We start from the raw sequence: 121,896 nt of genomic DNA, 5'->3' as shown, positions 1-121,896 counted from the left end.
ATTACAAGATGTTCATTTAACCTCTGCAGGTACTTTAAAAGTTGGAGGGCACCTTTTGTGTGTGTGTGTGTGTGTGTGTGTGTGTTTTGCAGATACAAGTAATCCTGTTCCAAGTGCGGAAAGAGCTTCAGTCGCCTCTCCCTGCTACGGTCACATCGAAGGATGCACGTAGGGGAGAAACCATGGAAATGCTGTTTGCAAAAAGCGCTTTGGCGACAGGGCGAAGCAGGAACCTCCGCGCCTGCGCCCTGGATTTGCACAAGGGGCAGAGCCTGCAAGACGTTTGCCCAGAGCGCAGCTGGCATTCAGTCCTCCAGCGGGGAAAAGAACTGAGCTCTGTTTCCTCGAGAGGCAGGATGTTGTCATGACAATGGGAGGGACGGAGGGAGGGAGACAAGAGTGAAGCAAGGAAGCAAACAGGCTCGGTTGATTTCCGAGGAGGAGGAGGAGGAGGAGGAAGGAGGCTGGATCGTGGCGAGGACGGAAGACAAAGAGAGAGGTGCAGCAGTGGGGGGGCGAAAGGGTCAGGAGTTTGCATTTGGGGGGTGTAAAAAGGGGGAGATCCTCCCCCCACATCTCCCCCGGGAATTCATGGGGGGGAGTCGCATGCATGCAGCCCAGCTGCAACATTGGGGGCCGAACAGCTGCAGGGCTTCCATTGCATGATCCTCTTTGAAGCGCCCTCTCCCCAGGAGTGGGGGTGGGAAGAGACGCCCTGGGGCAGAGGAGACCCCCGGGTGTCTGGGCTAGGAAAGCCGGCCTACCTCACTGGGCTGCTGTGTGAGGACAAAAGGGGAGCAGGAGCAGGCGTTCCCCTCCCCCCAAACGCCTTGGATAAGAAAGCAGACCAAAAAAAAAAAAAAAGAGTAAGCACGCGAAGAAGTGAGCAATATTTTCCCCACGTACAAGTGGGGCCTGTTTTATTGTTCATTCTGTCCACAGTGTGTTCCTGTGAGCCCATTTCTGCACTGCGGTAGTTCCTGGGAGGAAACATGCGTTTTGTAGAATCATAGAGTTGAAGGGGCCTGTAAGACCATCCAGTCAAACCCCCAGCTCAGTGCTTACCCTCTCCCCCAAATGCACTTTGCCTCTTATTGGGATCTCCTTAAACCTTACCCCCCCATTGTAGACTCTCTCTCTCTCTCTCTCTCTCTCTCTGTCAGCCTCCCGCTTTGCACCCCAGCTGCTCACTTTAGAGAAGAGGCCAGTTTTATTTCTTTCATTATCAATTAATGATCAGGAAGTCATTTACTTGAGGAATTGGGAAGAGTGGCCAGGGATGACATTATTGAAAATTGGCTGCATTTTTGTGAGCTTTGTGGAAACAGAGAAAGGTGCCTTATGTTGACTTGGTCCACCTAGCTCAGAATTGTCTGCACTGAGTGGCAGCTGCTGTCCCGAGTTTCAAGCAGGGAGCCTTTCCCAGTCCTGCCTGGAGATGCTGCTGAGATTTGAACCCAAGACTTTTTGCAGGCAAGGCAGATGCCCTTCACCTAAATGGCCATGTTGAGAAGTTCTGGATTTGATCCTAATGTTTTGCTCTTTTGGGGAATGGCTCAAGGTAAATGCCCTTTCTGCTTACGGCGTTCACAGCCCTCCAGTTTCAAAACCAGCCGTGGGAACCCTTTCTGGCGCTGTGGGCCACATCCTTACTGGACCCTCACCTCAGGGTCCAACTCTGACATGTGGGAGGAGCTCTTTGAATGCTGTGAATGATTGAAGCACACCCTGTTCCCCTTCGCCTTTCAAGCTGGATGCAATGGTCTGTGTGGAAGAGGCCGTCTCTTGAGCAGAGGGCATTTTCTTCTTCCAGGGTCCGGTGACCTTTGAGGAGGAGGAGGAGGCGGCAGCAGCTGTGCATTTCACGGAGGAGGAGTGGGTCTCCTGGATCCGGGCCAAAGTGTTCCACACAGGGAAGCCATGGAGGAGAATTATGAGATTGGAGCCTCTTTCAGTAAGGAGACACGTTTTCATGACTGATAGATGTTGAAGGGCATTTGCGCCAGTGATGCGTGGAGTGGAAAGTCAGTTTCCTATCAGGGATTCTGGGAGCTGTAGTCCAAACTCTACTTCCTCCAGAAGTGTAAATGTGAAGTGCAGCCCTGCTCCCTTTTCGAGGAGGAGGGCAAAGCTCTCAGGGCTGGTTTTCACTCTCTTTGTGACGAGATGATGTTGTCCAAATGAAAACAGGTGGGCTGGCTGAGTTCCACCGTGCCCTCCCCAACAGGCAGTTCAGGTTGGGTGTCATATCCAGTGAGCGCATGTTCCCAAGTGCCAGACTGACCCTGCTGGGACCACACGGCCCTTTCCTCTTCAGGGGGTGCAGGAGTTAACATGTTCCAAACAATTCCTCCTCTTACCTACAAATGTCTTGACTTGGAATGGCTGAATATTTTGTGGAAAAAGTAATAGTCCTGTTTGTTTCCTTGGAAGAATCGGAGCTCAATTCCTGGTTGGAAGATGGAGAGGATCTTCTTATCCAAGTTCCCAAAGAGGAGGAGACCTCAGCAGGTCTGTGCTTAGCTGTGCTGTGGGGGCCCTTTTCGTCTGGGAATGGAAGCATTTTTCCATTTCTGAGTAATATCATCCAGGGGAGAGTCACCCATCAGGCTGTGAATTCTCCTGGTGGACATCTCGGATGGTTTTAAAAGGGGCTAAGAAAAATGGCTGCATCCCCAGTCTGTGTCTGTTGGAATTACTTTTTAAGATGTTTTTGTTTTAATATATTTTAAAGCCTGTTTTTAATGATGTGTTTGAGAATGTTTTTAGTGTTTTGTTTGCCACCCTGGGCTCCTACTGGGAGGAAGGGTGGGATATAAATCTAAATGAATAAATAAATGCATGGAAGAGAAGGCTCTCAAGGGCCACCAGTCCTGATGTTTATGGGCCACCTCCGGAATCGGGGACAGCAGCAGGAGATGCACTCTTGACTTTCTCTCTGGCTTGAGGGCCTCCCATGTGTGTCTAGTTGGCCCCTATGGGCCGGGCTGGCTCCAGGCTTTTTTGGGGGGGTCTTGGGGACAGTGTATCAGTGAGGCCTTTATTCCCTCCCTTTCTTCCTCAGACCGCACCCCTCTTTCCCCTTGGCCCTAGCCCTTTAATATAAAATAATATGGTGACCCCCTAAAAAGTGGAGGGGAACCTTTGGCCCTCCAGACGTTGGTAAACTGCAAATTTCATCAGCTCCTGCAAGGATAGCCAATGATTATGGGTGATGGGAGTTCAGCAACATCTGGAGGGCCACAGGATCCCCACACCTGGTATAATTTAATCTGCATTTACCAGGGAGGGTGTCCCATTGGACTCAGTGGGGCTTACTTCTGAATGGGTGTGACATTTATTGGAGTAATTTACATCCACAGTGGCAAGGGATCTCATCCTTTTATCTCGATTCTAAATGTGGTTCTTCCTGTCCTGCTCCCAGAATTAAAAATCAAAATTCCTCCTCCTCCTAGGTTTGAGGTTGTAGAAATGGTTTGATATGGAATCCCTGACTTTTTATGTTGTGGTTAAAAATACGTTCTCCTGTCTGTTTCCTTGAAAGAACGAGACCTCGCTTCCTGTAAGGAAGAAGGAGAAAGTCTGTTTATCCAGTTCCCCAAAGAAGAGGAGGAGACCTCAGCAGGTTGGTGCTTAGCTGTGCTGTGGAGTCTCTTTTGGTCTGGGGATGGAAGCATTTTTCTGTTCCTGAGTAATGTCATCGAGGGAAGAGTTGCCCATCAGGCGGTGAGTTCTCCTGGTGGTCATGTCGGATGGCTAGAAAAAGGAAGCTGGATAGATGCATGGAAGAGAAGCCTCTCAAGGGCTTCAAGTCATGATGGCTGTAGCCTTCTGTCCTTGTTTTTTATAAAGATGTTTTGTTTTAAAGGTGATTTCAGTGCTTCATCATTTATTTGCCCCCCTGGATTCCCTTTGGAAGGAAGGACAGGATATAAATTTTATTAGTATTATTTTGACTGATTGTGAGATTCCCATACACATCGATTCAGGCCCTGTGGAGATGCTGGACTAGACAGGCCTTTGGTTTGATCAAGCTCATCTCATGTTGTAAAGAGGAAGGTTGGCCGTCAGGTGGAAGTTCCCCTTCCGTCCACTGAGAGATTCCCCAAATTAAAATATCTGGCTTGGCTTCCAGATCCTGACAGTCTGAAAGAGACCCAGCTTGTTTTGTAGCTGAAAGTAACTTGCGTGTTTCCTTGAAAGAGCTAGGCCTCATTTCCTTTTCGGAAGGAAGAGAAGAAGATCCACTTGTCCAGAGTCTCAAAGAAGAGGAGGCGGAGACATCAGCAGGTAGTGTTGTGGGGCCCTTTGTGGAACTGAAGATTCCCCCCCCACCCCTCTTGTTCCTGAATAATGTCATCCAGGGCAGACTGACCCATTAGGCTACCAGTTCTTCTCATGGTTTTTCCCTCTCCATTCCTCTGCCACCTAAAAATCTCACAACATCTCATTCCTCGGAGTTTCTCTTCATCCACAGACCTTGGGTTGCGAAGGATGAAATGGTCCCATCCCACCCAGGATTCTGGGCAGGACTGTGGACGATTGATCTTAAGAAGAGGCGTCGTGATAAATTTTGGAACGCAGGAGCCCCAAACATTCAAACCTAATGCTTCTGTCCCAAACATGTATATCTGGCACTTAATTTCCAAGTTAAAGACTATTAAAATTTGAATAGGTAATAGTTGCAGCAGCACCGGATTCTTCTTCCCATTCTCTGTGGTGTGTGTACTTTGGGTTACTCGCTTTCGTTGTTGGGGACTATTTCTACCACAGACTCCTTTTTCTGGTTGTGGATCTTGCAGACTACTTGATGGCTGGTCCTTTAGGAAAGGGGGCAGACAGTCGAAGAGGGCTTCTTCATACCTCCTTTTCCAGCTCTTGGATTTTATTTCCTTGAAGCCCAAAGTAAAAGCGAGGCCATGCATGCTCTGCAAGAGGGTCCCCGTCTCGCAGTCATGCAGCTGAGATCTTGCAAGGCTGCACCTGCCTGAAGCCAGATTCAGCATTAGTTGTAAAAATGAGCCCCTCTGAACAAAAGTGGGTATTGCTTCTCATTAAGCCCTGCATCAAATGGAGCTAGAAGCTTATCAGCACAGATATTATCTGGCAAAGCCACACAGCTCAGGTTTTGCACAGGTTTTTATATGAACCCTTTTAAAACCCAAGACACATTCTACAGCATATTTACTGGTTTATTTTAAAATTTATACCTCACTTTTCAAGGAAGACAATGGTAAACCACCTCTGAATACCGCTTACCAGGAAAACCCTATTCATACTTGAAAGGGAAGAGAACTCCCAAGAACTGGCTCCACAGTGCTCAAAGCACGTGGCCCGAGTCACGTGCTGTTGGCAAGGCTTTACCCCTTTGCTCTCGTTCAAAATGTTTTGAGCGTTCAGATTTGGTTTGGAATGCCCAAATACTTTCTGGTCATAAGTAACTAATCTTGCCTGATTTCCTTTTTTTTAAAGAACCAGACCTCATTTCCTGTTGGGAAGAAGGAGAAGATCCGGTGATGCAGGAACGCAAAGAAGAGGAGGAGACCTCAGCAGGTAGATTTATTTATTTATTATTTAATTTATATCCCGCCCTTCCTGCCAGCAGGAAGCTGGATGCTTAGCTGTGTTATGGGGCCATTTGAGGAGCTGAAGATTCTCGCCCGCCCCGTTCCTGTGTGATATCATCCAGAACAGATGGACCCATAAGGGCACAGTTACTCCGGGCCGCTTTGCCTTCCCTTCTCCTCTTCACCCAACATCTCACAAGATTTCCCTCCTTGGAGTTTCTCTACAGCAGCAGACCTTTGGTTGTGAAGGCTGAAATGGTCCCCACCCCTACCCCCCCAGGATGTGGGGCAGGACTCTGGACTTTAGGCACTGTTATGGGTCAGATCACTCTAGCTGTCTGTCCTTGGGGTTCAGAAAAGCAAAAGGGGACTTCTTCTTTATTTTTAATTGGATTTCACAATGGAAACCAAACTCTTGGCAGGAGCGGCAGGTCCTTCGTTCAGAGGATGGGGATTTGTTTCTCCTTCAAAAGCCTCTGTGAGAAATGGAATCTCTTTTGCTCTTTAAGGGCCTAGTGAGAAAATTGGCCAGCTGCCAAAGGTGTTTACATTGATTGCCAGAATTTAACACACCCATGAGCCCAAAAAGTTTATTTAAAAAAGGAAATACAGAATAAAGGATCTCTGTTTCAAAGGGGGTGGATAGGAGAAATCCACTACAGTAGGGCCCTGCTTCTCGGTGCCCCGCTTTTCGGTGTTCCATTAATATGGCATCAGCGGGGTGATCAGCTGGAGGGGGGCTGGAGCTCCCCGCACTCCAGCTGATCTTGCCGGAGGAGGGGAAGATCTGATCTTCTCTTCTGGTGTGATCAGCGGGTTAGGGTCCAGACCCCCACGCTATACCTGATCTGCTTTCCGGCGGTTTTTGCTTTCCGGCGGGGGTCTGGAACCTAACCTGCAATATGAGTGGGGCCCTACTGTATATTCCAATGATTTTAAAAAGCTGCTTGGCTGCCAGCGATCCCAACAATACATTTTGATTCTACAATTGCAATCCTATGTATAATTAACTTAGGAGTAAGTTCCACAAGGTTCTTCCTTCTGAGGAGTCATGCAGGAATCCAACTTGCAAAATGGAGCACTTGTTGAACAAGGACTGTCTTAAGTCAGTTGAAATGCAACCTGTATTTATTTATTTAACAAAATCTATATACTGCTTACTCGAGAGAAAGCCTCTAAGTGGTTCACAAAGAACAATTTAAGATATGCATTAAAAAAAAGAGAAATTAAAAGAGACATCTAACAGGTAAAGGAAACAGGGTTTAGGCTAACGTAATCTGTTGCTTCAAAACCTTTTTTTAAAAAATGTGCATGGCATGTTTATTTTTAATGTGGAGAAGGGTCACCAGCCAGAAAAGAGATTCCCCCTTCCCCTCGCTCTCCCTGTGAAGCAGCCGAGCAGCTTCAGCCACTTTGCTCTTTAAGGGTTAACCAGTGAGGACAGAGCCAAAGAAGGGACTTCCCCTTCCTGCCCCACCTCTCTGCGAGAAATGCAGGCTGGAAGTGCTGGAGGAGCCCCTCTTCATGCGCAGCGATGCTGGCGAGCGGGGTTGCGTGGGGGGAGCCTCGAAACAAAGGTAGGCTATTGGGGGCGGAGGGGAGGGTGGAAGAGGGTGATGACTCCCCTTAAGCGCCCCCTCCCAGCAGACCCTCCAGATTGGAGGATGCAGCTCTGCCCGGTTCCGTCTGCCTCCTACCCTGAGCGGAGCTGGCTTTGTTGAGGCCGCATCGAAGCATCCCTCGGAACATCTGTGGTTCTGGTGATAAATTTCATGGCCTTCAGCTTGCAGATGGAGGCGCCTGATAGTTGGGACAGAGCCAAGGAGACACCAGTGCGCTAAATGGGCCACTTCTTCATGTGTCCTCAGTTGTCCTTTGGTTCAGCTGTGATAGTTGAATAGTGAGGCTCTTCTTTCAATACCTTCATTCTGCCTGTTGTGCTGTGTGTATTTGTATGTGCTTAATTTTGTTTAAAGCAGCACCACAGCAGCAGAGAGTAACAGCAGATGTTGAAATGCGAGTGTGCCAGCGTGTGCGTGCGTTTGCCTGAGAAAGCAGGCTTTTACCCTGCATCAACATCACTGAGATTGGAGACTTAGTAAAATAAGAAAAGCTACTTTATTTAGAGAAATACATTGTAGATAGAAAAGGCATTCCTAGTTCTAACTAGTTAAGTTGGAGGCATAACTCCCAGGTGTAGGAGTCAGCCCCATGCTCGAAGAGAGAGCAGAGACAAAGGGATGTGTCCTCTCTCACCAGGAGAAAGGAATGGAAAGGGCGGAAGGCGGAGGGGCAGGTAAGCTTCCCTAAAGGTGTCACAGTATAGCGACAGAAGGAAGTCAGTCAGAGCATCACAGGTAAAGGTAAATAAGCCTAATCATCTGGGGGATCCTAGCTCTATCTCCCTTCTGGAACATAAGCAAAAGAACAAAACAGGAGTTGCTCTTGCCCCACTTCCAATAAGTGTTTGGTTCAGTCCACGAGATTCATCTTGTCTTGTAGCTTGCAATGTCTGACTTTGCCCAGCGCCTTCGTGAGAGCGTCTGCAGTCGTGTCTTCTGTTGGACAATGCTCCATCTTGAATAGTCCTCTGCGGTAGGTGGGTGCTTCCTTTTCTATGTACTTGGTGCGTGAACTCACCCCTTCTGACTCCAAGAGTCTGTTGCATCCTTGCTTGCTTCCCAGTCCCTTTTGGATGGCAAGCTGGTTCTTCAGCACAGGTATCCCACGGCTACCACCACAACTGGCTTGGTAACAGTACTCCTATGCAGGCTTTTCTTTAGCATTTGGCTTCTTCTTGAATTTCCTCTTGTAGCCTGCAGCTTTCCTTCCTTGAGGAAGCTTGGTTAGTGTCCAAGTTTTACTTTGGTGTAGAGATTCCAGGTCTTCCTTGGCTGGCTGCCTCCAGCTCTCAGCTTCGGCTTTGGGTAAGGAATCAACCTCTTTCCGAGTCTCTGGTTCTGGAAGTTCATCTCTTACAAGGTAAGCAAGTCTGCCTGGTGGTACACCTCTGTTGGTGCGTTCAGAGCATCTGGGTGCTGGCGCTGCGGCTGCCCCTTCTGGCTCTGATGCCCCTTCTGGCTCTGATGCCCCTTCTGGCTCTGATGCCCCTTCTGGCTCTGATGCCCCTTCTGGCTCTGATGCCCCTTCTGGCTCAGTTGCCCCTTCTGGCTCAGTTGCCCCTTCTGGCTCAGACTCCTCACCTTCCTCTGGTGGTACACCTCTGTTGGTGCGTTCAGAGCGTCGGGGTGCTGGCCCTGCGGCTGCCCCTTTTGGCTCTATTGCCTCTTCTGGCTCAGACTCCTCATCTTCCTCTGCAGGTATATTGTTATACCTTCTGTGGTGGAAGAATAACTCAGCTTCTTCCATGTCGCTATCATCTGTTTGGTGTGGCGCCCCTTCTGGCCGGTGTGCGCTCTTTCTTTCATCAAAATAGACAGCTCTTCATACTTCAACTTTGCCAGTTTTGGGATCTATTACTCTGTATCCCTTCTGCGTTGGAGAATATCCAATAAATATCACTTCCCTGGCAGTGTTGTCAAGTTTGGATCTCTTTTCCTTTGGGATGTGCACAAAGGCCTTGCACCCAAATACACGAAGGTGAGACAAACTTGGTATCCTCTCATGCCACAGTTCAAATGGTGTTTTGTTGGTTGCAGATGCAGGAAGTCGGTTCTGCAGGTAAGTGGCAGTAACCACAGCTTCTCCCCAGTACTCCTTTGGTAACTGCGCATCATGCAACAAGTAACAAACCATTTGTTCAAAGGTCCTGTTCATTCTCTCTGAGACCCCATTATGTTCTTGGTTGTACACAACTGTAGTCTGGTGCTCTGTGCTTTCCTCATGGAGAAAGGCTTGCATAGCCCTAGCCTCATTATCAGATCTTATGATCTGTGGCTCTCTGCAAATTTATTGGACACAATCCTAACATAGTCCTTCAGTTTCTGAAGTATTTGACTTTTCTCTTTTAGCAGGTACTTTGTTGTATATCTGGAGTAGTCATCTATAAATGTCAGCATGTACAAGTTTCCACCTTGGTAGGGCACTTTCATTGGCCCACAAAGATCAGTGTGAATTAACTCTAGAGGCTTTTTGGTTTTCCTCTCACTTTCGTTAGGGAATTTTGGCTTCACACATTTGGTTTTAATACAGCACTCGCAAGTCTGTACAGTTGCATTGTTTCATTTTAATGCCTCTTGCTAAATTCTCTTTCTCTAGAGCAGTAACTCTAGTTAGGCTGGCATGTCCCATCCTTCTATGCCAGATATGCAAGCGTTCAGAATCACTGATTTCCTTGACCACATTTGCATGCATGGTTTCTAAGTATTCTAGAATTAAAAGTCCATTTTTCACTTTTGCAGTGCAGCTTATTCTTTATCTAGAGCATGGCAAGATTATCTACTCATATGAAGTTTGCCTCCAAATTGCATTATTCTGGTAACACTGATTAAATTGTCTTTAAAATGTGGAACATATAGACAATTTTTCAATTCTCCTTCTTTCCTCATGTGCCACTTTGCATAATAATTCAACTGTCCCAATTCCTTCACAGAAAATTTCTTGTCCAGTCGCTGTAAGTATGTTTTGTCTGTAACTTTCAAAACTTTTAAACAGGTTTCTATTGATTATAATATGTGAGGTGGATCCTGTCAATTAAAAATCTGCTTCTACAATCTCTCTTCTCCTGATAAGGCACATAGCTAAAATTCTCTTGTGGAGACATCCTTGTTTATCTGGTGTTTGCCTGGGGGCTCCCCTTTGGAAGTCAGGCTTTGCTCTCATCTGCCTCCTATCGCAATTCCTTTGAAAATGTTTTGGAGAGCCACATTCAAAACACAAATCCCACCTGTCTTGGCTCTTTTGTGGATTGGGGTGATGACTCATTTTTGTCCCTTTCATTTCTGCCTCTAGTGAGGTTTGCCTGTTGCTCTGACACAGCCTGCATTTCCCGCTTTCCCCTAAAGTCCTGATCTCTTAAATATGATTTAAGCTGATTCAGGTCTTGTTCAGAATTCTCTAATATGTAGGAAATTAATTTATGATTCTGATTAAGAGAGCTTAAAAGCAATCCTTTCTTTAATTCTTGATCCAAAAATCTGCCACATCTTTCCAATCTAGCTATAAGTTCTGAAAACTTTTCTATATATTTATTCAGACTACCTCTTTCAGTAGTCTCTTTCAGAGAAAATAACTCTTTGTAAAGATATAAGATATGGCTCTTTGTTTTCTTGTTATAGACTCCCTGCAGCTTTTCATAAATCTCCTTTACAGTGTTGCAACCTGTACACAGATTCAGTGGTTCATCTGATAGAGCAGAAATAAGCAGATTTTACTTTTGCATGCTTACATCTCCATGAAGCAGTTGCATCTTCATCATCAGCCGAGGGTTCTCTGTCAGTCAGCATTCCTTCCAACTCTTCTCGTTCCAGGAGGGCTTTAAATTTTAAATCCCATAGTCCGAAGTTATCTTTTTCAAGCCTTGGAACGCGTCTCTCGAGCAAAGAAACTTCAGTCATCCTTTCTATTTCTGTTCTGCTTTTCTTTCTAACTTAAAGTCTCCCTTGTAAGTTACACACAAGCACTTTTAGCTTCAGATACAACTTGCATTCAACTTAGTTTGCTGGGCCCGTAACCCTAGTTGTGCTGTGTGTATTTGTGTGTCCTTTGTTTCATTTAAAGCAACGCAACAGCAGCAGAGTAGCAGCAGATGTTGAAATGCAAGTGTGCCAGTGTGTGCATGTGTTTGCCTAAGAAAGCAGGCTTTTACCCTGCATCAACATCACTGAGACTTGAGACTTAGTAAGATAAGAAAAGCTACTTTATTTGTAGAAGTACATAGTAGATAGAAAAGCAAACCTAGTTCTAACTAACTAACTAAGTTGGAGTCATAACGCCCAGGTGTAGGGTTTAGCCTCATGGCTTGGGGAGAGCAGAGACAAAGGGATGTCTCATCTCTCCCAGACAGTGAGAGGACAAAGGAGTGGAAAGGGCAGAAGGAGGAGGGGCAGGTAAGCTTCCCTAAACATCTCACAGTCTAGCAACAGAAGGAAGTCAGTCAGAGCATCACAGGTAAAGGTAAACAAGCCTCTCCATCTGGAGGACCCTAGCTCTATCTTCCTTCTGGAGCTTAAACAAAAGAGCAAAACAGGAGTTGCTCTTGCCCCACTTCCAACCCTGCCAGTCCTCCCCAGTTTCCTAGTCTGTTAGAATTAAGGTCGCCGTTTAATTTAGGGAAGCCGAAACGTGGCTCTGCCCTCCTTGTTTTAGGGTAGCCTCACAGACAAACTGTTTAGCGAGTGACGTTTTTCCTGAAACAGGTGCAAATTGGTAGAAGCTACTTCCACTCCCTCTTCCTACACCAGGTGTAAGTTCCCTGCTAAATCAGAGGGTGTCATCCAGCTTCTCCACACTACGCACCTTTATGGCACATCCACAGTGTACATTGAAAGCATGTGGCTTCCTCCCAAGAGTCCTGGTAGTTGTAGTTTGTGAAGGGTGCTGGGAATGTAGCGCAGTGAGGAAAAACTATTATCCAGGATTCGTTGGGGGAAGCCGTGTGCTTTACGTTTGTGTTGAATGTGCTTTAAAGGTCTGATGTGATCATACATTTCTATCGTGTCTCCTCTAAGCTATTTTTGTACAGCAAAAATCCCCAAATGTTGTGACCCTTGACCATTTTGGTTTCCCATTTCTCTACCTCTTCCACCCCTAGAATGCTATTTTTGCAGTCAGGCAACCAGAACTGCAGACATCATTCCAAGTGGGATCACATCTTAGATGTTTATAATGGTGGTATGATATTGGCAGTTTTATTTTCAATCTGTGTCTTAATGATCTGTCACATGGAATTCACCAATTTCATAGCAATAACGTCAGTATCTTAATTGAGGCATCCACTATGACTCTCCTTTCGCATCTGTGCGCATGAGCCTCTGGGCTTCCTTTTGGCTTTGACCCAGCTGCGTCATTAGTCACAGTGCTACTCGTACTTGTCCTTTGTTCTTCCCCAATAGCTCGGTGAGTGCTATCTGTCCTGGGGGTGTCATCTTCCAGCACTATCTCATGTTGCAGGTAACGGGCTAACCTTTTTGGGAAGGAGGAAGAGAGTGGATGCGAGCTGCCATCTGGGCACTGGAAAGGGCCATGTTCCTGTCAGAATCCATCCTACATTTGTAAATTCCAGCCGTTCATAAGTACTGGGCTGTCCACCTTAAATGGAGGAACAAGAGAGCAGATTTTTGCTACAATTCTCTCTCTCTGCATCTCTTTTCACAACCTGTTACCAAGCACCTACTGCTAAAATAACGCTGTACAAGGCCTCGAGCTTAGACACTTAACTCTGATATCAACAGAGCTCCCAGAAATATGTTTTCAAAGTACAAATCATAATATATTCACATGATTTCTCCACAGCATTTTATCACCTTTTCTTTTCATTCCATCAGGATACATCTTAGGGGTCAAGTCTGAGGATGAAGCATCTGAAGTATCACTGGAAAAAGCTGAGGAGCAGGTGCAGGAGCAGAAACTGAGGAGTCAAGAAGGAGCAAACAGACAAGAGGATAGACAGACTCACACCGGTGACAAACCTTATCAATGCTTGGAGTGTGGAAAGAACTTCAGGTGGAGTAGCACCCTTTCTCAGCATCAAAGAATTCACACAGGGGACAAACCTTATACATGCTTGGAGTGTGGAAAGAGCTTCAGTCAAAGTGGCCACCTTAGATCGCATCAAAAAACTCATACAGGGGACAAACCTTATCAATGCTTTGAGTGTGGAAAGAGCTTCAGTCAGAGTGGCCACCTTACTTCGCATCAAAGAACTCACACAGGAGACAAACCTTATCAATGCTTGGAGTGTGGAAAGAGCTTCTGTCGGAGTAGCAACCTTTCTACACATCAAAGATGTCACACAGGGGACAAACCTTATCAATGCTTCGAGTGTGGAAAGAGCTTCAGTCAGAGTAGCACCCTTACTTTGCATCAAAGAACTCACACGGGGGACAAACCTTATAAATGCCTGGAGTGTGAAAAGAGTTTCAGTCAGAGTAGCACCCTCACTTTGCATCAACGAACTCACACAGGGGACAAACCTTATAAATGCTTGGAGTGTGGAAAGAGCTTCAGTCAGAGTGCCCACCTTACTTCACATCAAAGAACTCACACGGGAGACAAACCTTATAAATGCTTCGAGTGTGGAAAAAGCTACAGGTGGAGTAGTGACTTTTCTCAACATCAAAGAACTCACACAGGGGACAAATGTTATCAGTGCTTGGAGTGTGGAAAGAGCTTCAGTTGGAGTAGCCACCTTATTTGTCATCACAGAACTCACACAGGAGACAAACCTTATAAATGCTTGGAGTGTGGAAAGAGCTTCAGTCAGAGTAGCCACCTTACTACGCATCAAAGAACTCACACTGGGGACAAACCTTATAAGTGCTTGGAGTGTGGAAAGAACTTCAGTCGGAGTAGCAACCTTTCTTCACATCAAAGATGTCACACAGGGGACAACCCTTATACATGCTTGGAGTATTGAAAGACCTTTCATCAGAATGGCTACCTTCAGGCACATCAAAGGCTCCGTTTAAGGGAAGAGATGTATAGATGCTTTGGATGTGGAAAAAGCTTTAAGCAGAGTTTGTGACGTCCTTCCCCAGCACCACCTGTGAAGCTCTCACTTGTGGCTACCAGCAGACAGGAACATCAGGTTTTCTTCTTACCCTTTACAGCTCTAGCACAGTTTTCAACAAATCCCCCTGCTAGGCCTTACTACCCCACACTCTGTATCTCTTATAACCTTTAGACTGTGCCTAGTCTCTGCCTGGCTATCTCAATACCTTGTGTCTATGGGTATAGGTAATTCCCCCCCCGCAGCCTCTTGCACTGAATCATACAGCCCTGGGTTTCTCTTTCGGACTGGATACACTTTCTTCCGATCCGCCACTGCCACCATTCGATACAACTGTTCAGCCTTGGTTATTTTGTTATTCCCCCTGGTATGTGTTTCCCAGCTGAAGGAATCAGGCTTATGTTTAACCAAGAAATATTTATTAAGAACTAGAAATTACAAGTTTACTTTTAGAATGTTTCACAAGCGTATGGTTTCATCTATATTTTATTATGTACTTGACTTCTTACTAATTGCCTCAGAACTCCGACTCACTCTCAACAGCACCGACCACCATCCACCTCCTCAATTCACCACCTCAACCTCCAGATTCAACTGTCATTCTTCCATCTATACGCCCAGCCATTCAAACGCCCAGCCAGTCATCCAGCATTCTACTGCTCATGTACTCCCCCTCCTCTTTCACTCCACTTACCATATGTCTTCTATATAAAAAGCACTTACCATATTTACAATATAAGCATGAACATCACCTCCCCCCCCCTTAAAATAACAGCAAAGTATTATTCCTGCTCTAGGAGTCATACAACGTGTTAATTAAAAAAAATAAGTCTCTTAGGGGAAAACGTCTTTTCACACCCATGTCTGGGTCACGTAACTGCAGTCCCGGCCACCTGTCTTGAAAGTCCATCGGCCAATACATTGTCCTTGTCTTTTAGAACTTAAAGTCCACCTGGTATTCTTGTAAAGCCCAGGACCACCTCTGCAGCATGGTGTTATTATTTCTCATGGTCTCTAACCATAGCAATGCTCGATGATCCATTGTCACTGTAAATCTTCATCCCCACATGTATGGGCGCACCTTGCTCAGTCCCCACACGACCGCTAGGCGCTCCTTTTGGACCGATGAATAATTCTTCTCCCGCGATGTCAGCTTGCGACTAAGATATGCCACTGGATGTCTGGTGCCTCCCCTCTCTTAAGAACATAAGAAGAGCCTGCTGGATCAGGCCAGTGGCCCATCTTGTCCAGCATCCTGATCTCACAGTGGCCAACCAGGTGCCTGGGGGAAGCCCGCAAGCAGGACCCGAGTGCAAGAACACTCTCCCCTCCTGAGGCTTCCGGCAACTGGTTTTCAGAAGCATGCTGCCTCTGACTAGGGTGGCAGAGCACAGCCATCACGGCTAGTAGCCATTGATAGCCTCATCCTCCATGACTTTGTCTAATCTTCTTTTAAAGCCATCCAAGCTGGTGGCCATTACTGCATCTTGTGGGAGCAAATTCCATAGTTTAACTATGCGCTGAGTAAAGAAGTACTTCCTTTTGTCTGTCCTGAATCTTCCAACATTCAGCTTCTTTGAATGTCCACGAGTTCTAGTATTATGAGAGAGGGAGAAGAACTTTATCTACATTCTCAATGCCGTGCATAATTTTATACACTTCTATCATGTCTCCTCTGACCCGCCTTTTCTCTAAACTAAAAAGCCCCAAATGCTGCAACCTTTCCTCGTAAGGGAGTCTCTCCATCCCCTTGATCATTCTGGTTGCCCTCTTCTGAACCTTTTCCAACTCTATAATATCCTTTTTGAGATGAGGTGACCAGAATTGTACACAGTATTCCAAATGCGGCCGCACCATAGATTTATACAACAGCATTGTGATATCGGCTGTTTTATTTTCAATACCTTTCCTAATTATTGCTAGCATGGAATTTGCCTTTTTCACAGCTGCCGCACCCTGGGTTGACATTTTCATTGTGCTGTGCACTACAACCCCAAGGTCTCTGTCCTGGTCGGTCACTCTTGCAGCAAGATGACTCCCAGTGCTAGGTCTGATGCATCCATAGCTACAATAAATGGTTGCTCGAAATCTGGTGTTAATACAGGCCCTTGGCACAAGGCTTGCTTTATTTATTTATTTATTTATTTTTATTTATTTAATTACATTTCTAGACCGCCCTATAGCAGAAAGCTCTCAGGGCGGTGTACATTTTGACATTCATCCATCCACACCACACGCTCAGCACACTTTTTCCTTGTTAGCTCATGCAAGGGGGTTGCTATTTCCCCAAAATCTTTTATAAATTTACGGTAGAAACCAGCCACACCTAAAAATGCTCTCCCTTGTTTCCTGATTTCCTCAAGCACTCTTATTCTGACTCACTCGTTTGTGTAATGAGAAAGAAATAATCGAGCTTGACTCCTTTAAACTACTGGGATGCTTGGGTTAGGTACATGTTATGTCTGCACCATGAGGCTTTTTAACCCCATGATCTAGAGTCATTAGGATTTTTACTTCTGTAGACAGACTAGTGAAGAAATCCTTCAAGAACCCCAGGGTATCCTGATCAATATTGAGATGAAGTGGCACTAATGACACTCGTAAACAAGACTCTTGTGATCTGCCCGACTCAGGACACACCTGCAATGCTTTGACTGTCAACATATTAGAATGTGACTTTCTAAGCATTTCTTTACTACAGTAAAGGTATAGAAATTTATTCATCTGAGATGTATCCAAACTATCTCTGTTCTCAAGATCTTGAACCACAACCACTTGACAAGAAACTGGTTGCTTTAACAAGTTGACCTCACATTCTGATTCGCCAGATGGATATACTTCAGGCTTGAATCTCACCCTGCTTAATTGTATTTCCATCAAGAAATCTGGGTTCCTTCCTCTTTCCCCACAGGATGTATTACACCCATGCTTCGTGGATGTATGAGAAGGAGAATTCCGAGGATTAATGTAGTTTTTAGCTGAAGATGTGGGTGGTGCATTTCCAAAGTCCTTCCCCCATAAAGGTACCAAATGAGTGAGGTTTCTTTCACAACATAGCACACCAATGGAATAGGAAATCACAGTAGAGCTTTTGTTTTTACCCCACTTTTTCCCACTTTATGGCATACCATACCTGATGAACAATATTGTTTGACATCTTCAGAAATGTTTGGCCAATAATAGTGTTCAGCCAATCTTTTCTTGGTCTTCTTTATTCCAAGATGCCCTGAACATGGGACATCATGGGCTACCTCTAGCAATCTGGCTCTGTATTTGCTAGGTACCACCAATTGTTTCACTGGTTCACATTCATTCTCTCTCTCAGCAGGCATACACAGTCTGTACAGAACACCATTCTCCCACACAGTTTGATCCGTCAGAGTCTCTGTAAAGGGGATTTTTGGAGGGCTTTTTCTTTTATTATATTCAAACTGCTATCATTTTTCAGCTCCTCCCTGAACTGCTGTGTCTCTGTGTCAGACCCCATTTGAAACAGTGTATCTCTCTCCGCAGGCCTGCTAGGGGTTGCTATGGCAACCTCAGGCTTGATAACAGGTTCCACCCTGTTTTCTTCAGCCTCTGTTGAAATGGCTTCTTTTGCTTTGCCAAGTTGTTGTCTGGTCACCACATATATTTTTCCTTGTGACCCCATAACATCTCTTCCCAGTATCACTGGTTCTTGTTGTTGGGCATTAATACCTACTTTCCAGATCTCCTCCTTTCCTCTCCACTTTAATTTTATCAGGGCCATGGGTATGCTTTCTGGTTCACCCCTCACTCCTTGGATTGTCACCGTTTCCTGAGGTAATATTTCCTCAGATTTTATCAAATCTGGCCTCAGTAACGTCTGAGCGGCACCAGTATCCAGCAATGCCCAATAATTTGCCCCTTGCACACTCACTTCTTCCCTCAGACTTGAATCAAAGTCTTGTACATTTGTCCAGTTTATCTGGCAGAACTGAACTTTCTTTGTTTCTAAGTCCCTTGGTTCTGTTTTCACTGCCCTTCCCTGAGCAGGATTACCAATGGGGTTGGCGATCTCACATTGAAAACATATTTGCCCAGGTCTACCACATTTATAACAATTTCTCCTCCATTTTGGGGTACACAGATCCACTCTGGGGTGTCCTGTGCCCTTCAGACTTTATTGGAGGGCTCACTCGCTGTGGTACCACATCCTTTCTGCCACCATTATATGGTCTGGGTTTAAACTCTCTTGAGGTTTTCCCCTCCCAGCCAGTTCTATTTGAGGCAAAGTGATCTGCCAACTCTGCTGCCTCTTGAACAAATTTAGGGGAACGGTCTTTGACAAGGAGCCTTATTTCTGGTGGTAACTGATGGTATAATTGATCCAGTATCATGAGGCTTTTCACCTCTTCTACTGACTGAGCTTTGGCACTTCCCATCCACTTTCCAAATGTGTCCACCAATTTTGCTCCCAATTCAACAAAAGACCTGCCTGCCTGGGTCTGGCAGTTTCAAAATAACTTCCTGAAATAGTCAGGTCCCAGTCTGAATCTTTTGTACACTGGTATACCTCTGCCAATTCCCCTTTGATTAGATTTGATAAATATTGCATATATTTATCCACCGGTAGCCTCCACATCTGAGCTGCCTTTTTGAAAGTGTTGAGGTAAATCTATGGGTCTTGTCCAGGCTCATACACCACAAAGTCTTTTGGTGTAACCTTGATTTTTGTTTCATTTCTGTCTTTCCTTGTTTCATCAGAATGAAACTTCTCTCTTTCAAATTTTAATGTTTCCACTTGTATTTCAGCATCCACTCTCATTCTCTCAATTTCCAACTCCCGCTGTTTTTCTTTTTCATCAGCTTCAAAGACCCTCTGCTTGTCTTTTTCCTCAGCCTCCCATCTTAACTTTTCAGTTCCCAACTCACGTTCCCATCTTAACTTCTCTCTTAAATACTCTATATAAGCGGGATTGCTTGAGTACCCTTCTGGGTTCTCTTCTCTGACAGGTTGTTTTTGTTGGACAGATGCGAATGCTATCAATGCTACTCGCAATTCATCTACCCCTTTACCCTCATGAGGTAAATTGAATGTTATGCACTTCTCCACCAGCTCCTCTCTTTTCATCTTTATATATTCAGCCATGTTTTTAGGAGTTCACTCACACTTTGCCACACACTCTTTGCCAGTCACTCTCACAAGTAATCTTTGTTTGTTATTTCTTTTTGCCACACCACTTTTAGGGACTCTCTGTTGTTCATATCCCACCACTACAGCCACCACATGTGATTGCCTCCCCCGGCACCACCTGTGAAGCTCTCACTTGTGGCTACCAGCAGACAGGAACGTCAGGTTTTCTTCTTACCCTTTACAGCTCTAGCACAGATTTCAACAAATCCCCCTGCTAGGCCTTACTACCCCACACTCTGTATCTCTTATAACCTTTAGACTGTGCCTAGTCTCTGCCTGGCTATCTCAATACCTTGTGTCTATGGATATAGGTAATTCCCAAAAAACCCTGCAGCCTCTTGGCTTTGAATCATACAGCCCTGGGTTTCTCTTTGGGACTGGATACACTTTCCTCCGATCTGCCGCTGCCACCATTCGATATAACTGTTCAGCCTTGGTTACTTGCTATCCCCCCTGGTTTGTGTTTCCCATCTGAAGGAATCAGGGTTTTATTTAACCAAGAAATATTTATTAAGAATTAGAAATAACAAGGTTACTTAATTACTTTGTTGACAAGCTTATGGATTCATATATGTTCTGACATGTACTTTACTTCTCATTAATTGCCTCAGAATTCTGACTCTCAACAACAACAACCTCTTTCTCAACCTCCAACATCCACCACCAAACCTTTTTGATTCAACTGTCATTCTTCCATTTATACTCCCAGCCATTCAAATGCTCAGCCAATCATCCAACATTCTACTGCTCATGTACTCCCCCCTCCTCTTTCACTCCACTTACCATATGTCTTCTATATAACCAGCACTTACCATATTTACAATATAAGCAGGAACATCACAGAGTTCAACTCTTTCTGTGCATCAAAGGATCCATACATGGAAGGCAGGCTACACAGACTGTTCCACTTCCCTTGACTTGCTATTTTGGTGGCCTGTCAGTTTTCCTTCGCAGATACAGAGAGATTTTGGCTTTTCCAGAAATGGGTGAGCATCCAAGATGGATGAGGCCAAGGTGGCTGCAGATGCCAAAATGGCCTATCCATTGTCCAGTGTTTCCCCATCATATCCCCCCTCTGGCAGTGACTGTGGATCTGATTTTACTGGACAGGTGTTTAAAATGAGTGGTCAGATGCTGTACCCCTTGCCCTTCTTCACATCCAAAGTACTGCTTGTTGTTATGTGAAATAACTTTGTAAAGCAGGGTTTAACAGCGGTCTGAGATGCTTTTGTGTGCTGGCCTGTGTGTGATTACCTTAGAAGCAGGCTTTTACCCTGCATCAAGATCACTGAGGCTTGAGACTTAGTAAAATAAGGAAAGCTCCTTTATTTATAGAAATACATAGTAGATTTTATTTATTTATTATTATTTATTTATTTAATTCGATTTCTATACCGCCCGTAGCAAGCTCTCTGGGTGGTGTACAATAGATAGGAAAGGCATACCTACTTCTAAGTGACAAAGTTAGAGGTGCAATGCAGCATATCAGTTTCCAACCGAAGGAAGTTAGCTAGAGAACAGCACAGGTAAAGGTAGGCAAGCCTAGCCAGCTGGAGGACCCTCACTCTATCTTTCTTCTGGAACACACACACAAAAACTCAAAGAGGAGTGGCTCCTGCCCCATTTCCAACAGGATGGAGGGGAGGACCCAGGCGTGCAGGGGGGTTTCCTCGTGGCTTCTATGACAAACCCCTTCAGCCTGTTCCGCTACCCCAGAAATCCTGCCTGAGGGAAGCAACCCATGCCTAGGGTTGTTGAACAGTAGAGTTGGAAGGGGCTTGTAAGGCCATGGAGTCCAACCTGCCTCCCACAGACAGACTGAAAGGGAACGAAGCCCCCCCACAGAGAGAGACACTGCTGCATTTGATAGGACAAGCCCAGAAGTTCTCACACTTGCAAGGAAAGGAGGGCCCCTGATTCTCACAGAAAGGGAATGTCCTGGGATGCTGCAGGAGAGGGCTTCCTACATCAGCAGGGGATTGGACTAGATGACCTCTGAGGTGCCTTTCAGCTATATGAATCTGTGACTCCAGTCTCATGCCCAGAGGGGTGGGGAAGGGGATGGCCATCTCAAAGAGTCTCAGGGCCTCCCCTCTGGCTCAGCTGAAGTTGCTCACCCTGGGAAGGGCATTATTATTATTATTATTATTATTATTATTTATTGCATTTATATACCGCCCCATAGCCAAAGCTCTCTGCATATTCTCCATTAACTTTGAGGGAGTGAGAATCACGCACATGCTTCTCTTCCAAGATGACCATGGCCATGAACATGATAAGACTGTGCTCCAGACACCTGTCTAGGGTTAACTGCTATAAAAGAGTCTAGGTCCTGACGGATGCATAAGATCTTATGCTGGAAGTGCTCAGCAAACTCATTGTTGCGGGCCACCAAAGTATCTGCAGTGTCCTGCAGGCCTAGATGGAGTAGCCCTCGGACGACTCTAAAAAGCTCCGCTGGGCGGGAGAGAGATGCCTTAATAGTGGTGGCGAAATGTTTTTTCGCCGCCCTCACCGCTCCTACATACCGCTTGGTGAAAGCACAAACCAGCGTATAGTTGGCATAAAAGGGATTTCCACAGTGCGGCTCCCTGGGGGAGGCATCGAGGACCAGGAATGGCAGGCCTCAGAGGGGGTGCTGCTTGTGACCAGGGACTGCCAGGATCAGGTCACACAGGGAAGGAATGAGCCTCCGGAGGACACAGAGTATTGTCTCTGGCCTTGTCCCATTCCTTCTTCAGTGGCTCCTTTGGCAACCGTGTACGTGGAAGACCCCGTGGAACTGGGGGATCCCATTGTCCTCATCTGCTTGGTGGACCGCTTCTCTCCCCCCGTGCTGAACATCACCTGGCTGAAGAACAACGAGGTGGTCTTGCAGGGCATGGAGAAGACGGGCATTCTGGGCATTGTCGCTGGCACCATCTGTTTGGTTTTAATGAAATAGTTTGTAGTTCTATTTCTTAGCACTGCATTTACGAGCAGCGGAATTGAGAATAACCAGTCCCACTTTCCCCTTATGCACATTAGTTAAATAAACAGCAGACAGTCTTCTTAGGGAAAAAGTATAAAGGAGGTTTACTCACAACCTTTAATATGTTCAGGAAACATAGGCTCTAGCTTAGATAGAAAAAGTAGAAGTCTTAGTCCATGGTGATGGTCATCTTGGAAGAGAAGCATGTGTGTGATTCTCACTCCCTCAAAGTTAATGGAGAATATGCAAAGAGATCAATAATCCCTTAACAAAAGAAAGAGGAAGAGAAGGAAGTACCCCCCCCCGTTAGGAAGTTCCATCATGGTCAACAAGCATATAGAGTTATCCCCCAATTCTAGTTAGAAGGAACACATATATCGGGGCATACACTCGACCTTATTTTTGTTACTGGACATGGGGATAGTGATCTGGATGTGGGGAGTTTTACATCTCTCCCTTTGTCATGGACAGATCACTGCTTGCTGAAGTTTAGACTTTCAGTGACCTTTTCCCTCCGCAAGGGTGGGGGACCTATTAAATTGGTCCGCCCCTGGAGACTAATGAATCCTGAAGGTTTTCAAAGGGCTCTGGGGGATTTTCCGGCTGATAGGACTGGCGCTCCTGTCGAGGCCCTGGCTAATCTGTGGAATGCAGAAATGGCCCGGGCTGTCGACACGATTGCTCCTGCGCGCCCTCTCCTTTGCAGAGCTCATTCAGCTCCTTGCTATACTCCAGAGTTGAGAGCAATGAAGCAAGATAGGAGGCGGCTTGAGCGGAGATGGAGACGAACTCCTGACGAATGCAACTATACGCTGGTTTGTGCTTTCACCAAGCGGTATGTAGGAGCGGTGAGGGCGGCGAAAAAACATTTCGCCACCACTATTAAGGCATCTCTCTCCCGCCCAGCGGAGCTTTTTAGAGTCGTCCGAGGGCTACTCCATCTAGGCCTGCAGGACACTGCAGATACTTTGGTGGCCCGCAGCAATGAGTTTGCTGAGCACTTCCAGCATAAGATCTTATGCATCCGTCAGGACCTAGACTCTTTTATAGCAGTTAACCCTAGTGAGGTGTCTGGAGCACAGTCTTATCATGTTTTGTTGGATGAGTTTCAGTCGGTTCAGTTCGAGGACGTGGACAAGGTGCTTGGACAGGTACGTGCAACCACTTCGGTACTAGATCCTTGCCCCTCTTGGCTAATAAAAACTGGCAAGGAGGGAACAGTTGGCTGGGCCAAGGAAGTGATAAATGCCTCCTTGCGAGAGGGAGTGGTCCCCGGCTGTCTGAAAGAGGCAGCAGTGAGACCACTCCTGAAAAAGCCTTCCCTGGACCCAGAGGATTTCAGCAGCTACAGACCAGTGGCAAACATTCCCTTCCTGGGCAAGATCTTGGAACGAGTGGTTGCTGTCCAGCTCCAGGCACTATTGGATGAAACCGATTATCTAGATCCATTTCAATCGGGTTTCAGGCCTGGTTTTGGCACTGAGACAGCCTTGGTCGCCCTGTTTGATGACCTATTCCGGGAGACAGAGGGAGTGTAACTCTGTTGATTCTCCTTGATCTCTCAGCGGCTTTTGATACCATCGACCATGGTGTTGTAATGAGTCAAAATTAAAAATGTTATAGTGGAATAAAATCAAATAATGTTAAATGAAACATATGCTTGCCTCCCTTATGAAAAAGTACGGGAGTTTTTCCACTTATCAGCTTCATTCACAATTAAAAACGTTGTTCCCAGCTTACCAGACCAAAGGTCAAGGATAGAGGAAGTTTGGAGGGAGAACAGAGAAGTGGACCAGAATAGACAGATGCTGAGAAATCAAACAATGATGTATTTCTGATTAGCTATGCATTTCTAATGATATGTATGTGACGCATCTATAGCCTATAAATATGATGGCTGTCAGCAATTCTGGAGAGTCACTTAAGAGTGGCCCTCCCTTTGCAAAGGTTCAAATAAAGGCAAGTATTTGCGGTACTCTGGTCTCGTCTCTATTCCTTATTGGCATCTTAGGGAATATAGAGTTCCTATCAGTCTGGCCTCCATTCAGGCCTGACTCCTTTTGTAACAATGGTATCCTTCTGGAGAGGCTTGCAGAGTTGGGAGTTGGAGGCACTGCGTGGCAGTGGTTCCGCTCCTACCTGGCGGGTAGTCTCCAGAAGATAGTGCTTGGGGAACATTGCTCGACACCGTGGGTACTCCAATGTGGGGTCCCGCAGGGTTCGGTTTTGTCTCCCATGCTTTCTAACACCTATATGAAGCCGTTGGGTGCGGTCATCAGGAGTTTTGGAGTGCGTTGTCACCAGTACGCTGACACGCAGCTCTACTTCTCCTTTTCATCTTCTTCAGGTGAGGCGGTCAATGTGCTGAACCGGTGCCTGGACTCTTCCCTGTCACTTGAGGCTCATGTAGCCTCGATGGCACGAAATGCGTTCTACCAACTTCGATTGGTAGCCCAGCTACGTCCCTACCTGAGTAAGGAGGATCTTACATCAGTAGTACATCCTCTGGTAACCTCACGTTTGGATTACTGTAATGCGGCGGCCAGATTGCTAACAAGAACGAAGCGATCTGACCATATAACACCTATTCTGGCCCGCTTGCACTGGCTTCCAATACGCTTCCGGGCCAAATTCAAAGTGTTGGTATTGACCTATAAAGCCTTATACGGCACGGGACCTCGATATCTGTCGGAATGCCTCTCCCGTTATGAACCGGCTTGTGCACTACGGTCTGCTACGAAGGCCCTCCTCCGGGTCCCGACCCATAGGGAGGCCCGGAGGGCAGTGCAAGATCTAGGGCCTTCTCAGTGGTGGCCCCCGAACTATGGAATAGTCTCCCCGAGGAGGTCCACTTGGCGCCGACACTATCATCCTTTCGGCGCCAAGTTAAAACCTTTCTTTTCTCCGAGGCATTTTAATTAATTTTTTGTTAATGATTGTACTGTTTATAATTTGATCTTATTTTATGCAGTTTTAGATTGTTAAATTTGATTTTTAGATTGTGATGTTTTTGTACCATATTGTATTTTATTGTATTTATGTTCACCGCCCAGAGAGCTATTGCTAGTCGGGTGGTATATAAGTTTTAAAAATAAATAAATAAAATAACATCTCCCTTTGCAGGGGACATGCAAGCTTGCTTCTCCCAACACCATCCTCTTCTTCAAGGCCATGAGGATGAATGAGGGCAGCATTTGTAGGGGCCGCAGATGAGACAAATCCGTTGCAGCTCAGGGGCTCAGAGACAAATGCAAGTGAGGCCAACCTTTAGGAGGAGAGTTTTGCTTTGCCAGAGCAGAGAGGGGTGGAGTGAGACCCATCCTGCCCAGAAGTTGTCCAGATCTCAGTTCTGGCCTTTTGGTCTGTTGGGTGACAGAGGGACACTTCACTAGTTTCCAAACGGCCTGTACCCAATCCTGGCTCCGTGTCATCTGGTGCCTCAGTCTGATCACAGGAATCCCTACGATAGCATGTATGAAAATGGTGTGCTCTGGTTTTACATGTGCACATTTAGAAAGACAGTGCAAGAGTTGCCAGGAGAGTCTCCCCTCTGCTGGTCCCAGGAGAAGAGAGGAAGGCTCCCAGCTCACCAGCCCCTCTCGACTTCCCTTTCAGATGATCCATAGAATCATAGATTAGTAGAGTTGGAAGGGGCCTACAAGGCCATCAAGTCCAACTTCCTGCTCAATGCAGGAATCCAAATCAAAGCATTCCCAACAGATGGTTGTCCAGCTGCCTTTTGTATGCCTCCAGTGTTGGAGAGCCCACTACCTCTCTAGGTAATTGGCTCCATTGTCATATGGCTCTAACAGTTAGGAAGTTTTTCCTGATGTCCAGTTGAAATCTGGCTTCTTGCAACTTGAGCCCATTATTCCATGTCCTGCACTCTGGGATGATGGAGAAGAGATCCCGGCCCTCCTCTGTGTGACAACCTTTCATGTACTTGAAGAGTGCTATCCTATCTCCCCTCATTCTTCTCTTCTCCAGGCTAAACATGCCCAGTTCTTTCAGTCTCTCCTCATAGGGCTTTGTTTCCAGTCCCCTGATCATCCTTGTTGCCCTCCTCTGAAACTGTTCCAGTTTGTCTGCATCCTTCTTGAAGTGCGGAGACCAGAACTGGATGCAGTATTCCAAATGAGACCTAACCAGTGCTGAATAGAGGGGAACTAGTACTTCACACGATTTGGAAACTATACTTCTGTTAATGCAGCCTAAAATAGCATTTGCCTTTTTTGCAGCCACATCGCACTGTTGGCTCATATTCAGTTTGTTATCAACGACAATTCCAAGATCCTTCTCACATGTTGCACTGCTGAGCAAGTATCTCCCATCAAGATATATTATGTCCATACCATCCCCACAAGGGAGGTTACCCGATCAAAAAATGAGATAAGATTAGTTTGGCAGGATTTGTTTTCATAAATCCATGTTGGCTCCCAGTAGTCACTGCATTGTTTTCAAGGTGCTTACAGATTGACTGCTTTATAATCTGCTCCAGGGATTGATGTTAGGCTGACTGGTCTGTACTTCCACTGTTCCTCCTTCTTGCCCTTTTTGAAGATAGGGTCAACATTAGCTCTCCTCCAGTCATCCATCACATCTGACTCTGCCAGCCTGAACCAGCTGGGACAGACAAAGATCCATTTTAAAGAGAGTGGCCTTCACAGCCTCAGGCATCCTGTCCACATTGCCCAGGGAAGAAGACTCAAGTGATGCAGGAAGCTGATTCTGTGGCTGCTGGGAGAGAAGAGCCTGCCTTCACTGTCTGCAGCGTCCATGTTGGGCTTACACCATTTTTAGTGGGAAAATGCCATCAGGGTGGAGTATCACACATCCCAGTTTTCCACTTTGGACTGGAGCCTCCATGGCCTGCATTTGGGGCAACAGGTCCAGCGGGAAATCCCCTTGGCCACCAGGTGGCAGTGTCATCTAAGCATCCTGCCTTGCAGGGCCAGTGGAAGGAAATACATTTTGCTCCGAGATGCTCAATTTGTGAGAAGGGCAGAAAGGTAGGACTGAACCCAGATTGACTCACTCCTCTGCTTGGAGAGGAAGAGCTCATGGAAAGCCCCCCTTTAATCTATGAGGAGCCCCCCATTAAAGGCCCAGCCCTTGTTCTCCTACAGGAGGTAAACACTGATTTGTAAATCAATATTCCCCCGCTTTCTGTGTCCATGTGCAGAGTTCAGTGCCCCAAGAAGTATCCGAGGAACGTGGGACTATCCTATAGAGACTCTGTTCCTTGAGAGGTGGAAATAATATTGGGATTAAGAGAGGCTTTTTAAAAGGTGCTCCTGGATGGCTGAGCAGAGCCTGATTCTGAAAGACGTAAAAAAACTCTAAAAAGGGAGACCGCTGTTTTTGTAAAGACACGTCATAATAATAATTTGTGAACTAAAATGATTTTAAATAAAACTCTGAGCAAGTTCCATTCCTCCTTTGAAACTCACTGAAATCCCATCTGCCTACACACTACAGGCATGACAGGAGTTTGTTTCTGCTGCCCTGAGGCCAAACACTTCAGATGCTGCCTGGCTGAGTCGGGGGTGGCTAAGCCTGGGACCACAGCCAGCCCCCCAATGTTTCCATGGGGGGCCCAAGAATGGCCCCCACCTCTGACCCCTTCTGCCGGCTCCTCTCCCTTCCCCTGTCCTCTTTCTGAGACTTTCTTGCAAGGCAGCTGTCCCAGAGGGAGGAGGCCTTGCTCAAAAGGTAAGGGGGGGCTCTCTCCTCCCATTTGTTCACTCCATTGCACTGTGATGGGGAAGAAATCCTCCTCTCCCCCCGCATGCTCCTCTCCTGATTGACAGAAAAGCAGGGGGCTGCCTGAGTTGTGGGTGTGGTCTGTGGGTGTGGTGAATGTGTGACTGACACCCCCCCCAAGGCTGGGTGACTCTCAGTATGGCCCTTGGGCCTCAAAAGTCAGCCCCTCGCACTAAACCATACCCTCTGTAGAGCCATGGACAAGTCTCTGCGTTTCAGTGGATCTTCTCTGAGTATTAATATTTATCATGGTTGGTTGGTTTATGGGCATGTTTAGCCCGGAGAAGAGATATGATAGCACTCTTCAAGAACTTGAAAGGTTGCCACAGAGGAGGGCTGGGATCTCTTCTTGATCGTCCCAGAGTGCAGGACATGGAATAATGGGCTGAAGTTGCTGGAAGCCAGATTTTGGCTGAACATCAGGGAACACCTCCTGTTACAGCAGTATGACAATGGAACCAATGACCTAGGGAGGTGGTGGGCTCTCCAACCCTGGTGGCATTCAGGAGGCAGCTGGACAGCCACCCATCAGGTATGCTTTAATTTGGATTCTTGCATTGAGCAGGGGGTGGACTTGATGGCCTTATAGGCCCCTTGCAATTCGATAGTTCTACAAATACTTGCTGGGAAAAGGGGCAGAATAACAAGATTTGCAAGAGGAAAGAAGTGGGTCTCTCTCCAGAAGAGTGGTGAGGGAGGGTCCCCACCAGGATGGGCAAAGAAACCTCCCAGTCAGCAGGGAGTGGAATCCACTCTGGGTTTTCCCAGGAGCTGTCCACGGTGCTGAACCCTCTGCTGCTCCCAGCTTTCTAAGTGGCATCTCAGTTGATGCCTCCTGCGATCCCTGCAGCTGGCATCAGACGTCTGCTTGAGCAGACACATACTGGAAAGGCTGATCCCTCTGGGGAGGGAGGAGAAAATGACTGGGTGGAGGCAAAGGGAGATCCCGGTCTTGGAGGCTGCAGGCGGGAAGGAGGAGCAGCGTGGCTGGGATTGGAGGGAGGAACTGAAGGCACCCAAAGCTTTCACACTCCAAATAGCTCCACTCATCTCTGCGCCTGTTTCTTGGCGCGGTCCCTCCGCTGTGGGACCGAGAGCAACCTCCCGGAGAAAACCTTTACAAGACCCGGCCCAGGCACCTCACCCGGAATGGGGACTGGACCTTCCAGATCGAGGTGATTCTGGAGGCACAGCCAAAGCGCAGAGACATCTATGCCTGCCAGGTGGAGCATGCCAGCTTCGACGGCCCCGTCACTATGCAGTGGGGTAAGAGGTTTGGGTTCTTCCCACACCTTCCCAGTCATGATGCGTCTTCCCAATCCACTGGTGTGGAGGCAGATGCAGCTATTAGGCTGACTGGTCTGTAGTTCCCCGGTTCCTCCTCCTTGCCCTTTTTGAAGATAGGGACAACATTAGCTCTCCTCCAGTCATCTGGCACTTCACCGGTCCTCCATGATTTCGCAAAGATAATAGAGTGCGGTTCTGAGAGTCCTTCAGCCAGTTCCTTCAATACTCTAAGATGCAGTCTATCGGGCCCTGCCGATTTGAACTCGTTCAAAGTGATTAGGTATTCCTTGACCATTTATCTATGAATCTCAAGCTCCAATCCTGCCCCTTCTACTTCATGTTTCCCGGGAGGGTCATAGACCCTGTTTTGGGAGAAGACTGAGCCAAAGTAGGAATTGAGCACTTCTGCCTTTTCTTTGTCATCTGTTATCATTTTGCCATCCTCACTGAGTAGCTGTGCCACCATTTCTTTTCTCTGTCTTTTACTATGGACATACCTGAAGAAAGCTTTTTTGTTGCTTTTAGCATCCCTCGCTAGCCTCAGCTCATTCTCAGCTTTAGCCTTCCTGACGCCATCCCTGCAATTCCGCGATACCTGCCTGTACTCTTCCTTTGTGGCCTGGCCTTCTTTCCAGTTCCTTTTTTGGTTTCAGGTGATCTCTAAGCTTTTTGTGAAGCCACATTGGCTTCTTCTGCTGACTTCCCCCCTTTTTTTTTTGTTGGAATTGCTTGCCATTGCGCTTTTAGAATTTCCTTTTTTAGAAACTCCCACCCATCTCGGACTCCTTTTCTCATTAGTGTCGGTTGCCATGGAATGGTATTTACAATTGTTCTGAGTTTATTATAATCAGCTTTCCTGAAGTCCAGGGTGCATGTATGGTTACTCTCAGCTTTTGCTTCTGTTAAAATCAAGAATTCAAGTATGGTGTGGTCACTTTCCCCCAGAGTTCCCCTAACTGCCACTTTATCCACCAAATCATCTCTATTTTTCAAAATCAAGTCCAGGATAGCTGCTCTTCTGGTTGCTTCCTCCACTTTCTGCAGGAGGAAGTTATCTCCATCACAAGTCAGGAATTTCTTGGAGGGGGTGTGTTTGGCAGAATTTGTCTCCCAACAGATATTGGGATAATTGAAGTCCCCCCCTACATCATGCCTCCTCAAAACATTGGCACTTTGCTTTACAAAAGTTACATTCTTGTCTTCTCCTTGATTGGGTAGTCGCTAGCAGACTCCAAGCGCCATATTCCTTTTATTAATTGCCCCATTAATATTAATCCAGATACTCTCGGTGGAGCTACCAAGATCATCTTCCTGTATTTCTGTGCACTGCTACCTCTCTGGTAAAAATATAAATATACTGCCTTCAAGTCGATTCCCATGAATAGGTTTTCATGGTAATATTCAGGGGTGGTTCACCATTGCCTTCCTCCGAGGCTGAGAGGCAGTGACTGGCCCAAGGTCACCCAGTGAGCTTCATGTCTGGGTGGGATTCGAACCCTGGTCTCCCAGGTTGTAGCCCAACACTCTAACCACTACACATGCTATTTGTTTTTGGGGAAAGGCCATAAATTGGTGGCAGTCTCAGGGTCCAGCATCTCCAAATATGGCTGGGAAAGAGCCCTTCCTGGAACTCTGGAGAGCTGCTGATAGTCAGTTATTATCATTATTATTATTTATTATGACCTGTCCTTCACCAGTAGGACCCAGGGTGGGCTACAGAATTTTAAAATACAGCTGAATGGACCAGTGGTCTGACAGAAGGCAGTTTCAGAGGCTCCTGTTGCAACCAGCCCTGTATTCAGAACCATGAGGACTGGTATATTTCTTTAGGGGAAGGGCTCAGTGGTAGGACAACTGCTCTGTGTGCAAATATCCCATGTTTGCTTTCCAGGCAGGGCTGCCTGAAACCCTAGGCAGCCACTGTCAGTCAGTGTATAGACGATACCAAGCAAGACTGAGTCTGACTCATTGGTAAAAGACCCTCATCCCCGGTGACCTTTTTGGCCACCGTTCCTGCTGGACCCCCGTCTTTTCCTGGGAAAAAGTGTTTGCGCTATGGAGCCTCATTCTCCCCTTCTTTTTAAAATATCTGCCCATGGGGGGGCTGCTCACGTGTGTAGGATTTCACTTGGGGTGGGAGTAGCCCTGGTTCAGTTGCTGGAATAAGAAGTGAATGTAAAAAAATGGCATCCCGGTGACTTAATTTGCTCTCCTTATGCTGTGCAGCACATGCCAAAGTGAGGGTGGGAAGGGATTTTGGTTTCCCTGAGGAAGCAGAAACTGTTTGGGGCTGTCGCTGTACATCCTGCTTTCTGCCCTCCCCACCCCACTCCTGCCCATGCTGGGCCCATGCCGGTGGGGGGTTTCCAGGCCTGGCCTTGCTGCTGCCACGGGGGTCTGGCTGGGGACTTCCCTAGGGTGGGGCTTGATCTCTGCCAATCACAGGCTCCGAGGCTGCCTGGTCATTAGTTGCCGGGCAGGGAAGGAGTCGCTGCTGCGAAAACCAAGGCTTGCGTCTCTGGCCATCCCAGGCTGCTGCAGGCCAGGAGGACTGTTTCTCTCCCAAAACAGCCTGCAAAGGTTGCCTTTCCCCCATTTCCTCCCTGTGTTGCTTGAGCAACGCTTTCTTGTGAAAATTCCTCCATGGGGGATCCACCCATTAGCGATCACTTGTGGCCGAGTGAGATTGTCTTCCAAGATAATTTGGTTGGAAGACACCTGTGCGTGAATTTGTTTTATGTGGGGAGATCGGCGCACAATGATCAACAATCTTGCCAGAAAAAGGCTTTGATCCAATGAGCCGAGTGAGATTGTCTTCCAAGATAATTTGGTTGGAAGACACCTGTGCGTGAATTTGTTTTATGTGGGCAGATCAGCGCACAATGATCAACAATCTTGCCAGAAAAAGGCTTTGGTCCAATGGCATGGGCACCACGACGGCTAGAAGTCCCTTATCTACTGCAGCCTTCATCTGCCTTCACAGCCGTTGTAATGTACACATTGTCGAAGTTGCCAACAGCTCACAACAGACCTCAGCAGCTGCAGCTGCGCCTTGGGCAGCAGCATTAGCACTAAAAGGGTGAACAGGTGCCCCCCACAGCAGGGCACCCCTTCAAGGCACACAAAAAGGGGGACAAAATAATGGGATGGGCAACCACCAGGTACAGATACCAGAGAGCAGTGAATCCTTTCCTGAGAGTCTTTGGGCCTGTTCTAGGCCACACATGATGGAGGTGTGGCCAGGCTGGTTGCGCTGCACCCCAGCCTCGTGTGACTGGACATGCATGCCCACCCTCTCCCCTGTGGGTTGTGCCCCCCCTGAGAGAAGACTTTCATTAATCCATGGTGGATTTGGAAGGGTCTCTGCAAGTTCTCTCTCTGCCATCATTCCAACCTCAGGGAAATCTGGTGTGTTTGAGGAGAGGGCAGTGGGCTCCTCTGTGTCTTTTCTCTCTTGCTGGTGTTGACATAAGAAGGCCATCTAGTCCAGCATCCTGGTCTCCCAGCAGCCAGCCAGATACACTAAAGGGAAGCCCACAAGTGGGATCTGAGCAGGACAGTAGACCCGCTCTCCCCACTTGCCATTCCCAGCAACTGCTATTCGGAAGCAAACTGTCTCTGGTTGCGGAGCAGAGTAGAGCCACCGTGGCCAATAGCCATTGGTAGCCTTTTCCTCCATGAATTTGTCTAATCCTCTTTTAAAGCCATTCCAAGTTGGGGGTGTTGGGTCCAAATGCAAGCGCTCCCCCTCCCCGCTGCAGGGTCGAGCTAACACACCCCTGAGCCTGGGTAGGAGCGCAAGCTTGACATTGTAATTTACCTGTTTTAGTGGTTCAGCCAGATATCAAAAGTAAAGCAGACACACAGACAATTACTTGCTTGATCAAGAAGGGGTCTCTAACCTGCAGACTGCAGTCTGACAGCGGAGAGAGCAACGTTTATTAAGTTGAAGCATCATTATATAGGGTTTCATAAGCAAAACAAGGTATTGTTGCAAAACTCATAACAAGAAGGGAATACAGTATTACATAGATAAAGCAAGCGCATCTTCATCTTTGTTACGTTACTCATAAGTCTTAAAAGCGAGGAATTGATAAAGAATTATACACTTGTCAATCTAAGAGAACTTAATTTGAGATAAGAACTGAGAAAAGCGAGGAGCAGCGTTTAGATTGACATTATTAAGAGATAAACATGAGGCTAGTAAAAGTTATTCACTCAGCTGTGTGACGTAAAACTATGGATACAATTCTAGCAAGTATTTGGGAAGACTTGTTCTTCTGTGCTGAATGAGCTACAATATGCAGGATGTGTATAGTTAAAGCAGGACAGCAACAAATCATAACAGTCCAGATGGGATACATCTTATCTCTTTCTCCAAGATGTTATTGCCTTACAAGCGTCTCTGGGTGTTCTTTTCTCATGAGGGAAGAAACGCAAGTTAGAGGCTTCTGTTCCCTTTCTGAGGTCCATAATTCATTGCGCCAATAGCTCTGGCTACAATGTAGCCTTTCTGAGCAACTCTTGGGGCCTAGGAAATAAAATTATTCCTAACAATTCCCCCATTTCAGCACTAATTGAGCCCACGGATTAATCAGTTAGCTGATTTTAACTACTTGTGGACAAAAAGGGAGTTCACTTGAACTTAAGGTTAAAAAAAAAAAGGCCAGGTATTGGTCTGAGGTATTGAGGTAGTGAGGTTCATCATGCTATGATCCAGAGTAAGGTAAGTACCATGTGTGTCTCATTTCAGAGATCCCAGCTGCTCTGGCTTGTAGGGTAAATGGTGGGTGTATCTGCATGTGTGCTTTTAATTAATACTAAAACACTAAAGCTCTTTCTAAAGAACAATGGGATTCACTGTGGTTGGGGTATATCCGCCAAGGAATAAGATAACATTTATGCAACAGCGTTTAACTCTGCCCTTGCTTTCCTTTGCACAAAACCTCTGGAACGCATCACCAGCCATCAGGTGTGTGTGTGAGAGAGTTGGGGTGAGAGTTATAGCTCTTGGCTTTTGCACCTCCTAGATTCCACTTGAACCAAACGGGGGTTAGCCAAGCCATACCACTCCCCCTCACTGTCCTCTCACACGTTAGTTATCACAATCCTGCCCCCCTCAAGCTCCAGTGCTGACTTCCAGGGTGTAACTGTGCCATATGAGATGGATACGTATCACAAGGACTATTAAGACAAAGACCCGAATTATTTGAAACATCAAAATCACCACAATGGGGTGCATTATAAGGGTTAAACCTCCTTTGGTGTCCTCACCCCAGCCAAACAGGGAATCCAAAATTTAAAATCATCCATGTGCCTATATCTGTGAGTGCTTATCTATAATGTAAGTGACTGTATGGCAATCATGTGCTATCTAGAGTGTAGCTTGCTGTCCCATGTATAACTGCTTCTAATTTTTTCTGTACATAGGATGAGAAAGTAACTTCTGGAGATCAGCTGGGCCATGACCAAAGCTGGGGATTTGTGGGTTTGAGGTGTTTAAACAAATCTGGATTAACTAAAAATTCTCTGGACGGTCCATACAGGGACTTTAAATGAGAAATCACATCCTACTATTTCCTTAATACCACAAAGGCATCTATTGGTGTGTGTTAGCATAGGTTGTATATAGTACTTATCAATAAAAACATCTAAAGAACAGAACAGCCATAACACATAAAATATTTCCTAACAAACATAATCCCCCATTTACAGCGAATTTAAACAAGGCCCTTTAAATTATAGCTGCATCATCATGTCCTAACCATTTGGAGTCACTCAAAGAACTAAAAGGTCGGCGTCGGAGGGGAAATTTGCTTGGGCAAGGGGACCTCCTTAGACACTGATTTCCAAGAGTTGAAAAGAGGGAAAATAAATTGGGTAGGCATTGTATACAGCAACATAAGAAAATAATACGAAATTTCCAGAAAAATGTACAACATTCGCTACCAATCAAAAGGAAAACAATAACAACAACACATCCTTAAAGGACAATGCATAATTCAATATTCCAATGGAAATAAAACAAGTATCATGGTCTTGAAGTGTACTGTGGGATGGCTTGCACACAGTTCATCCTGTTCATGTTCAGAGGAAGCTGTAACTGAACTTGTGTGTCTCTTGTAGGTGCTAGGCAAAGAAACTGGAATAATGAAAAGAATCTTCATTCCACCCTCCCCCCGAGTGACTGTATGAAAAGATTGCAAACTCGCACAAGGTGTCTGTTTCAGGTTGCTGGCCAAAATAGGCCCGAAAATAGTTCTGTGGTTGGGTAGAATGAAGTAGGCCCTTATGCTGTTATTGCAGCAATACAGGAAAATAGCATGCCAGTTGCATATCGTGTCCTGGAGCAATTCAGCAATCTAGTCAAAAATGCCTCAAAATAAAAATCTTCTGTGATATACATGCGAAAAGAAAACGTTCCTTGGGGAAAAAACACTTCAGTGCTGGAAAGAAATATAAAAATAAAACACATTCATGGCCACAGATGATGAATGACTTCTGAACAAAAGTAACAAAAACTAAGATATTGTGTTGCAACTATCAATTTAGCAACTTTGTACCTGGAACTGAGTATTCTCATTATTGGTGAAAAATATATATATATATCAAAGGGATTCAGACAGAAGAACACATAACAACACAACACGTAACAAAAATTTTGAGTTTCTTAAGCCTCTGGCCAGGTGCAGTTCACTGGAAAGACACGTGAATACTGGAAAAATAAAACAAACAGAAAGAGAGAGAGAGAAAGAGAGAGAGAGAGAGAGAGAGACCCCAGAGAGGAGAAATTAAGTTTCTCTTTGCCGTCTGTTAGCAGAAAGTCAACAGATTTAGGAAAGAAGAGAAGCCGGCATTTGTGATAAGAAGAACATTTTTGTAGCTACTTGAACATAAACATTAATAAGGCCTTTGCACATTTCTCCAAATTCCTCTTGTTGGTCATGACTTGGCTGAAAAGAAGTATTGTTAATAAATTCAAATATCACTGGAAGAAATGTTAAACTGAAGGGATTGAGGCTTATATCATAAAAAATGTCTTTCCATTTATATACCTAAATAGAAATATACTTCAGAATCAGTTGAAAATAAAACCATAACCGTACTGTTTTAAATGAACTAGAGAAAGGAGGGGTTGCATTTACCCTCAGCCTTGAGTCTCAGAGAGTGGGAGAAAAAGGAGGGGTGAAACTGCTGGCATTAACTCGTTCGTTTGCTGTTTCTCCTTCAGTGTCAATAAAACTTCACTTAAAAACCTGTCAAACCTTTGTTTTTCTGAAAAATAAGATAAGCAGGGAAATAATCACTTTTTCTAATCCTTCAGCTCAGCTCTCCAGCCTCCTCTACACACCTTCTTCGCAGCATACTATATTCCAAGATACTTAATGGCTTTACCTTCCCCTTCCCTGCAATGGGCGCATGGGGCCTTCTTTAAGAAATACCTAGCTTTTGCACTTTTATTCTTCGTTCCCTGGTCTTTAACTCCATCCACCTCAATCAACTACCTTACTTAACTCACTTTAGTAAACCTATGCCCATGCATCAGATAGCAAACGTCAACACAAAACAATCATTTTCAATTCTAAACAACTGTAGGGTAAAAATCAGTCCACTGTGTACACAGACTGGAGAAAACAACTTTAAGAACCTTGATAGAAAAGGGAGCTCCCAAGGAAATAAAATGTTAGGTAAAACGTTCCTCTGTTACACGGTGGTTAGGATCAAAATGGCAGGGACTGAGATAAGATAGGCATTAAACATTACAACAGAAAGGAACATAATTTGTAGCAGCATATTGAATCCTAAAACCATACACCCAAACGGGTAAGGTGTGGGGTAAATAAAATAAAAGAAATATTCTCAGCATGGATAAAAATTCCCTTCCAACCGGAGACGACTATTAAGTATAATCAAATCTTGCACAGAAAAATACAAAGAGAGAGACGATTTAAAGTTGCATTCATAAATACCAAAACATACTTATGCTCTAAATTTCTTAACACTATACCAGAATAACGAAAAGGAGCTCCAAAAGATTTAAAAGTGGGTAAAAACCAAAATATTATTTTTGCAACAGACAGACAAAACACACAATGCTACAACACATTCTAAACTGCTGAGTTTCCCCATCCTCTGGCCATGTACAGAGCTTTGCTCATGAGAGTAGCCATTGAAAGCAGCCTGTGGGAAGAAAGGGAATTACTTTGTGACCTTTTTACACAGACTGGAGAATAAATTATAATTACATGACAGACAACACAATAATTAATGAGGCCCTTCCCCTTCTCCTTGGAATATGGCCTGGCTGAAATCAATCAGCATAATTGGGAAAACACAGTCAATAAATCTTAGTATAAAAAAGTAAACCATAAGGATCAAGTTAGACTTAAAGCATAAACATCAATTAAAAACCCTATTATAAAAAACGGAGAGGCTGCTTTAATTTTTAATCTGGAGTAAGCCATTTTCCTTTCAAACAGTGGAAGAGAATGCTGTCTCCCTTTTAGTCAATTTGCTTACTAAAAAAAACATTTCTTAAGCTTCTTAACGTCTTGAACATTATACCTAGGTAACAAAAAAGAGTTCCAATAATAATAATAATAATAATAAATTTAATTTCTTCGTCGCCTATCTGGCCAATGGCCACTCTAGGCGACTTACAAAATTATTAAAATACAATTAATAAAATACAGTAATACAATAAAAACAATAGATCTGCAACGACAATATTAAAACTGGGTAGGAGGCATTACAATTATATCGATTAACCCTCCCCGGATACCCCGAAGGCCTGCTGAAAAAGCCAGGTCTTTAAGGCTTTCCGAAATACATTTAGGGAAGAGGCATGCCGGAGAAAAGCTTATACACAAAAATTAAAAGGATAAGCAAGGACAAATGAGCAAAAAACTAAATACTTCAGAACTATGCCTCCTTTTCAAAGTGCCAAAAAGGAGGAGATTCCCTTCTACGCTCGTGCAAAAACAAAACAGGCATTATTAATGTATAAACATTTATCAAACAAGACAGACAAATGAAAAACCCTTAACATCAACAGATTCATGTCAAAGAATTGGAGGAAATAATAAAGGAGTTAGCAATTAGACTTTTAACCATGTACAAAATGCATAAAGAAAAGCTTTCCCTTTGCAGGTGCCAACAAAACATCTTGGGTCAGACGAGAACTGATTCCTGTAATTAAATCATGATTTATGTGCACAGAAACAAATACAATCACTGAGAGATAAGAAAAGTATACCAGGCTGCAAGGGGCAGCGGTCGCGCCATTCCTCCGGCTGTTTAGAGGCAAGTGGGGGGGGGAAGGGAAGGAGGGGCTGTAATTTTAAGCGCGCACATACACAGAAGGCAAACTGAAGTAAACTAAACCCAGTAAATCAACACAAATAAAGAAAAGGGAACACAGACATTATATAACAGAAAGTATTCTCTTTTCTTTTCCCTAGAACAATCACATTTCCTACCCATCACGAATAGTCACTGACTCTTGAACCTGTTCACTGTTTTTCTATGTATCTCAAAACCTTCTATCTACATCTCCACTCCAAGAGCCAAATGCAAAGAATACAACAGAAGCAACCCTACACAAAACCATCAAAAAGAAACAAAAACAAAACAGAGAAGGGGGGTATCCAAACCAGATAAGAGTCTCTGCCAGCCAGAGACTGAACATTCCCAGTGCAAATCCTGTTTTCCGCCTTTTCCAAGTTCCTATCACTTGCAAGGCTTCGTCCCTCAGAACCTTGCGAAAGGGGGAGGGAGACACAAGTGTTATCAAGGGCTTTTGCCAAACACAGAAAGGGAGGGGTAACAATGTGCTGGGGGAATTTAGTTAATATCAAATTTCTATACCTTAACCCCTGTATTAACTGCAGCATTTAAAACAAGAGACAGCAAAGCATAATAAGGAGAAAAGGAAATTACACTCATTCAGAACTTGGTTACCTGTTTCCCTGGATTCTAAGTAGGAAAGAGTAGGAGAGCATTACAGAATTGCATGGCAGCATTACATTCAGAACTTTAAGCTAAAGAAATCAAAGGACCCTATTACTATAAGAAGTGAAAGGTAAGAGAGAGATTACCTATCCTATACCCGAAGTGGCTACAGCTGAAGCCATGTGGAAGAGCTCTGATCCAAAACCAAAAGGGAATCTCTTGGTCTCAAGGTTTTGCACCGAGACCCAGAGTCTCCTTGGCTCTGTCCCTGCAGCCTTGATGCATTCCTTGAGAGCATGTGCTCTGATGCTCCTCAGCCCCCCCTTTCTCTTCAAGCCTCGGTTTTAAAATACTTTTTTTCCTCTCTCCCCCTTCTCTGTCTCTCTTGCTTAAACAAACAGAGCAGATCTCTTCATTCTGACTTACACGTTTGCTAAAAGCATAAAGGAACAGATTAGGTTCTTTGAATCCTACGAAAGATAAGGGCAGCAAGTGAAAGTAAAGGGAGGAAAGTTTCCTTTTAGCATTCTCACAGAAAACCCTTCACATTAAACACTCAAAGAAACTTTCACACCTTCACACATACATCCAATTCACACTTGAGTACTCCTTCACATACGTCTATTTTAAACAAAATTATTAATGCGAAGGAAATGTGCCCGCCAAAGACAACAGCATGAGCATCCCATTTTCCCCTCCCTCTTTTCTTTTCCATTCTGCCGGGACTTGTTGCTGTTGAAAGAAGGAAGAAAGGGCATGGGAGCTGGATGGGGACGTCCCCCCTTTTTGTGGACAGGGTTTTCGCAAGCGCATTAGCTGGCTACAGTTCTCCTTACCATCACATTAGGATGTGGAATTTACACCTTCAGTAATATTTTGTTGTCATGGTTGAGTGAGAATCCTGTGTAATACTGTGATTGTGTGTCAAAGTGTAGCTCCGTGGTGTGCTTGTGTGTGTGCTATAACTGGCCCTCTACTTCCATGCCCCAACCTGGTCCTTGCGTTGGGCTTTGGCCCCCACCAGGGCTGGTAGAACCCGTGTCTACCTTGGGTTCCCTTCCAGACGACACACTGCCGACTTGTAAATTTAAATCAGACAATAACCCCGATGAGGTTCCACCATCCAGAGGACTTAGAGGTGGCGGGGCAAAAGTAATTGCTGTGTGACCAACAGGCTGTCGTCTGGGGGGTTCATTAACAAAATAGCCAGGAGGGGGATGGTTGTCAGTTATGTCAGATATGTTCCTACCAATCAACATTCTAGCAACAGCCCAGTTTCGTGCCCCAAATTCCCATAGGGACAAGAATGCCAGCTGTGCTGGATTATCCTTGTCTAGCCGCTTCTTTACCCCATATAAACAAGCTGCATCAAAGGACCCAATCTGAGCCACCTCCCTTCTGGAGGTGCCCCAACTGCAGTTATTTCCGGCCATTGTCTCACGCATAACTTTACCATGGTTTTCTTTACATACCTATCTTCACTGGCAGACGTCCTTCATCCCAGTACCTACACATCAAACTCTAAAGGGGTTAACAGGACAGACACACGCTTTACTATTCCCTTGCCCCATGATATCTAGCAGTCACCACGTTGTTACTTCAATTTTTACTCCTGCAGTTCCGTCATCCAGTCTTTCAAAACATCGTAGGAGAGAAATGCTCTCCGGGCGCCCTGGGTATTTTGTAAAACATGGAGTGGAATTCTCTGTGGAGTCCCATCTGGGGTGCCATTTGTCAGGTCCAAATGCAAGCGCTCCCCCTCCCCGCTGCAGGGTCGAGCTAACACACCCCTGAGCCTGGGTAGGAGCGCAAGCTTGACATTGTAATTTACCTGTTTTAGTGGTTCAGCCAGATATCAAAAGTAAAGCAGACACACAGACAATTACTTGCTTGATCAAGAAGGGGTCTCTAACCTGCCGACTGCAGTCTGACAGCGGAGAGAGCAATGTTTATTAAGTTGAAGCATCATTATATAGGGTTTCATAAGCAAAACAAGGTATTGTTGCAAAACTCATAACAAGAAGGGAATACAGTATTACATAGATAAAGCAAGCGCATCTTCATCTTTGTTACATTACTCATAAGTCTTAAAAGCGAGGAATTGATAAAGAATTATACACTTGTCAATCTAAGAGAACTTAATTTGAGATAAGAACTGAGAAAAGCGAGGAGCAGCGTTTAGATTGACATTATTAAGAGATAAACATGAGGCTAGTAAAAGTTATTCACTCAGCTGTGTGACGTAAAACTATGGATACAATTCTAGCAAGTATTTGGGAACACTTGTTCTGTGCTGAATGAGCTACAATATGCAGGATGTGTATAGTTAAAGCAGGACAGCAACAAATCGTAACAGTCCAGATGGGATACATCTTATCTCTTTCTCCAAGATGTTATTGCCTTACAAGCGTCTCTGGGTGTTCTTTTCTCATGAGGGAAGAAACGCAAGTTAGAAGCTTCTGTTCCCTTTCTGAGGTCCATAATGCATTGCGCCAATAGCTCTGGCTGCAATGTAGCCTTTCTGAACAACTCTTGGGGCCTAGGAAATAAAATTATTCCTAACAGGGGCCATCACTGCATCTTGGGGAGCAAATTCCATAGTCTTCAGTCCTTTAAGTCATTTGTTTTGTAGTAAGAGTTAGAGACCAAAAACCCCTTGTGGGCTGAGTGGGATGTGCCCAGGTGCTATCATGACTGTAGTATCTATACACTACGAGATGGGGTGGGTCAGGGTACCTCTCACTCAGGAGAGGAAATCTTATTCAAAACGCATTGCTGTTCTTCTACTCTATGTTGTTGAACTGTGTCTTGTTATAACATGACCTATATTTTAACATGTATTTTGTATTTTCCTTTTACATGCGTTTAATTGTGGTAGCTTATGGCTCTGAACAATAAAGATTCATTCATTCATTCATTCTCATTCTGTATTGGATTGGCTCCTGCTATGTTGCCTGGCTTATACCAGCTGTCACGATCACTCAGGTACTCCCACTTGATAGAATCAGGAACAAGAGAGCCTCACCAATCAGAGAGGGAATCCTGTCAAACTAATCTCATCTCTTTTTTTGATCGGGTCACTAGCTTAGTAGATGGTGAAAATGCTGTATTTATTTATTTATTTATTTATTTATTTATTTTTATTTTATTCAGCTTATATCCCGCCCGACTAGCAAACAGCTCTCTGGGCGGCAAACATAGAAACATATACAATAATAAAATTACAAGATCAATATAACAAATATAAAAGTACACCATCTAAAATAAAAATTACAACATTTACATAAATAACTTAGATTAAAATGCCTCAGAGAAGAGAAAGGTTTTAACCTGGCGCCGAAAAGATAATAGTTCGGCGCCAGGCATACCTCCTCGGGGAGACTATTCCACAATTCGGGGGCCACCACTGAGAAGGCCCTAGATCTTGTTACTACCCTCCGGGCCTCCCTATGGGTCGGGACCCAGAGGAGGGCCTTCGTAGTAGACCGTAGTGTACGAGCCGGTTCATAACGGGAGAGGCGTTCCTGCAGGTATCGTGGTCCCGCGCCATATAAGGCTTTATAGGTTAATACCAACACTTTGAATCTGGCCCGGTAGCATATTGGAAGCCAGTGCAGGTGAGCCAGAACAGGTGTTATATGCTCAGACCGCTTAGTTCTTGTTAGCAGTCTGGCTGCTGTATTTTGCACTAGCTGTAGCTTCCGAACCGTCTTCAGAGGTAGCCCTACGTAGAGCGCATTGCAGTAGTCCAAACGTGAGGTTACCAGAGCATGAACCACTGATCTAAGGTCCTCCTTACTCAGATAGGGACGTAGCTGGGCTAACAACCGAAGTTGGTAGAACGCATTCCGTGCCACCAAGGCTACATGGGCCTCGAGTGATAGGGAAGAGTCTAAAACGACTCCCAAACTACGAACCTGATCCTTTAGGGGGAGTGTAACCCCGTCCAGGACAGGGTATGTATCCACCATCTGACCAGAGAAACCATCCACCAGCAGCATCTCAGTCTTATCAGGATTGAGTCTCAGTTTGTTAGTTCTCATCCAGTCCATTGTCGCGTCCAGACAACGGTTCAGCACATCGACCGCCTCACCTGAAGAAGATGAAAAGGAGAAGTAGAGCTGCGTGTCATCAGCGTACTGATGACAACGCACTCCAAAACTCCGGATGACCGCACCCAACGGCTTCATATAGATATTAAAAAGCATGGGAGACAAGACCGAACCCTGCGGGACCCCATATTGGAGAACCCACGGGGTCGAGCAATGTTCCCCAAGTATTATCTTCTGGAGACGGCCCGCCAAGTAGGAGCGGAACCACTGCCAAGCAGTGCCTCCAACACCCAACTCCGCAAGTCTCTCCAGAAGGATACCATGGTCGATGGTATCAAAAGCCGCTGAGAGATCAAGGAGAATCAACAGAGTTATACTCCCTCTGTCTCTCTCCCGATATAGGTCATCACACAGGGCGACCAAGGCCGTCTCAGTGCCAAAACCAGGTCTGAAACCCGACTGAAATGGATCTAGATAATCGGTTTCATCCAATAGCGCCTGGAGCTGGTCAGCAACCACTCGTTCCAAGACCTTGCCCAAGAATGGAACATTTGCCACTGGTCTATAGTTGTTAAAGTCCTCTGGGTCCAAGGAAGGTTTTTTCAGGAGTGGTCTCACCGCCACTTCTTTCAGACAGCCAGGGACCACTCCCTCTCATAAATAGGCATTTATCACTTCCTTGGCCCAGCCAGCTGTTCCATCCTTGCTAGTTTTTTTAAGCCAAGAGGGGCAAGGATCCAGTACCGAAGTGGTTGCACGTACCTGTCCAAGTACCTTGTCCACGTCCTCGAACTGAACCGACTGAAACTCATCCAACAAAACATGACTAGACTGTGTTCCAGACACCTCATTAGGACTAACTGTCATAAAATGGGAATCTAGGTCCCGATGAATGCATAAGATCTTATGCTGGAAGTGCTTAGCAAACTCATTACAGCAGGCTACCGATGTATCTACCATGTCCTGTGGGCCAGGGTGGAGTAGCCCTCGGACAACTCTAAAAAGCTCCGCTGGGCGGGAGAGAGATGACTTAATAGTGGCGGCAAAATGTTGTTTCTTCGCCCTCCTCACCGCACCTACATGCCGCTTGGTAGATGTCATCTATCTAGATTTCAGCAAAGCAAACTGGTCAAATACGGACTACATGGAAATACTGTCAGGTGGATTCACAACTGGTTGGAAAACTGTACTCAAAGAGTGGTCGTCAGTGGCTCTGCTTCGGACTGGAAGGAGGTTTCGAGTGGAGTGCCACAGGGTTCTGTCCTGGGGCCGATACTCTTCAACATTTTTATCAATGACTTAGATGATGGGGTGGAGGGAAGCCTTATGAAGTTTGTGGATGATACGAAACTGGGAGGGATAGCTAACACAATGGAAGACAGGAATAAAATCCAAAGGGACCTGGATAGACTAGAAAATTGGGCTGAAATTAATAAAATGACATTCAATAAAGACAAATGCAGGATTGTGCATTTAGGCCACAAAAACAAAATGCACGGGTACAGGATGGGAAATACCCGGCTTAGCAGTAGTGCGTGTGAGAAGGACCTTGGAATTGTAGTGGATCGCAAGTTGAACATGACCCAGCAGTGTGATGCTGCGGCAAAAAAGGCAAACGTGGTTTTGGGCTGCATAAACAGAGCTATAGTTTCCAGGTCGAGGGAAGTAATAGTCCCACTATATTCTGCATTGGTCAGGCCTCATCTGGAATACTGTGTTCAGTTCTGGGTGCCTCATTTTAAGAAAGATATAGACAAGTTAGAGCGGGTTCAGAAGAGGGCAATGAGGATGATAGCCGGTATGGAGAACAAGTCTTTTGAGGAAAGGTTGAAGGAACTTGGCATGTTCAGTCTGGTGAAGAGAAGGCTGAGGGGTGACATGATTGCACTCTTTAAGTACCTGAGGGGCTGTCACATAGAGGAGGGTACAGATTTGTTCACTGCTGCCCCAGAGGGTAGGACTAGGTCTAATGGTTTTAAGTTGCAGGAGCGTAGATTCAGATTGGGCATTAGAAGGAACTTCTTGACAGTAAGGGCGGTTCGGCAATGGAACCGACTGCCTAGGGAGGTGGTGGGATCCCCTTCGCTGGATGTCTTCAAGCAGAGGCTGGACAGCTATCTGTGGGAGATGCTCTAGCTGTGGATTTCCTGCTGTGAACAGGGGGTTGGACTCGATGGCCTACAAGGCCCCTTCCAACTCTATGATTCTATGCTTGCTTTTCTGTGTTTCCCCCACCTTTTTATTCTATAGCAGGCACATGTAGCCTCCCACCCACATTTAAACCAAAGCTGTCCCTGGCCACATCCACACCAGGCCTTTATTTCCCATTGGCCAGTCATGGCTTCTCCCAAAGAATCCTGGGAAGTGTAGTTAGTGAAGGGTGCTGAGAGTTGCTAGGAGACGCCCTGTTCCCCTGACAGACCTTCAATCAGAGTGGCTGACTGTTAAACTACTCTGGCCACTGGAGCTCTCTCAGTGGAACAGGAGTCTGGGGGAAGCCATGGCTGGCTAAAGTGAATTCAAGGGTCTAGGGTAGCTGTGGCCCCCTGATTAGGCAAGCCCAGCAGCTGTGAGGCTTTTAGATCTCTGACAGTTGGTTCTTACTGAGCATCCCTGACATTATCACTGAGTTGAATGCAAATTTTTTAAAATTAATTCAAAATCAGCCAAGCATTTTTTTTTAACTTTTAAACTGCAGAAGACGAAGGTCAGAGAACAGGGCAAGGTCAGCTGATTTTTTAATTAATTTCAACAAATTATGAGATCTCAGACATGAAAACGTAGAGGGTGGTTAAGCAAGCGCTTCTGAGTTCAGGACTATACGTTTTGTGAGGTTTTGGTTTGAAATGAGCTTATAGGAATTATCAGAATGGCATGGGGGTATTTTCAATTTATCATTGCAGAATGTGAAAAATAAATGCTGGCTATAGTATACAGCCGCTCTCGTGGCTACATAATCATGTGGCAGGCAGATTAATATCTGCCTTTTTATAGTATAGAATTATGGGGAAAGCTTCACCTGTTGATATTCTTTCTGTTGGATATCTTCTTCGAGTGCTGAAATGGAAATGGCCTGCCTTCAAGTTGATCCTGATTTATCGTGACCCTATGAATAGGGTTTTCATGGTAAGCAGCATTCCGAGGGGGTTTACCATTGCCTTCTTCTGAGGCTCACCCAGTGAGCTTCATGGCTGGGTGGGGATTCGAACCCTGGTCTCCCAGGTCGTAGCCCAACACCTTAACCACTACACCATGCTGGCTCTCTAAGACTAGAACAGCGTTACAGAATTACTTGGGTGCGTGGCAACATTAATCATTAATATCCTAACCCATTCATAACTTTAAACTAAAGAGATCAAAGCACCCTATTACTAGAAAGGAGTGACAGGTAGGAAAGATTACCTATCCTAGGCCCGGAGTGGGTGATTGAATACAGCTGAAGCTATGTGGAAGAGCTCTGATCCAAACCCAGGAAAAAATTTCTTGGTCTCAAGGGTTTGCACTGAGACCCAGAGTCTCTCCCTAGTCCTGTCCCTGCAGTCCCTCAATGCATTCCTTGAGAGCGTAGTACATGTTGGAGCTCTGATCACCCTTCGTCCCCCTTCCTCTCCTCCTTTCCTAGATTCAAGCCTCGTTTTAAAAGACTTTCTCCTCTCTCCCCCTCCTGCAAAGGAGGGGTCTGGGAATCTGCTGATTTTGTGTGTGTGTGTGTCTGAGTGCAAGTTTCTTACTGACCCTGAAAAACTAAGGCTCCTTCTTCCGAACAATGGGATTCTTCTTTTGGACGGCCAGGAACTCTGCCAAGGAGAAAATAACATTTATTCAGTAGCTTTTGGTTAATTTTGTTTCTTAATGCTGCCCTTGTTGTTCTTTGCACAACACCTGTGGAACTCATAACTAGCCATACCAGCGAAGCGGGAGTGTGAGACTTGGGGGGGAGTTATAGTTCCTGGCCTTGCACCCCCTGGGTTTCACTTGAACCAAAATGGGGTTAGCCAAGCAATCGTAACACTTCTTTGATGCGAAGTAAGGTTGCTACTCTGACTGAAGCTCTTTTCACACTCCAAGCATCGATAACATTTGTCCCTTGTGAGTTCTTTGATGTTGTGTAAAGGAGCCACTCCACCTGAAGGTCTTCCCACACTCCAAGCATGTATAAAGTTTGTCCCCTGTGTGAGTTCTGTGATGCAAAGTAAGGTGGCTACTCTGACTGAAGACCTTTCCACACTCCAAGCATTTATAAGGTTTGTCCCCTGTGTGAGTTCTGTGATGCAAAGTAAGGTGGCTACTCTGACTGAAGCTCTTTCCACACTCCAAGCATGTATAGGGTTTGTCCCCTGTGTGAGTTCTTTCATGCATACTAAGGGTGCCACTCTGACTGAAGCTCTTTCCACACTCCAAGCATTTATAAGGTTTGTTCCCTGTATGAGTTTTGTGATGCGAAGTAAGGTTGCTCCTGTGACTGAAACTCTTTCCACACTCCAAGCATGTATAAGGTCTGTCCCCTGTGTGAATTCTTTCATGCATACTAAGGGTGTCACTCCGACTGAAGTTCTTTCCACACTCCAAGCATTTATATGGTTTGTCCCCTGTGTGAGTTTTGTGATGCGAAGTAAGGTGGTCACTCCGACTGAAGCTCTTTCCACACTCCAAGCATTTATAAGGTTTGTCCCCTGTATGAGTTTTGTGATGCAAAGTAAGGTGGCCACTTTGACTGAAGCTCTTTCCACACTCCAAGCATGTATACGGTCTGTCCCCTGTGTGAATTCTTTCATGCATACTAAGGGTGCCACTCCGACTGAAGTTCTTTCCACACTCCAAGCATTTATAAGGTTTGTCCCCTGTATGAGTTTTGTGATGCAAAGTAAGGTGGCCACTTTTACTGAAGCTCTTTCCACACTCCAAGCATTTATAAGGTTTGCCCCCTGTGTGAGTTCTATGATGTGAAGTAAGAGCGCTACTGTCACTGAAGGTCTTTCCACACTCCAAGCATTTATATGGTTTGTCCCCTGTGTGAGTTCTGTGATGCGAAGTAAGGTGGCCACTTTGACTGAAGCTCTTTCCACACTCCAAGCATTGATAAGGTTTGTCCCCTGTATGAGTTTTGTGATGCAAAGTAAGGTGGCCTCTTTGACTGAAGCTCTTTCCACACTCCAAGCATGTATAAGGTCTGTCCCCTGTGTGAATTCTTTCATGCATACTAAGGGTGTTACTCCGACTGAAGTTCTTTCCACACTCCAAGCATTTGTATGGTTTGTCCCCTGTGTGAGTTCTGTGATGCAAAGTAAGGTGGCTACTCTGACTGAAGACCTTTCCACACTCCAAGCATTTATAAGGTTTGTCCCCTGTGTGAGTTCTGTGATGCAAAGTCAGTTTGCTACTAAACCTGAAACTCTTTCCACACTCCAAGCATGTATAAGGTTTGTCCCCTGTGTGAGTTCTGTGATGCGAAGTAAGGTGGCCACTTTGACTGAAGCTCTTTCCACACTCCAAGCATTTATAAGGTTTGTCCCCTGTATGAGTTTTGTGATGCAAAGTAAGGTGGCCACTTTGCCTGAAGCTCTTTCCACACTCCAAGCATTGATAAGGTTTGTCCCCTGTATGAGTTCTATGATGTGAAGTAAGAGCGCTACTGTCACTGAAGGTCTTTCCACACTCCAGGCATTTATAAGGTTTGTCCCCTGTGTGAGTTCTTTGATGCGAAGTAAGGTGGACACTCTGACTGAAGCTCTTTCCACACTCCAAGCATTGATAAGGTTTGTCCCCTGTGTGAATTCTTTGATGCACCGTAAGGGCGCTACTTGACCTGAATGTCTTTCCACACTCGAAGCATTCATAAGGTTTGTCCCCTGTGTGAGTTCTTTGATGTGAAGTAAGAGCGCTACTGTCACTGAAGGTCTTTCCACACTCCAGGCATTTATAAGGTTTGTCCCCTGTATGAGTTCTTTGATGCGAAGTAAGGTGGTCACTCCGACTGAAGTTCTTTCCACACTCCAAGCATTTATAAGGTTTGTCCCCTGTGTGAGTTCTTTTATGACTACTAAAGGAACTACTCTGACTGAAGCTCTTTCCACACTCCAAGCATTTATAAGGTTTGTCCCCTGTGTGAGTTCTTTGATGCAAAGTAAGGTGGCTAATCCACCTGAAGCTCTTTCCACACTCCAAGCATGTATGAGGTTTGTCCCCTGTTTGAGTGTGTCTCTCTTCTTGTCTCTTTGCTCCATCTTGACCCCTCAATTTCTGCTCCTGCATCTGCTCCTCAGCTTTTTCCAGTGATGCTTCAGATGGTTCATCCTCAGACTTGACCCCCCAGATGTATCCTGATGGAATGAAAAGGAAAGGAGATCAAATGCTGTGGAGAAATCCTGTGAATATATTATGATTTGTTCTTTGAAAACATATTTCTGGGAGCTCTGTTGATATCAGAGTTTAACTGTCAAAGCTCGAGGCCTTGTACAGCTTTATTTTAGCAGTAGGTGCTTGGTAACAGGTTGTGAAAAGAGACGCAGAGAGAGACAACTGTAATAAAAATCTGCTCTCTTGTCCCTCCATTTAAGGGGGACAGCCCAGTACTTATGCACAGCTGGAATTTACAAACCTAGGGCCTGTTTACGTGCAAAAAAATCTGCATCTGGTGTGTTTTGCAGATCCTTTTAATTTGGACCATTTACTCGACGTTTTAGCTAAAGCCCGTGCATTCTACTGCTTTTGCCTTCAACTCCGGATTAAATAGATGCGTTAAAAATCCGAACTTGCCTTAAAAAAGTGCATCTGCTTCGTTGCCAATTTACCGTGTAATCGCTTTTCTTTGTTGTTGTTTTTAGATCCTCCCTTACTCCGCCCCTTTAAGTGTCTCTGGGCATCATTTTGTTTCCTGCCCTTGATGAAGCAACTTCCGGTTGCTCTCACCTTCCTTTCTCCCGCTTCCCCCAACACATTTCCTCCCCTGCTCCTTTAAACAAAATCACATTCCTCTTTTCTGCAGCCACACCAAGAACTCCCCGAGGGTAGCAGGGCTGGAGCTCGTAGCATTCCTTCCTCAGAGCTGTGGTTTTGGCACTGTTGTTTACATCTAGCGTGTGTGCGCGCGAGCGAGCGAGAGAGTGGAGGACCTCTTCTGCCTCGTAGCATCCCTCTGCTTCCCCTCAAAGCTGGATCTCTCCCTCCTCTAGGGCTGATGCATGCGCCCTTTTCGCAGCCATGGCAAGAGGAAGCTGGTGAAGGTGCCGCTGGGGTAATTTATAAGCTTCCGAAAGCACCAGGAAAAGGGGAGCTGCCTTGGCGTCTCATCCCAACATCTGCTCCACTCACGGAGAGTGATAATATTAAACGGTCAATGCTTCCTTTAGCAGCTGCTTTTCATGTCTCTCTAAAGATAACTGTTTGGTGGTTTTCTTGTTTCCAAGAACGCATGCTGAGGCTTGTCCTGGGGTGCCACAGGCACACCAATCTCATGCAGGGACAGCCTAACAGCTACTTGTGGGAGCGATTCCCTTTCTTTCAAGCACCTATTCCTTTGTTTAGGGAAACACGGCCCCTTCCCCGCCTCCGCAGTTAACATGCTAATGTGTGGGCTCGGCAACAAGGAAACACTGATTGCAATAAATGCACAAGCGTGTGAATGCTACAAAGAAAAACAGCCAATTTATTCATAGCGAGGGTCAAAGTATGTGAGCTGTCAAATTCAATCACAATGGAAAAAGAAGCATGTTTAATGTGGATCTTGGGTCCCATGTAAACAAGTCCCTAGGATGGATCCTGTCTGACAGGAACATGGCCTTTTCCACTGCCAGAGGGCAGCTAGCATACCCTGCCTCCCTCACTCCCAAAATGTTAGCCCCATGTTACCTGCAACATGAGACACTGCTGAAAGATGAGATCCCCAGAACAGATGGCACTCTGCGAGCTACTGGGGAAGAACAAAGGAGAAGTACGAGTAGCGCTGTGACTGATGACGCAGCTGGGTCAAAGCCAAAAGGAAGCCCAGAGGCCGATGCGCACAGATGCGAAAGGAGAGAACGGAGTTGTACGACGCACACAATAGGAACATGGAATGTGAGAAGCATGAACCAGAGAAAGTTAGAAATTATCAAGCAAGAAATAGAAGGGGGAGCAAAGTCAGGATCATTCAGACCATGGTATTCCCGATTTCAATGTATGGATGTGAAAGTTGGACAGTGAACAAAGCAGGTAAGAGAAAAATCAACTCGTTTGAAATGTGGTGCTGGAGGAGAGCTTTGCAGTGGCGCCACTAGGGTTGGTGTCACCCAGTGCAGTAACTCATAGTGTCACCCCCGCATCTGTCCATCTCACGGGCCTCTGGCCACCTTGCTTTCCTGGGGGGCAAGAGGGAAGCCATCCTCTCCCACCCCGGCGGGGAGGGCTTGGGGTGGCCCCAAACCAGGCTCCTTCCTCGAAGACCTCAGTCCGGGGAGAGGGGGCTGCCACGTGCCCGTTTACAGAGAACCCTCTCCCTCTTTTATGTAAGGGGGTGTTTTCACAGCATCTATGCCAGGAGAGAATACGGCAACAGGTAATGCAAGAAAGGGGATTGCTACCCTCCTTTCTCTATCAGTTGCAGCAGAAGATCAGGCAGGGCTGGCTCCTCCTCCCAGCATCCCTGACTACTGGCCATGCTGGCTGGGGCTGATGTGTTCCAGTAACATTTGAAGGGTCACAGATTCCCCATCCCAGACAGTCGGGTCTGTACCCAGGGTTTGGATTCTACTCCTGCCTTGGTGGAGAGATGCAGCTTGCCCAGGTAAACAATTCCAATGTGGCTCAACAACCACTTTTCTGCACAGCAGAGGGAAGGGAAGGCCAAGTCTCAGAGATTCTGAGATGGTGGTGATGGTGCAACTGGAAAAGGATAAAGGTGGGGGATTAGGAGGGGAATGAGGAAGTGGGGCAGGGGTAGAAAGATACAACGTCTTGGTGGGCGTGGTGCTTCATGGGCCATCTTCATGCCCAGAGACAGGGTGCTTTCCCCCAAAGGAAAACTATACAGAGGATTTGTTTTTTTTTTTTTAAAAGGACCACATTCTGTTCACATCCACCTAGATCCAAACGGGGACGCGATGTGAAATGCATCTTTCGCAATCATGACAGAGTTTAATGGGGAAGGGCTGCGTCTCAGTGGAGGAGCATCTCAGCTGCAATCCCTGGCATCTCCAAGTCAGGCTGGGAGAGCTGCTGCCAGTCAGTGCAAACAATACTGAGCTAGATGGATCAGTGGTCTGACTCCCTATAAGGCAGATTTCTATATAACAGGTGAGCAGAGTGGGACACTTGTCAGGTCCACGGCACAGAGGGAGGGGAGGTTTAACTCTTTGCTCCCCCACTGTGGTCTGACAAATATCTCCCCCCCCACCGCCACAAGTTTCAGGGAAGCTACTATTGGTGTAACAGCACTTCTGGGGAGATTTTTTGGGGATCATGAGGGGGAGGAAAGGATTAAGCCTCCTGTCTCTTTCACTGTTTCACACACACACATGCATGCCTACCACTAATGTTCTCAAGAATCCTGATGTGGTTGCTAAAGATGCATTTAACATTGCATCTCATTTGGCCCACACCAAAGGGAGACTGACCTTTTTCTGTGTGGAATTCGCATTGGCTACTGTGTGAATCTCGATGGGGTTCTCGATGGAGACAGCACCCCCGACCAACTCGCCCCCCTCCTCTGGCTCTGCCATGCCCTGGCACAGAGGAGGAGAGGCGATCCAGCAGCTGGCAGAAGAGTACTGCATTGCACCCCGATTCACTTCCTTTGTCATGGCACTGAGGCTGCTGGAGCCGAGGAACTGCCTCCAGCCTCCCCCCCTGTTCCCCACCACTGTAGGAGGAGCCAGGCTCCTGCCGATGCCCCTGCCTCCTCCTCCCCCTGCCTGCGTTGGCCAGAGCACACAGCCGAAGGAAGGCGAGGGGAAGATCAAAGGCCTCCATCTGTGGGAGGGCAGTCTGCACACTGCCTTGGCCTCAGAAGATCTAACTGGCTGTGTGGGAGATCCAGCTCGGCCGTGGCGCACACCTTCCACATGTTAATGTGGCAGCAGGGCGGTGCCTAGGCAGTTCCTAGGGGCAGCTCTGGGTGTCACCCCGCTCTCATGGTGTCACCCAGTGCGGTCCGCACCCTCCGCACCTCCCTAGTAATGCCGCTGGAGCTTTGCACATACCATGGACTGCGAAAAAGACATATAATTGGATGTTACAACAAATTAAACCAGAACTGTCACTAGAAGCTAAAATGATGAAACAGGGTTTGTCATACTTTGGACACATAATGAGGACATGATTCACTAGAAAAGACAATAATGCTGGGGAAAAAAGAAGGGAGAAGAAAAAGAGGAAGGCCAAACAAGAGATGGATTGATTCCATAAAGGAAGCCACAGACCTGCACTTACAAGTTCTGAGCAGGGTGGTTCATGACAGATGCTCTTTGAGGATCCTGATTCATAGGGTTGCCATAAGTCGTAATTGACTTGAAGGCACATAACAACAACAACATGTTGGCAATGAAGACACTGAATTTGACAAGGATTATCAATACCTCGGCGCAGTCATTAACCAAAATGGAGACAATAGTCAAAAAATCAGAAGAAGGCTAGGACTGGGGAGGGCAGCTATGAGAAAACTAGAAAAGGTCCTCAAATGCAAAGATGTATCACTGAACACCAAAGTCAGGATCATTCAGACCATGGTATTTCCGATCTCTATGTATGGATGTAAAAGTTGGACAGTGAAAAAGGCAGATAAGAGAAAAAACGACTCATTTGAAATGTGGTGTTGGAGGAGAGCTTCACGCATACCATGGACTGCGAAAAAGACCAATAATTGGGTGTTAGAACAAATTAAACCAGAACTATCACTAGAAGCTAAAATGATGAAACAGAGGTTCTCATACTTTGGACACATAATGAGAAGACATGATTCACTAGAAAAGACAATAATGCTGGGAAAATCAGAAGGGAGTAGAAAAAGAGGAAGGCCAAACAAGAGATGAATTGATTCCATAAAGGAAGCCACAGATCTGAACTTACAGGAACTTAACAGGGTAGTTCATGACAGATGCTCTTGGAGGTTGCTGATTCATATGGTCACCATGTGTTGTGGTCGACTTGGAGGCACATAGCAACAACAAATTCAATAAGAAGCTAAAATGATGAAACTGAGGTTATCATTCTTTCATTGTTGGAGAGGGGCCATCCCAGAACACCCTCCACCATCCCAAAAGCCAATTCCACACACAGGGCAATTGACTCTGGCAAAATATCCTTCTCTGTCAAGGCTGGGTTCGCTCACAACAGCCCTGCAAGGTAGTAGACTGTCACCACCTTTTATACTGGTTAGCCACCCTGAGCCAAATGGGAAACTCTGAGCCCAGAAAACTTGCCAAGGATTACAGACAGCAAGAGTCAGACACCCCTTGCTCTGAAGCCTTTAGGCAAAATACCCAATTCACACAGTGGTCGTGGTAAGTGGCCAATGTACTGGTTCAGAGCAGAGCTTGGAAACATTACTTTTTTAAACTACACCTCCCATCAGCCCCAGCCAGCATGGCCACTGGATTGGGCTGATGGGAATTGTAGTTCAAAAAAGTAACTTTTCCAAGCTCTGATTCAGAGCCAACCCTCTCCTGAATAAACACACACTGGTAAATAGAAATAACTTTATTAAAGAATAAAAGAGGTGCACAGTTACAGCAGCAAAATAGTTCCTTAATATCAGCACTTAAAGGGGCAAGGTCACAACTGAAAAACAAGAAAGCTATCTAGCCTAATCTATACTTACATGTACGTAGACAATTGCACAGCCCCCCTCTCCTCAGAGAGAGGAACAGAGGCTTATCAGCTGTTCTGGGAGAAGAAGTGGAAAATATTATTAAAGACACAATTACCAAACATGGAGTTGAACATAGCAATCATGGGATATGAGGAAATATGCTCTCATGCATCAGGAAGTGTTTAAAGATCAGGAAGGAGAAAGCAGGAATAAATGAATAGTTCTTCCAACGGAGGGATGTAATCCCATCATCAGGATTAGGACCTGTGCTTTTAAACTTGTTTCTAAATAACATGGATTTGGGACGAGAAGAGAGGTAACCAACTTTAAAGTTCAGGGTGATTAAAATAAAGAGGGATTGTGAGGAACTCCAAAAGGAACTCTCCAGGCAGGCTTGGCTATTAAAGAGCAAATGCAATTAAATGTAAGCCAGCGTCAAGTGATGCACAGAAGTGAAAAATCCTAACTGAACCGGTGGTGACTGACAGGAGAGAAACCTTGAGGTCATAGCGGATGCCCCAATTAAGTGTGTGGGATCACTAAGACACAGATTGAAAATAAAACTGCCAATATCATAACGTCATTATACACATTTAAGATGTGATCCTACTTGTAATGCTGTCTTCAGTTTTGGTTGCCTGACTGCAAAAATAGCATTGTAGAGGTGGAAGAGGTAGAGAAATGGGCAGCCAAAGTGATCAAGGACTGCAATATTGGGGGATTTTTGCCATAGAAAAATAGCTTAGAGGAGACACGATAGAAGTGTATGATCACACCAGACATTTAAAGCACATTCAACACAAATGTAAAGCACAGGGCTTCCCCCAACGAATCCTGGATAATAGTTTTTCCTCACTGCGCTACATTCCCAGCACCCTTCATAAACTACAACTCCCAGGACTCTTTGGAGGAAGCCACATGCTTTCAATGTACACTGTGGATGTGCCATAAAGGTGTGTGGTGTGGAGAAAGTAGATAACGCCCTCTGATTTAGTAGGGAACTTACACCTGGTGTAGGAAGAGGGAGTGGAAGTAGCTTCTACCCCAATTTGCACCTGTTTCAGGAAAAATGTCACTCGCTAAACACTTTCAGCTTGTAAAGCCTGAGGATGTGGACAGGATTCTGGGAGAATCGAGGGCCACTACTTGTTCCCTTGACCATTGTCCATCCTAGTTAATGCAAAACCAAAATGGACAAAGAGAGGCAGAAAAAATAAGTAACTGGGGGTTCCGACCCCAAAATCTGCTCTGGGCCAGGACAAATCATACACCCCAGGAAAAGGGAGGGTGTATTCTATGAGATGCCAGTCTTTCCCAGCTAAAATAAAGAGTAAATAGGGGGAAATGTGTAATTTGGGGTGACCGCTTTAAAATGTGCTGTGGGCTGTGAAAAATCATTCACTTGAGCAAAGTGGATAGTGTCCTCTGTGAGATGCCACTGCATCCTGCCTGGAATAGTTTTTCTTGTGGAGCCCCAGTTACTTGTTTTTTTCAAACTTTATTTTGTCCATTTTCATTTTGCATAGATGCACTTTTTCAAGTCCTGTGCCCAGGAGAAGCTCTGGGCCAGGTGGGACACAGTGGTATGCAAGAGAGGACACCCTCCCCTTTCCTGGGATGTATGATTTGTCCTGGCCCAGAGCAGACTTTGGGGTGGGCAACCCCCATTACTTATTTTTTCAGCATGTTTTTGTCTATTTTGATTTTCCATAGATGCCATTATTCATGGCCTGAACCCAGGAGAAGCTCTGGGCCAGGTGGGATGCACTAGTATGTTACAGATGACATCCTCCCTTTTTTGGGGTGTATGATTTGTCCTGGGCCAGAGCAGATTTTGGCATGGGCATCCCCACTAACTTGAATTCTTCTGCCTCTTTCTGTCCATTTTGATTTTGCATAGATGCCATCACCCATACCCTGTGGCCAGCAGACAGTCTGTGCCAGGTGGGACGCACAGACATCTCGTGGAGGACACCCTCCCCTTTCATGGGGTATAGGATTTGTCCTGACCCAGAGCAGATTTTGTGGTGGGTACCCCCAGTTACTTATCTTTTTCTGCATGTTTTTTCTCCATTTTAGTTTTCTGAGATGCCTTTATTCCTGCCATGTGTCCAGCACAAGCTATGGGCCAGGCAGGATGCACTAGTATGTCTTAGAGGGCTCCCTCCCCTTTCCTGAGGTGCATGATTTATTCAGGCCCAGAGCTGATTGCGGGGAGGGCATCCCCAGTTACTTATTTTTTCCTTCGTGTTTTTGTCTATTTTGGTTTTATGTAGATGTTCTCAACCGTGCCCTACGCCCAGCAGAAGCTCTGGGCAGGATGAGATGCACTGGCATCTCATAGACATCACCCTCCCCTTTTATGGGGTACATGATTTGTCCTGGCCCTAAGTTGATCATGGGGTGGGCACCCCCAGTTACTTATTTTTTTCAGAGTGCTTTTTGTCTATTTTGGTTTTGCCTAGATGCCCTAATCCGTGCCTTGCACCCAGCAGAACCTCTGGGCAGGATGAGATGCACTGGCATCTCCTAGAGGACACCCTCCCCTTTCCTGGGGCACACGATTTGTCCTGGCCCTAAGTTGATCATGGGGTGGGCACCCCCAGTTACTTATTTTTTTCAGAGTGCTTTTTGTCTATTTTGGTTTTGCATAGATGCCCTAATCCGTGCCTTGCACCCAGCAGAAGCTCTGGGCAGGATGAGATGCACTGGCATCTCCTAGAGGACACCCTCCCCTTTCCTGGGGCACATGATTTGTCCTGGCCCTAAGTTGATCATGGGGTGGGCACCCCCAGTTACTTATTTTTTTCAGAGTGCTTTTTGTCTATTTTGGTTTTGCCTAGATGCCCTAATCCGTGCCTTGCACCCAGCAGAACCTCTGGGCAGGATGAGATGCACTGGCATCTCCTAGAGGACACCCTCCCCTTTCCTGGGGCACATGATTTGTCCTGGCCCTAAGTTGATCATGGGGTGGGCACCCCCAGTTACTTATTTTTTTCAGAGTGCTTTTTGTCTATTTTGGTTTTGCGTAGATGCCCTAATCCGTGCCTTGCACCCAGCAGAAGCTCTGGGCAGGATGAGATGCACTGGCATCTCCTAGAGGACACCCTCCCCTTTCCTGGGGCACATGATTTGTCCTGGCCCTAAGTTGATCATGGGGTGGGCACCCCCAGTTACTTATTTTTTTCAGAGTGCTTTTTGTCTATTTTGGTTTTGCCTAGATGCCCTAATCCGTGCCTTGCACCCAGCAGAAGCTCTGGGCAGGATGAGATGCACTGGCATCTCCTAGAGGACACCCTCCCCTTTCCTGGGGCACATGATTTGTCCTGGCCCTAAGTTGATCATGGGGTGGGCACCCCCAGTTACTTATTTTTTTCAGAGTGCTTTTTGTCTATTTTGGTTTTGCCTAGATGCCCTAATCCGTGCCTTGCACCCAGCAGAAGCTCTGGGCAGGATGAGATGCACTGGCATCTCCTAGAGGACACCCTCCCCTTTCCTGGGGCACATGATTTGTCCTGGCCCTAAGTTGATCATGGGGTGGGCACCCCCAGTTACTTATTTTTTTCAGAGTGCTTTTTGTCTATTTTGGTTTTGCCTAGATGCCCTAATCCGTGCCTTGCACCCAGCAGAAGCTCTGGGCAGGATGAGATGCACTGGCATCTCCTAGAGGACACCCTCCCCTTTCCTGGGGCACATGATTTGTCCTGGCCCTAAGTTGATCATGGGGTGGGCACCCCCAGTTACTTATTTTTTTCAGAGTGCTTTTTGTCTATTTTGGTTTTGCCTAGATGCCCTAATCCGTGCCTTGCACCCAGCAGAACCTCTGGGCAGGATGAGATGCACTGGCATCTCCTAGAGGACACCCTCCCCTTTCCTGGGGCACATGATTTGTCCTGGCCCTAAGTTGATCATGGGGTGGGCACCCCCAGTTACTTATTTTTTTCAGAGTGCTTTTTGTCTATTTTGGTTTTGCCTAGATGCCCTAATCCGTGCCTTGCACCCAGAAGAAGCTCTGGGCAGGATGAGATGCACTGGCATCTCCTAGAGGACACCCTCCCCTTTCCTGGGGCACATGATTTGTCCTGGCCCTAAGTTGATCATGGGGTGGGCACCCCCAGTTACTTATTTTTTTCAGAGTGCTTTTTGTCTATTTTGGTTTTGCCTAGATGCCCTAATCCGTGCCTTGCACCCAGCAGAAGCTCTGGGCAGGATGAGATGCACTGGCATCTCCTAGAGGACACCCTCCCCTTTCCTGGGGCACATGATTTGTCCTGGCCCTAAGTTGATCATGGGGTGGGCACCCCCAGTTACTTATTTTTTTCAGAGTGCTTTTTGTCTATTTTGGTTTTGCCTAGATGCCCTAATCCGTGCCTTGCACCCAGCAGAACCTCTGGGCAGGATGAGATGCACTGGCATCTCCTAGAGGACACCCTCCCCTTTCCTGGGGCACATGATTTGTCCTGGCCCTAAGTTGATCATGGGGTGGGCACCCCCAGTTACTTATTTTTTTCAGAGTGCTTTTTGTCTATTTTGGTTTTGCGTAGATGCCCTAATCCGTGCCTTGCACCCAGCAGAAGCTCTGGGCAGGATGAGATGCACTGGCATCTCCTAGAGGACACCCTCCCCTTTCCTGGGGCACATGATTTGTCCTGGCCCTAAGTTGATCATGGGGTGGGCACCCCCAGTTACTTATTTTTTTCAGAGTGCTTTTTGTCTATTTTGGTTTTGCCTAGATGCCCTAATCCGTGCCTTGCACCCAGCAGAAGCTCTGGGCAGGATGAGATGCACTGGCATCTCCTAGAGGACACCCTCCCCTTTCCTGGGGCACATGATTTGTCCTGGCCCTAAGTTGATCATGGGGTGGGCACCCCCAGTTACTTATTTTTTTCAGAGTGCTTTTTGTCTATTTTGGTTTTGCCTAGATGCCCTAATCCGTGCCTTGCACCCAGCAGAAGCTCTGGGCAGGATGAGATGCACTGGCATCTCCTAGAGGACACCCTCCCCTTTCCTGGGGCACATGATTTGTCCTGGCCCTAAGTTGATCATGGGGTGGGCACCCCCAGTTACTTATTTTTTTCAGAGTGCTTTTTGTCTATTTTGGTTTTGCCTAGATGCCCTAATCCGTGCCTTGCACCCAGCAGAAGCTCTGGGCAGGATGAGATGCACTGGCATCTCCTAGAGGACACCCTCCGCTTTCCTGGGGCACATGATTTGTCCTGGCCCTAAGTTGATCATGGGGTGGGCACCCCCAGTTACTTATTTTTTTCAGAGTGCTTTTTGTCTATTTTGGTTTTGCCTAGATGCCCTAATCCGTGCCTTGCACCCAGCAGAAGCTCTGGGCAGGATGAGATGCACTGGCATCTCCTAGAGGACACCCTCCCCTTTCCTGGGGCACATGATTTGTCCTGGCCCTAAGTTGATCATGGGGTGGGCACCCCCAGTTACTTATTTTTTTCAGAGTGCTTTTTGTCTATTTTGGTTTTGCCTAGATGCCCTAATCCGTGCCTTGCACCCAGCAGAACCTCTGGGCAGGATGAGATGCACTGGCATCTCCTAGAGGACACCCTCCCCTTTCCTGGGGCACATGATTTGTCCTGGCCCTAAGTTGATCATGGGGTGGGCACCCCCAGTTACTTATTTTTTTCAGAGTGCTTTTTGTCTATTTTGGTTTTGCCTAGATGCCCTAATCCGTGCCTTGCACCCAGAAGAAGCTCTGGGCAGGATGAGATGCACTGGCATCTCCTAGAGGACACCCTCCCCTTTCCTGGGGCACATGATTTGTCCTGGCCCTAAGTTGATCATGGGGTGGGCACCCCCAGTTACTTATTTTTTTCAGAGTGCTTTTTGTCTATTTTGGTTTTGCCTAGATGCCCTAATCCGTGCCTTGCACCCAGCAGAAGCTCTGGGCAGGATGAGATGCACTGGCATCTCCTAGAGGACACCCTCCCCTTTCCTGGGGCACATGATTTGTCCTGGCCCTAAGTTGATCATGGGGTGGGCACCCCCAGTTACTTATTTTTTATGAATTTATGACATCATTATGCATTTATGATAATATCTGAAGCCTGATGGTTTTGATTGCATAAATGTATTGGTATTCTTGATGGGGGGAGTCCCCGGATCACAGTGATATATCATACGGGGTACCCCAACATAGATCTTGGAGTTCAGAGACATGTTAACTTTGTCTTGAAATTGCTGTACCTGTCAACGTTTCTTTTTAGTGTTTTGAACTTTCAAGCAAATAAGGAATTGGGAACTGGGAACCAGCGTCAGCGGCATGATGTGCCCACGGGATGCTTCGATCCGGCCCACCAAAGCCAGCCCAGCTCAGGGGAGAGGCAGACGGGATCGATCTGGAGGGTCTGCTGGGAGGGGATGCTTAAGGGGGGGCTCGCCCTCTCCCACCCCCCAATTGCATACCTTTGTTGCGAGGCTCCCCCTTTGCAACCGCGCTCTGCTGCATCGCTGCGCATGAAGAGAGGCGGGGCCGGAAAGGGAAGTCCCTCATTTGCCTTCTTGCCTTCAGCTCCCTTGTCGTTTCTTAACCCTTCAAGTGGCTGAAGCTCCTCGGCTGCTTCGCACGGAGAGCGAGGGGAAGCCTCTTTCTCGCCGGTGACTCTTCTGCATATTAAAAACAAGAATGCCATGCACATTTTTAAATAAAGTCTTCGAAAGAACAGCTTAGGTTAGCCTAAACCCTGTTTCCTTTACCTGTTTGATTTCTCTGTGCAGGGACTTTTTGTGCTGACTTGTACGGAGGAACATCTCACCCTGCTACTTCTCTCCTGCAGTCTGAAGTGACCGAGTCCAGCAGAGAGAGATTTCCTGCCTTAATGCCTTCCTTCTGGGACTCTCGTGTTACTGTGGTGAGCACCGACAGTGCACTCCTAAGACCTGCGAACATCCTGCAAGCAAATCAGGAGGAATGCTCCCTTGTGGTCGCATTACCTGCCCATGAAGAAATCAGAACAAATGCTCAATAAAGATATGAGAGGGTTGAATCCTGCTGCTTCCTAAGTGTGCTTGAAGATGGTAGCCTGAAAGCAGAATTCTCAGGAGTGTTTCTTATCCACACTTCACCAGGAGGTCCCAGGGTTACCATTTCAAGAGGATAAAAGATTCCCCCAGCTAAGATACACAACAATACAGAACTCATTTATAGCTCATGAAATTGGAGCTCTTTGCATGGGTTCCGGTTGGCACTGAAGGGGAGCAGGGCTCTCATGGCTTTAACAGCTGAGTGGCAGGCAGATATTAAACAGTAAGCCTTTTCTAGTCCAGAACTAAAATTATGGGGAAAGCTTCACCTGTTTGATATTGTATTTGTCAGGCATCTTGTTACTTGTGTGTGACCTCCATTTATCTTTGGGCTTCCCCCCCTCCATCTGCAAAAGAGGGTGCACATTTGCTCATGACATGAAGGGCATGTACATTTGTGTCGTCATCTGTCAGTGCAGCAGAGGGTGTGATCCACATCCAGTGGACTGGGCCCAGAACATCCTCTTGGCAGTTTGGCACCCCGGTTACCCCAGGGAAAGGCGTAGGAGTGGTGGGAGGCCAGGCTTGAGGGAGGAATCCCAAGTGAGTGAGGAGTGGGGGAGATGAGCAGCAGGCCAGAACGAGGCTGAATCCCAGGAAGCAGGAAGAAGCTGTGCCAGAAACGACGCTGAAGTTGGTTCCCAGTTCCCAGTTCCTTGTTTACTTGAAAGTTCAAAACGCTAAAAAAGAAGAAAAGTTGACAGCTACAGCAACTTCAAGCCAAATTTAGCATGTCTCTGAACCCCAAGTATATGTTGGGGTACCCTGTATGATATATCACTGTGATCGGGGGACTCTCCCCATCAAGAGTAACAATATGTTTATGCAATCAAAATAATCAGGTTTCTGATATTATCATAAATACATAATGATGTCATAAAATCATAAATCATAAGTAACTGGGGGTGCCCACCTCAAAATCTGCTCTGGGCTGGGACAAATCATATACCTCAGGAAATGGGAGGGTGTCCTCTGCGAGATGCCACTGTGTCCTTCCTGGCCCAGAGCTTTTGCTGGGCGCAGGGCATGGAGGAGGTCATCTATGCGAAACCAAACCAGAGAAAAACGTACAGGAAAAAATAAGGAACTGGGGGTGCCCACCCCAAAATCTGCTCTGGGCCAGGACAAATTTGCTACTGGGCCCAACAGGTAGTTTCAGGTTCCTATTAGTATATCGGCCACCACGCTGCACCTTGGACTTTTTGGCTGAAGTGCTGGAGGTGGTCTCGGATGTACATGCGCAATCCCCAAACTTGGTAGTTTTGGGGGATTTTAATGTGCACTCCAAGGCCCCTCTTTCAGGAGTGGCCCAAGACATTGTGGACTCGATGGTAGCCTGGGAGCTACAACCTATTCAAACAGGGCCTACCCATGCAGTGGGCCATGCCCTTGATTTGGTCTTTTTGTCAGGAGAGGTGGGCAGTGACCTGGAAGTCGGGGGGCTGCTCACTGCCCCCCTGTCCTGGTCAGACCATTATCTGGTCAGGATAGACCTTTGCATATCCCCTCCCCCTCGGAGAACTGGAGGGCCCAGCAGGATGTTTCGCCCTAGGTGACTGTCGAACCCGAATGGCTTCATACGCGAACTGGGGGATTTTTTAAATGCTATTGACGGCAAAGTGGCCAAGACTCTGGTGTCCAGGTGGAATGCAGGGGCGACCAAGGCAGTGGACCGGTTGGCCCCGAAATGCCCCCTCTTGTTATACAGATGCAGGACAGCACCCTGGTACACCCCACGGTTGCGTGGCCTACGGTGGGAGGTAAGACGGCTTGAATGCCGTTGGCAAAAGACACATGCAGAGGCAGAGAGAACTCGGAACAGAGCAGCAGCAGCCGACTATCGGACAGCGATGAGGAGAGTTTTTTGCAGCCTCTGTAGCTGCCGCAGAAAGCTGCCCAAGGAGACTGTTTCAGGTGGTCCAGAGCTTGGTGAGACCAGCTGTGCCAGATCCGACAGAACTTGCCTTGGCCTCCTGTAATGACTTTGCAAAACATTTTGCGGACAAAATTGATTACATCAAGAGTTCTATTCCACCTGCCACAGCCTTAATAATGGAACCAGAAGTGACCATTGAACCCTCAGGGTCTTGGGATAGTTTCCAGCTTCCTTCCTCTGAGGAAATCACCAGGGCCCTGTCCTTGCTTAAATCAACTTCGTTTATCCTCGACCCTTGCCCAGCGTGGCTTATTATGAGCTGTAAAGACAAACTCATCAAGGGGATTAAGGCAATGGTGAATGCGTCTCTTGACGAAGGCCATCTGCCATCTGCCTTTAAAGAGGCAGTAATAACTCCTCAGACCCCTTGGATTTAAACAACTTCCGCCCAGTTTCTAATCTGCCATTTCTGGGTAAATTGGTTGAACGGGTGGTGGTGATCCAATTGCAAGTGTACTTAGATGAAGTGGACTGCCGTGACCCATTCCAATCAGGGTTTCAACCCAGACATGGGACAGAAACAGCCCTGGTAGCCCTGGTGGATGACATGAGAAGGGCACTAGATAGAGGGGAGCATATCCTCCTTGTTCTCCTGGATCTTTTGGATGCCTTCGACACTGTCGACCACGATATCTTGTTAGATCGCCTAGAGAATCTCGGGATTGGAGGCACCATTTTACGGTGGTTCCACTCCTTCCTCTCTGGGAGATACCAGAGAGTGGTACTGAGAGAGGAGGTCTCGGAGCCTTGGCCTCTTACATGTGGGGTACCACAGGGCTCTATCCTCTCACCGATGTTATTTAATGTCTATGTAAGGCCGCTGGGAGACATCATCAGGAGATTTGGACTGCAATTCCATCAATACGCAGATGATACCCAGATTTTTCTCTCATTTAAGTCCCCCCCACTGGTGGCGATGGAAAGGCTATCTAATTGTCTGGAGGCTGTGAGGGACTGGATGAGCAGGAATAAACTTAGGCTGAATCCTGATAAAACTGACGTTCTGTTGGTGGGTGATCAAGAGAAGTTGGCAATTACGGATTTGGTGCTCAATGGGATACAATTGCCCCTAAGAGACCAAGTCTGGAGTTTGGGGGTCATTCTTGACTCCCAGCTATCCATGGAAGCACAGGTAGCGACCGTTAGGGCATCACTTTTCCAACTCCACCTCATTCGTAGGATACGCCCTTATCTCCCGAGCCACCAGCTCCTTAATGTGGTACATGCCTTGGTTCTGTCCCTGTTGGACTACTGTAATCCCTGGAAAACAGTCCGTAAACTGCAGCTAGTGCAGAATGTGGTGGCTCGCCTGATTAAGGGCAGCCGCTGCCGTGATCATATTACCCCTGTACTTAAGGAACTGCACTGGCTACTATGCTATGATTCTATGCCCGCCAACTTGGATGGCTTTCAAAGCGGGTTGCACACGTTTCTAGAGGCTCAATGGCTGCTGACCACGATGGCTCTGTTGCTCTCTCCACTGTCACTGGCAGGAAATATCTCTGGGAATGTCATTTGGGGGTGAGTGTTGCTGTTGCCCTCGAGGCCTGCTTTCAGGCTTCCCAGTGGGGCCTCTGGTTGGCCACTGAGGGCACGATGCTGGGCTCTTGGTCTGACCCAGCAGCCAGGCTCCTCTGATGTTATGAGAGGGGTTGGCAACAGACTTTTTGGGGGCTGTGAGCCCACGGCCAGTAATGGCCCCCACGAACACCTGCCTCCAACAAGGCCAAGGCCCGCCCTTTCTCTGCCCCTGCTTTGACATAGAGGCTGCTCACCACCTTCCACCCCCTGGATACACTTCAGCAGTGGACAGGTGGTGGCTCTTTTGAATGGGGGCTCACCATTTGGGGAACGAAACAAAGCTCATTGGATGCAGAAGGGCCACGTTCGATCACCGACATTTCTGGGAAAGACCCCCTGCCTGAAATCTTGGAGAGCTGCTGCCAGTCAGGGCAGACAATACTGAACTAGATGAACCAATGATCCCCAGTCTAAAGCAGCTTCCTGCGTTTCAAGGTTTTTGTTGTTATGTGCCTTCAAGTCGATTATGACTTATGGCAACCCTATGAATAAGCAACTTCCAGTAACATCTGTTATAAACCGCCCTGTTCAGACTTTGTAAGTTCAGGTCTGCGACTTCCTTTATGGAATCAATCCATCTCTTGTTTGTCCTTCCTCTTTTTCTACTCCCTTCTGTTTTTCCCAGCATTATTGTCTTTTCTAGTGAATCATGTCTTCTCATGATGTGTCCAAAGTATGACAGCCTCAGTTTCATCATTTTAGCTTCTAGTGATAGTTCTGGTTTAATTTGTTCTAATGCCCAATTATTTGTCTTTTTCACAGCCCATGGTATGCGCAAAGTTCTCCAACACCACATTTCAAATAAGCTGATTTTTCTCTTATCCATTTTTTTCACTGTTCAACTTTCACATCCATACATAGAGATGGGGAATACAATGGTCTGAATGATCCTGACTTTAGTGTTCAGTGATACATATTTGCATGTGAGTTCTCAATAGTTGCCCTCCCCAGTCCTAGCCTAATTTCTTGACTATTGTCTCCATTTTGGTTAATGACTGTGCCAAGGTATTGATAATCCTTGAGAAGTTCAGTGTCCTCATTGTCAACTTTAAAGTAGGGAAGGGCTAAGCTGGGGTTGAGGGAGGGGGGATTTGCTGCTCCCCCCACCTTGCAATCCTGTGCATGTTTACTCAGAAGTAAATCCCACCCTGTTGAATGGGGCTTACCCACTAGGACTGGCGTCAGTTTTGCTGAGACGGCACCTCGGCATTGCACCTGCACCCTTTGCCACTCACTTCTCCCTGCCTTCCACCACATCTGTGGCTCCCACTGGCCCTCAGAATTATCCCCAGGCCAGCAGAACAGTGAGTGCTTTTCTACCCTATATCTCAGTGGTGGCCTGAGCATGTGCTTTGCGTGCTGAAGGTCCTGGGTTCAATCTTTTGCATGTCCTTGTGAAAGGGAAAAAATGTTCTAGGTTGTTTGTGTGATGATCCCACAGCTGGCTCTGTGTGTGTGTGCTATTACATTCATTGATATACGGGAATTACAATTTACGAGTAACATTAGTACAAAAACATTACTAAGGATTTTGTATGGTCTGGTACGGGAGGAGGTCCGTGGGGGTGAACCATGAGTTACCGCACCGGGTGACACCAACCCTAGTGACACCACTGCCAAACCATATGAAAATCGAATGTTTTAGTTCTGCGTTTACCTCATTTCAGTTGGCAAGTCATTTTCTTTTTATTTTTGGCAGATCAAACAATGTATGGTACACCAGCATTAGCTCTTTTAAAATTTTTGGGAGGAACAAAATGGGAAAAGTGACATATCTATATCAATGGCTGCTTGCAGGGTCATAATAATAACCAAACCCCAGAAAATGGAGATTTCAGGATGAGGCCCTCCTGGTTGCCCCACAGTCTGCAGCAGTTCATCTGGTGACACACAGGGCAGGGCCTTTTCTGTGGTGGTGCCTATCATGACACTACACATACACAGAAACAAGGCAGGTGCCAACTCTGCTGAGTTTTCAGTACCTCTCATGGACATGGAAAGATGCTGGATGTTGGGAGATTCAGGAGAGAGAAAAGAAAGTTCTTCACACAGTGTATAGTTAAATTAACTTTTAGGGAAGAAAACTGTTTAAAGACAACAGATTGTGGTTGTAAAAATCTTTATTGGTACTGTCATGAAATTGTAAATTTCTGTGAATTGTTAACCTGGTTTGTATATCATGGCTCAGTTACAAGGGACATCTTGGAAGGAGACAGGCCTCTGTGAGAGGAAAATTTTAAGTTTTGTTTCCAGCTGCAAGCAGTTGGGGAGGCCTGAACAGAAACACCAGTTTATCTCTGCTAACCAGTAGGAGCCTGGTACTCAAGGCCATGCGGGCTTGAGAAGGTTGAGATCAGAGATGGGAGGGGAGCCTGCAAGGCGCGAAAAAGTGAAGAAGCTTCAGGAACATGATTACATCAGAAAGCCCCTGATTGGTTAATTCATCCTGGACCATTGGGTTTCTTTTCCTTAAGTATAGGGTCTGAGACCCATAGCCTTTGTTCCCCTGGGTTTCCATCTTGATGGGTGGTTACTAGGGTTGCCAGGTCTCCAGTTTTCTGCCGGAGTCTCTGGCAAAAGGGGGCTGTCTCCGGCCTCCAGCAATACTTTGTTTAAACTGGATGATCTCTGGCTTTTCATTGGCCCCCTCAGCCATGCATGCGTGATTGACATGCATGCGTGATGGGTGTGGCTGTCCGCCTTCCTGCCCTTTGTCATTGAGGCAGGGAGAGCTGGTGCCGCCGGGGCCGGGCTCTATCTTCCCGGGCGGCGAGGCCAGGACACTCTGCACGTGCCCAGAGATGCCCTGTGGCCGAGGCCAGAGGTGCAACCTGTCTTGGACAGGGGCGGGTGGGAGCTGCAATGAGGGGCTGGCCCCGGGCACGCGAGGTGGGCGCTGCTTGAAAGGCCGGTCAGGCGAGCATGGCGCTGTCATTCTACCTCCTGCTGTGGGCGCCGCTGGGTGGGAGTGGCCACGATGGAGCTCGGCAGTGGCAGCGGCAGCGGCGGCTGCAGCATCTCTGGCTGTGTGGGCCCATTGCGGCCGCTGCCACCTAGCGGCGCCCACAGCAGGAAGGGTGAAGCGGCCGGGCGTCCTCGGGGCTAAGAAGGAGCTGGCCCCATCCGGTGTCCACTGCTGCTGTGGGTGGCAGGCTGGAGAGAGAGAGAGAAAGAGAGAGGGGCTAGAGAGAGAGAGACAAAGAGAGAGATGCTGGAGAAAGAGAGAGATGCTGGAGAGAGAGAGAGAGAAAGAGATAGATCCTGGAGAAACAGAGAGATGCTGGAGAAAGAGAGAGATGCTGGAGAGAGAGAGAGAAAGAGAGAGATGCTGGAGAAAGAGAGATGCTGGAGAAAGAGAGATGCTGGAGAAAGAGAGAGATGCTGGAGAGAGAGAAAGAGAGAGATGCTGGAGAAAGAGAGAGATGCTGGAGAGAGAGAGAGAGAAAGAGAGAGATGCTGGAGAAAGAGAGAGATGCTGGAGAAAGAGAGAGATGCTGGAGAGAGAGAGAGAAAGAGAGAGATGCTGGAGAAAGAGAGAGATGCTGGAGAGAGAGAGAGTAAGAGAGAGGCTGGAGAGAGCCAAGTGCCCTCCCCCCTTCTGGAGCCTCCCAGTATGGGAAGAAAGAAATGCCCAGAAAGAGTGGGTTGCACTTTAGGTAAAAGGGGGGTTGATAGCAAGCCCAGCTGAATGCATGAGCCTGAGGTTGGATGGTGTCCTGGCTAGGGTTTTTTGAAAGACTGGCTTTACGAAGGATATTTCCCTGTGATCCAAAAGACACATTTGAAAGTTGCAAGGGCAGGTGATCCTTCACTGCCACCCACCCACTCTCTTCTTTCTAAAAACCACACACCCTTCCAAAGCCCACAAAGTGGGCAGCAGGACAGTTCCTTAAACCCAGAGCCAGAATTTGGGCAGATAAAGAGAGAGAGAGTATGGGGAGCTCTGAGTAAGAGTGCCTGTGACTTGGTTACTCTAACCATTTAGACATATTTGTTTGCAGCTAAATGAAGCCTTTCTGCTATGGGGGAGGGAGGGAGCCTGAATCCCACGCCGTATACCCCATTCAGCCTTTTGCACAACACTGTGTGTATGAATTAAATTGATTTTTGTTTGACTCTCTGTGTGTGAGAGAGAGAGTGAGTGAGTGACTCTTGTCATGCTGAGGTGCCACCCTGTGCCTCTTTCTGGTGGGTGACCAAGAGCTGCTTTGCACCCCCAACTGTAAAGCTAACACATAATAGTTCTCCTGTTTTCTTCATTCACTTCCATTTCATTGCAAAATCTTCCTGGATAGCTCACCCCGCACCAGAGGCACATGCCAGCACAGAAGGAAGATGTGTGTGTGTCCCAGTTTAAAGGTGGCTCCTTTTGGAGGAAGGGTGGGATATAATATCAATCGAAATAAAGTGCTGTCCCCCATTGGATTTGTCAGGGGAGAAGGCAGGAAGATCAACAGTAGATGGACCCAGAGCCCCGGCAGGCAGAGGTGTCTCCTGATTGGTTGTAAGTAAGGGGGCAGGCAGGGAGGCTGAGGGAGGAGGGCCCCCTTTGGCCTCATGAGCCAGCTGCCACACTAGATGGAAATGGACATGGACTACCTTCAAGTTGCTCCTGACTTATGGCGACCCTATGAACTGGGTGTTCATGGTAAGCGGCATTCAGAGGGGTTTACCACTGCCTCCCTCTGAGGCTGAGAGGCAGGCCCAAGGTCACCCAGAGAGCTTTGTGGCTGTGTGAGAATTTGAACCCTGGTCTCCTAGGTTGTAGCCCAACACCTTAACCACTACACCACACCGGCTCTGTACACCACACCATATACTTATCCAAAATTAACTCCCATCAGCTCCAGTTGTAGTTCAGTGACATCTGGAGGGCTCCCACAGGTTTGCCTCTCCATCAGAGTCCCTGCTCCCTGCCAAGTGACGTGAGGCAGGGAGTGGCCTTCTTAGTGGTGGCACCCCAGAGAGGCCCACCCAGGCTTTTTAAATAACTCTCATTGTTTGTTATGTGTTTGTATAATATTCTGTCATCTGTGCTGCAAGTAGTTTTTGTTTTCCTCTATTAGGAAGGAAAATTTATGGTGCATTTTATTGTTTGTTGTACTTTTAACTATTGAGTTGCCATATTTTTAACTTTTGCATTTTATTCAATCAGTTGTTATGTTCAAGTCGATTTCAACTTATGGCGACCCTATGAATCAGCGACCTCCAAGAGCATCTGTCATGGGCCACCCTGTTCAGATCTTTCAAGTTCAGGTGTGTGGCTTCCTTTATGGAATTAATCCATCTCTTGTTTGGCCTTCCTCTTTTTCTACTCCCTTCTGTTTTTCCCAGCATTATTGTCTTTTCTAGTGAATCACGTCTTCTCATGATGTGTCCAAAGTATGATAACCTCAGTTTCATCATTTTAGCTTCTAGTGATAGTTCTGGTTTAATTTGTTCTGACACCCAATTATTTGTCTGTTTTGCCTAGAATGCCCTCCCTTGTCCTTAACACGGCTGCAACCATATCTACTCAGAAGTAAGTCCTATTGAGTTCTATGGGGCTTAGTTCCTTAATAAGCATGCTTACAGTTGCTGCCTTCAGGGGCATCCATCTGTGCTCCCATCTAACATCTCTGCAACACTGAGCTCCTTTCTTCCAATAATGGCCTGGCCTGAGGGCACGTAAACCCTTCTTGCCAGAAGCAAGTAAGCTACATTAAATGTTCCCTAAACGTGTTGAACTGTGACCTGGCAGACCAGGGTTTGAATCCCCACACAGCCATGAAGCTCACTGGGTGACCTTGGGCCAGTCACTGCCTCTCAGACTCAGAGGAAGGCAATAGTAAACCACCTCTGTCTGAATACTGCTTACCATGAAGACCCTATCTGGGATCAACTTGAAGGCAGTCCATTTCCATTTTGCATCACCCTAAGCTTGTGAGAAAGAATGACCTTGTCACTTCAGATGGACCTAGGAACACCCTATTTTAGGTAAGATTTCTAATTTAATCTCCAGAGAATTTTTTTTGAATGGTATGCTCCAAGCAACGGTGGTTGATACAATGTATCATGTTTAATGACCTCACTAGGGCCCTCCCTGTGACATCACTAGGGACCGCCCCGTGACGTCACTAGGGCCTGCCCCCATTTTCTCAGGTTTTTGAATGGTTCCGACCTGGCAATATCCTGGAAGGATATCATAGAGTTGGAAAAGGTTCAGAAAAGGGCAACCAGAATGATCAAGGGGATGGAGCGACTCCCTTACGAGGAAAGGTTGCAGCATTTGGGGCTTTTTAGTTTAGAGAAAAGGCGGGTCAGAGGAGACATGACAGAAGTGTATAAAATTATGCATGGCATTGAGAAAGTGGATAGAGAAAAGTTCTTCTCCCTCTCTCATAATACTAGAACTCGTGGACATTCAAAGAAGCTGAATGTTGGAAGATTCAGGACAGACAAAAGGAAGTACTTCTTTACTCAGCGCATAGTTCAACTATGGAATTTGCTCCCACAAGATGCAGTAATGGCCACCAGCTTGGATGGCTTTAAAAGAAGATTAGACAACTTCATGGAGGACAGGGCTATCAATGGCTACTAGCCATGATGGCTGTGCTCTGCCACCCTAGTCAGAGGCAGCATGCTTCTGAAAACCAGTTGCCGGAAGCCTCAGGAGGGGAGAGTGTTCTTGCACTCGGGTCCTGCTTGCAGGCTTCCCCCAGGCACCTGGTTGGCCACTGTGAGAACAGGATGCTGGACTAGATGGGCCACTGGCCTGATCCAGCAGGCTCTTCTTATGTTCTTTAACAAAGAAAAGTATAATGTTTATTTTGTCCAGAAGGAAGGGGCTTCCAAGATGGTGCTTGTTGAGAGTAAGTAAAGGTTCATGAAGAGCCCTTCTGGATTACCGAGACATCCTCTGGAGGTGGGAGGTGAGTCTGATTCTGTTCATTTGGGGCTGGTGTTCACTCGGGCGATCGTGTGAGTATTTGGGTATGTGACACATCTTTGCCGTTACGTCCAATGTAGTTGTGGTTGCTGTTATGGCCAATTTATTTATTGCATTTGTATACTGCCCCATAGCCGAAGCTCTCTGGGCAATTTACAACAATTAAAAACAAATATACAAATTTTAAAACACTTGCTAAAATGCCTGGGAGAAGAGGAAAGTCTAAAAGATGGCTAACAGAATAAGAAGTCGAGACTCTCAACAGACAGAGATGTGAAATGTAGCTAACTGGAAGAGTGTCTGCTTTGTATGCAGAAGGCTCAATGCAGTTGCCGTCCCAGCGTTGTCAGGTAGGGTTAGAAAGGTTTTCTGTCTGAAGCCCTGGTGAGTTTATTCCAGTCAAGGTTGGCAACACTGAATGAAGCGTAGAGTGTTCAAGGATCGGAATATTTGCAGGGAGACCAACCTTACTACCAGCTACCGACCTTAATGTACGCCTGCGAAAAACGGACCATCTATAAACGCCACTCCCAACTTCTTGAAAGATTCCATCAATGCTGCCTCCGGAAAATTCTGCAAATTGCTTGGGAAGACAGACGGACTAATGCTAGTGTTTTGATTGATTGATTTTGATTGATTTTAATATTTCTACCCCGCATTCCGGCCAAAAGGCCTTCAAGGAGGCTTACAAAAAATATAAAAAAACACAAATAAAACATCAATAATACATCAATAAAACAATACACAATAAAAGCAATCCAATTTGTAATGCAATTCAAAGTTAACACAAACTACCTCCCCCCTCACTTTGGCAAAATAGGTGTTATAGACACTGGGCTACTTTGCAAGGCTAGCCACACTCTCTCAGTCATAGTCCTCCCATCCCCATAGTTCTGGGTGTGGCTCGGCCTGCAGAAGCCAGGCCTCCCGCATAGGATGGTGGCGGGATGGCAGTTCTGGCCCTGGAGCCGCCGGTTCATGTTGCAAGGGTCCTGAAGGTGGAGCCCAATGGGGGGAGGGAGGGAGAGCGAGAAGCCGCTGGAGGCCTTTCCTCGCCCTGGCCTCCCTGCGTCTTGGGCCACAGCAGCATCCCCGGAGAAGAACTGAGTAGCCCCTGAGAGGAGACAGACACCGGAATAGCTGTCTTGAACTGGAGTGTGGGGTCTTTTCTGCAGCAAGACGTAGAGCATCCCGACGGAGTTGTGGATGCTGAAAATGGAGCCATTGCACCAGGTTTCTTTCATCGCAGCGACCACCAAACCCATCCTTTGTCGAAGTGGGGCCGGCCGGACAGGGGGCGCAGCTCAGAGAGGTGCACCTCGGCTCCTGAGCTCTTGCCTCACTGCTGCCGCCACCGCCACCTCACAAGATAGATGGAACAGGTGATGTAGAAACTGGCAAGTGTCTGCATTCTGGCCATTCACCTCCAGGCTTTTGGAAGAAGCAAAGACCACCAGTGTTGATCCTTCAACCTCAACTTCGCTGGACCGGCCATGTTGTTTGAATGCCTGATCACCGTCTTCCAAAGCAGCTACTTTACCCCCAACTTAAGGACAGAAAACAAAATATTGGTGAACAGCAAAAGAGGTTTAAAGATGTTCTTAAAGCAAATCTTAAAAAATGTAACATGAGCATCGCATCCTGGGAAGCTTTGGCCTATGAAGGCGGCTATTATCAAAGGTGCTGTGGACTTCGAAGAAGCATGAATACAGGGCAAAAGGGACAAACAATCTAAGCAGAAGGCATGTCAAACAAATCCTCATTGTAACCAACTTCCATCTGAAAACCTATGTCCTCCCTGTGGGATGCTGTGTGGATCCAGAATTGGCCTCCACAGCAGGGAGTGGGAGTAGGGCCTGGATACCACCGTTGCCATCACGCTTTCGACCAGAACCCTCGAGGGTGAAGCCTTGTTGAAGTACTGTTGTGTATTAATGGATGCTGTTAGAACATTGCATTCATAGGTCAAAGAGGCCTTTCCAGAGCCCCTCACGGAGCCTGGTCATCCCACTCTCCCTGGGGAATGTGGCAAGGTCCATATCTAGAGACACTGACAGCCCATTCTGCCATCAAGGTGCAAACAACTGGACACATGTCACAGTGCAAGAATGTTGGAGCTGAGCTGAACCCAGAGGCCTGCCTTCTGAACCTCTACCAACTGATTCTATACCTGATGCAAGTGAGAAAAAGTTTTCCCATGATCCGGGACCTAGAAGAGCGGTAGCTGTTCCTGAGTCCCAACAGCCTAATTACTAGCACCTGGGGTGCTGATTGGCAGACTGAGAGGAGACAGTAGTTACAGGCCAGAATAAAGCCTTCAGAAAAGTCCTCTTGTGAGCCTTAGTGCTGACAGGCAGCTGTGACTTTGACCATGAAACAATTTCCCTGTTGACCTTGCATCTTCCATACTCATTGTGGCACCTGGATTCCCAGGCACCTTAGGCACTGAAAGGAAGAGGTGTGCTAGGTTGTGCATCAGGATAATCAGATGGTGCGGCCCCCCCATGTCTTTTAAAGCAGTCCATAATTTTTCATGATCTACACGAATGTTTCCCAACCTGGGGGCCGCGGCCCCCAAGGGGTCGCAAACCAGTAAAAAGGGGGCCGCGAACAAGAGTGCAGACTGCAGAGGAAATGCCGGGTGCTTCAGCTGCTTCTCTCCCACCTCCGCCGATTTAGTCCCTGTGGGGGCTGCAGCCGGTGCACACGCACCCTATTAACCCATCGTGCTGCAATCTTGGGCAGCGACACAAATTCTCTTGTTCTGCAGTGACGAGAGAGGCCCCGCCCCCTCTGACCTTTCTCCAAACGGAGGCACTGCCAGTCTGGGCAAGTGCTGTCAGGCGAGTGTTTGCAGAGCCTCGGTAGGTGAAGGGGGCACACAAAGAGCCCTGTTGCAGTCCAGTGAGAGGCACAGAGAGGCAACGGGTGACGATCTTTCCCAAATGAGAAGGAAATGGGGGCGGGGAGCGGGCCATTGTTTTGCCCGCTTCCCTCCGCAAAGGGAATGAAAAGGCGCTTTGTTTCGGGGGGGGGTCCCGTTTGCACCTCCCTTTTACCTTGTCCTTTTTAGCTAAAAAGAGACCCCCCTCAGTTAAGGGAGCAGATCCTCCCCCCTCGGTCCTCACCCCACACTGCCTGGGACTCTTCAGGGGGGAAGGTCCCACTTCTCTCTCCTCTTCTGCCCCATGCACTCTTTCCTCAATCCCTCCTCCCTCTGCCCAAGGGACCCCCAGAGGCAGAACTCCTTCCCACGCCCCCTCCCCTGGCAACCCCCACACCCCCTGCCTGACCTGTGAGGGCTCCAGCCCGCGGCACGGTGAGGACGGCCCAGAGGCACCCCCAGAGGCAAAGGGCTCCTCTTGTGCCCATCATCGCGGCAGCTCTTCTTCCCGGGCTAGGGGAGGGCTGGATGGAAATGGGCGAGGGAGTGATGAGTCTCCGGAGTGAGTCAAAGAAAGGGATTTCATCTGCACCCTCCGCCTGCCTGCCCGCCCCCAAAGTGGCTGTGGGGCGGTGGTGCCCAGGGTAGCCTTGGCGGAGGGGAGGCGCGCCTCGGAACTTCAGCCAATGAGGAAGCGCCCTGGCGATGACCAGCCTGTTGCCGGGTGAAACTCCCCGGGCAGGCGCCTCCCTGGGAGATAGAAAGAAATCCAGAGGATGGGGAAGTTATGGGGGGAGATTATAGGGGGGACTCTGGTTGTGCCCTCTTGTTCAAGGGGGGTTCCTCCAGGGAACGGGCTTCAGACTGAAAGCAGGAAGACTGGACGGGGAGTTGTTTCTTTGGACTGGTGGGATGGGGGGCTGGTTCTACCCTCTGAGCAAAGCGCTCCCCCGAATCGTCCTTACTATTATGGATTTTTCATGTGTGAATAAAACTTTATTGGTTAAAGCCAGAGGCCACCAAAATATAAATACAGCAAAAAAAAATATTTAACGTATCGAGCAAACAAATATATATTTACAAAAAGAAACAGAAAAATGAAACTTCATCCCCGCCAAAAAAAGCCACGCATTGCCCCTCTAGAGTAAACCACGCAGGTCTTACAAACAGGGCAGAGCAAAAGCACCCCACCCACCCCACCCCGAAGTGGCTCCTGGAGTGGAGGCTGGGAGGGGATCTCTGGGGGGGGGGGGCTCCGATAAGGGGCCGCTTAGCAAATGGGTCACAGCCTCCGATTAGCCCACCCTTCAGTCAGGTTGTCTGGAAGGCTCCCAGTGACGTATTTATGAACGCGGAATAAATAATTAGGAATGCATCAGAATAAGCTAAGGGGGAAATTGCTCACCTCGCAAATGTAGGAAGAGCAGAGAGCGCAAATAAAACTCAGTTTTGCCCTTTTCTTGACAAGTGCCTGAAAGGGACGTTTTCTGGTCTCCCCTGCCTGGCGACCGATGACGCCGCCTCGGATCGGAGCCCCATTGGTCCCTGCCCAATCCCCAGGGTGGAGGGGCGGGGCTTGGGCAGAGTTTCTCCCGGGGCTGAGCGGAGAAAGTCCCACTGCGGAGTCGGCTGCGAGATGATGGGGGGCTCCTGCGGATTGGACTTGGGGGTCCTCCTTGGGGCGGCAGTGCTGGCGGTGCTGGTCTCCCCTCCGGAGGTGCTGGGCGTGGAGGAGCCGCCAGGTGAGCAGAGATCCCAGGTGGGGCGGAGTAAGAGGGAAGTCCAGAGTGCCCCATCAGTGGGGCAGCAGCAAAGGGGCTCCTGCTGGGGCTGGAGGAGGAGGGGGCAGCGTCCTCCTCCCACTCAGAAACAGCAGCTCGGGTTTTTTTGGGGTGGGAAGGAGTTATTTGTTTATTTGCTCATTTATTGCAATTATTTATATCTCGCCATTCAGGCTATAAATCCTTCCAAGTCGGCTTACCAGTAACCCCCAATATTGCCTCATTAAAAAGCCCCCAGGACCCTCCCAGGACAGGAGAGCCGAGGGCAGAGCGATCCTCCCTTCGCGGCCAAAGGGTCCCACAAAGAGATGCGCCGTAACAAATTAGCAACTCCATAAAATGAATCTCTGTAATCTCCCAACGTCTTCCTCTTGCCCCTTCTCAGTAATGAGTGAAAGCGGGGCAGAGCCCTCCCCACTTCAAGGGACCTGAACCTGACTCCCTTCATCAACCTCCCCCTGACCCATAGCGGAGGGGGAGGCCTACGGTGCCCCTTCCCTGCTATGTTTTCCACAAAAAGCAACTAAGTTTATTACAAAAAAAACCCTGCCCCAGTGAACCTTTAGGCAGACTCTTTCCCCAGCCCGGAATCCCACCCCTAATCACCTAAGCCCCCCCCCACATTCGCTTGGGGTCATAGGAGTCAAGCCATCTGCCTGCCCAGCTCAGGACTGCCTGCATGGACTGGCAGGGGTGGCTGTCCAGGGTCTATGGCAGAGAAGGGTCCTCCTTCCCAGAGATGCCTCTGAACCAAGGACCCTCTGCATGCAGACCAGGTGCTCCAGTCCCTGAGCGATGTCCCTGCAGGCTCACATTCCCACCCAACCCACTTGTCCCTCCCCCTCCAGGCTGCCCCACACCTTTCTCCAGACTTCCACGGTCGCCCCACAGGCCTTATTCACAATCATCAACCGCAGGCTTAAAGCTCCCCCCTTTACTCAGAAGCTGCCCTGGAAGAGAGAGGGTCACTTTTAGTCCTCTTTCAGTCCTGACAGGGACTTCAAAGGTCATCCAGTCCAACACACAGATACTGCAGGGAATCCACTGTTCCAGCATCCCAGGGGGAGGGGGAATCCAGCCTCTGCTTCAAAAGCTGTAAAGGAAGGAAACCCACCCCTTTCTGAGGCAGTCTTTGTTCCCCCCAGGCATGGAGCCAGCCTAAAGGTTCAAGGGGGCACACAAAAAAGTAGTGTCCAGATTATTTATTTTTTGGAAAAATATTTAGGGCAGCCAGAAACATTTTAGGGGGTCAGGGGTCCCCTACCTCCACCTATGTGTCTGGTCCCCCCCCATCAAATGGTTCATCTTGACCTATCTCTGAGGAAGCCTTGAAGTTCCCCGGAACTCTCCTGTGGGTTGGGGGAGAAGCAAAAAGGGTGGGCGGAAGCCAGGCCAGATGCTGTTGCCCCTCCAAATCTCCTGTGGGGGTGCATCTGAGCAGAATGACCTTTGCTGGAACTGGAGTGTGTCCTGCCTGGGAAATTTGGGGTTGGGGGGTTCCAAACCAGACTCACCTGCTACCTCTTACTCTGGACTACCTTGACGCAAGCCACACTCTCTCATCCCCCCTCCTATATTGATATATGTTTACGTTAATACCCCCCACTTTCCTCCCAAGAGCTGAAGGGGGTGTACATGGGTCTGCCCCTCCCCCATGTTGTCATCACAACAACCCTGTGGGGTAGGTTAGGCTGAGAGGCGTTGCAGGCCCTCAAGACCCTCGATGGCCTACAAAGCCCCTTCCAACTCTATGATTCTATGATTCTAAGACCACTTAGTATGGGAGATTTGAACCTGGGACTCCCAGGTCGCTATCCAGCTCTCTAACCACTGTGCTACACTATCTCTCCATGGGGTAATGGAGTGCAGGTTGATTTTCTTAATTTGTTGAAAGCTAACATGTAAAATAAAACCTGAGTTAGAAAGAGCTTTCCTCTAATGGAAATTTCCTCTTTCCTCTCACATGCCCAAAGTCACAGAACAAGACCTAAGAAGCCTAGAGACAAACGTATCAGAAGTTATACCAAAGCCAGATAAAGACCCCGGCTTGCCTATCAGCCAATCTTGCTTCTGACCCAAGATGCAAAAATTTGGACTTCCATTATAGCAAAAGTACTTAATAACATAATACCAAATTATATCAAACCAGACCAAACAGGATTCAGAAAAAAACAGGAAATTACAACATAATGTCAAAAAACTAGTCGATTGCATAGAATTAAGTCAAAAGCAGAAGTTACAAGCCATATTTATGTTTTTAGATGCAGAGAAAGCATTTGATAGGGTGGAATGGTCATTTCTGGTTAGAACTCTTCAAGAAAAGAACTTGGGAGGAACTTTCAAATCTTGGATAGATTTATTATATCAAAAACTCACTGCAAAAGTATTTGTTAACAATCAGGTATCAACACCTATCTTGCAGAAGTGAAATATTCACCAAGGATGTCCACTCTCACCATTATTGTTCGCTATTTTTTGGAACCTTTAGCAATTTTAATAAGAAATAATCAGCAAATAACAAAATCCTAAAATGGCGGTGAGGAATTTAATATAGTGTTATATGCAGATGATATAGCATTAGCTTTAACACAACCAGAACCAGCCACTGAAAATACTTTTGATAGGTTACAGGTATACAGTATTCCAAAAGCTGCTAAGGCCTTCTTAACAGGAAAACTGGTCCTTGGAGGCTTGACTTCTTTGACACTGATTATATTGATTGATTGACAGACTTGGCTTATAACAAAACTAAGCTCTGCTTCTACAAACTGTGAGGAAAAAGGAGAGAAGAGAGAAAGAGGCGGGGAAACCTAGTTGCTTTCACTTTTCATACTATTCAATAGGAGTTTCATAAAAAGATACCCCTTGAGGCTTCTCTTTGTGTTACACCCAAAACATTCCCCTTAAAGAGACCACAAACAATTTCAGCATCCTCTGGCCCAATGAACTTCATGCAAGCTCATCCTCTTCTTCAAGTTCTAATGGATATAATAGTTGCATTGGCATTCTCAGAATCGCTCGAGATGGAAGTCGAACTGCACATGCACAAACTCTATTGTCACGTCCTTGGAACATTTCTTCAGTTCTACCAATCTTCCACCTGTATTTGGGCATTTTATCCTCATGAATCAAAACTATGCCATTTACTGTGAGTTCAGCTTTCATTGCGATGAACTGATCATATGTCCAATAGATATTCTTGTCGCTATCTTTTCCTAAACGGATTCATCAGTGTCTGTCGGTATTTCCACCTTTTACTGAGTTCATCTCCAGTAGTTGTATGAGTCACTGAAATAGGATAGCAGGTTATGAATCTCAAATATGAACTCATCTGCCTCGGTCTTCCATGTCAGACCTAAAACCTTTAATGATGAAAGTCCTAAAGTTTGTTCTTCCAGCTGTAAGTTGGGTTCATTCTCCTTGTTCTGCTAGAATGTCTGAAGTTCCTTAGAACTGGTCTTCCACTTCCGGAGGTCAATTCCAGGTGTTGAAAGCAATTCTCTGGCCTTCATGGCAATGAGTCACCGACATACAGGCATTAATCAAGCATCTGGCAGATGTTCCTTCTGATATTGTTTCAAATGATGTCTTATGGTAGCAGCAAGCAGAAAGCAATAAACCAAATAACACTCGAGTCATTCTCAGGATCTTTAGTTCTGGTTCTTGATCAAAGTTTAGTGGTTCTAACATATACAAAAATCTTACTGCATCCTGATTTTCACTTGCTATTAAGGTCTGAAGAAAAGCCTTTGCAATCTCTGCAGTGAAAGCTACCTTGTACTGATGGAACCTGATTAGAAGACCAAACAAATCTGGGTTCAGATTGGGTCCAGTTAGTAAACAGTCATTAAGTGATGGACACCCCCTTTCATGGGACGAGGCATCAAACACTACTCTGTTTTGTGGTAGCCTCATCCTCCCAGATGACTGCACAATGAGGAAGACAGTAGACCACCTTGCCTGTCTCAAGCAGACCTATGGGTGACTTCTTCAGCTATGCCCTTCTGAAGGTGCTCTTCAATGACATTGTTGTTCCTCTTAAAGAGCAGAAGATCAGTTCTGAACTTCCTAGCTAACTGTTTGAATCTTCTCTGAACTACAAGGTTGTTGTTTGGTAAGTCAGGTTGATCTGACTTCCAAGGCAGGTGTTCTTCATATCTCCCTTCCTTGTATTTTATGGAAGTTTCAAACCCTTGGAGCATCTCTTTGTCACACTTCATCTTCCCCTCCAGCTCTACCATTATGCTAATCGATTCTAGTTCCCAGAAGGCTCTCAGCTGTTTGGAGATGAGGGATTCTTCCTCCGTTATGACTTTCAGTACTCCGGCCTCTGTGGTACTGGTGCCTACGCGGGGTGTAGTGGGACCCTGAACAGCCCATCCAAATACAGTCTCAAGTGACACCAGTTCATTTCCAAGACGTTCCACTTGGCCTGTCACTGCCTGTCAAGGATAATCTCCTCCAATCTGTACTTCTAACTCTGGCCCTTGGATTTCCTTGGGAGAGGTTGCATCTGCCACCTGGAGGCCTCTTGCTTCTAATTCTTGGCACAGGCCATCTCCTGGGACCCTGACCATGGCACTCATACTTGTGGCATTTCCAGGGCCTCCAGTTCAACCTTTTCTCCCCCAGAGCCTTGCATGAATGAATGAATGAATGGGACTGCCTTCAAGTCAATTCCGACTTATGGCTACCCTATGAATAGGGTGTTCATGATAAGCAGTATTCCGAGCGGGTTTACAATTGCCTCCCTCTGAGGCTAGTTCTCCCCAGCTGGCTAGGGCCTGCTCAGCTTTCCACAGCTGCACAAGCCAGCCCCTTCCTTGCCCGCAACTGCCAGCTGGGGGGCAACTGGGCTCCTTGGGACTATGCAGCTTGCCCACGGCTGCACAGGTGGCAGGGCATGTAACCCCTGAGCCACTCCCTGTGGGGCTCATATTTAGCTGGCCCTTGACATCCAGGAGAAATGAGCAGGATTTGAACTCACAGAGTCTGGACTCCCTGCCAGGCTCTCCTCCCCACTGTGCTATACCACCTTAACTCTCCATCTTTTGGCAGTCACTGGTGTCTTTATGGCAAAGGAGTGGATAGTTAGGGTCCCTTCTCCCACCACCGGGAGCTTTAGTGCCCTGGAGATGTCCTCTCGTATAAATGTGCTTTCAGCTTGCAGTAATACTGTGTTCTGTGGCTTTAAGTCCACTGGAGATGGAGCGACTGATGGCATAACAGTGTCGTCAGGAGTGGTCTTGTTGGTGGGGTTCTCCTTTGCTTCTTGAGAACAAATGGACTTGTGATGGCCTTTTCCACAACCAGAGCAAACAATTCCCTTTGCTTTTCAGAATTTGGCCTGTCTTACCCCCAGACATATGAAGCATCGGCCTTGTTTCTTCAGCTTCTCCTTTCCTCCTCCAAGTGTCAGAGCTGAACAGTCATCTGCCCAGTGGTCAGGAGCATTGCAGAATATGCAGCTGCTTCTGGAGGTATTGTGCTCAGTGCTACAGCAGATGGCACAGAGACCAATCCTTTCTTCTGCTCTTGACTTCTGGCTATACTTGAGGGAGGGTATCGCTCTCACGTGGTTTAACTGCAGTCTTAGTCAGGACTGAGGTAAGCTCTCGGCTCTCAGTTTCCCTTGGGAGGAACGTCAGGAGTTCTGGTATCTTCCATTCATCACTATTATTATCCCTACTGCGGCTGAACTCCAGCGCTGTATCTTCAGGAATCATTTCCATCAGTGTAGGACACAACAGACTCCACAGGTATCAAAGACAGCCCCCATGGACTCCACATGGCGTACTTGAGTCTCACAGGCCTCACAGAGGTGGCGTAAAGCCAAGATGCCAGTTGACCTTTTTACTTGCTTTAGGTTTGGCAGCTTGTCCATCTGGGCATTAATAATCCTTGTGCCAAATCTTTCCCTCAGGACTTTCACAGCCGCATCTTAATTTACCTCTGATTGTGGCATGCCAGCAATTGCACTGGTTGCTGCCCCACCTAGGAAGGATTTTAGGTAATTAAACTTGTCCTCCTTTGCCAGCCTGGTGTTCTGGTGAATGGAGGTTCCATACTGGCTCCAAAATCCCCACCAGCAGCTAATGTCCTCATAAAATCTTTCAGTCATCCATTTGGGGAGCTTGACCCTCAGTGGCCGTGGATCTGCCCTTGCTGGGAAGAGGGACTTCTTGCATCTTCAGTGTTAATCGCTTGAATTGGATGAGCTTTCCCAGCTATGATGCAGTCTTTGTAGCCCTGTGCTGTTTCCACCTTTCTCCAATTCATCAAGATCAGTTATTTTATTTATTTATTCATTTATTTATTATTTGATTTATATCCCACCATTCCTCCTGGGTGGCAAACAAAAGCACTAAAAATGTATCCCAGTTTCTATGTCTTGGGATGGACCAAATGGCAGCAAAACATCATATTTAAAACTCTGCTTTTACCTTCATTTTCTTTCTGCACAGTCCACAGAGGGGGCTCAAAGCCAGCTGCAAACATGGTGCTTTTCATTCACACTGAAGGGAAAGGATCAAATGCACAGCTTCCTAATGACCATGCAGGCTTGCAGGGTGGGAGAAAGCAGCCAATTAGGAAGTGACATGAGGAAAGGGAGGAGGAGGGAATGGGCGTGGAGAGGGGAAGCATCTGAGTAAAGCATTTACAAACCACTAGAGATACAGAACTGAAGTCGTTTTTACCTTCCCTTTTTCAATTAAAAGAACATTGACCTACTATGGACTTAAAGGGGTACACTGAGATCTAGCTGCTGATTGCCTTCAAGGCATCGTGTGATCCATGCAAATTAAAAGGGGCAATGAGTAGCACCAGACCCGCACTACAGCTCTGTGTGAACCAGCTCTTGGTAAAGCTCATTTAGAATCTCTCCTTTGCTGGAAGCTGATTTAAGCTTTCCTCAAGCAGAGCCAGATCTGCATCAGTTTTCTGTCGTCCACATTCTGTCTTTTGTAACAGTTTTATTGTCAATGTTCTAGTTATAGCCCTCTTGCACAGTAGTGTAGTGGCAAATCCAGACGTGTGGGGTCCCTTCATGATAGCCATGCCACACCCCCTCCCACTTGCTAGCTTGCTCCTTGTCATCACCTCCATGCTCCTCAGTCCTTCCTGTGCATGCATTCTCCCAAACAGATGTCCCTATGAGTCAATCAGTATAAAAGGGGAGTGTGTTTCCTACTGAGAAGAGTCATCTCAGTCGGTGAAACACCACCTTTCACTCCGATTGGCTCCAATCAGCAGGAAAGGACAAGGAAGCATGTCAGAAGACTCTTCTGAGCTACTAACCCACTGCCCTTTCCTGCCAGGTGGCTCACAGGGCGCTGCAGACATAGAGACTCTGCTCCCAAAAAAGGAAAGGGTCTAAGGCCCCTCGAGACTCCAGACCACTGCACCCCTGCTCTTGCGCCTTTGCCTTTCCAGAGCCTCAGCCATGTCCCCTTGTTCTTTTGGACCTTACTGCACAGTCTGTCTTCTTCTCTTTGAATCTTTCCCTCCCAAGTTTCGGCCCCAAAAATATTGCAACAGCTAAACTCTCCCTAACAGGAATAATGGTTCTTGGAGGCTTGACTTCTTTAACACTGATTATATTGATTGACTGACAGGCTTGGCTTAGAGCAAAACTAAGCTCTGCTTCTACAAACTGTGAGGAAAAGGGAAAAAGAGAGAAAAAGGCAGGAAAACCTAGTTGCTTTCACTTCGCATACTATTCAATGGGAGTTACATAAAAAGATTTCCCTTTAGCCTTCTCTTTGTGTTACACCCAAACCATTCCCCTTAAAGAGGCCACAAACAGTTTCAACATACAGTGAAGCTTCTGGATATAAAATAAATACAACCAAATGCAAGTGCTTTGGAATTAATATATTTAAGAGGAAAATAGAAAGACAGCTAAGAGGTACTGGTTTACAATGGGAAAACAAACCAATCAGACATTTAGGTATTTGGCTACATCCTAACCTTGAAACAATTCAGGAGGCAACACTCAAAGCCTGACTACGGAGACTGAAGAGGATCTTTAAAAATGGGAAACATTGCAACTGTTGTGTTTGGGAAAACCAGAGCTTGGAAGATTACTTTTAAAAAGGAATAAATTACAATTACTGTTACATGGCCCCAAAAAGGAATACATTACCATTACAATGAACAATTGCTCTGAAAGGAATTGATTACTTTATTGTTACTCAAAAGTAATCACTACAATTACTGTTAAATTACTTAAAAAAACTAGAGTGCCTCTAAGGTGCTGTCTTGGCTGCTGCACACCTAAGAAGCCGAAAACAACATTAAAAATAAACACATGCACAGAGGTAGTAGAATAATTATTTTTATCCATTTGATAGCAATGGTGGTCTCTCTGCTGGTAAGGGAGGTGGGGAGGGAGGCAAAGGCCACTGCTCAGCTCTCTGTGCCTCAAACCAAGTGCAAGCCCCACCCACTCTCATCCAGCAAGCGTCATCTCTCTCGCACTCAACCACCTCCTGGACCCTGCCCTGCCACCATCTAAAGGACACCCATCCAAACAGACATTTCCCCTGAGATGCAAAAAGGTTAAAACACTGCAAATGCAGCAAAGTAGCCAGGGAGGGAGGCAGAGGCCAGTTCATGGGCTAAGTGCAAACACAGTGTTCACACATGCACACGCACTCACTCACCGTCCACCACCGTCCATTTTTTAAACAATTGTTTTCTCCACTCCACCTGTCTTGCTCCACACCTCCTCCCTTGTTGCCTCCGAAACACCCACAGAGGACGAGGGCAGAGCGATGGTGTGCAAAAGCCCAATTTCAGGAACATTGTTTTCATCCATGAATCACAGGAGGAGAAGACTTCCCCTGCTCCCCCCCAGTAATGCCCCAAAGTAATGCTGGAAACATTGCAATTACTCCTCAAAAGTAATAAAATTACTCCTATTACAATCAAAAGAATACTGAAATTTATTTGGTCACATAAGCCAAGTAAGACAGTGAATGAGAATGTGTATCAAAAAACTAGTAAGGGAGGATTGGAAATACCTAATATAAGTAGGTATTATTAAGCAGTTAAATTGCCTTTGATGTCAGAATGGTTTGAAGATAGAAATAATTATACATAAGAACATAAGAACAGCCTGCTGGATCAGGCCAGTGGCCCATCTAGTCCAGCATCCTGTTCTCACAGTGGCCAACCAGGTGCCTGGGGGAAGCCCGCAAGCAGGACCCGAGTGCAAGAACACTCTCCCCTCCTGAGGCTTCCGGCAACTGGTTTTCAGAAGCATGCTGCCTCTGACTAGGGTGGCACAGCACAGCCATCACGGCTAGTAGCCATTGATAGCCCTGTCCTCCATGAATTTGTCTAATCTTCTTTTAAAGCTGTCCAAGCTGGTGGCCATTACTGCATCTTGTGGGAGCAAATTCCATAGTTTAACTATGCGCTGAGTAAAGAAGTACTTCCTTTTGTCTGTCCTGAATCTTCCAACATTCAGCTTCTTTGAATGTCCACGAGTTCTAGTATTATGAGAGAGGGAGAAGAACTTTTCTCTATCCACTTTCTCAATGCCATGCATAATTTTATACACTTCTATCATGTCTCCTCTGACCCGCCTTTTCTCTAAACTACAAAGCCCCAAATGCTGCAACCTTTCCTCATAAGGGAGTCGCTCCATCCCCTTGATCATTCTGGTTGCCCTCTTCTGAACGTTTTCCAACTCTAGAATATCCTTTTTGAGATGAGGCGACCAGAACTGTACACAGTATTCCAAATGCGGCCACACCATAGATTTATACAACGGCATTATGATATCGGCTGTTTTATTTTCAATACCTTTCCTAATTATCCCTAGCATGGAATTTGCCTTTTTCACAGCTGCCGCACACTGGGTCGACATTTTCATCGTGCTGTCCACTACAACCCTGAGGTCTCTCTCCTGGTCGGTCACCGCCAGTTCAGACCCCATGAGCGTATATGTGAAATTAAGATTTTTTGCTCCAATATGCATAATTTTACACTTGTTTATATTGAATTGCATTTGCCATTTTTCCGCCTATTCACTCAGTTTGGAGAGATCTTTTTGGAGCTCTTCACAATCCCTTTTTGTTTTAACAACCCTGAACAATTTAGTGTCGTCAGCAAACTTGGCCACTTCACTGCTCACTCCTAATTCTAGGTCATTAATGAACAAGTTGAAAAGTACAGGTCCCAATACTGATCCTTGAGGGACTCCACTTTCTACAGCCTTCCATTGGGAGAACTGTCTGTTTATTCCTACTCTCTGCTTTCTGCTTCTTAACCAATTCCTTATCCACAAGAGGACCTCTCCTCTTATTCCATGACTGCTAAGCTTCCTCAGAAGTCTTTGGTGAGGTACCTTGTCAAACGCTTTTTGAAAGTCTAAGTAGACAAGAGTGGCTGTATCCTATAGCCAGCGTGGATTTTTCACATTCTGCAATGTGAAATTGAAAATACCCCCCATGCCATTCTGATGCTTCCCATAAGCTCATTTTAAAACAAAATCTTACAAGACTTACAGTCCTGAACACAGAAACGCTTTCTAAGCAACCCTCTCAATTTTCATGGCGATACACAAAACAGTCAGAGAGAACAGAGAGTTCAAAGTGTAAAAAGAGAGAGCGAAACCTGAGAGCCCTTTTGGACTTTTTTCTCTCAGAGTTCTCATAAGCTGTTAGTGAATATATTATTAAAAGCTGAGCAAGAACTGTAGGGTAAAAAACTATAGCAAATATTATGGTTTAAGCCAAAAACAATGATCAGCAAATAACATTTCCTCACATCTACAAACACAATATTTAAAGAATGGCTCAATGGCGTACAAAAGTTACCTCCTGGTTTCTCCCCTTTGACCTCAATTTTGAGAAATAAATTTGTAAATAATCAAGTACAACAAAGAATCGCTCATCACCTATGGGGGGAAAATGCTTTACTGAAGCAACTGGTTTAAACAAGGATCTATGATTTCCTATGAAAACATGGTTGCAATTTTGAATAACGAGAGACCTCCATTTTTTCAGTTTTTCCAATTAAGACACATAGGAGATCAACACAAGCGACAGAGTTCCATGTTCATCTACTATCTTTGAAATGTTCTTATTTTAGCCGGAGAAAAGGACAGCTGTTGCTAAAATATATCAGATTCTCTCCTTACTGAAAATACGACAATTACACCCAACATACCAAAGGAAATGGAGTTCATATTTAGAGAAATTTCATTTGCCCATATCAGAAGAAGAGCAGAGTTGGCTATTTAAGAACATCCCAATTGCGTTATCAAATCCGAATCTGAAAGGAAAGTTCTTTAAAGCAATTGACCAATAGTGCTTAACACCACCCAGGCTAAGCAAAAGGTTTTATCCAAAGTTGTGCTGTTGGAGATGTAGAAGACTTTGTTCATGTTTTCTGGAGTTGTGCCAAAGTAAAATCCTTTTGGAAAACAATTCTAAATTTAATAAAGGAAATGACAGGGAAAACAATGCCAAGAAATCTCTGAGCGATTCTCCGCGGGGGAGTTACAAAAGTGGAGGCCCCATTTCTATTAACTTTGCTCCCAGGGGCGAAAATACGTATCGCTCCAAAAGGGGAAAACAGCAAATCCCCAGCGTGCATGGCAGCCTGAGAAAAATCAAAGTTTAAAAAAAATCATTTCATTTTTTCCATACTTCCCCCCTGAAGGCTTCTGTAACATGAGTTTTTCCTAACCCCAGTCGTGTCAGAGGAATCCTCCTTCTTCTAGAATGTTTCGTACTTTTGTTCCCTTTGCATTTCTCCTTTTTTGCTTTGATGGGGAGCACTTATTGTAGGCAAAGGTAAAAACCAGAATTCAATTATTCTTTTTTAAGAAAGGAAAGAAAGGAAGCGCTGCTCTGCGTCCTCCCCCCCGTTCTGGATCCCGACGGGCTCTTCCCTCTTGCTGGAAAAGAGACTTTTCTAGAGGGGGGAGCGGAAGGATCCCTCCCGAGGGACGTGCCCCTCCGGCCGGCCCTCGCCTCGCCCCTCCGGCCCTTCCTCCACCTCGCCAGGAGAACAGCTGCCTCTGCATCCGCCTGACCCCCTCCCCATCTCTCCCCCCCAGAGCATTTCCTCTTCCAGAAGAAGGCCGAGTGCCACTTCTCCGCCTCCTCCGCCAACGGGACGCTGCAGCGCATCCGCCTCCTGCACAGGTTCTTCTGGGACCGGCAGGAGCTCCTCTACTTCGACAGCGACCGAGGGAGGTTCGTGGCCGTGGCCGAGCTGGGCGAGCGCGACGTGGAAGCCTGGAACAAGGACAAGGCCAGACTGCGCAACGCGATGGCCGACGTAGAGGGCTTCTGCCGGCACAACTGCGGCATCCTCGCTGAGGGCTTCTCCTCCCGCAGGAAGAGTAAGTGGGGGAGCCGGGGGAGACACCTGGCGCTTCTGCCGCCCGCGCAACTGGGGAAAGGTCGGCACGCCCTTCATGCGAGCAGGACGCTGAGTGAGTCTAGAAGGGGATGGGGAGACCCCATCAGACTCTTACTATATGACTATGGTTTTGACAGCAAGATTATTATGGAATACTGATAATGGAAGATTGGATATTGAAATTACTGGACTTAACAAGACTACTGAAGATGGAAGATGGAAAATGGAACTAATAGAGATAATAGAACAATGGCTACTGAAATTATTGAACCTAACAGATTCTGATGTGATGGATTAATTGAAATGTTTATTTTGACTATGGTTATGACAATAAGATTATCATAATTAGTAATGAGATGGATTAATCGATATGCTTATCTGGAAAAAAAAATTGATAGATATATTTCTTAAAGAATTGAAACCTCTCTTTGACTTTTTGTGGAAAGAATAAAGTAATGTTTATGAGATTTGATGATTAAGTAAGATAACTACTGGAGGAAAGTGATTTTATAATATGACTTAAGAGACAGGATTGTTATATATTATAGACTTATAACTGATTTGATCTTTGACAAATGGGAAGTCAATATTTTACTCTTTATTTTTTATTTTTGTTTTTTTTTTCTTTTTTTCTTTTTGTTTAACTATTTTTGATTTTGTTTTTTGTCTTTGAATGTTTTATGATTTTGTCTTGTATGTTTTATGAAAATCTGAATAAAAATTATTGAAAAAAAAAATAGAAGGGGATGGGGAGACCCAAAAGTGGGGGGCGAAGGCTGTCCCCTTCCGGAAGCTCCCCCACCCCACCCCCTTGGCTCTGCCCCCTCCCTCCGCACCTGGAACCAGATGAAGAATGGGAGGGGGAGGGGGGTCAGGGGAGGGGAGGCAAGAAAGGGGGGAACCGACAGGGGGGCAAATGAGGGCATTGCCCCCATATGATAATTCTGCCCCCCAAATGATAATTCTGCCCGCCAAATGAAATTTTCCTTCGGTCCCCAAATTTCCTGCATTACAGTAACTTCAAACTTCAGGTTTGCTTTCTGAAATGCAGTTTAGGCATCCAAAGAGGGGGCAGGGCAAAGTCACCCCGGCAGAAGGAGGACACAAAGTTTTGCATTTTGCTAACAAGAAGTTTGAGTGTGAGAAGTTTGTCTGGAGCAGAGCAGAGGGGAGGACAAGGGGGCAGGAGGGATGTGGCCCCTGAAGTTCTCCTCTGTAAACACAGCAAAGGTAAGAGTTCGAAGGGTTTGCAGTTGGAGGAAGGCGAGGTGGGAAGGAGCTCTTTTGATCTGCATGGCAGAGCATCTCTCCCATTGGAGTCAGTTTAATGATTTCCCCACTAAAATGTAATGTTTTCACACACATGACTGGCGGCGAATTTTAGTGGCTAGTGGGAAATCTGGTGTTTGTCAAACGTTTTATGGTCAGCATCTGCTGTTTTTCACAAATTCTTCCATTTAATCCCCCCCCCGCTATTATGTATTTCATGAAACTGTCTTGCCAAAATTCTACTTTTGGATATTGTATTTTGGAGATAAGTCAAGTCTCCTGATCCTCTGGTGTGCTTGTTTTTTTTAAGGTATAGAGAACGAGGAGGTTCTTGCCAGTTGACTGACTGACAGAAGGAAAATGTGCAGCCCCTATTCTACCCAATCAAAGTGTGAGGCAGGCTAAGCACCACCAAAGGAGACATCATTAGGAACTATAAGCCTCAGAAATAAATGTCCTGAGCATGCACAGAATGCACCTGCCTCACCAATGAGGGACCTTTGTATAAACAGTACATCTTATCATCATCAAAGGAAGAGCCTGCTGGATCAGGCAAAGGCCCACCTAGTCCAGCATCCTGTTCTCAGAGTAGCCAACCCCCCCACACACACACCCCACCTAGGAATGCAAAATCTCCGTACTTCTCTCAGATCTAAAAGCCACACACACACATTTCTACCTGCAGTTCCAAACTTAAATAGAACACACCAATGACTGCTAGGACTTTAAACTTCTGTCATCCACCTTGTTAAGCAATTCCTCACAAGGGTGTCAAATGTGTTATCAAACATGGTGTCTAGTGGGTCAAGGTCAGATTCTGGTGGATTTGGGGCGTGGGTCTGGTGAGAAAAACAGTTCTCGTTGGCAACACTGATATCCGCCTCCCCTATAGAGCTCAAGCAGCCCCTGTAGGGGTTGGGGGCTATTAATGCATCTGGTGGGTGTCCCTGGGCCTTTGGGCCTCAGCTGTGCAGCAGCCCAACCTGGTCCAGGGCAGCACCTGGGAAGCAGCAGAGAGGGGAGTGAGCTGGCTCCCCAAGGCCCAGGAAGCCGAATGAGACCCCTTACTAACTCAGCCCAGGCAATGGGGAGCTGGAAAATTGTGTGTGTGTGTGTGCCTGGGGGGTATTTCTTCCCTAGATGGTTAAAAAGTTGAAGAAGATATCCTTTCATTCCTTTCAGTCTGGTTCCATTTCAAAATGGTTTTGAAAAGTGTAACGTGGCTAGAGCCTTAGTTGCAACAGTTTTAGACCTCCACCCAATGGTGCAAATGATTTTTTTCATAATAGGGTTTTATTAAAGAACAACTCTTTACACTTTACATATACCAACCTTTCCATTTAAAACATTACAACATAATTCACCTTACGTCGTAGTAGCCCTATACATTATATGTTTCATGTTTTAACAACCCCCTTCAAAATATAAACTACCCTCCTCCCTCCCACCCTCAATCCCCCTGAGAAGGGCAGAATTAATTCCATGATTCACCATTCACCAAGTAATAGTCCCACTATATTCTGCATTAGTCAGGCCTCATCTGGAATACTGCATTCAGTTCTGGGTGCCTCATTTTAAGAAAGATATAGACAAGCACTCTAGCCCATCTCCAGATGATGTATCCTGAATGTTTCTGAATGATGGGCTGTGAATAATCTGATCAACATGTGAGTAGAACATAGGGGCACATTTTACACAATAATTCTTAGGGTTATTTCAAACCTGGAGTCCTGTCAAACTAATCTCATCTCTTTTTTTGATCGGGTCACTAGCTTAGTAGATGGTGGAAATGCTGTAGATGTCATCTATCTAGATTTCAGCAAGGCATTTGACAAAGTCCCCCATGACCTTTCGATTAGCAAACTAGTCAGATGCGGACTACATGGAAATATTGTCAGGTGGATTCACAACTGGTTGGAAAACCGTACTCAAAGAGTGGTCGTCGGTGGCTCTGCTTCGGACTGGAAGGAGGTCTTGAGTGGAGTGCCACAGGGTTCTGTCCTGGGGCCGATACTCTTCAACATTTTTATCAATGACTTAGATGACGGGGTGGAGGGAAGCCTTATGAAGTTTGCGGATGATACGAAACTGGGAGGGATAGCTAACGCAATGGAAGACAGGAATAAAATCCAAAGGGACCTGGATAGACTAGAAAATTGGGCTGAAATTAATAAAATGAAATTCATTAAAGACAAATGCAGGATTCTGCATTTAGGCCACAAAAACAAAATGCATGGGTACAGGATGGGAAATACCCAGCTTAGCAGTAGTGCGTGTGAGAAGGACCTTGTAATTGTAGTGGATCATAAATTGAACATGACCCAGCAGTGTGATGCTGCGGCAAAAAAGGCAAACACAGTTTTGGGCTGCATAAACAGAGCTATAGTTTCCAGGTCGAGGGAAGTAATAGTCCCACTATATTCTGCATTAGTCAGGCCTCATCTGGAATACTGCATTCAGTTCTGGATGCCTCATTTTAAGAAAGATGTAGACAAGTTAGAGTGGGTTCAGAAGAGGGCAATGAGGATGATAGCTGGTATGGAGAACAAGTCTTATGAGGAAAGGTTGAAGGAACTTGGCATATTCAGTCTGGTGAAGAGAAGGCTGAGGGGTGACATGATTGCACTCTTTAAGTACCTGAAGGGCTGTCACATAGAGGAGGGTACAGATTTGTTCTCTGCTGCCCCTGAGGGTGGGACTAGGTCTAATGGTTTCAAGTTGCAGGAGCATAGATTCAGATTGGGCATTAGAAGGAACTTCTTGACAGTAAGGGCAGTTCGGCAATGGAACCGACTGCCTAGGGAGGTGGTGGGATCCCCTTCGCTGGATGTCTTCAATTCCGTACGCCGTGGATGCAGTAAATTAACCAGAGTTGACCACTTGCAATCCGATCCAGTGGGATCGGTTTCAGCCTCTCCTTTCTGAGGAAGTGGACAAGGTGCTTTCATCTGTGAAGCCTACCGCTTGTCTGATTGATCCTTGCCCATCATGGCTCCTTGTGAATTGCAAGGAGAAACTGGGTGAAGGGATTATGGCGGTGGTAAATGCATCCTTAGCGGAGGGTGTAATGCCACTGGCCCTCAAGGAGGCAATTATAAAGCCTATCTTAAAGAAGTCCTCCTTGGATCCCCAAGTTTTGAACAACTTTTGCCCAGTTTCGAATTTGCCATTTTTGGGCAAGATCATTGAGTGAGTGGTGGCTAACCAATTGTCAGCACACTTGGATGAAACGGATTATCTGGATCCATACCAATCAGGTTTCAGGACTGGACATGAAACTGAAACACTCTTGGTCGCTCTGGTGGATGATATGAGGAGGGCATTAGATAGGGGAGAATTCACCTTTCTTGTCCTCCTGGATCTTTCAGCGGCTTTTGATACTGTCGACCACAGTATCCTGTTGGATCGCCTGGAAGGACTGGGAATAGGAGGCACTGTTCTACGGTGGTTCTGTTCCTTTCTCTCTGACAGGCATCAACAGGTAGCATTGGGAGATGAGGTTTCAGACTCTTGGCCTCTCACTTGTGGAGTGCCACAGGGTTCTATCCTCTCTCCCATGCTATTCAACATCTATATGAAGCCGCTGGGATCCATCATCAGGAGATTTGGGCTGCGGTGTCACCAATATGCAGATGACACTCAGCTCTATCTCTTGTTTAAGTCCTCACCAGAGTTGGCTGTGGAGACCATGTCCAAGTGCCTGGAATCCGTGAGTGGATGGATGGGAAGGAACAGGCTGAAGCTAAATCCTGACAAGACCGAGGTGCTGCTTGTGGGAGACAGAGGAAGGTTGGGTCCTGTTGACCTGAGGTTTAATGGGGTACAATTACCCCTGAAGGACCAGGTCCGCAGCCTTGGGGTTGTTCTTGATTCCAGGCTGTCCATGGAGGCTCAGATTTCGGCAGTGAGCCGGGCAGCCTGGTACCAATTACACCTCATACGTAGGCTGCAACCCTACCTCCCTGTTCATCAGCTCCCACTGGTAGTACATGCCCTGGTCACCTCTCAATTAGACTACTGCAATGCGCTCTACATGGGGTTACCCTTGAAAACGGTCCGGAAACTTCAACAGGTACAGAATGCGGCGGCTCGTTTACTTACAAACAGTCATCCCCGTGATCATATTACGCCAGTATTATTTAATCTACACTGGCTTCCAGTAGTTTTCCGGGCCCAATTCAAGGTGTTGGTGTTAACCTTTAAATCCCTATACGGTTTCGGCCCAGTTTATCTGAAGGAGCACCTCCAGCATCACCAATTATGCCGCCCAACAAGATCAGCCACGCAGGGCCTTCTCTCAATCCCACCAACAAAAGCAGCTAGGTTGGTGGGGACTAGAGAGAGGGCTTTTTCGGTGGCGGCCCCCACTCTCTGGAATTCCCTCCCGTTCGATCTTCGGCATGCCCCTTCCCTGGATACCTTCCGCCGAGCCTTAAAAATGTGGCTGTTTGGACAGGCCTTTGGGACTGCCGGGATGGGCTAATTACATACTGAATGCCCATTGTTGTGTACTGCATATGTTGTTATTTTTGTTACGGTTGATTATATTGTATTTTATTGTATTTATTGTATTGTATTTTATTGAAATTTAATATTTACGTCGCCTAGAGTGGCTTCGGCCAGATAGGCGACCTAAAAATTAAATTTACATTTACATTTACATTCAAGCAGAGGCTGGACAGCTATCTGCGGGAGATGCTCTAGCTGTGGATTTCCTGCTGTGAGCCTACAAGGCCCCTTCCAACTCTATGATTCTATGATACTATATACGTTTTGCTGCGACCGACAAATGTCCTTGTAAATCACTTCTGAGACACATGTAATAAAGTTCCACCATATAGCACTGAAGTTGTCTGTCTCTTCCAATGCTCGAGAGAGGTGAACAAGTCATGTTCCCTAGTAAGGCAATCTTCCATACATTGTTCATCCATGCCAATCTGTTCAAGTCTTTTAATTCTTTCCATCTTTGAACCACTGTCTCATGTGCCGCCAGAAGCAGTGAAGATATCAATTCTTAAATTTAATATTCACATTCTGATCTTCAAATATGGATAATAGAAATAACTCAGCAGAACATACAATCTTTTCCCCTGTAATTTTGAGTATTCTCTGTGGACCTCCCCCCAAAAAATCTGAATTCGGGGGCAGGCCCGCAAATTGTAAATTAATCTTTTCCCAATCACATATCACTTTGCCTGATTTGTTTGTTAAAGGATATATTTTTATTTAAATTTTGTTTCTTTTTAATGCATTAGATAATAGTTTAGAATGTTTCTTCCCTGCCTCATAATACTGTTGTCGAACATACAGTAAAGAAGTGGCCATTTTATTAGTTTCCAAGTCTTCAAGTTCTTTAGGTTGGATCTCTAATATATGCAAGATCCTTCTAGAACCCCTTTGTTTATAATGCTGTTCCAGACTCAATATATCTTTTAATAATTGAGACCTAATAGGATCTGCAATTTGTCTTCTTCTTTGCTTCTTCTGCTATGCATACTCCTCTGATTTTGCTTTCGTAGGATCCCAAACTGTGGTAAGTGCTGTATCTGGAGTTATGTTAACTTCAAAATGTTCCTTTAATGCTGTTATATTTTGAACTGAGTCTTGAGAGGCCATTAAATTTGGATTTAACCTCCAGATTGGATGAGCGGGAGTGAATTGCAAACGTCAAAGTACCACTACAACCACTGCATGGCGTGACACTGTCCTTGGCATTATGTCTGCTGACCACAAATGTGAGAGCAGGGGGCAGATATTAATACATGATTCAGCTGGGAAAGAGATTTATACCTTGAAGAAAAATATGAATCATCACTGATCCCCGGGTTGACCTGTCTTCAGGCATCAGACAAATCAAATTGTGTTAATAGTTGTAATAATTGATTTCTCTCTCTTACAGGCCCTCTCTGCCCCCTTGTGGATAGATGTATATTTGCATCGCAGACCATGTTCAAATCTCCCCCTATAATAACACTGGTTTCTTTTGCAAATTTGGTTAATTTTTTAAGAATCTTACATAAAAAAGAGAATGGACATGTATTTGGAGCATACAGTGATGCCACTGAGAATAACCTCCCCTCCAACAATCCTCTAGCAAAAATACATCTTCCATCAGGGTCTCTACAGATAGCTTGTAACTGAAAATCCACAGAGCTTGCCAATGTTGAGAGTGGGAAGATCCTCCATCTCTTAATAATATTCCCTAATCCTCTAATATTTAATGTTACACAGCAAAAATCAAGCATTTAAAATAATAAACTGTCTGCCATTTAATTATACCACCACCAGCAAAACCCAAATTACTCACCATATCATCTCGCAATTTCCGTTCAATTTATTTATCCAGTTCCTCTTTCTCAGAACCCCCCTTCGCCCCCACCCACTCAACTGCCCCACTGGCCAGCTATAGGCTCCCATACATATCCCAGGAGCCTGCAACATAAACCAGATGTATTTCCGCCAACTTTGGGCCTGACTAAAGTGGGGGTAAAAACATGTGCTGTTGCTGTAGGCAAAACTAACCACCACACCTGTAACCAGACCATTGTTGGTTGTTGTTATGTGCCTCCAAGTTGATCAGAATTATGGCAACCCTATGAATCAGTGACCTCCAATAGCATCTGTCATGAACCACCTTGTTCAGATCTTCTAAGTTCAGGTCTGTGGCTTCCATTATGGAATCAATCCATCTCTTGTTTGGTCTTCCTCTTTTTCTACTCCCTTCTGTTTTTCCCAGCATTGTTGTCTTTTCTAGTAAATCATGTCTTCTCATGATGTGTCCAAAGTATGATAACCTCAGTTTCATCATTTTAGCTTCTAGTGATAGTTCTGGTTAATTTGTTCTAACACCCAATTATTTGTCTTTTTCGCAGTCCATGGTATCCGCAAAGCTCTCCTCCAACACCACATTTCAAATGAGTTGATTTTTCTCTTACCCGCTTTTTTCACTTTCCAACTTTCACATCCACACATAGAGATCAGGAATACCATGGTCTGAATGATCCTGACTTTAATATTTAGTGATATACCTTTGCATTTGAGGACCTTTTCTAGTTCTCTCACAGTTGCCCTCCCCAGTCCTAGCCTTCTTCTGATTTCTTGACTGTTGTCTCCATTTTGGTTAATGACTGTGCCAAGGTATTGATAATCCTTGACCAGTTCAATGTCCTCATTGTCCACTTTAAAGTTACATAAATCTTCTGTTGTCATTACTTTAGTCTTTTTGATGTTCAGCTGTAGTCCTCCTTTTGTGCTTTCCTCTTTGTTTGTGTTTGTGTGTAGATATTTTACAAATTCCAGAAAAGCTGTAGACAAGTGAGCGTCACCTATTATCTGACTCTTAGTCTGGCCACCAAGGGAAGCTGGGGCATGATACAGAGAACAAACAGGTTGGTTATGGTGTTAGGAGGGAAGGATTCACTGAGTGTCTACTGGGGATGATGGATGGAAGATGCTCTCACTATCCCTCCCTCCCTCCCTCCCTCCCTCCCTCCCTCCCTTGAATTCTCCATGTCTACCCCTCCCTCAGTCTCTGAAGCCCCCTCACAAATATTCTCTCTCTCTCCCCCTCCAACAGTCCAGCCCAAGGTGAAGATCATCCCCACAGAGGATGACTCCTCATCGCACAACACTTTGCTGATTTGCACCGTGGCCGGCTTTTTCCCTCCAAAGATCGAGATCAAGTGGTTCAGGAACGGGAAGGAGGAGACCAGAGTGTGGACCACAGACGTCACCCGGAACGGGGACTGGACATTCCAGATCCAGGTGATGCTGGAGGCGCAGCCAGAACGCGGAGACGTCTATGCCTGTCAGGTGGACCACACCAGCTTCGAGGGCCCCGTCACCGTGCAGTGGGGTAGGACAGCCCTGATCCATCTTCCTTATCTCCTGGAGTGGAGGCAGACTCTTTTGGAAAGGGGCATTCCGGGGCCAAGGCCTCCATGGGGGTTAAGGATGCTCCCCTTGTGGTCTGATCCCAGGCCTGCCTTTCCTCAGTCAAGGCTTTCTTTGCTTTGTGTCTCCAGAGCCACAGTCGGACTCCGCCAAGAGCAAGATGTGGACGGGGATTGTGGGGATCGTGCTGGGGCTGGTCTTTGTGGCAACCGGACTCACCCTCTACCTGAAGAACAAGAAAGGTGATGAGGGAGGTGGGGGGCTGATGGGGGGTCCTGAATCTGGGGGGAACTGGGCTTGGCTCTAGACTCCCCTCCTGTCCTTGCTCCTTCTCCACTCCTAGGAGGTCCCTCTTGGTGTCTAAGACGTGGGCAGAGTTTAGCCTAAACAGAGTCAGAATCACATGCAGCATCTCTTGAGACTCGTTCAGTCCTTTTATACTTGGGAATAACAGAACGCTCCTTCCGGTTCTGGATGCCTTTCTCTCTCAGGGTCCTTGTGCTGAACTCTTCAGGTCCATTTTCCTGCCCACTTGACCAAAAATCACTGCAGCAGCTGACCAATGCTCCCTCCGTGCAGAGCGAAGGGCCGTTGTGTTACCCATGGCTGGTCCAAAGGGTGCAGTTGAAGGAAATGGGAGGGATTTGTGTGATTGTGGGCATTGGGTGGTGATGGGAAGGTGAGAGGGCAAGATGTCTCCCACTCTAGTTTTTGTCATTTGGGGAGACATGGTTCTATCCTGCGCACCCTCCACACCCCGGATGTCCTCCATTTCTTGACGTTTTAGACTGCATAAGTGGACACAAGTGGGAGAGCTTTATTTTGTACAAAATGGTTGTCTCTTGATTGGGTTCTTTTGATCTGGGGGTGGGGCGGGTGTTCCCAGGGGAGGGGTCTTGGGGGGGACTATTCCATCCTGACTGAGTCTTTCTCTCCTCCCCCCCAGGGCGATCCATCCCTCAGCCTGCAGGTAACTTTTCTCTTGGCTCTTCCACCCTCCCCCTCCCTCCCTTTCCCCAGCTGCTGTGGGGGCCCTTTGCTTTTTCACCCACAGACTCTCTAGATGGAGTGGGAGGGGGCTTCAATTGAAAAAAACAATCCCCCCCTGCACACACACTCCACTTTTGCCTTCTGGAAGTGGGTCTGCAGGAGAGTTTCCCACCCTGGAGGGTGTTGGTCAGAGCTGCTTCGCAAGGGCCAGTGCAGAGTCCAGGGCGGATATTCGGCCCTCAGGGGAAGGTGGGTTTTCTGCCCTCTTTGAGGTCTATCTGGAGAAGGACCTTCTTCTGCCCCCTCATCCCCTTCTCTGCTGGGGGAACCATTCAACCCCCCCAATTCTGCCTCCCTTGCCGGCTCAGTGCCTCACCTGACACTCTCCACATCTTGCCTCAGGTGGATTAGGGACCCCCCCACACACACAGTCACATGGCCGGTGGGGAGGGATGATGGGAGTTGTAATCCAGCAAGAGCCAGAGGGCACCAGGTTGGCTATCCCTGAATTAAGCTGTTTTTGCTTTTTATCTTCTGCAGTACTGATTTTTTTTATACTCCTAGTTTTTATTGTTTGATTTGGACAGACTTTTCCTGGGAAAGGGGCAGATCCATATTTTACAATAAATAAGTAAAGCTAATTTTTTGTTGCTCGGGGAAGAGTTTTGGGGAAAGAGAGAGAATCACGGTGAGGATTTTGACCCGTCCCCACATCTGAGGGTTCAAAGTCCAGCAGGGGTTATCCTCCCTCCTCACCCCCTAGTTGATTAATTCCTTTCTCTCTCTTCTCAACCTCCAGTGCTCATCAGCTAGACTTCACTGCTCCGTGGGTATCCCCGATGTGGAGGAGAAGCATCTCCCCCCCCATGAGGGTCGGCCTGTCCTTGCTCTGAAGATGCAGACTTTTGGATGCCATGGAGGGGCTGGAGAAGGCCCTTGGCAGAGACAAAGCCTCTCCCTCCAGAGCCCCACATGTCTTACACCTTTCATGTCTCCTTTTTTGGGGGGGAAGGGAAAGGGGGGTCCCATTTGGGTTTTTTTGTAATTCTGGCTGATCTCCTAGATCTGTCATCTCTCGTGCGCTGAATCTCCCTGCTGGGGGTGGGACCTGAACTGTCCCTTAAAACAAAGGATCTACTCAATCCCATAAGGACTGAGTTAGTCTTTAAAGCAGGGATGGGGAATTTCAGGGTTTGGGGGTGTATACCCTGGGGCATGTATGTGTTAGGAACAAATTTAAAATACCCCCTCCTCTCCCCTCAGAAGGGTGAGCTAGAAGCCTAGTATGCTTCTTTTTACCTGTTAATGTTCCAGCCAGATACCAAAAGTAAAGCAGACACACAGACAACTACTTGCTTGATCAAGAAAGGGGTCTCTAACCACACAGACCACAGTCTGTCGGGAGAGAGAACCGCGTTTATTAGGTAAAAGTCCCATTATATAGGTTTTTACAGTAAAACAAGGCATTTTGTTATTAAAAAAGGCATACCCAAAGGAAATACAATATTACATCTTTACAGAGATAAGTAAGCGCGTTAGCTCATTATTGTTACATTTGCTTTTGATTCTAAAAGGCGAGAGTTGTGATAACGTATTTATACACTTGTCAGTCAAAAGGAAACTTGTTGTGAGATCAGAGCTACAAGAAGGCGAGGAAAAGGGGCAGATTGACACCAAAGAGATAAAAAATGTTTCTAATGTGCTTATGAACTTAGCATAGTCAGCAATATTGCGCAAAACTTAAGGAAACATTGTAATAAGATATTATGAGAAAATGTCTTGTTTGTACTGACTTAGCTTACAATGTTGCAGGAAGAGTATAGTGGCTTTAAGACAGAGTGAAATAATAACATCAGAAGGGAAACATGTTATCTCGTTTTTACAGAGATGTTTACGGTCAGAGAGGCGCCTTCGGGGTTTTTCTCATGAGGGAAGAAACTGAACTTTGAGTTGTATTTCTCTGGGTTCCAGAAATCTTTGCAACATTGGTTCTGACAGAAATGTAGGTTCCTTTAAACCACTCCTGACAACCCTGGGCAACTTTTTGGGGTCGGGAATAATTTTATTCCTAACAATTCCCTGATATGCAGCTAAAATTCAAACAAGACTTGTTTGAGTTACAGCTGCACCATTATTGTTACTAGTAGAAGTCACTCCGAGGCGTGAAAGAGTGGCTGTGAAGGGAAAAGTCATTAGGGAAAGGGGGCCTTCTCAGGCACTGAGTTCCAAGAGTTGAAAAGAGGGAGAATAAGCTAGGTAGACATTGTATACAGCAGCATAAGGAAATCAGACCTGAAATTCCAAGAAAAATGTAAAGTAAAATCTGGTGCCAGCTAGGCCATTGCTTGAACCATTCCGTGAGGCTTGGGAAGGAGGAAAAGGTCTTGATGCGTTCTATGTCGTTGTAAACTGTGTTAAGGTGATTTAAATGTTGCAAAACATCAGCTTTCCTGTCCGTTATTGAAGTGCAACATTCACTCCCAATCAAAGAACAAATTCCCGCTGAGCTGGCCAATAAATAATCAATTCCTAACCTATTTTGTAAAGTTATGGTCCGAAGTTGTCCCTGCTCGTTAGTCAAATCTCGCAATGAGGCTGTGGTGTCATTTAAAAAATCCTCAAAGTCTTGAGAAAGTTTAATTAGGTCTTGATAGGTTTGGGCTGCCCCATAATGTGGAAAAAATCCTCGCAACACTGCCTCCCCTGTGTCTTTTCGATTTCGGTGCCTGGCTGTAGGAAGAGAAAGAGTGGTTCTAATCCCAGGCATAACCCTTCCCAAAGTGCAAGTCCATCTTACTAGGGATGGCAGCCTCCACTGAGCCCTATGGCCGCACAACCACCATAATCCTCGGGGAGTGGGCTTGGTGTATAATGAAAGAATAAAGGAGAATAAGTCAGGGCTCTGAGCATCTTGGGGAATGAGGGTAGCCCAAGCCTGCACCCATGTGTCATTGGTTGTGGTTGCTGCGTTAAGTAACTGAGTGTTGTTGAAAAACCCCCAAGAGCCCCCCTTTCTCTGGTTAAAAATGAATTTACAGGAGAGTCCCATGTTGGCGCGTGGGCTGCTACTTACACACACTTCCCCCTGAAGTGGCCCGCTGGTATCCAAAGGACCATCTAATTCTTTAGCTGGTTGCCAGTTTTTAAAACTTAAAACTTCTTTTAAAGATAGGGGCACGCCTATGAGGGGCACCCCTGCAACTCCATGAGGGGGAGTGTGGGCGCATACGTAACAGGACCCGTTTTGTGGGGCTGAGGCTTCTAAAAGAGAGAGAAAAATATTTGCTTTCCAGCTTTCCCCTTGAAGTGTGAGGGATGGGGGAGTGAGAGGCTTCAAAGAGGGCTTTGAAGTTAAGTCGGATAGACTCGGGGGAGCAAACCGGTTGAGCTGGCTCCTTTGCAAAGCAATATAACAATTATATTCCCCTAACCCAATGCAAAGCTTAGGTGCTGTTCCCAAATTGCGATAGGTAAAAACAGAATATTCTTGAAGAACGGATCTGGGGTCCAGTGATGTGGGGCATGCTGAGGCTCTGGTTAGACCTGTGGCTGGTGTACAATTTACAGCCAAGTAAACGGCCCATGCTATGTCCGCCCTCACACACTGAGTGACCAGGAAGCCATTGAGGCTGTGTTGAAAAACTACAGCTGCTTTCTGACACCTTGCTTTCCATCCTGCGATTTCTACAGTGAAGGGTTGATTATGAGTTAAAAGCACATGGTAAAGGTAAGGATCTGGACACTCACCCAGTACCTTCGGATTTGGCAGCCCATTTCGGATCCCAGCGAGAGGAGGTTTGTAGTCCTCCCCCGTGCATATTTTTATTCCATCAGGACAACACGAAGGGAAAACAAGGCTCAATTGCACAAGTACACAAAGAATACAATAGAGAACCCCACAGTCCTGAGGCGTAAAATAGTTCATGTTATTTCAGCTGTGCGGAAAGGGATAGTCTCTGCTGCCCATAGATCAGTCACGGGGTCTCTTTTTAAGCGTAACGCTGGCACAATTCTGTCCTCTGAGTCCACAAGTTCTTGTCCGTCGTGGGGTGGCACGTCCGGTACTTCCGCGGGGCTGAAGTCTACAACGGCAGGCTTTACGTGTGTGCGTGATGAATCCAAGACTTCCTCCCTTCCAAAAAAACTGCCGTCTGGGTAGTTAATAAAACCTGGTGAGGACCGCTGAATCTTGGCAGGAGCGGACTGCGACGGACAAACTTTTTCGCCCACACGAAATCACCTGGCTGGAAAGGGTGCACTTGGTCTTTGAACGGAACCGTTTGCGCATACCTGGCCGTGCGCCACAAGGCTCGCAATCTGTTGTGTAAAGAAAGAAACTGAGAACATGTCACATGCTCCCCCCCCAACAGGGACACATCGGGCTTTGGGAGGCCCCACCTTTGGAGGGCGGATGACCGTACAGCAACTCGTAGGGAGAGAGACCCAGAGCTCGAGTGGGCCTGGTACGCATGTGGAAAAGGACAATAGGGAGTGCCTGAGGCCACTTTAATCTGGTTTCCTGGCAATATTTTGCTAAAAATGATTTCAATTCCCTGTTCTGTCTCTCAGTTTTTCCAGTGGATTGTGGCCTGTAAGCGGTGTGAAAGAGGTGGGAGATACCCAAGCCTTCTTCTACATGTTTTAAAACTTGTCCGGTAAAGTGGGTGCCCTGACAGAATCAATAGTCTCTGGAACCCCAAACCTCGGAATGATTTCCTTCAATAATAACTTTGCCACTGTGAGTGCGGTGGCGTTTGTGGTGGGGTAAGCTTCCACCCAGGATGTTAGGGTGCAGACAATAACAAGTAAATGTTTTTTACCCATTGCTGGTGGTAAATCGACAAAGTCCATCTGCAAATGTTGGAAGGGTGCAGCTGCTGCTGGTCGCCCCCCTCGTGGTGCTCTATTTGGTAAAGCAGGTCCGTTAGCCTGGCACAGACTACAGGCTTTTACAGTTGCAGCACATACAGATTGAATGCCAGGGGCGTACCAAAACCTGGATATTGTGTCTACCAAAGCATGAGTTCCATAATGTCCTCCTTTATTATGGTGCCAGGTAACTGCCGCGAAATACATGGAGCGAGGTAGACAGGCTCTTCCATCTGGCATAACCCACAAGTCATTCCTGTAGCTGGCCCCCAGCGCTTCCCAAGCTCGAGTTTCCTTTGGGGGTACAGACATTAAAGTGGTGGGTTGGAAATCATCAGTAATTAATGCCAGTGTAGGAAAAGAAAGAGGGAGTCTTGCTGCTTTCTTGGCTGTAATGTCTGCTAGGGCATTCCCCATTGCTATAGGATCGCGATCTTTGGTGTGCGCCTTGCAATGAATGACAGCTATTTCTGCTGGTTTCTGAACTGCTTCTAGCAATCTCTGCACTAAAGACAGGTGTTGAATAGGCTTTCCCCCCGCAGTTAGAAACCCTCTATATTTCCACAGGTGGATGTGGCAATGAATGACCCCAAAAGCATATCGGCTGTCTGTAAAAATAGAAACAGTCTTACCCTCTGCTATTTGGCAGGCTCTGGTCAGTGCATATAGTTCAGCTGCTTGCGCGCCCCATCGACCAGGGAGGGCGGCTGCTTCCACTGGTTCCCATTGATTAACAACAGCATAGCCTGTATACCGCGTTCCCTCAAGGTAGAAGGAACTCCCGTCCGTGAAAAAGATCAGATCTGGGTTGGACAACGCCTCGTCAGACAAATTTTGTCTTACTTGGAGGGTGGAGTTAACCACTTCCACGCAATCATGATTGTCCAAGGGTGCAGGGAGATCAGGCATCAGGGTAGCTGGGTTCAACTGACCGCATCTCTCAAAGGTCAAGTTTGGATCCTCCAGCAATTCTGCCTCAAGTTGTTGTTGTCTTTGAGCTGAAAAAATTGGGGCTGTGCCTCTGCGGAGGAGAGCTGATAACGCATGAGAAGTCCATACAACAGTATTATGCCCCAGAGTTAAACTTTTGCTCTTTCGCACTAAGAGCGCTGCCGCCATTAGAGCGCGTGTGCAGGAGGGGGTGCCCTTTGCCACATTGTCTATTTGTTGTGAATAAAATGCTACCGGGAAGTGGCTAGGACCCCATTTCTGGGTCAGAACTCCGCTGGCTACCCGCTCCCTCTCGTGCACAAACAAATGAAAAGGCTTACCGTAGTTCGGCGGCCGGAGAGACATTGAGATCGCCACATTGTCTTTTAGTTGCTGGAATGCTGTTATCGACTCGGGGCCCCACACAAGGGGGTCTGCAGCCTTTTTAGTTGTGAGAGCATGTAGAGGTTTACAGAGTTCCCCACAGGAAGGGAGCCATTGTCTACAGAATCCAATGATGCCTAAAAATCCCCTCAGCTGCTTCTTGGAGTGGGGCAGCGGGCATTGCTGTATTGCAGACATCCTTTCTGGGTCCATCTGTCTGCCGTCTGGTGTCAGTATGAATCCCAAGTACTTGACTCTCTGGGAGACCCATTGTAATTTCTTAGGGTCTACCTTGTGTCCTCTGGAATGGAGGTAACGTAAGAGTGCCTTACCATCTTCCCGCAATCTGCCCTCAGTCACATTGGTCAATAAGACATCGTCTACATAAAGAATAATAGTAGAGCCTCCAGGTGAGGTGAAGTCTATCAGATCTTCTCTTAAACATTGGCTAAATATTTGTGGTGAATTTCGATATCCCTGAGGAATTCGATCCCAAACCATACTGCAATGTTCCCATTGGAAGCCGAACAGATATTTAGATTCTGGGTGCAAAGGGATGCTAAAAAAAGCGTTTTTTAAGTCTATTACTGTGAACCATTGAGCATCCCAAGGAATTTGGCTGACGATTGTGGCCACATCTGGTACTGCAGTGTGGAGGGGCACAACAAATCTGTTCACGGCTCGCAAATCCTGACAAAATCTCCACTTAACAGGATCTCCTGGGTTCTTTGGGAGTTTCTTGATAGGTAAAATGGGAGAGTTACATGGGGTGCGTTGGGGGTGTATAATTCCCTTTCTGATAAACCCCTCAATAATGTGACGGATTCCTTCCCGTGCTTCTAGAGACAAAGGGTACTGCTGAATGCGAGGAGGGGGAAGGTTTTGCTTTACCTGGATTTTGATTGGCTGTACTGACTTCAAAAGTCCTACGTCCGTATCCTCTGTTCCCCATAGCGAAGCCGGCAGTTCTGTCAGATCTTCGTGTAATGTAATGCTCCCTAATGTGTGTGTATCATCCCTTACCCCTAATACACTGAGCAACAATCCCACCCCTCCAGGAGTGCAGGTTAAAGTAGCCTCGAGCTTACAAAGCATGTCACGCCCCATTAGAGACATGGGGCAATCTCTGGAAAACAAGAAAACATGGTTAAACATTCGCCCTTTGTGCTCAACTTGTAAAGGTTTTGTAACAGCGAGAGCCTGTGGAACCCCCCCCATTCCCATTGCAAGTTTTGAATCTTCAGTAAGCCATGCATTTGGCGCCTTGTTCAAAAGAGAGTAGGTTGCACCTGTGTCAACCAAGAAGGCAAAATCAACTCCTTCTATTTGCATTGAAATAACGGGCTCAGCCGTTGCAGGGGGAAGGAGAAGGAATGCGCCCGCCAAGGACAGAAGCGCTAGCATTCCTAACTCCTTCCAGGAATGAGCTGTCTGGTTAGTAGGTCCAGTGAGTCATTGTTGAGTCTGTCTCTGGGGCGGCATTCCAATCTGGTTCCAGGCAGCTGGGATCTGCTGTTGAGGCGGTGGCGCGCTAGGAGACATCTGGGGAGGAGGCAGTGCACTGGTATCTGCAAAAGTAAAAGGGTTACCATACCCATCCGGAACCCCGTTCCCTTCTGCCAGTGGGCAGTCTCTCCGAAAATGAGATGGATCCCCACATCGGTAACAACCCTGATTGCTCCCGGTGCCCCCCCATGGCTGTGCCCATCCCCGACCTCTGGAACCTCTGCCTCTCCCCCCTCGGAGATACCTGCTTCCTAAGGAACCACAGAGGGTAGTTGCAAGCATTTGGTACTGTTCCTTCTTGTCGCGCTTCCGGGATTTTTCCTTCTCATTCTCCCACACGACATCTGCTACTTCAAGAATGGCAGCGACCGTCTCAATGCCCCATCCGGGCCGAAAGTGTTGAAAGTAATCTCGTATGGTCGGAATTGCTTGATGCACAAATGAAGCAATCAACGTGGGTTGATCCTCTTTTTTTTCTGGGTTCAAATTGGTGTAGTTGCGCGCACCTTCTAGCAACCGAGTCCAAAATTTACGTGGAGCCTCGGTTGATTCCTGCCTAATGGCCAGGAACTTGGTCTGATTAGGTGGCTTTTGGGCCATTTGTTTGAGGTGGGTAAGAAGCCGGTCCCGGTCAGCTATGAGCTGTGTGCGTCGGTCAACGGTCCATTCATTACCCATCCAAGAAGCGGCTGCTTCCGCTCGCCTTTCCCAAGATCGCCTGGCTGTCGAGTCCTCATTAGCCCAGGCAGTTTCAAGCGCCCAAAGGTGGCTTCGCTCCTGTCCTGTCAACATTCGGTCTCAAAGATAATTAACGTCTCCATATGTGGGATTATGACTACTGAACAATCTCCTTAACAAATTCTGGATCTTAGTAGGGGATTCCTCGAAAGATCCTTCCAATTTGCTCCATTCCATGAGGTCCCATTCGAGCCAAGCTTTGTACTCTGGAAGCGCTGTGTGTCTCATGGCCCCACTGGAATCGATGTATGGCTGCTGGTTTACCACCAAGGGAAGCATCCTTTCGGCTGGCGGTGGTGGGAATGCTGTTGATGCCTGTTGCGCTTCCTGGCTTGCGCAGGATTGGAGAGATGAGCCTGCTTGACAGGTAAAAACTTGCGGAGGTGTTTGGGGTGTTTGGAAAAGAGAAAATTGTGGGGTATCAGGAGAAGATAGAGGGAAAGAGGATTGGGAGCAGTGGGGGCAAGGGTTGAGGCTTAGGGGACATGCAACAGATACAGGTGCTGAGTGTGGGGTAAAACAAAAAGATGCTGGTATCAATCGACGTTCTGTGGTAGAGCTCACACATTCAGTACCGTCTTGTTGTCTTGGCTGTTGAGTGAGAATCTGGTGTAGGATCGGGTGCTGTGATTGTGCTTTGTTTTGCTGTGATTGTGTTTTCAAAGTGTAGCTACGTGGTGTGCTTGTGCTGAATGTGCTTGTGTGTGTGTGTTGGGACTGACCCTCCACGTCCATATTCCATCCTGGCCCCTGTGTGGGACTTTGGTCCACGCTAGGGTTGGTAGAATTACCGTCTACCTTGAGCTCCCCTTTTGACGACGCACCTTCAACTCTTAAACTTGAGTTGAACGTTAACCCCGAAGGGGTTCCATCATTCAGAGGGCTAGAATGTGGTGAGGTAAACATCATTGCTGTGCGGCCAATAGGCTGCCGTCTGGGAGTTTCATCAACAAAATAGCCAGGAGGAGGATGGCTGTCAGTCATGTTTCTTCCTACCATTATTCGAGCTGCAAGCCAGTTCTGCGCCCCCTCTTTCCAGAGGTGCCAGAAAGCCAGCTGCACTGGACTATCTTTGTCTAGCAGCCTCCTTACCCCATCTAGGCAGGCTGGTTCAAAAGATCCCATCCGAGGCCACACCCCACTTGCTGAGAGTGCCTCAACTGCAGTTAATTTCGGCCAGTCTCTTGTACACAGTTTTACCATGGTTTTTTTTCTTCATACCTACCTGGACTGGAAGGCGTCCTTCATCCCAGTACCTACACATTAAACTTAAGGGTGTTATAGCATTGACAGGACAAACAACACATGCTTTACTATTCCCTTGCCCCATGATATCTGGTGGATACTGAAGTTCCATTAATTTTACTGTTACTCCAGCTGTTCCACTATCCAGATTCACAAAACTCCGTTCTAGAGAGAAAAGGAAGCTCTTCTGGGCGCCTATTGGTATTTTGTAAAATCTGGAGTGGAATTCAGTGGGATCCGACTCACAGCTCCAATTGTTAGGAACAAATTTAAAATACCCCCTCCTCTCCCCTCAGAAGGGTGAGCTAGAAGCCTAGTATGCTTCTTTTTACCTGTTAATGTTCCAGCCAGATACCAAAAGTAAAGCAGACACACAGACAACTACTTGCTTGATCAAGAAAGGGGTCTCTAACCACACAGACCACAGTCTGTCGGGAGAGAGAACCGCGTTTATTAGGTAAAAGTCCCATTATATAGGTTTTTACAGTAAAACAAGGCATTTTGTTATTAAAAAAGGCATACCCAAAGGAAATACAATATTACATCTTTACAGAGATAAGTAAGCGCGTTAGCTCATTATTGTTACATTTGCTTTTGATTCTAAAAGGCGAGAGTTGTGATAACGTATTTATACACTTGTCAGTCAAAAGGAAACTTGTTGTGAGATCAGAGCTACAAGAAGGCGAGGAAAAGGGGCAGATTGACACCAAAGAGATAAAAAATGTTTCTAATGTGCTTATGAACTTAGCATAGTCAGCAATATTGCGCAAAACTTAAGGAAACATTGTAATAAGATATTATGAGAAAATGTCTTGTTTGTACTGACTTAGCTTACAATGTTGCAGGAAGAGTATAGTGGCTTTAAGACAGAGTGAAATAATAACATCAGAAGGGAAACATGTTATCTCGTTTTTACAGAGATGTTTACGGTCAGAGAGGCGCCTTCGGGGTTTTTCTCATGAGGGAAGAAACTGAACTTTGAGTTGTATTTCTCTGGGTTCCAGGGTTTCCCTCATGAAGTGCTGACGGATCAAGACAGTGTATTCATGGGAGAAGTGATGCAATGTATGTGGAAGTGTTGTGGTCTAAAACATTTAAAGACAACCACTTATCATCCAGCCACTAATGGATTGACTGAGAGATTCAATGGAGTTCTGAAGGGCATGATAAGAAGTTATGTTCAAGATCACCCACAAGACTGGGATGAACGTTTGGGATGCTTCTTATTTGCGTACAGAGAAGTCCCTCAGGAGTCAACAGGCTTTTCACCCTTTGAATTGATGTTTACTAGAAAAGTAACCTTTGACCTTTGGAACTGCTAAAAAATTCATGGGAAGGAACCCTGGGAGAGTACAAAACATCTGTAGTTGATTTTGTATTAGACTTCCACAGCAAATTAACATCAATGATGGAAGTTGTGCAAAAGAATTTGAGTCAAGCTCAGGAGAAGCAAAGTTACTGGTATGACAGAACAGCCAGGGAACGTGTGTATGATGTGGGAGATATGGTTATGGCATTCATACCCAGGAAACACGATAAATTACAGGCCAACTGGGAAGGACCATATACCATCAGAGAAAGGCTTGACACAGTGACGTATGTAATAACCACAGACCAATTAAGAAAACACAAAGTGGTTCATGTAAATATGTTGAAACTTTATCATACCAGGGATGCAAAGGTGTTGCAAGTTACCTTATTCCCTGAGGGAAGTGGGCCTGAACTTCCAGATTTGGTACAGGAAAGCAAAGCAAAAGGAGGGATAGATCAATTGGAATGGTCGGAGGAGGTGAAGGAAGAAGTAAAGGAAGAGATTCTGAGAGTTTTGAAAAATTATGGAGATCTCTTTAGCAATAAACCTGGCCGAACCAGTATAGCCAGACATTCTATTGATACTGGAAATCATGCCCCAATAAGATCTGTTCCGTACCGTGTGAATGGGAAAGTTTTGAGTGAAATTAAAAAGGAGGTTGAAGACATGCTGGAACTAGGAGTGATCAGGGAATCCATCAGTCCCTGGGCCTCAAGTATTGTGCTGGTTCCGAAAAAAGATGGAACCACAAGATTTTGTATTGATTATCATTTAATCAATAAAATTACTGTCCCAGATGCGTATCCTATGCCTAGGGTGGACGCAATGTTAGAGTTATTGGGGGCAGCAACCATTATCTCTACGATAGATCTCTGTAAAGGATTTTGGCAAATGGAACTAGACGAGCAATCCAGAGCCAAAACTGCCTTCAGTACACCAGATGGGTTATATGAGTTTGTGACCTTACCCATGGGACTAAGGAACTCACCAAGTTCGTTTCAGAGGCTAATCAATACTGTGTTGCGAGGCATGTCAGATTTTGCAGTGGCCTATATCGATGACGTGGCCATTTTTAGCAAGTCGGTGCCTGAACATGTCCAACACCTGACGGCAGTATTAGAGGCATTAAGGAAAGCAGGACTAACAATAAAAGCTAAGAAATGCCAGTTTGGGTTGAATGAAGTAATCTATTTAGGACATAAGGTGGGGAGTGGGAAAAAAAACCCCTTATGGAGCAAAGTTGAGGCAATAAAATCGTGGCCTATCCCCTTAACTAAGAAACAAGTTAGGGCATTTTTAGGTGTGGCTGGTTTTTACCGAAAGTTTGTGAAAGATTTTGGGGAAATCGCAACCCTCTTGCATGAGCTGACAAAGAAAAAGTGTGCTGAGCGTCTGGTATGGACGGATGAATGTCAAAAGGCTTTTGATCTTCTGAAGCAAGCCTTGTGCCAAGGACCTATATTAATAGCACCAGATTATGAGCAACCATTCATCGTGACTACGGATGTGTCAGACCTCGCGCTGGGAGTCGTCTTGCTGCAGGAGAGAGGAGGCACCAGACATCCAGTGGCGTATCTTAGTAGCAAGCTGACATCGAGGGAGAAGAATTATTCGTCGGTCCAAAAGGAGTGCCTAGCGGTCGTGTGGGGACTGAGCTAGTTGCGCCCATACGTGTGGGGACGAAGGTTTACGGTGACGACAGATCATCGGGCCTTGTTATGGTTACAGACTATGAAAAATCATAACACTATGCTGCAGAGGTGGTCCTGGGCTCTACAAGACTATCAAGTGGACTTCAAGTTCATAAAAGGCAAGGACAATGTATTGGCCGATGGACTTTCAAGGCAGGTGGCCGGGACTGCAGTGACGTGATGCAGATGTAGGAACAAAAAAGACATTTTCCCCATAAAGACTTGGTTTTATTGTTAACACGACGTATGAATCCTAGAGCAGGAATAATGCTTTGCCGTTATTTTTAAGGGGGGGGGAATGTGATGTTCCTGTATTAATGTAAATATGGTAAGTGCTGTTTGTATAGAAGATACATGGTAAGTGGAATGAAAGAGGAGGGGGGAGTAGATGAGCAGTAGAATGCTGGATGATTGGCTGAGCATTTGAATGGCTGAGAGTATAAATGGAAGAATGACAGTTGAATCTGGGTGGATGTTAAGAGGTGGATGTTAGTAGGTGGCAGAGTTGGTGAATGTGAGGGAAAGAAGGTGTTTGGCAGTGGATGTTAGGAGAGTGTGGAGAAAGAGGGAATTGGAGTTCTAGTTAATAATAAGTCAAGTATCACAGGAATAGACGAAACCATATGCTTATGTGCCATTATAAAAGTAATCTTGTTATTTCTGATATTTAATAAATACTATTTTGGTTTACCGAAGGCCTGATCCTTGGCTGGGGTTTTCACAGACCAGAAGGGAGGGCAAGGCAATTACCAAGGCTGAAGGGCAACAGTAACGAATGGTGGCAGCAGCGAAGGGAGGAATAATAACATTTCAAGTATCCAGAGCAACCCAGAGTTATATGAGTTATCTATATAGATACAAAGGAGTGGGGAACAGCATAAGCACGCAGTCACAAAAGTAACCAGATAGAGAGAGACTCAGGCAAAGTCTCTGGGAACATTGGTTATAGGATGTGAATGGTGGTGCTGCCTAGCAGGGGGATCTAGTGAGATCTGTGCTAGAGCGGAGAGAGAAACCATAAAAAGGACAGTCCGGACTGGTGGAGTCCCTGGTGGTGCCTAGTGAAAGGCAGTAGCCACAAGCAGGTAGGAACCTGACAGGGAGAGCCGGGGAAGGGCGTCACACTCAGCATAATCTATTATGGAGTCAGCATAGGATTCAGCCTCTCCAGCTGAACTGTTTATGTGAGCAACATTTGCTCCCAATGATGGCGCAAGTCCCTCCATCCGTAGCAAGCAAATAGTCCAGCGCCATTCCGTTTTGGAGAACCATTTTTCTTACTTGGGTTTGGGTTGCCAGAGGGGTCTTTATAGCCTAAGAGGCCACAGGAGCAGCTTCTTTGATCTCATTTGCAAGAATTTCCACTACAGATTGAAGTCTCAATACTCCAGAACCTACGGAGGCCGTGCCAGCCAAGGGCAGGAAAGACCACCCTGTTACTGAGCCCATCGTTCAGGACCTGTGGTTTTCTATTTCCCATTGTGCAGAGTGGCGAGCAGGTTCTTATTTCTGTCTTTTTTTCTCTGATTGGTGAAGCTCTCTTGTTCCTGATTCTACCAACTAGGAATACCTGAGTGACCCTGACAGCTGGTATAAGCCAGGCACCTAAGCAGGAGCCAATTCAATATTTTGGCAATACTTTATTGGCTGTATCTCCACAGACCCAATCATGTCCTACTAGAGCTTCCCATGGGCCTTTGTGGAAGGGGGAAATACCATGTTTTCCATGGTTGAACTTATGGAACCAGCTATTCCCCGCCAAGAGACACCACCACCTGGATCATGAGAGTTCCTAGTCCCATTCCGAAAACATGCTCCCCAATTGTTCAGATATTTACAATCCCATGCCTGATGACTACCAGAATTGGTAAAGACAGAACAATGGATTATGTTATCAATAGAATAGTTACAGGAAGAATGAAAATCATGATAATGTTGGCAGAAAGTGGGATTCTGCGTGTGGTTATTTCTCCCGTCCCCTCCAAGGGTGAAATAATGTTTGCATTTACTTACACCAACCTCTATGCCTTTCCTTTGGTCTGGTTTCCCAAAAAACAGAACTCACTCAATTTTGGCAGGACCTACCAAATCCCATTTTGTTGCGCTACAGGGGCAATGTCCCAGGTAGAATTTGCACTTAACCATTTCCATTCCATAGGCATAAAAATGGGGGCCATGTCAGTGATGTTCTCTTCAGTGAAAGGGATGGGTACAGGGGCAATGCCTCCCTCTGCATGGACAGGGAGTAGGGGCATATCCAACAGTTACTCACACTAGAGTGAAAGAGACCAACATGTATACAAACACCCCATTTTCCAATATTATTTTGGCTTGTCTCTGCAGGCAACTCTTCAAGATTGTCACTTATCTTCCTCAATCCAGCAGGACTTTTAGGACGAGGAACACGAGCCAAATTCCACTGTAGCACCAGAACACCTCTTCCATTCAGTGTCTAAGGTGCCTGGGAATCCAGGTGCCACAATGAGTGTGGAAGATACAAGGTCAAGATAAAAAGTGTGAAGCATTCACTGGAAGCACAAAAAGGAGGTCAAAAACCAGAATGCTGGAAAGATGTGGCTTTATTCTGTGCACAGTGGCACCAATAATTTCTTGTATATAAAAAAGAGAAATTTCTGTATAAAATATGTTAAAGCCCAACGCGTTTCAGCCTGTGTAGTCAAGCCTTCATCAGGGGCTAAAATACAAAACAATGAATATTCTTAAAAAAAATACTAACGACTTAAACACACACATTCATTTTGAGAAGGACACAGTTACAATTACAAAAATATTGCAGTCAAATATTGCTTTCATTATTTTCAAAGTATAGTTACAAAACTCTAACAACTTAAATACATACTAACAACTTAAACACACTCATTTTCATTTCTGGGAGGACACAGTTACAGAAATGTTGCAGCCAAATGTTGCTTTTATTATATATCAAAATATAGTTGCAAAACTCTAACAACTTGAATACATATCTAATTCTGAAAAAACAATTACAGAATAATATTGCAGTCAATATTGCTTCAATATTTTCAAAATATACTTACAAAATTAAACTCTTCAGTAAAGTATTAAGACAACCTTTTTCTGGTATTTTCCTTATTGCTGTTGTCATGTAAAGCAAACTGAAACCCAAGTTCAAAGAAATATAGAACTGTGTAGCATGCAATGAGTTGAACCTGCTTGATAATTACTTCACCACACCTGACTTGAGTTGACTATGTTTGTTCTGAATTAGAGTAGAGGTAACAGGTTGAATTCCTCATTTAACCCATTAGGAATCATAGTATCTAGTTCCAAAATCCAATATAGTTCTCTACGCAATAAGTTATCTATGTTTCTTCCAAAAACCTTTTCCAAAACCCAAAACTTGTATTCTGTTATAGAATGAGGGCACTGATTATGATGTTCTACAAGAGGCGCCCCTCTTCTGTTATTCCTTAAATTACTCCAATGTTCCCCTATCCTTATTTTCACCATTCTTGAGGTTTGTCCTATGTACAGTTTTTTACATCCACATTGTATAATATAGATGACCCTACCTGTATTACAAGTGGAAAAGTGCCTCAAATGATATTTCTTCTGATTAGCAGGATTAACAAAAACTGTCATTCTGCTGGTGTTTTTACAAAAAATGCAGTGGCCACAGGGATGATGACCCAGGGGAGAAGTTGTACCTGGGAGTAAGCTCTGTCTTTGTTGAGTGAGATCTTTTAAATCACTATGAACTAGAATGTCCTTAATATTCTTTGTTCTTTTATAAGAGATCATTGGAGGTTCCTGACAGCCCTTAAGATGTTCCACTATATGCCAGTGTTTTCTTATACTATTTTCTAACTTATTAGTGATATGATCAAACGTTAATATGCAGTTTACACGGCTAGAATCTTTTTGTGATGATTTTATGAAGAGTTCCTCCCGTTTCTTATTAGCTGCTTTTTAAAAGTTATTCTCAATAATAGGGGATGGGTATCCTCTATTCCATAGCTGTTTTTTAAAAGACGAAGATTGAGTTAAGAAATCTTCCTCTGTAGTGCAGTTCCGTTTTATTCTAAGAAACTGTCCATGGGGTAAATTATCTCTTAATACTTTTGGGTGTGAACTATCATATTTTAAATAAGTATTTTTATCTGTAGGTTTTTTATAAATTTTTGTATGTAAACTATTGTTTAGTTTCTTAATATCTAAATCAAAAAAAATTATTTGATCCAAATTGTATTGATAATCAAATTGAATATTGGTGTTTTTATTGTTAACCCATCTTACAAAATCATTGAGAGATTCTGGGGTGCCTCTCCAAATAAAAAAAAATCATCAATATATCTCCACCACCCTATTAGTTGTTCAACACGAGATTCATTATTGATATCTTTTTCAAAATCTGCCATATAAAGGTTTGCTATTTCTGGACCCATGGGGCATCCCATTGCTACTCCTTTAATTTGCCAATAAAAATGATTATCAAATTTAAAATAATTATTATGCATAGCTATTTCTGCTAAATCATAAAGGAAATGGGTAGGAGGATAAATTTCTGTTCTTAAATCCAACGTAGCACGTATGATATCAAGGGCTTCATTCTGAGGAATATTAGTGTATAATGATCTAACGTCCATAGTAACTAGAAGGTCCGCATCATCTATATGAACATATTGCATCTTATTAATAAAGTCAGCAGAATCTCTAATATAGGAAGGAATACAAGGTATAAAAGGTTTTAAAAAGAAATCAACAAACTGAGATAAAGGTTCTAGAACTGACCCACATCCAGATACAATGGGACGTCCTGGGGGAGGTCTTATTTCTTTATGTATTTTTGGCAGAACATAAAATACTGGAATTCTGGGATTTTCTTTACATAAAATTTTTCTTCTTCCTTTGTAATGTACCCCAAACAAACTCCTTCCTCTAACACATTTCTTATCTCTTGAGTAATCTTATCTGTAGGATCATATGGACAAATCTTATAAGCAGTCAGATCCATTAGTTGTCTATATATTTCATCTTTATATTGTTGTAGATGTTGTATCACTATTGCCCCTCCTTTATCAGCTGGTTTTATAATTATAGAGTTATCTTGTGATAATTCCTGTAAGGTGCGTTGTTCCATCTTATTGAGATTTCTCCAGAAGGGGACTTCCCAGGAGGATCCCTCTGCCTGTGCAGCCTCTGAGACGGCTCCCGTCTTGGATGAAACTTTTTCAGTTTTAAATCCAGTCAGAAGGGTCTTTTTTGACTGGGGATAATTTCTTCCGGATAAGGAAGAAACGTGAGATTTTCCACACAGCTTTGTTATGATTGTTGGAGACTGGAATTCGTCAGAATTGTCTGTGAAAGAAGGTCTTCCAGCAGCTCGGACGGAGCGAGGATTTCTAGCTAGCTCAGCTGAAAAAGTGACCCGTTTTTTTTTCTTTAAAGAAAAACGGTCTAACAGGCAAGCATTCTCCTGTCTACGCTTATTACTTTCTTATCTATACAGCTAAAGAGATTTGTCAAAGAACCAGCAATTAAGAAAACCTGGGTGAGTCAAAACTTTCCTTCTCTTTTACTCACGGAACTAAGGGGGAAGAAAATAAAAATAGCCTATCTTTTTTTATTGCAAAAAGCTGACATGGAAAATAGCATTATAAAGATTACAACGGATGAGGGTTTTCTTTTTGATTTATAAGACTTTGGTGTAATATATGTCTGGGACTATTTTTTCTGATCTTTTTTTTTTTGACGAATCTGCTCATTTTTTCTGCTACTAGTTATTTGGACGCTGTGAATTAAAGCTGTTTTTGCACTTCTGGGCATATAAAAGATAAGGGCTGTCTAGAGTGTGACGCCAGTTGGTTTGAAAGATTAACTCCTTTGTAACTGGATAAAGAAATAAACTGCTCTTTGCTTGGGACATTGAAAATTGAAGGAGTTTTGTTCCTTTGGTTTTAAGAATGACAATTAAGAAGATCATGGATGTACAAGAAGGGACTTTATCTTTAGACATGTTTCAGAAAATAATGAATGGGATTAACTCAATAAAACAAGAACTGAGAAATAATAGTCAAGCGTTGAGAATTGAATTTGATGAAATGAGACAGGAGCTGAAAGAAATTCAGGATTCTATGAGAAAGGAGAATAAAGATGGATCTGGAAAACCAAAAAAGGATGAAAGAGAAATTAAAGGCAAGGTTCAAACTATGGAGATTGGATTAAATATGGATATGGAAAAAGATTTGGATTTCCTGGTTGTGATGGATCCTGGAGACAAATATTATGGTTTGGAACTCAGTGCTGTCCCTGAAGGAATTGAAGAGATTGGAGATAAAGATATTATCGGTTCAAAAACATTCCTGGACTGGAATGATTTGATGGAACTTGAAATGGAGAAAGCTAACAGAATTAATCCCTGTTTTGTGTCAATGGAAAAATCTTCAAGAGATGTGCTAGTGTATCATGTAAAAAAGAGGAACAGAGATGCGGCTTTGCAACAATACTTCAGTGATACGTTCGGAATTGATGGCAAGAAAATATCTGTGAAAAAAGAAATTCCTATCAGACTCTTATTATATGACTATGACAGCAAGATTATTGGGCGCGTAAAGATGGAAGATGGAAGATGGAACCAATACGGATAATGGAAGAAGAGCGATTTGAAATTACTGGACTTAGTAGACTTGATGAGTTGGATTAATTGACATGTTTATCTAGAAAAAAAATTGATGGACATATATCTCAAGGATTGGAAACATCTCTTTGACTTTTTGTGGAAGAATAAAATGATATGATGTTAATGAGATTTGTAACCAATTAAGATAACCGCTGGAGGAAGGTGATTTTATAATCTATTAAGATACAGGCTTGTTATATATTATAGACTTATAGCTGAACTACGACAAATCGGAAGTCAATTTTTTTATATTTTTTCTTTCTTTTTATTGTATTAGTTATGGATTTGTGTTTTTTCTTTTTGTATTGTTTTGGTTTTCAAAATTTGAATAAAAATTAATTGAAAAAAAAAAGAGATTTCTCCAGAAGGGCTGAGTGGATTTTTCTAATTTGTCAAGATCCCGATGTACAAGTGCCTCAAACATCATTATAGTGTTCAGTAGGAGCAGGTGGCATATATTTTGAAGGTATGAACTTATGGAACCTTTGGAAGTAGGGACCAGCTATTCCCAGCCAAGGGACACCACCACCTGGATCATGAGAGTTCCTAGTCCCATTCCGAAAACATGCTCCCCAATTGTTCAGATATTTACAATCCCATGCCTGATGACTACCAGAATTGGTAAAGACAGAACAATGGATTATGTTATCAATAGAATAGTTACAGGAAGAATGAAAATCTTGATAATGTTGGCAGAAAGTGGGATTTTGCGTGTGGTTATTTCTCCCATCCCCTCCAAGGGTGAAATAATGTTTGCATTTACTTACACCAACCTCTATGCCTTTCCTTTGGTCTGGTTTCCCAAAAAACAGAACTCACTCAATTTTGGCAGGACCTACCAAATCCCATTTTGTTGCGCTACAGGGGCAATGTCCCAGGTAGAATTTGCACTTAACCATTTCCATTCCATAGGCATAAAAATGGGGGCCATGTCAGTGATGTTCTCTTCAGTGAAAGGGATGGGTACAGGGGCAATGCCTCCCTCTGCATGGACAGGGAGTAGGGGCATATCCAACAGTCACTCACACTAGAGTGAAAGAGACCAACATGTATACAAACACCCCATTTTCCAATATTATTTTGGCTTGTCTCTGCAGGCAACTCTTCAAGATTGTCACTTATCTTCCTCAATCCAGCAGGAATTTTACGACGAGGAACGCGAGCCAAATTCCACTGTAACACCAGAACACCTATTCAGTGTCTAAGGTGCCTGGGAATCCAGGTGCCACAATGAGTGTGGAAGATAGAAGGTCAACAGGGAAATTGTTTCATGGGTCAAAGTCACAGCTGCCTGTCAGCGCTAAGGCTCACAAGAGGACTTTTCTTAACGTTTTATTCTGGCCTGTAGCTACTGTCTCCACCAGTCTGCCAATCCGCACGCCAGGTGCTGGGAATTGAGCTGTTAGGACTCAGGACCAGCTGCCGCTCTTCTAGGTCCTGGATCATGGGAAAACTGTCTCACTTGTATCAGGTACAGAATCAGTTGGTAGAGGTTAAGAAGGTAGGCCTCTGGCTTCAGCTCAGCTCCAATGTTCTTGTGCTGTGACACATGCCCAGTTTTTTGCACCTTGATGGCAGAACAGGCCATCAGCGTCGCTAGATATGGACTTTGCCGCCTATCCCCAGGGAGAGTGGGATGACCAGGCTCTGTGAGGGGCTCTGGAAAGGCCTCTTTGACCTATCAATGCAATGTTCTAACAGCATCAATTAATACACAACAGTACTTCAACAAGAAAAAGTACAAGAGAAAAGGTGTTGAATAGGGCATGCACTTGGCCCATGCCATCAAAATCTTGTACGTAGACAAACCATGCTCACGGTTAGCAGTGTTGGAAGTGGGGCAAGAGCCACTCTTCTTTTTGTTCTTATGCTGATGTTAATGTAAGGGAGATAGCATGAGGGTCCAGCTGGCTAGGCTTGGCTGCCTTTACCGGTGCTGTGCTCTGACTGACTTCCTTCCATTGCAGACTGATTTGTCTTAGGGAAGCTTATCTGCCCCTCCTCCTTCCGACCTTTCCTCTCTTCTCTGTCTGTCCAAGAAAGAGGAAACACCTTTGTCTCTGCTCTCTCCCTCCTGAGCCAGGAGGGCAACTCCCACGTCTGGGCATTGCACCTCCAACTGAGTTAGTTAGAAGTAGGTATGCCTTTCCTATCTACTATGTATTTCTGTAAATAAATTAGCTTTTCTTATTTTACTAAGTCTCAAGCTTCAATGATCTCAATGCAGGGTAAAAGCCTGCTTCTAAAGTAAACACACACACACAGGCACACAAGAGCATTTCAGATGTTAAACCCTGCTTTATTATTTAGGTACAAAGTTATTGTACATAACAACAAGCAATACTTCTGATGTGCAGAAGGGCAAGTGGTAGAGCGTCTAACCACTCCTTTTAAACACCTGTCCAGTAAAATGAGATCCACAGTTGCTGTCCCGGGGGCCGGAGAGGCCAGACCATGGGATGAGGTCTCTGTCCTATTTCTTTGCCAAAGGATTTTTTATGGAGTTGAGGGAGTACATTTTCCTGCTTTACCTACATTGCTGTAAATAAACTAAACACCAAAGCAAAAATTGTGTGCCACAGAAGGGAATCTAGCTTTTAAAAAGTTTTACTAAGTCTTAAATCTCAGTGATCTAAATGCAGGGTAAAAGCTTGCTACTTAGGTAAATACACATCATTCATTCATTGGCCTTCACTCCTGGCCAAGTAAGATTATC

General features: G+C 46.0%; 3 protein-coding genes across 5 annotated transcripts; 2 read left to right on the top strand and 1 right to left on the bottom strand.

The window, feature by feature from the left end:
- Positions 1 to 403: 403 nt before the first annotated feature.
- LOC133381850 (zinc finger protein 501-like) lies at positions 404 to 15,720 on the top strand. 2 transcript variants are annotated; one of them, XM_061621389.1, is made up of 7 exons: positions 404 to 499; positions 1,814 to 1,954; positions 2,434 to 2,511; positions 3,545 to 3,625; positions 4,204 to 4,290; positions 5,473 to 5,553; positions 13,013 to 15,720. In XM_061621389.1, the coding sequence occupies exons 2-7, from the start codon at positions 1,921 to 1,923 to the stop codon at positions 14,101 to 14,103; spliced, it is 1,452 nt and encodes a 483-aa protein (XP_061477373.1). In that variant the 5' UTR covers positions 404 to 499; positions 1,814 to 1,920; the 3' UTR covers positions 14,104 to 15,720. The 2 variants fall into 2 exon arrangements, with proteins under 2 accessions (XP_061477373.1, XP_061477374.1); XM_061621390.1 differs by lacking the exon at positions 4,204 to 4,290.
- A 27,782-nt stretch (positions 15,721 to 43,502) lies between these two features.
- Positions 43,503 to 61,648, bottom strand: LOC133381810 (zinc finger protein ZFP2-like). Of its 2 annotated transcripts, none has more exons than XM_061621289.1 (2): positions 61,584 to 61,641; positions 43,503 to 49,698 (listed from the first exon to the last, which is right to left on the bottom strand). In XM_061621289.1, exons 1-2 carry the CDS (start codon positions 61,624 to 61,626, stop codon positions 47,435 to 47,437), a joined length of 2,307 nt encoding a protein of 768 aa, XP_061477273.1. In that variant the 5' UTR covers positions 61,627 to 61,641; the 3' UTR covers positions 43,503 to 47,434. The 2 variants fall into 2 exon arrangements, 1 of the variants encoding a protein (XP_061477273.1); XR_009761733.1 differs by lacking the exon at positions 43,503 to 49,698 and adding an exon at positions 55,168 to 55,234 and having other exon boundaries at positions 61,584 to 61,648.
- Positions 61,649 to 77,129: 15,481 nt separating this feature from the next.
- On the top strand, positions 77,130 to 100,675 carry LOC133379094 (H-2 class II histocompatibility antigen, E-S beta chain-like). The gene is made up of 7 exons (XM_061613705.1): positions 77,130 to 77,272; positions 89,388 to 89,836; positions 90,747 to 90,834; positions 98,541 to 98,819; positions 98,989 to 99,099; positions 99,804 to 99,827; positions 100,647 to 100,675. The coding sequence occupies exons 1-7, from the start codon at positions 77,167 to 77,169 to the stop codon at positions 100,658 to 100,660; spliced, it is 1,071 nt and encodes a 356-aa protein (XP_061469689.1). The 5' UTR covers positions 77,130 to 77,166; the 3' UTR covers positions 100,661 to 100,675.
- The last annotated feature ends 21,221 nt before the right edge of the window (positions 100,676 to 121,896 follow it).

The sequence above is a fragment of the Rhineura floridana genome, chromosome 3 (assembly GCF_030035675.1).
Source record: "Rhineura floridana isolate rRhiFlo1 chromosome 3, rRhiFlo1.hap2, whole genome shotgun sequence".
In the NCBI taxonomy this organism is placed as follows: Eukaryota; Metazoa; Chordata; class Lepidosauria; order Squamata; family Rhineuridae; genus Rhineura; species Rhineura floridana.
The sequence above is the reverse complement of the archived record's forward strand: the minus strand, read 5'-3'. Positions and strand labels throughout refer to the sequence as shown.

What these genes read in the sequence shown, in the direction of transcription:
- LOC133381850 (XM_061621389.1), top strand. Translation starts at nt 1,921, where the DNA reads ATGGAGGAGAATTATGAGATTGGAGCCTCTTTCA. An exon ending in AGAGGAGGAGACCTCAGCAG is followed by an intron (nt 3,626 to 4,203) that starts GTTGGTGCTTAG and finishes TTTCCTTGAAAG; the next exon opens with AGCTAGGCCTCATTTCCTTT. An exon ending in AGAGGAGGAGACCTCAGCAG is followed by an intron (nt 5,554 to 13,012) that starts GTAGATTTATTT and finishes TCATTCCATCAG; the next exon opens with GATACATCTTAGGGGTCAAG.
- LOC133381810 (XM_061621289.1), bottom strand. Translation starts at nt 61,626, where the DNA reads ATGCAGCAGAGCGCGGTTGCAAAGGGGGAGCCTCGCAACAAAG. An exon ending in GGGGGAGCCTCGCAACAAAG is followed by an intron (nt 49,699 to 61,583) that starts GTATGCAATTGG and finishes TCATTCCATCAG; the next exon opens with GATACATCTGGGGGGTCAAG.
- LOC133379094 (XM_061613705.1), top strand. Translation starts at nt 77,167, where the DNA reads ATGATGGGGGGCTCCTGCGGATTGGACTTGGGGGTCCTCCTTGGGGCG. An exon ending in TGCTAACAAGAAGTTTGAGT is followed by an intron (nt 90,835 to 98,540) that starts GTGAGAAGTTTG and finishes CCCCTCCAACAG; the next exon opens with TCCAGCCCAAGGTGAAGATC. An exon ending in CTACCTGAAGAACAAGAAAG is followed by an intron (nt 99,100 to 99,803) that starts GTGATGAGGGAG and finishes CCTCCCCCCCAG; the next exon opens with GGCGATCCATCCCTCAGCCT.